Source organism: Anabrus simplex, chromosome 5, assembly GCF_040414725.1.
Source record: "Anabrus simplex isolate iqAnaSimp1 chromosome 5, ASM4041472v1, whole genome shotgun sequence".
Classification (NCBI taxonomy): Eukaryota; Metazoa; Arthropoda; class Insecta; order Orthoptera; family Tettigoniidae; genus Anabrus; species Anabrus simplex.
In genome coordinates, this window is record NC_090269.1 from 405,377,295 (window position 1) to 405,521,473 (window position 144,179).

Below are 144,179 nucleotides of genomic sequence, written 5' to 3' on the forward strand. Positions count from 1 at the left end.
AGTAGACACCAACTTTATCAGTAGACGAATAAGTTTGAATGGCGTTTATAAAAGTAGGAAAGATCACAATATGAAGATAAAGTTGGAATTCAAGAGGACAAACTTGGGCAAATATTCATTTATAGGAAGGGGAGTTAGGGATTGGAATAACTTACCAAGGGAGATGTTCAATAAATTTCCAATTTCTTTGAAATCATTTAGGAAAAGGCTAGAAAAGCAACAGGTAGGGAATCTGCCACCTGGGCGACTGCCCTAAATGCAGATCAGTATTGATTGATTGATTGATTGATTGATTGATTGATTGATTGATTGATTGATTGATTGATTGATTGATTGATTGATTGATTGATTGATTGATTGAAAAGGTTGTCCCTGCGCTTTATTGCCGGTAATGGTCATATAGAAGGCTAGTCAACTTGATACCTTTCCGTCTATGAGTACGTCGCTGTTTCCTCTTTTAGTAGCATGTAAGTTCTCCCATCTGTTGAGTATATTTAGAAGCTGGGGAAGGTCAGAGAATCAAAGAGTATATAACACAGAATATTATTCTTCCATAATCAGATCAAGTGTGTACTGGTAGTAATCACACATGGCTGCATGCAGTGACATTACTAAGGATGAAAAGCACAGATATCAGATTATTAATGAAAGTGTTAGTCACTTACCAACCCGCTGAGTACAGAGCGGGTCAGGGTAAGCCTTCGCCTGCAATTATTGGAGTGATCATTTGATGATTTGGTTTTAACATTACTCAATGTTGGCTGAACTTAGAGACGTGTTAATGTTTCAAGATTCACCGGCAGGTAATTCCGGACAGAATAAAACAAAAATGAAGCAAATCGGTCCAGTGGAACGGCCGGACAGATTTGCAAAGCTGTTTTAGTAAACTCATTTAATAAGTTATATAGACAATTATTATTACTATTGGTAGGAGAGTATTCATGAAATGTTTGTTAAAATATCTTAAAAACATAATGACAATTTAAAAAATGGAAGAATGTGAGGTGGTGATCGTTAAAACTGTTTTCATCTGGAGGCCTTTTTCTTTCAGTATTTCCGTTGTCCCTTAATGTAGTTCAAATGATATCTGAACACTGTTGGATTAATTATTATGTCCAGTCATAGGTTGATATACGTAAGTTGTTAGACTGAATTTGAACCATCTGTTTTCTAGTCTCTAAAATGGATTTATCCTCCAACGACGTAAGTGCAATATTCAAATGTTGATTTAATTTTACGAGGAAATATTATGCACTTTGTCAGGCCCCACGGTGTAGGAAGCAACACGTCCACCTGTCACCCGGCAGCCCCGGGTTCGAATTCCGACCAGTTCAGGGGTTTTTAATAGTAAATAATTAATATCCCTGGCCCGGAGACTGAGTGTTTGTGTCGTCCTTAACGTTCCTTTCCTCACATTCAACACTCTACACTTCCGCAATTACAGTTACACGCAGGTTCGTATGGTGCAAGTAGTGGCAAAAGATCTACAGAGGTCGATGCCACAAACAAATATCATTAAAGAAATACAGTATTTATTATCAGTGGCGGCTGGTGGTTTAAAAGTTCAGTGGTGCACAATTGTTACAATTGATATAATATGATTGCAGGCTAATTTTCAAATCCAGGTACATCAACAATACTTTTTATTATTAAAAATAAAACGAACATTTTACATTTCTATTTTCAGGAATATTAGGCCCTACTACAACACAGTAACGTTTTTTATTTAAGAACTCCTTTACCTTACTGAAATGAAACACTTTGAGGTAGCCTAATTCCGGTATTGTATCTGGTTTTGAAATTTTTCACCTCAGATTTTTCTTCGGCAGTCCCTTGCGGAAACGACCCAGACATTAAAGACTGCACCGAATTCATGATCTGGCAAAATACCACTAACTGATAAAAACCCACAATGATAAAAACACACCCGCTGACACGAATGTTTACACAGTGAAATCAATAAGCTACTTAGCTTGTACGCATATAACGAAGTTCACGACTATACTAAAAGAAATGGCGGCTTTTATTTTCAAATTTAAAGCCATTAATTATATATCCAGCAGATGAACTTCTCCATCCAATGTCGCTAGGTGACATCGCTGTTATATAACAGACTCTCACATTGAGCGCCAACGGTCTCTAGCGACTTTGCTAGTAATTGGTTACGTAGGAGCACGGCTGACTGGATCCCTCGCCGCGCTGCAAGCAGCTAGCTAGAGCGAAGCATCAAGTCGGTCGTGGTAGGAGGAGCCAGGTTGATAAACCTCCATTTAAGCAGTGTCACTGCCTTCGTGATGTCCAGGCCGTACTGTAACGAGCGCGGGAAAGCAGTCAGCTGATCGTTAGGGGGGAAGTTTAGCACATGAGTTAGTAGAGTTCAACATAGATTTTCGCAGTTTTATTGAAATTTTTAACGATGACCGCATGTTCACTCAAATATATGTGAGAATGAGTCGTCATCGACTGCATTATTAAGTGGAAAGTCGTTGATTAGTGAAGAAAACTTAGTGTGAGCGTGTATTTATGTGAAGCTATAGGTTAAGAAGATCGTTCTTCAGTGTTTTAATTTTGTAGTTTATTTGTGTAAAGTTATATTTATAGTGTAAAATTAATTGAGTTAGTGTATTCTGTGTTTTATTATTAATCACGAATTGTATATACTTAAATTAAGATGATCAGTGAGGGAAATCACCATGCCTAAGAGTTGCTGTGTGCCTGGCTGCAAAGCCAATTATAAACAAGGAGAGTACACTACGGTATTTGGGTTTCCTTCTGATGAAGAACGAGGTACGTTATGGAAGTAGGCTATTCCCAGAGAGAATTTAATAATCACAACACAGTTGTGTGTATCAAGCACTTTACTGAAAATCATCCTGAGAGAAATAAGAGTGTCTCGTCCAGATGGTGAGTTCATTTTTTCATTTCGGGGTATGCCATAAACATGGGTAACATTAGGTAGGCCCTATATTTTTATGTAATCAGACCTACGGCTTATCTGAATTCGGTGTATTTGAAAATGCAAGTCTTATTTATGAGTATCACCGACCTCGATAGCTGCAGTCGCTTAAGTGCGGCCAGTATTCGGTACACAGTGGGTTCGAACCCCACCGTCGGCAGCCCTGAATATGGTTTTTCATGGTTTCCCCATTTTCACGCCAGGCAAATGTTGTGGCTGTACCTTAATTAAGGCCACGGCCGCTTCCTTCCCATTCCTAGACCTTTCCTGTCCCATCGTCGCCGTAAGACCTATCTGTGTCTGTGCGACGAAAAGCAAACGGCAAAAAAAAAAAAAAATGAGTATCAAACAGCGGTGTGATTTATTTAAATGTTATCTTCTGAGAGATTCAGATCTTATTTATGAATTAAGATATCCGAATTTCCTAAATCGAGGGGGCTTAAAGTATCCATCAGGCATGTCAATAGAACTTGGAATTGAGGTGTACAAAGTATTTTGTGTGTTAGTGTCAGATACATATGAGATGGTATTTCTAAATTCAGACAATCCTAAGTGTGTCATAAAATCCATGGCTTTGGAGTCAATGCAGTTGGTAGATTCGCTAGTCATTTGTGACTGCGGGAAGAAATTGGAAGTCGTGGCCGGACAGTGTATATGTATTTGGGTGAATATACTTTTAAATAACTTTTCCAAAATTCTCACCGACTTGTGTATTCAACAAAGTGCTTCAAAGAGAGCAGACCTACTCCATACTGGTGTAACTTCCTGTAAGAGGTCCAGGAAAGTTGCAGTGTTCATGGAGTGGAAACAGTGAGGTACAGAAATAATTTATATTTGTAATAAATAGTAATGGTAATTGGCTGCATGTTTTCTGTCCGTGTGTATGATATGAATGTTCCAGTTGACCAGAAAATGGATAAAATCGCAAGAATATGTCTCAAAGTGTTAGGCTGTACACACGCAAATGAACCTATATACGCGAGAAATAGAACGTTACGGAGATGGATATGCATTGTAGGTCAGAATTAACAAATATTTGAGGATAGGTTTTGGTTTTATAAGGTGTTAACAATTCTTTAAGTAATTTAAACGAGTGTACTATTCAAGCGGAGCGTATGCGTATCGCCTTCAAGTCTCCCCCCAAAGCGTGACGTCACCAGCGGTACAGTACGGCCTGGACATTACGAAGGCAGTGGCAGTGTATAAGAAGCCACGCCTATCTTTACCTCTCCCCACGCACCCCTCTAGCAGCCCAAAAGCGCCCCCCTCGATCAGCCCCGCCCACCCATCTGGCAGCCTGTGTTTCATCCTACCTCAGGTTGACTCTCTGTTGCAAACTTTTCAACTCCTGCACTGAACATCCAAGAGTACCGGCTTGTAGTCTCCTGTAGTCAATATTTGCTCTTGAAAGGTTTGTCTTGTTGAATGAAAATACAGTAGTTGAGTAATCCAAATTATAAAACTTTATCTAAAATAAACATAAAAAGTTAATGGGGGTAGCGCAAACCTGCAACCTTATGGAGAAACCGCCCCTGTTTATTATGCAAGATCCAAATAGTTGTCCGATTTTATGTAAATAAATATATAATCCTCAGTTGAAAAGAATGAATTATGACCAGTTTTCTTTGTACGTAAATTCAAATCGACCGAAGTTTAATTTTTTAATTTCTCAAATAGTGGAGATCTGATATTGAATGTAACCAATGTCATTTGAAGATGGAATAATAATACCAACGTGAATTATATATTTATGGCGGGACAGGATTAACTATACCGTCAATTTCAGGTCTTGTTTTAGTATGACGTAAGTGATGTTTGGATAATAATAATTACAATAGTGAGGGGCGGTTGAGTAATAATTATCTTGATGAATAATATGGAGTTATAATAATAGTTCTAAATAACTATTAAATAAGTTATTAATTAACGTATTGAATTTATTACGCGATATTCCAGAGGAAATAATAATAATTCTTAAAAATAATGTTATTTGCTTTACGTCCCAATAAATACTTTTACGGTTTCCGGAGACGCCGAGGTGCCGGGAATTTTGTCCCGCAGGAGTTGCCAGTGCCTCAACTCCTGAGCCATTTAGCTCGGAAGTGTAATAATTCTTAGTGGACACGGTAAAGGCTTCCACTATCCGTAACCTCGGCACTTGATGGGGTAGAGTGGTTAGCTTTTGCCCCCAGGAATTAACCTGGTACTCATTTTTGGTGTAGGCTGAGTGAACCTCAGGGCCACATGCACCTCCGGAAGTGGAAATCTCATTTCTTAAATTTTACGACTTTCTGACGGGGATTCGAACCCACGTCCTTCCGGGCGAAACCGAGTACGCCTTTATCCCTTCGGCCAGGCAGCCCCTCATCCTGGGAGAATACGCATCCTAAATACTTGAAATTATCTACCTGTTCCAGTTTTGTATCACCAATATGACATTCAGTTCTGTTGAATTTCCTACCTACTGACATCAATTTAGTCTTCGAAATACTAATTTTCTTACCATACCCATTGCACCTATTTTCAAGTTCCAAGATATTAGACTGTAGGCTTTCGGCACAATCTGCCATTAAGACCAAGTCGTCAGCATAGGCTGTTTCTGTACTTCGTTTTCATTCGTGTTAGAGAAAAAAGTACACTCACACAGGTATGTTGTCGTCACATTAAATGCAGTATTGCCTTTCTTTCTTTCTTTCTTTCTTTCTTTCTTTCTTTCTTTCTTTCTTTCTTTCTGTCTTTTGCTAGTAGTTTTACGTCGCACCGACACATATATGTCTTATGGCGACGATGGGATGGGAAAGGCCTAGGAATGGGGAGGAAGTGGCCGTGGCCTTAATTAAGGTACAGCCCGAGCATTTGCCTTATGTGAAAATGGGAAACCACGGAAAACCATCTTCAGGGCTGCCGACAGTGGGGTTCGAACCCACTATCCCCCGATTACTGGATACTGGCCGCACTTAAGCGACTGCAGCTATCGAGCTCGGTATTGCCTTTCTAGAAACGGCAGAGTATAGGGGACATGCGTGAATCCAGAAATCGATCAGAAACGATGAGTTGTGATGTAGAAGAAAATCAAAAGATATATCATCTAGTTGATCTTCTTCAAAGGAGGGCAGTTCATGTTCAGTTTTCGTGAGGGGATTTCTCATTACGCCATTCTCAGTTAATGGCAATTATTGTGGAAGGGGTTTCTAATCATATCCGACAGCCAGAACAGTAAATCCTTGTTGCAGGTATGTATCTTCATATTTGCGACATTTTTTGCACTTTAGTTTATTGCGGCTGGCGGTTGTGGTTACCGGAACACCTTCGGTTCCATTACTGTTCGAAGGAGATGCTAACAACAGAGAACGGGTCTTTAACCAGCGATCTATATTGTCTTCTGCGAGTACTATTACATTTACAAATATTACTGTTCGCTTCTGGTTTTCTGTAATTTCAGTACGTGGGCGAGTCTCTACATCAATATGAAATGATGGATCTGTTAGCTTCAGGTAACATGCTTGTCTGCGTTATCGTAACTAGATATGTACCAAACTAAACTACAAATGAAGGCACCCCATGCCATCTATCGGCTACTTTAAAAGTCACTAGACTCAACTGATCGGCTAAATTGAGAGTTACAATTAATACTGCATATGTAAAATAATGATATGTGAATTTTGTGTGCACAATAAAACTTTTCTCTTTAAGCATTTACAATTTACATTATTATTGCGGACCCACTGGATTATCCGCGGAACACATTTTTATAATGGATGTTGTAGAATTCAATGAAGTGACATTTAAATAATGAAGTAGAACCACTATAGCAATATCAAAACCGAGATCCAATAATTATTCTAGATTGTATAATTTCTATAATTTTATTTACCACCAAGCCTCCGTGGCTCAGACGGTAGCGCGTCGACCTCTCACCGCTGGGTTCCGTGATTCAAATCCCGGTCAATCAATCAATCCTGATCTGCATTTAGGCCAGTCGCCCAGGTGGCAGATTCCCTATCCGTTGTTTCCTAGCCTTTTCTTAAATTATTTGAAAGAAATTGGAAATTTATTGAAAAACCACCGGTCGCATTTTTAATTAAGTTCGAACATTTATTGCACTATAATTACCACTCGTATATTTATTTTCTGCTTACCTTAATACATGTGCAAAGAAATACTACCGGTACCAATATCTTCTAGATTATTCTTCTCCTACTTGAAATGGTTATCAGCTTGTTATTGTCACCCAGACGCAATACTTATAAATAACTGTATGATTGTTACGCTCTCACCAAACTTCTGTTTAATTGTACACAGATGATGTAGTCAGAATTGCTTGATTCAAGGACTTGCAAATTAAGATAAGCAGAGAGTGATTGTACACAAAAAGTGGTCCCGAAGCACACGATATAGTTCTTCTTCTTCTTCTACTACCGGTACTTTTTCTTCTTCATAGGTTTGGTTGGGTTCATTGAACTATAGGTCATGTGAGATTTGTGCTGGACAAAGCGGAGTCGGGACGGGTTTTTCTCCGGGTACTCCGGTTTTCCCTGTCATCTTTCATTCCAGCAACACTCTCCACTATCATTTCATAACATCTGTCAATCATTAATCATTGCCCCAGAGGAGTGCGATAGACTTGGGCAGCCGACACAATTCCTATCCTTATTAATCATTGCCCCAGAGGAGTGCGATAGACTTGGGCAGCCGGCACAATTCCTATCCTTGCCGCAAGACGGAGGCTTCACCATTCCGTGCACGACCCGGCCATTGACTGGAAAACAGGTTGTAGGTTTGTTACATACCATTCTCACATACAGTTGGTCTCTACGTTTCCAATTCCCGCACTGAAGTCTCCCATTAGCAATATAGTATATTTACTGTTGACTCCGGATACTATATCTTCACTACTTTGTCCATAACGACCAGTAGCGGAAGGACACCGTTAGGGTACGGCCATAGTGCACCGCTTCCCGCTTCTCGCTTTGTCGCGGCGGGCGAGCGGGAAAGAAAAGATAGTGAAAACTGATTGGGGCGGCCATAATGCACCCGCCTGCCTGCGTAAGGTAGTCGCCCACTGCAGGGAACCGCGCCGCGCCGCGCGGAACAAGCTTGTGGAACATTCCACGGGCCATTTTCCGAGACTTCGCCCATACAGCACACCTCACCGCGCCGCGCCGCCTCTCTCCAGTTGGGGAAGTGCAGCTCACACAGAAATATGAGTTCCATTTCCGAGGAGGACTTATTATTTGCGGTTGCGATACTTGCAAATGAGGAAGAAGAAAAACGCGAAAGAAAAGTTTGGGCCCACAACATTTATGAGAAAATGGAAACGAACGGAGAGTTTCACCATTTATTTCCTGATCTACTAAAGGACCGACGTAAATTTTCCCACTACTTTCGTATGTCCCAAGAAAAATTCTATGAACTATTGAATCTAGTTAAGCCGTGTGTACCGAGCTCGAGAGCTGCAGTCGCTTAAGTGCGGCTAGTATCTAGTGTTCGGGAGATAGTAGGTTCGAACCCCACTGTCGGCAGCCCTGAAAATGGTTTTCTGTGGTTTCCCATTTTCACACCAGGCAAATGCTGGGGCTGTACCTTAATTAAGGCCACGGCCGCTTCCTTCCCACTCCTAGCCCTTTCCTGTCCCAACGTCGCCATAAGACCTATCTGTGTCGGTGCGACGTAAAGCAACTAGCAAATAAAAAAGCCGTATGTAGAGCGAGAAAATATCACCTTTCGCCGAGAAAGGCGTACAGTGCACAATACCACTAACCGCGTGAAGGTACGAGCGTGCTGGCACTAGTCGAGGACTCACGAAGACTGCCGAAACGGCACGAAACCACATTCTTTCCGTTAATCCTTCCTTCTACCCTCGCCCATACAAGCGCGCCGAAAGGAAAAAGTTCCGTTCCAGAAACCTGGGGGCTTCTGGTGCGGAAATTCCACAAGCTCGTTCCGCGCGGCGCGGCGAGGCTCCCTGCAGTGGGCGTTAAGCCATTTCATTTCACAAGAAGCAGACCACGGAAATTTCTTCTCGGCTGCGCTGCGCTGCGCGGCGCGGTGTAGTGGGCGATTACCAGCTCAAACCGCTTCTACCCGCTTTAACAGGAAATAATTATTATTTCCTTTCCCCGCTTGAATCGCTTACCGCCCAACACGCCCGGCCAGTCTGCTGTTTATCTTCCGACTGCGCACGTTGTTCTCACTCTTGCTTTTATAAAATGGAAGCGGATAAAGACATTTTAATCTCCAAAGTATTTATGAAAATTGTAATTTGGGACAAAAGGTTGCAAGCCCATGCCAACGTTGTTGACAAAGAATGGAAGGAAATAGCTGCTGAAATGGGTGTTCAATTCAGTAAGTGAGAAATAGATAGTACTTTTATTATTATTATTATTATTATTATTATTATTATTATTATTATTATTATTATTATTATAAATTAAGTCGTCATTATTATATCAAACAACTACATTAGTAGTTACTAAACATTACTGCATTTCCCAGTAATGTGTTTTCAGATTTTTCCTAATGGTTGAATAGTTTTGAACGGGACTTCAGATGATCAGCGAGTTATTAACAGTATAAAACTAAGTAAATAATCAATCGATAAACTAATAATTCTGTTTGTTTTCTCAGATGGGGTTCTGCGGAAAAGGTGGAAGTATCTGAGAGACCAATTCGCCATAGAAATGGGAAAGTTCTCTCCCTATCGTTCAGGTGATGCTGGCGGTCATCCAAAATACAAATGGCCATATTCTAAATCACTGATGTTTTAGTGGGCATCGTCAACCCAAGAACTACATCGAGCAACTTGAAAAACAATAAAACTCCAGCTCATCAGGAAAATGAACATTCTGAAATGGTTACTCACACTGCTGCTGGGTGTGGAATTGAACTTACGGAGGGTGTTCAGGAAGTGGAAAAACAACACACAGCTCAGGAAATACAGCAAGATGAAACCATGGGCTTGCCAAGAAAAAGGAAACGAGACGAACTAAGTTCAAATTATAACCAGAAAATGATACTGATTGAAATTAAATGTTTTTATTATTTTATAAGACGATTTACGTCGCACCGACACAGATAGGTCTTATGGCGACGATGGGACAGGAAACGTCTAGGAGAGGAAAGGAAGCGGCCGTGGCCTTAATTAAGCTACAGCCTCAGCATTTGCCTGGTGTGAAAATGGGAAACCACGGAAAACCATGTGCAGGGCTGCCGACAGTGGGGTTCGAACCCACTATCTGCCGAATACTGGATACTGGCCGCACTTAAGCGACTGCAGCTATCGAGCTCGGTAATTAAATGTTTATAGCCTAACTATTGTTATAAAATCCTGTTCAAAATTACCACACCATCTCATTTTCTCTTTTGTATAAATAAAACAATCAAAACTAATAATTCAAAACAACTTTCCTCAAAGTTACCATAAGACGTTCTTCTGGAAGAATTTTCTGTTGGTGAAAGTTACACCATCCTTTTCTTATCCGGTATTCGATTTTGTTCAAGACGTAGTCTGTTCATCCATTCGGAAATATTCGTAAAATTTCTCGGGGTGAGCTTTCATTTGAGGTAACAGAATATGTTATTCCCCTACTTTAAGGCGAGTTCTGTTTATTTCGTACCGGGCGAGTTGGCCGTGCGGTTAGGGGCGCGCGGGTGTGAGCTTGCACCCGGGAGATGGTGGGTTCGAATCCCACTGTCGGCAGTCCTGAAGATGGTTTCCCGGGGTTTCCCATTTTCACACCAGGCACATGCGGCTGTACCTTAATTAAGGCCACGGCCGCTTCCTTCCAACTCCTTGGCCTTTCCTATCCCATCGTCGCCATAAGACCTATTTGTGTCGGTGTAACGTAAAAGTCACTAGCAAAAAATAATCATTTCGTGGACGTTTGTAATTCTTTCTTGTTTAATTTTATGATAAATAATATCTGTTGTCAACAACATACACATTAGATCCTCGCGTGACATCTCTATCACGCCTAATGACAGATGCTTCCGGCCTGCCGCAAGTGGTGCACTATAACCACCAGCAGCTCGAATCGCGCGGGTTCACCTCGCTGCTTGCAACTGGCGCGGTTTACGCGACAAAGCGAGAAGCGGGAAGCGGTGCACTATGGACGTACCCTTATCAGTGGCGTATACTGAGGGCTACCAAGGCTATCAGTGAAGCCCAAACCGCAAATGCGAGCGATGGAAATCTAAAGCACATTCTATTGTAAGCATCTGACACATTGTTCCATTCGCAAACCTTGAAAACAATGAGAAAACACGTCGCACATATTTCTGAGAACAAGGCTTCGGAGACTGATATTGCAGCCCAGGCTCTCGTCCCTTCCCATCGACTCGCCTCACGCAGCTTGCTGCTGTCTGCCTACAGGCGCGGGGACCGGCGGAGGATAGCTGTGCTAGGCTTCGGTCCGTCAGATCGCCACTGCTATCACCATGCGTTACTTATCGTATATACTTCCTCACCTCATCCTTCTGTCTTAAATATATAGATAACGGAGTGCTGGTATTTCACTCCCGTTTTCTTCTACATCCTTGTAGGAAGACACTGCAGGGCTGCTGTTATAGGAGTAATATAGTTTTCTTTTTATTGGTAGATCTGCTTTGCCGGGCTGAGTGGCTCAGACGGTTAAGGCGCCGGCCTTCTAACCCCAACTTGGCAGGTTCGATCCTGGTTCAGTTCGGTGGTATTTGAAGGTGCTCAAATACGACAGCCTCGTGTCGGTAGATTTACTGGCACGTAAAAGAACTCCTGCGGGACTAAATTCCGGCACCTCGGCGTCTCCGAAGACCGTCAAAGTAGTTAATGGGACGTAAAACAAATAACATTATTATTATTAGATCTGCTAAAATGAAACGCAATCTTTCAGGTTTACTGTTCTCTTTTGTTGGTTGGAATCGAACCCGTGATCATGGGTCGGACACCACCACTGATCTTCCGAGGAAGATAATAAACCATTGAACGATGGGTTCGACCGCTGTAAAATTCAACATTGTTATTTAACGATTATGATGATGATGTTAATAAATAATAATAATAATAATAATAATAATAATAATAATAATAATAATGGTGCATGGCATCTACATAGGCTTGGTGGTGACCTAATAATGATAAAATGAATGGCGAAGACGTCATAAACATCCAATTCCCAAGCCAGGGGAATTAACAGAATGAAGGGGTTGATTCTGAAAATTGAACCGGACCCGTCGGACCAAAAGCAAGCATTCTATCCATTTAGCCTCAAAGCTGGACTTCAATTTGCTAAACCTTAGGCTACCAACTCGTATGGTCAGGTGTTGAGTATTGGCGGTGGCAGAGGCCAGGGCAGGAGCTTGTGAAGCAGCCTTGGCAACACAGCGGGCAGCTCCGTTGCCTGTTGGCTGCAGCTGAAAATGCTTAAGGGTTGATGTTCCCTAAACCAACTATCGAAAAGGGGTAGCCTAAGTCTAGTGGTAGCCCACGTCTTGATACCAGCATACGCCACTGACCCTTACGCAGTAGCAGGTAGCAAATGCGGCGAAGGCCACCAGCTATGGTTCATTTAGCCGGGAAATCCATGGGCACTGACCGCTCGCTTGTTGATAAATATTTAAGGGAAGCAGCAATATAAGCAGCCTTAAATTGAATAACAGGTTGGAGGCTAGAAATACGCGACCAGCTGATGATGAGGGAACTCGTGATCTAGAGCATGCTAGTCTGCGGCAGTAACTGACAGACGTGCAGCTGTACGATTATCTATTAGAAGATCAACTAGACAGGGTAAAAACTGATCATAAGAAGTGCTTCGTGTGAAAAGTAGAATATCGTGCGCATGTGATTAAGTGCTTCAAGATGGCTAATGTTGGATTAAACCATCCTTTTTTCACGGAAATTGAAGAGGAGATTAAGGCTTAACTCACTCATCCGAGAGAGCTGCCGGGACGATGGGATGAATGACCTATTCCGAACTGTGAGTGAAATTGAAATGTTGTGCCTATATTATTTATAAATAAGTCCTTAAAAATTAAGGTTGTCATCCGGAAATAGGGTAAAAATAATTTAGTCCTCAATGTGAAGGATCAAAATTATGTTAGTTGTGTGCCTAGCGTGAATTCACGTACGAAATAATTAATATCTTATTTGAGAGATTAAAAGTACTTAAGATAGGCTATTCGATCGAGATTCAATTAATTTAATCTGACAAATAATTATAACACAGGTAATAAATTTTTAATATTTATTATTATTATTATTATTATTATTATTATTATTAGTGATTTATGTGCAAATCCATGTAAATAAACAATCAATGTAAAGTTTCATTTGAATGGGATGTAGTCGTTTATTTTGCGTGATGATGATAACATTAATGAACACTTGAATGAGGTTTGATGAACGGGATAGTATTTGAATTATTATGAGGATAATAATAAATCCTTGAATGAACATTATCCGAATTAACAAGGTGTCCCCAACAACAACAACAACAACAACAACAACAACAACAACAACAACAACAACAACAACAATAATAATAATAATAATAATAATAATAATAATAATAATAATAATAATAATAATAATAATAATAATAATAATGTCAATGTATTAGGAACCGTGATGCAGAATAAATCTAATAATTAAGAAGTAATCCCTTTTAAAGCAAAGTAGAGAGACAATTTAGTAGGTTTGGGATAATTGGTAAATTTTAGTTAGGAGACTCATGATGGCACACGTGGTGAATTAATGCTATTAAGTGATGATTGCCAATGTGCAAAAGGGGCAAGTGTAAGAATATGGAGTGATGTAATGATATGTAAAAGCAAGCGCACGACGTAAAAATAAATATCCCAAAATAAACAAATAATGAGTGTCCCATGCAAGAAGGAAGAATATTAAGGAGAGAAACTGTATCAGCGACGAAACGTGATGAAAGCTGAACATGACAATAAATAAGTAACGATCTCCGGTAGAGTGGAGCTGTCGACGAAATGATGGAAGTAAATAAATCTTCGCGGAGAAACGCCCGGGATAAGTGAAAATAAAGCAACTGCATTGAACAGAATAGAATATTAAGTATGTTACATACAATAGACATTGTTAAAAAATAAAATAATATTATATAGTACACCAACTAATAAATTGTAAGTAGTAGGACAACGGCTATTCTAAAACAATGGGTGTTGAATCAGCATTTTCCCACGAGGTCATTGACCCCTGGTAGTGTACCTACGGGGATTCAGACCCGAGGTCATTGACCACTTGTATAGTAGTGGAGCTATGGAGATTCGCGGATTTTGCGTAAGAGCGCAAGTTTAACCTCACAAACGCCATCTTGGAGGGGCCTAACCCCACTTTTACGGTCAGATGCCCTTCCCGACGCGGATTTTGCACAAGAGAGCAAGCCCAATCTCACAGTCGCCATCTTGGAGGGGCCTAAGCTCACTTTTACGGCGAGATGCCCTTCCCGACACATCTTGGAGGGCCCTAACTTCACAGGGTCTAGTTTTACGGCCAGATGCCGTTCCGAAGCCATCTTGGAGGGGCTAACTACACAGAGACTAGTTTTACGGTCAGATAACCTTCCCATTGCCATTTTGGAGGGACCTAACTACACAGGGCCCCAGTTTTACGGTCAGATGCCATTCCCGTCGCCATTTTGATCCTCCCACCAGAGGGGGCACATCTAGACTAACCTAGTTTTATGACCAGATGCCCTTCCCGACGTCATCTTGGATGGGCCTAACTACACAGGGCCCAGTTTTACGGTCAGGTGCTCTTCCCATCACAATTTTGATCCCCCACCAGAGGGGGCACATGTGGCATAACCTAGATTTTAAGACCAGATGACCTTCGCGACGCCCTCTTCGAGGGGCCTAACTACACAAGGCCTCAATTTTACGGTCAGATGAACTTCCTGTCGCCATTTTGATCCACCCACCAGAGGGGGCCCATATGGCCTAACCTAGTTTTATGGCCAGATGCCCTTCCCGTTGCCATCTTGGAGGAGCCTAACTACACAGGTCCCAGTTTTACGGTCAAATGACCCTCCCGTCGCCAGTTTGGAGGGACCTAACTACACATGTTCCAGTTTTGCGGTCATATAACCCTCCCGTCGCCATTATGGAGGGCATAACTTCACAAGGCCCAGTTTTACGGACATATGCCCTTCCCGTCGCCATTTTGGAGGGGCCTAACTACACAGTCGCCATCTTACCTTCCCGTTGCCATTCTGATCCACCCACCAGAGGGGGAACATATGGCTTAACCTAGTTTTATGGTCAGATGCCCTTCTCGTTGCCATCTTGGAGGGGCATAACTACACAGGGTCCAGTTTTACGGCCAGGTACACCTTCCGTCGCCAATTTGGAGGTGCATAACTTCCTAGGGCCCAGTTTCACGGGCTGATGCCCTTTCCGTCGCCATTTTGGAGGGGCCTAACTACACAGTCGCCATCTTGGGCCCAGTTTGGAGGGGTCTACCTACTTTTTTTTTTGCTAGGGGCTTTACGTCGCACCGACACAGATAGGTCTTATGGCGACGATGGGATAGGAAAGACCTAGGAGTTGGAAGGAAGTGGCCGTGGCCTTAATTAAGGTACAGCCCCAGCATTTGCCTGGTGTGAAAATGGAAAACCACGGAAAACCATCTTCAGGGCTGCCGATAGTGGGATTCGAACCTACTATCTCCCGGATGCAAGCTCACAGCCGCGCGCCTCTACGCGCACGGCCAACTCGCCCGGTAGGCGGGGGGGTCTACCTACACCATCGCCATCTTGGGCCCAGGGGTCTATCGAACCCTATATGGTAATGTGTAATTACTGTCGTGAGTTGACTGAATTTGAAAAGAAGATCAAACAAAAACAGACAGTCCCGGAGTTAGAAGAAGTAATCACATACGAATAAAATCCCTCCCCACTATCTGGACATGAATCAAACCCGAGATTTTCTAAACAAAAAGTTTGAACGCTGACTAATCAGCTATTGTGATTAACAGTATTATTCATCTACTTTTACGGTTTTCGAAGACGCTGTGGTGCCGGAATTTTTCACCCTTCATAGGTTCTTTTTACATGGTAGTAAATTATCTGACACGAGACCGACATATTTGAACACCTTCAAATACCGGCGAACGGAGCCAGAATCGAACCTGCCATGTTGAGGATAGTTAAATAGTAACTGATAATTTTTAGATTCCTTTTATGCAGTATTGAAATGACTGAACATCTTTGTCCTTAAGTCGTCACGGCTGGACCGTGCCGCGTGTGTGGTATGCCAGCAGTGTGAAATTTAATATCTTAGCTTTCACTCCTCGCTCACCGGATGTAACCGCAAACCACTACACTACAGAGGCGGTATCACATAGCCCTGTTAATAATAATAATAATAATAATTATTATTGACCCATCTCCTTGGGGGATGAACAGCGTTGCGGTCATTAGTTCAGAGGGTCTCCGGGTTCGAATCCATGGCGGGATGATAGTTACAAATCGAACCCGGATACTCTTTTGTCAACATTGAATTTTGCGTTATATTTACAAGATTTAAAAGTCTATTTTCAAGTATTTTTATGGAAATAATTTATGCACATTTCCAGGCTTACTATGACATACAGAACAGAGTAATAATAATATGCTCACTGCTCTCTTCTGCAGGCATTTTATTCTAGAATTTAGACCCCCTCCACGTGATGAAAGCAACGAGAAACCCATTTGCTTCTCATTTGCCTTCACGCAGACATCATCTTCGTCGTCTTCAACATATTTTTTTTGTATAATGCAAACCAATATAGAAAAATAATTTGATGAAATATTATCACCATCAGTGATTTTTGTATAACGCACTATCTAGACAGAAAAAAAAACTATATATATGTGTGTTAAAATGTAGAGAATATTATATTTCTCAAATACAACATCATCAATATAGAATTTAAAAAATGATGATGTAATAACCTTGTATTTTTTTTTGTATTTGTAACCATTTCAATGTTTTCTTACGAAATGTAGAAACTTTGTGTTTCAGATTTTTTTTGTTTTGTTTTGCTAGTTGCTTTACGTCGCACCGACACATATACGTCTTATGGCAACGATGGGACAGGAAAGGGCTAGGAGTGGGAAGGAAGTGACTGTGGCCTTAATTAAGGTACAGCCTGGTGTGAAAATGGGAAGCCACGGAAAACCATTTTCAGGGCTGCCGACAGTGGGGTTCGAACCTACTATCTCCCGAATACTGGATAATGGCCGCACTTAAACGACTGCAGCTATCGAGCTCGGTTTTCAGTAAGATAAAACTGATAAGATGGACTTTTTTAATAACCGGATGCCCTATGGCCTAGAAGTGGGAAGGAAGCGGATGTAGCATTAATTAAGGTACAGTCCAAGCATTTGTCTGGAAACCAACATCAGGCCAGACGGCAGTCTGAAAGTTCGAACCCACCATCTCCCGGATGCATCCTGACAGCTGTGTGCTCCTAACTCGCTCGTCAATTCGAAATAGCCTATAAAGTTTTTCCCTTCTCACCGTGCGATAAATTATTATCGCTTATTTCACTTTATTGTTAAGCTTACTTGTAATTTCAGTATAAAGTGTAAGGCCGATTTGTTAGAGCTGAGGATAAGAAAGTAGCGATTGTGACCTTAATTATATGACACGAGTCCAACATTTGTCAGATTTGTCAGATTTGGAAATAACAGGAAACCCTCAAAATATCCGTTTCACTACGGTACTAAATATCTGCACATGGTAGCTGAGACAATTCGATTATTATTCCCATCACTGTTGTGTAGTGGTTAATGTGAATAGCTAGGACTCAGCTAAGTGCTCCGTGGCCGCCAACCACAGCTCCCATTTTGTGACCCCTTTAATTAAGGTACAACCCCACCATTTGCCTAGTGTGAAAATGAGAAACCATGGAAAACCAACTGCAAAACTGAGCTTAGAATAACATGCTATATGATGATTGATATCAAGACGAATGTGTGTATCCGTGTAGCCTTGTTCTTCTTTCCGTTCCATATTGTACGATGTAGAAGCACACACTAATGTTCATAATGAAGGGGTATCCATATAGTCTTGTAACAATATCTCCCTGGATGAAAGCACACAGCTGTGTACCCCTAACCGCACAGACAATTCGCACGGTAATTCATCTTCAGGGCTGTCGACAGTGTGGGGGCTCCAACTCGCTTTCTCCCCGTATGAATGCTCACAGCTGTGTACCCCTAACTGCACGACCGATCCGGCTTGGAATCGAACCTGGGAACCCTCTGAACTGATTGTCACAACGCAGTCCATCTAACGGCAAGGAGATATGAACTTTTCCCACCGTTCATTAAGAATCTGCCTGCATAGTACCCATAATCGATAAGGCGTTATGTCTTTTGCTGTGGTTATCATCTTCAAGTTTCGTTGATGGAAAAAAAACCTTCAGATTGTTAGACAAAAGGTGATAGTAGGTTCGAACACCACTGCTATCAAATAACAAAAGCAAATGCTGGGGCTGGCTAGCCAGCTAGCACCAAGCAAATGCTGGGGGGCTATATCACACAGCTCGACAATTATTTTATGACTCCTTGCTGAATGATAAGCGTTGTCACCTAGCAAATGCTGTGACTGTATCAATCCACAGCCTGTTTTCTAGTCATTCGACTGAAGCCCCATCTAGTGGCGAGGAAAGAAAATGTGCTGACTGTCGAAGCCTGTCACAATCCCCTGGGGCAATGAAATGTTGTTGACAGGTAAACACCTAGAGAAAAACCTGTCCCCCGCCTCCGCTTTGTCTCACATAGTGTATGCGGGATTTGAACCGCGGTATTCAGCGGTGAGAGGCCGGCACGCTACCGCCTGAGCCATGGAGGCACATTGAAATGCGAATTGAGCCAGGTCCTCCCGGGTGTGACATAATTCAACCCCCATGTAGCCAACAGCAGAGATATTTGAAGGACATTGTGCGCGCATGTGTGCTGACTCGATTAAAATTTGAAACATCCGTTCCTGTTGTGTGGGCAAGCAGAGAGCTGCAGACCCGTTCATTTCTTCAGCTTCTGCAGCTCTCACATACAAAATTTTAATCATGTTTAATTTCCCTAATAAGTACAGTATATATAATGGTAATCAATTAAATACTACAAAGTGAATTAAGTGTGTGCAGAATGTAAGCTGGGTAAGTGATATGCTTCTGAAAAACACATGGTTTTCCGTTGTTTGGTGTTATATATCCAATGCGTGTGTATGTAGTTTTCCGTGCCAGTTTTTTACTGCGCGCTGTGCTGAGATAGGTACATGTGTGGTCATCTCTTAGCATTTGCTTGGTATTTTCACAGCTAGCGACAGTGGGGGGTTCGAACCTACTTCCAGCGGCTCGAAGACCGTACATATACAATCAAATGCGATGATTTTTTGACATAATAAAATCTCTTTTTACTTGTTTTATGAATATTATGCTAATTTCAAGGTAAGTACTCTGTCGCCCTATGTGTGCTCAATTTTTTTAACGATGTGTCGTTCAATTCCGTATTTCTTGTTGCGCCGTTTGCGCGTCCAGGTCGGGCCGCAAAGAAATCCTGATATAGCTCATTTCATCATCAGTTATCAATCAAGTATCTATTTCGGGTCGTAGGTTCCAAGAGTAAAGTTACCGGGTGAGCTAAGCGGCTAAATTCACATCATATCCGTTCGTTGGACGTTTCCAACTCGCGAAGTAATCCATAACGCTTCATAAATATCTATCATACTTAATCTACGGACGTTTATATGTACTTATTTAACCTAAGGTATCATTTAAAGAATGAATAAATTAATCTAATGTCACTTTATTAAATTAAATAATCTTGAAATAGAAGAGAAATTAAATAGCTTGTTGAAATCTATTTCCTCACCTAACTAATCTAATTAACATATAAAATGATCAAAGATCTTTTAAAAATCTTGACTATATACATTGCTTCTGTTGGAAAGTATAAAAACAATCTAGAGATGCTCATCATTATGACATTTTAAAAATTAAAGTCACGTTCAGGTTATTCATTTTCTGTTTGAACACAAAATAATTCCCTAAATTCCCTTTCAAAAATGTATATATTATATCGCAGTTCTATTGAGAAGTTATCAGTCTATTTGCCTGCATGTAGCTGTCCGTATTTCACAATTATGCTTTATATCAACATCACAAATCGTTAGTACAAGGAAAACATTAGTCTTTGTTGTTCATTTCTCGGGTATTTCAGATTTAGTGGCTTTTATCTTCAAAACTTCAAGGAAGAAAAGATAAGTCATTTAACATTGTTTCATTTTGAAATAACCAAAAGTTACCATTACTATTCATTATATAGATCATTTACCATAAATAAAAATAAATTCCAAAAATCAAGTTAAGTGCCAATTACTTAAATCATGTGCGATCTGTTAGTGTATCACCAATAACTTATAACACCCTATTCAACATCATTTCTGGAAATTCTGTGGTCTGTCATCTAAGAAGACTTTAATAACCAGTATCTTCATCATCTAATTAAGGAGAATCTCTTCAGTGATATCATTGACATGAGTATTTAAGCGGTCTAACTCTATTTATTAAAATAAACATGATTGTGGTCAAGTATTCTGTTTAATGTGGGTTAATTCTACTCACTCTTCCCTATACGGATTCATTTTGATGATCTACCGGTATTTATCCGACATATGTAAACTATATGCATCATATCAATGCTGGATGTCGAATGCTGAAGTATTAACATATGTTATGGAATTAAATACATGCCTTCTTAACCTTAAATAGCGTCAACTAACTCAATATCACCATTAAAATACATTCATCTCTTCTCTCTCGACGATATAGTAATCATCACCATCATTACTCTTATTACACAACCATTCTTCATATATATAACATCTGCTTCATATTCTTCGAATCATACCACTTCCTTCATTTCAATAACCAAATATGTATCTTAATTTGACGTGTATTAATTCATAACTATCATTTGTCCACTTGTCTGTCTGTTAGGTCATCAGCCCAGAGGCTGGTTGGATCCTCAAATAGCACCACCAAAGGTTATGTGGTTATAAGGAAACCCCAAAAACCAATGGCAGCACAAAAATGAGGCGTACTAGGCAAGATGAGGAGGTAGTTTGCCATTGCTTTCCTTACTGGGTCAGAAAGTACTATTGCAGCACGACTGACCCTATGAGCAGCACCTTTCATAACACTCATATGCACTAGTCATGCTCCGAATGTCATTACTCAGCACTACCCATACTCCAGCAACTTCCATATTGTCACAGCCATGGATGTTGACTGGGACTTCGGTGGAAGCTACACTTTACTCTGGCCTGTGCCAAGAGATGGATGCAAAAGTACTGTATCCATTTATATATTCCATTTCCTTCTCAATTTTCTTCAGATTCATTTCATATTGCCCATATGTCTTCTTATGATCGAAATATAGCCTGTATATCGTACTGCATCATCTCCATTTCGTGGTATAACACCCTAACTCAATCTTAACATTAACCACAATGTCTATAATATTCACAACCGAAGTAAATTAACCTCTTATTGAAAACAGACAGCATTACGAACGCATACCTTGATTATCATGATCAAAATAGTTCCTAACCAAATGATTGTCATTTTAGTTAGGTAACTACCTATTACCCTCCTATGTCGTTATATGAATGCTATTTCACACATGAATTCGCTCTTCTTGAATTAAATCAATTATATACTACACGCAATTAGAAAATGGCACTTTTCAAAAGAAGCTATTTAAGTTACTTACTGTAATAATATATCAGTCGACTTATCTTTTCGAGGATGGTTGCCTAGTTGTACTTCCTCATAAAACAATAATCACCACCAGCACCACCACCACCACCACCACCACCACCACCACCACCACCACCACCACCACTACCACCTGTATTCCCTCGACGGTGTGTCCAGATGCTTTAGGGCATCTATTCAGATACGTCTGCTACATTGTGCCGGTCTCTGGTAACATATAGGCAGGTCATCCCTCTTTCTCCGTCATCTCGGGATAGCTCCGTCGACTTCAGGTTACCATCTCCAGTCAGCCTTGGTATTCTTAGTGTATGATGCTGGCCATCTCTTGCGCAGTTAGGACAAAAATACAGATAAACATGGTCAGTTTCGTCATCTTAGTATTCAAAGCCTTCTAACATTCATAAACATGTTGAAAAGAATTCTTCTTTCAATTAATTCCAGCTAACGTCTTGCAGACTACTAATATGTCTACGAAATTCTCAATTATAATTTAATTTAGTTTTCTATATCTTGTTTTCAATTGCCGTACTTTTTATTATTTTCTTGCCAGCGACTTTGAATGATATCTGCTACTTCTGCGTGGTGTCTTGTGTCTTAGCCAGTTACGTAATGATTCCCAACAAGTCGTTTTAATTTCTCAACTTATTAATACGCAATTCTATGCAATACTCTTGTAGCCTTGCTTTTTTCTCTTGATGTTATTCCAAATTCTTTTTCGTTCGAGCCTTTTGCTATTAATACCGTCTTCTTTACGTAGCAATATGTAGTACCGTGCAGCTTGAGATGATTTCTTCTGGAATTTTTATTGTAATAAAAAATTTGCAACCATCCTGTATCCTTCATTATTTTTTACCGCCTTCTTGATACTATTTCTCGGCTTATTCCTGATATGAACACAATCTTCTCGACATTGACGATTAAATTTGCTTGTCGTGTTTAATTTTCTCGCGACATAGCGTCCATTTTTGTTCCAAGATATTCATTCGTTATAGTGAAATGGCGTAGTGTCTATTGATCGATTTTAGGATAGCAGTAGAGAGTGCGTGTTTCGTTTAGGATTTAAACGTGTATATTAGCTAGTCAACACAAAATAACCATACAAGGCATATGAGAAGCGAAGTAGTTTCCCGTTCTTTCATTCTTCTTACAATATAGTTAAATCACATTCAATTACGTTTCAAGGTAAGTACTGTGTCGCTGTATGTGTGCTCAAATATTTTTTAACGATGTGACGTTCAATTCCGTATTTCGTGTCCAGTGATCAATTTTAGGATTACACAGTAGAGAGTGCGTGTTTCGCTTAGAATTTAAAAGTGTACATTAACTAGTCAACACAAAAGAACCTTATAGGGGAAATGAGAGGCGATGTAGTTTCCCGTTGCTTCATTCTTTTTATATAGTTAAATCACATTCAATTACGTTTCATGGCGTAGGCAACAAAAAAGTAGTGACGTAAAAGGAAATAAGGAGTGAGGTAGTTTCCCGTCTTTTCCTCTTCACTTCAGAGAGTTCAGAGTTCGAATCTGGGACTGTACCTAATTGAACTATTCTTCTCACGATATAGATAAATCGCTTTCAATTAAGTTAAAAGTGCAATAAATAAGTCTCCAATTCATCACTGTGGGAGCAGATGCTATCAACGGGTTCGATTCCCGGTCTGGTCAGGGATTTTTACCTACATCTGAGGTCTAGTTCGCGGCCGAGTTAGAGATTTTTTCACGGTATCCCCTGCCTGACGTTCATGAAAGAAAAGACGAATTAATCTATTTCTTTTCTTCTAAGATTTTATTACGTAATCTGAGGTGAGGCAAAATGCTGAGACTGTACCTTATTCAACTATTCTTCTCAAGATATACTGAAGTCCTATGCAATTACGTTAAAAATGCGCAACAATTGTTTAACTGACCATTCATACGGTATAGATAAATTGCATTCAATTACGTTTTAAAAAAGTGCAATAATTGTTTATCTGTCCATTACTAATCTAATCTCCTGCAACTGAGGGTTGGTTCGCAGTAGGGTTGGGGCTCGCAACTTGAGAGCGGCTGACTAAAAAGGGGTAAACTCATAAGGGAAAATACATATTAATCCATTTTCTTTTCTTCATTAACTGAGGAAAGGCAAATTCTGGGACTTTACCTGATTCAAGTATTCTTCTCACGATATAGTTAAATCGCAATCAATTACGTTAAAAAAGTGCAATAAATGTTAACTCTCCAATTGATCACTGTGGGAGAAGATGCTATTCACGGGTTTGATTCCCAGTCAGGTGAGGGAATTTTTACCGGCATCTGAGGGCTAGTTCGCGTCCGGGTTAGATTTTTTTCACGGAATCCCCTGCCTGTCGTTCATCAAAGAAAAGAAGAATTAATCTCTTTCTCTTCTTCAAAGTTTATATTACGTTATCTGAGGTGAGGCAAATGCTGGGACTGCACCTTATTCAACTATTCTTCTCGCGATATAGTTAAATCGAATTCAATTACGATAAAAAAGTGTAATAATTGTTTAACTGACTAATTGTTTACTGTTTCAGAAGATGCTATTTACGGGTTCAATTCCCGCCCAGGTCAGGTATTACGTTATCTGAGGTGAAGCAAATGCTGAGACTCTACCTTATGCAACTATTCTTCTCACGATAGTGTCCTTCCTTGGTCCATGAAGAAGTGTCCTGGGTTCCATTACTTGTCGTGTAAAGCGTGATTTTTTTCGGTTCTGAACACATAGATTTAATCTCTAAGTGATATCAACATTACAGTAGATAACAGAAAGTCTCTCGAGTTCAATTAATCTATAAACTCAAAATGTTACAATAAAAGACTCAGTGTTCTAAACACCAAAGTCAATAGCGCGTCATGTTACTCCTGCCAGTCGTAAGAGGCGACTGAATGGGGTCCAGGGGCACTGAACCTTTGGAGCGTGGGTTGGCGACACACACAACCATTAGCTGAGTCCTGGCATTGCTTCTACTTACTTGTGTTAGGTACCCCACTTTCGTCTATCTTATACGTCCTTTCTCGGTCCAAAGATAAGAGCCCCGAGTTCATTTCTTGTCGTGTAAAAGCGTGACCCTTTTTCGGTTCTGAACACATAGTTTTAATCTCTAGTGATATCAACATTACAGTAGACAATAGAAAGTCTCTCGAGTTCTAATCTATATGCTCGAAATGTTACAATAAAAAATTCAGTGTTCTAAACATCAAAACCAATAGCGCGACGCTATCCTTGCCTCTCGTAAGAGGTGACTGAAAGGGGGTCCAGGGGCACTGAACTTTGGAGCGTGGGTTGGCGACACACAGAACTACTACCTGAGTCCTGGCATTGCTTCTATTACTTGTGTTTGTCACCTCACTTTCATCTATCCTATCCGCCGTTTGAAACGGCGAACAGCAGACAGACATTATGCATGCAAGGACACTGTGTCATTAAAATTTTATACATTTGTTTCCGTTATTGTCGCCAGCCTGCTGCAGTCATATTCATTCGTACAGTTATGTGCGCGCGTGTGTCCATCATTTAGTAATTCAATGATTATTTTCTAAAAAAACATTATCATGTACGATGTTCGAACACAAACTTAATATCTGTGTAAAACGGCAACATCCGGCGCGCGATCGTGACTTTGCTTGGCGGGTTGTCTTAAGAAGTATGCAGTAATTGAAGTAGACGTGAGTTATTATGTAATAATTATTATTGGCTTCATGCTCTCTCAATAACTCTAGTTTTATAAGGTCGATGTTGTTGCTTTACGTATGTACGTACGTACGTACGTATGTATGTATGTATGTATGTATGTATGTATGTATGTATGTATGTGTGCAGAATTTTGATAACCTGAGTCATTGCGGTGTCTGAAGTAGTGTATGTATTTGTATTGTGAGCTTTGAACGGTCGATGTTGGAACCTCCTCACGGAGGGGACCTAGAGAAAACTTGCTACACTTCAGTCAGACGGGGCAACAACCCTCGCAGTGGTGTTAATGGCACTTTCTACCATCTAACGTCCTGATTGGCTTACAAACCGTTTTTGTTGAGCTTGTCTTCCACGTACATTTTGAAATGTATGTGAGCTATGATCGATCGATGCTGGAGACCCCTCACGTGGGAGGGGGGGGGGGGTAGAAAAACTTGCTACACTTCGGTCAGACGGAGCTACAACCCTCGCAGTGGCGTTAATTGCAATTTTCTACCTTCTAACGTCCTGATTGGCTTACAAACATATACCTTTAAAATCTTACTGTTACGATATAAGTAGGGAGCAGCAAGAGTTCTAAATCACTGGCGTAAGCATTATTTGCTTAGTCAGCACCCGCCCCTAGTAGTGTAACTATGTCGGTTGTGGATCAAGGTCCTGACCCCTAGTATAGTAGTTGTAAAATGCCGATTCGAGGATTTTGCATTAGAGAGCGAGCCTAACCCCAGCCGCCATCATGGAGGGGCCTAACCTCAGTTTTACGGCCACTTGCCCTACCCGACGTATATTTTGCATGATAATAAGCCTAACCTCACAGTCGCCATCTTGGAGGGGCTAACCTAAATTTTACCGTCAGATATCCTTCCCGACGTGGACAGTTGACATCTTGGAGGGGCTTAGCCTCAGTGTTACGGGCAGATGACCTTTCCGACGTTAACAGCCGCTTTCTTGGAGGGGCCTAACCTCACTTTAACGGCTAGATGTCCTTCCCGACGCCATCTTGAGTAGTAGGACAATGGGGATTCTCGTGACGCCATCTCAAGTGGTGGGGAAATGCGATTGGCATAAGAGAGTACACCTAACCACATGGAGGAGCCTAACTACACAGGGCCATAGTTTTACGGTCAAATGCCCTTCCTGACGTGAACTGCACAAGATGGCGGCTATACGCAGGCTGTTATGGGACTAAATCCTGGAACATATGTCATGGGTTACTGTGCAAATGGCGGCTATATATAGGCTCTTATGAGACGGCCTACGGGTGCTTGCGCAAGATAGCGGCTATACACAGGCTCTTATGAAGGAAGCTTGCCCAGGGCTACAGCGCAAGATGGCGGCTATACATAGACTCTTATGGAGAAACCTCCTCGTAGGAGACATAGGATTTAAGGAGACTGTCTGAGGGCGCTTGCACACGATGGCGGCTATATACAGGCTCTTATGAAGAAAGCTGGCCCAAGGCTACTGCGCAAGGTGGCGGCTATACATAGACACTTATGGAGAAAGCTGGTCTAGAGGAGACATAGGATTTAAGGAGACGGCCTAAGGGCGCTTGCGCAGGATGGTGGCTATACACAGGCTCTTATGGAGAAAGCTAGCCCACGGGCTACAGCGCAAGATGGCGGCTATACATAGACTCTTATGGAGAAAGCTGGTCTAGAGGAGACATAGGATTTAAGGAGACGGCCTAAGGACGCTTGAGCAAGATGGCGGCTATACACAGACTCTTATGGAGAAGGCTAGCCTAGAGACTACTCCTCCTCACATGACGACGCGATCTTATGCTTAATATTTTACGCATCACAGGAGTGAGCACGTGCTGTTATTCAGTTTTAACCTGCAGTTATACATATTTAGACTTGTTCGTTATCAATGTTACTCACTCAAGCCTTTATAGATGGAATGAGCTGGTGTAAGGAGGCAAGGGAATGCGATAAGTACACCATTTTGAATTTAATGAAATATTTATTAACAAAATTAAAACAATCTACTACCGGTTATACAACAGTCTTGGTTATGCTGCCGACAAGGTTGCTGTACTCTTTAACAGCTTACTGCGAAGAGGTAGCATGCTTCCGAAATTGTAATACCTCCTGCAACATGCAAATTAAACTAAATATTTTGTGTTTATAAAATATATTATACTATGTATGTTATGCTTTACAAAGAATATAATGCAGTTCTTACTTTGTTGTTAATCATGTGGTTTGTTCCTTTTATGTATCATCATCATTATGTACTGAAATGAATGGAAAATTTCATCAATACACAGTGAATTTGGGCCATCGAATAATCATCACCATTTTCACCTCAATGCTTGTAATGACGTTGGCAGGGTCTGCATAACGCTACATCGATCGATATTGTACCGTTCCCGTCTAAAATACAGTCTTCCGGCGCCGTCAGAGAGCTGCGTGTTCAGTTCGTTAAAAATATGATCAGGGCTAAAATAAAACAAATATCTCAGGATAAATTATACCATGGGTATGTGAATGGGAAACAGTAACATAAGTCCGAAATAAAATTCAAAATAGGAGGTAAGATAGATTTATTATCTATGAAACATTATTGAAATCCGCAAAATAAACAAATCATATGAAAAACTATCAAAAATATGGCTCAAACAAGTGCCGAAATTCCAATATGTGCCGTGCACATAGTAACACAAAAATTAATACATATCACAAAAAACGGGCAATGTCCCGTGTTAATATATAAATATTTACAAAATGAAACCTGGGGGAAGAATAACACACTTCGGATCGAGTCAACGCGGTTAAAATTATCTTATCGAATCCTGACGGATATCATTCAAATAACGTTTACAGGACATACCGCGACAGAATAAAATTATGCTAAATCCGATCCATAATAAAAATAATATTACAACACTTATCAACAAATCAGTGTTCCAGGGTCCCTAAGTTATATCCTCACTGAGTGTACTCTCAGACCGTTCTGTTACAAATTAGATGGTTCGAAAGCCTACTTCCCAATAAAGTAAGCTCCGGACTCATATTTAAGAACACGTGACAATGACATAATCAGGAGAAATACATAAAACACGAATCAATATAGTTGAGGACAAAACATGACGACCTCAGTTCCTAGAAGCGAGCTGGAAGCCAGCTGTAAATCCCACCCTGCACCCTGCTGAGTTAATGAGCTCTAAGTGATCCTTGTTTGTTTTGGAGAGGCTGCCAAACCACTTTCTTCCTCACTCTCTGTAGCATTTACCCTTTCTTCGTGTAGAGTGCAGTAGCCGATTTGGCATCTATGGCTGCAGCAGAGGTCCTATTAGTCGCTAATAGACACCGAGCTGCTGCTGGAAAGTAGTGGTGTGAGGCGAGGTCGTTATGATTTGTCCCCAACTATATAAACAAAACACTTCGAAGAAACCTGTAAAATTCATGCAAATAAAATAAACAAAACATTTGTGTCTCCGTTATCTGAAATATAAGTAATAAGATGCTAAACTCCTTCATATACAAACTCGGAACTCCTGGCTCATTTGTGGGTCGTTCACTTAACACGTCGTATTATAAATCAACTGACACTTCTAATACTCCAGTTATGAGACATCCTGCCTCGCAAGAGAAGACACTAACTAACTGGATTTGTAATTCCTGCCTGAGAGATTCTAATATATCGGGGAATACACATAAACGCTGCAAATCACTTCTCTGTTCATTCAACTAACAATAGGCCTCCAACTCAACTTAAGGCTTCTCAATACACATTCATATGGCCTTAAATACACATTTGAATATAACACGGCTACTACATATGATACACGGCACATCTGGCCTAACACCTCGGAGTCCAAGAGTTCGACTCTCATAGTATTAATGAACACTCAATGCAAATCAAACCTCTCTCACCACGCAGTTAACACCATTATATTTCCCCTTTATTCATTACCAGGCACCTTAATTCTGTATTAACACACATTGTATAATCTCAGTTTCAGGCTAATCTTGCCTTTTTCTCGTAATTTCACAACACAATACCAATTAGCTAGTCCTCCGTGCCGATATAAAAGACACTAGTTCAACGGTGTACTTTCACGCTGGTTACATTTGCCATGCACTCCTGTAAACATGCTACATGCTTTAGCTGTTCCCGACTGTAATTTATTACCAAACAAATTTAGGCTGTGCAGCCCTCTTAATGGAAGAGTCTACATCTTGTTACAAAAATTGGAATACACAGTTACCTCTTGACATACATATATCCTCATCTACATCTAACATTTCCCTCTTTCCCATCTAATAAAAAGGAAATAAAATAATGAACAAATATCGGGATTCAAAAATGCATGAAACATGACATTATTTTACAAAAAGAAAACATAACTCAGCCGCAAAAGGATTGACATTTACGTTTAAACTACAATAAGATCGAATTAGCCTAATTCTTCTATCTAAGCATGCCTATAACTTTTAAGAAAATAATTGGTGTCGTCTCAGTATTCTTCATGGTCCCAGGCCGCTACGTCTGCGTAAATTACGTCATTATTGCAACAAACTGCAAGGCGTTCCAAAATACACTGCTGGTCTTTTCTTCTTCCATCGCCTTTGATGTATGGTGCTCCGGTTACACCATTAAGTTGTACCGAAACGATAAACGACGATTCGAACACGTTCTTCGCGATACCAGACGCGTACCGATCACAGTATTTGCACTACACGGATGCAAATTACATACACGTGTTTGGAGATATCGATAATATATGTCGTCTTAGTTATTGACAACCCCGTGCCAAAAACGCACTCTGGCATACTGCATCATCATACGTGATCTTATATAGCAAAAGTAATTGCTTTGTTAACTGTACAATACACTTTCGTAATTACATTATTTCACTTGCATTTAGGTAATGAATATTCTCATAAAATAACGTTTCAGCTTTCACAATACGTATGTCTACTTGGTTGATAAAAATCGTCACTATTAATGTTACTACCATATAACACTGACTTAATGTAAGAAACGCCGACCCGCGCGGTTTGCAACGTTAAAGCAGAATGAGCGTCGCATCTCCTGAAGCTACTGCGTTCACCAAACTTCCGGTATTAGTAATACCATCGGGGATTTCACTGATGTGACAACGCCATGGCTTAGCCGTTTGCTCGGTGAAAACGCTGACTCAATAGAAATCTACTTATAACTTTATTAGTTCAGAATTAAGTACTGAAACTGTCTACAGGTAGTTTTAATATATAACTCATTTCTATTTCATATAAAAACGTGGTGTATGGCTATAACATATTGCCTAATTAAATCAAGAATAGTGCAGCAAATCTCGAAGTTGTTAAGTCTGACTTCGTTTGTTCTGTATATCCCTTCATTCCGCAATTTCGCTTCCAGGGCTGTGATTGGTCTCTTTTGAATCGACCGCTCTCAAATACTCTCGTAAATTCCCCGATTGACACATATAAAATACCCCAGCTGCTCGCTGTTACTATGGAAGATAACAACTTATTTCTGATGCCACGCGCTGCCGAGATCTTGCATTACGCAACTTCTTTATTGCACCAGAAATCCCTTCATGTATTAAATGCACAATATTACACGATATTACCTACTTTACTATTTGGGGCATATATGATATGGCACAATATCTTACGGTGGAGAGGTAGGTTGTCGCAGAAATCATTTACGAAAGGAGCGGCTTACGTAGATAAAAACCCTGATGGTATTGAATCAGATGTTTCGGCATCTGATACAAAGTTCCATGTATATAGAACATCTTGGCAGCCTCACTTGTGTGAGATAAATAAGACGTTGCGTATTAGCATGCAAACAGCATGCACATTGACAGTTTTGTTTGTTATCAAGACGATTTTCTGTAACCGTGTAGTCTTTTTCTACTGCCTGATCCATAGCGTACGATGTCGAAGGATATACTAATGTTCATGATAAAGGGCTAACCTTGTTTATAGTCATGCAACAATATTTGTTAGCGGGTGGTAAGTAACATCACTCATATGAATAATAAGACAATACGTTGTTGTGTTAGCAGGAATGTTTTCAGTGGTTTCAAATTCTAAACGAATATCGACAAGTGAGATTCTTCATGATAAGAGCAGTCTATAACAACAATCAATGCTTTATTTTTAAATTCTTCAGGCGAAAATAGCGTACGATCTTCTTTCTGATAATACGACGATTGGAATTCACAAAACATGTCATATCCCAAATTAAATTTTCTCAAAATTAATGCCCATGTTTTCGCATGGATACGTAATTCCGTTGACATATAGTCTAATATTTCTTAATTTATAGTGATCAAACTGTGAGCTATCCTTTTCATGATTGAATTTACGATGGGTTTGATATCAAAAAATAACGTGACGTTTTAACAGCCCAGCTATGCTTGTTTGTAGGTGGTAATACAGGATATTCCTGCAGCTCCCAACTTCGAAAACATGTAGGTAATGGTATACGATTCTCTGCAATCTTGAGAAATCGAAGTTTTTCTCGATCAGATAATGTTACATGTGGAATCATCCACAATATACGATGAAGTGTAATTTTCGAGTCTACTGGTGTTTCTGCTGCTTTAAGAGAATTGTAATCACTTCGATCACGGATCAGAATTAACTCTTGTTTTGCGTTGATTATAATACGTGTAACGTCTTCTGCGAAACCCATAATAGGGCTTAATGATAATATATCTGCAAGAGTTCCGTCCTCATTAATTATCCAGTTGTTAGTAGCTTTTGGACACCATCCTGCCATCCGTCACAAAAGAAGGGAACATTTTCATTGCACTTGTAATATCAACATTCTTCGATGTATCTATATCGACATTATTTACTTCATATCGCGCTTCAGAAAAGTGAAAAGCTAGACCGTGGTTGTTTAGTTGAGATGTGCTTGGTCCACTTCCATCTGACTTGTCTAGTCGCCCTTTAATATAGAGGTAGCTTTCGTGTGGTACGGCGTATACGTCTTGCTGTTTAATGATAAAGTGAATTTCATCATTGTTATTTAGTCCAAACGTGAAAGGTTGATAAGAATGAAGCTCACTTCGCACTACACCTCCATAAGGTGTGTTCATAATGTCTAGCATTTCTTCCATTTTGTGGTAGTAAAGTATAACCTAAATCTTGGATTATCTGCTTATAGTTATCTGTTAACTCGATGAATCTTCGCAAACATGTAGTATGTCTTCGGAATATACACCGGGTTTTATAGATGTTTTTCATACTGGTTTAGGATGAAGTTTATAAGCTACGTACGTGTGCCGATCTAAAATAATAAGCTGATTATGTTTATTTACAAGCCTAAGAGTGATGTTACTAGTATGTTCTACAGACACAGGAAGATAAAGAACTACTGACGGTTTTTCACGAAAAGTATATCCACGTTTCTCTGTAATAATCAACTCGTGTAGGACGTGCAAAGTTTGTTGATTACCATTCAAGTCTTTAATAATATTGCAAGTAGTGTTCGCATGATGATCATCGAAGTGTGTTATAGGTTGATCAGACTCATAACGTACGTTTGGTAGGAGCTCCCTTGGTGAAAATCCAAGCAATGATCCGATCGAATCAGGTTGTGATTTGAAGTCAATCTTATATGATGATTCAATAACACATTTATGTGTAATGTTGCTTACAGTAATTGAGAACTTGTAATTGTGATTACTAAAACTGTCTTCTCTAAACTGTTGAATTAACGTACTTTCAATATAGTCATGAATATTGTCTAATGAATAACTACCTGATTGTAGGGTTAGCACATACTCATCATAATAGAACTTGTTTATACAATCACGCACATTATAGATTTTATTGTAGCTTTCAAAGAACACAAGTCCAAGAATATGTAGCTGATAACCGAGTTCGATCGGTGGATTAAAGTAGACGGTTGTTTCACGTCCTTATCCACGTACAGAGAACGTTCTTTCACCGTTAGTCATCACGTGCACACTAATGCTCTTTGCCTACTGTCGGGGTTTGATATAACAACATAGACCTAATCGTCCACACATGCGTGTATTGAACTTTTGCACATGTTTTTTTATTGTAAACAATGTCCGCTCTGCTTCCGAAATAACGTATGAGTTCAATTGGAGGATGTAAATCTCCATAGCTATCGAAATACTATACTTTAGATTTACGTAGGCAACGTAATGAGTTCCAAATTCGCGACTCATGTCTAAGTTAATTACGGTACTATCACGTTCACGTGGGCACACTGGTAGTTGATCACGCATATACACACCTCGAAAATAATGAATACCTAGTTGTTTAGCAGACGTAAAAACTTCTTCGTGGGTTAGAGCTCGATGTGGCATTGCATTCAGTAGACGGTTTTTTGGAGATATATAGATGCCAAGCCCTTTTTTGTGTGGCGTTAGCTTCATGTGTACGCACTTCCCTAGTAATGCAATTGCATACATCGTCTTGTTATGACGTTCACTCTCTTTCAACTGTTGTTTCGCTTCTTCTACAGTCTTAACAGTTCTTGCTTCAGCACTAGCACCACCTAGCAATGACCCTAAAGCTGCTAGTCCAGCAAACAGCGCAAGAAGAAATCCTCCTCGTTTTGGTAAGGAATAATTCGCGAACGATTACAAAACATTGTTCTGCATTTCGGAGAAATTCTTTCTCTTGCTGCGCGTAGTGCCTTAGTAATAGCTACACCTTGATTGTATTCCCCTCAAATAGCTTTTTGTGCAGCCTTTACAACATCTTTCCATCCAACAATTTTAGTTTTCTCCTTCTTCATATCGTTTGGATATCGTTGTTTCACCATTCTGTACACGACTTCACTCGTCAAAAGCAAATTATAAACTGTCCGTTACCTGTTGTTTCGTTTGATATATATTACTATTGCCTACTTTATTATTCAATTACTATGAAGATTATAAAGCAGCAAGACACACTACCTGTTTGTGACATTGTGCCACATCTCTTAACTAATTCTAGTACAACTACAAAAAAAGTCATGGAACGTTGTTTCCTTTTACTATTCGATGTATTATATCTGGCCCATCGGGATGTGGGAAGACAAATCTTTTACTTACACTCATTATTTCTTTAAATGGTATAAACATCGAGAATATTTACGTTTACCGCAATATACTATACTACAAATTGTAATGCACGATCTGGTTAAAGATGGAATAAAATATTTTGAATTTAATTCACATGAGCAAGTACCATCACCGGATGATGTGCTTCCCAATTCTCTTATAATCTTTGGCGATGTCGCAACAGAACAGCAAAACGTTATTCGTGCATACTTTAGTATTGGGCGACATAAATATGTTGATTGCATCTATTTATGTCATACCTATTCCCGCGTGCCTGAGGAGTTGATACGCAACAACACAAATATTATTGTTCTTTGTAGGCAGCATGCGCCATGTGTATGATGATCATATTAACACTGATATGACATTCAATGACTTTAAACGTGTGTGTGTGCTACATGTTGGTCATCACATCGTTACGGTCTTTTAGTTATTATTAAAGAAAATTATGTTCAGTATGGTCGATATCGCATGGGTTTCGATCATTCTATATGCATTAACACAGAATTACAGTCACAACTTGATCAAAACCATCATCATGTTAACATCTAGCAAGGAGATTACAAAACATATAATCCATGCTCGAAATAATATTCGACGGAAATTTAAATAGCTTAAAAACGTATTCAAGTAGGCACTGATTTATTTTTGAAAACACAACTAGGTACACCACTAAAAATTTTTAATTCTACTTCATTGCCACAGTCTACAAGTTGTGTTTCTATGCAGACATCGTACGATAAACAGAAGCATGAACAACAAAAGCATGAAGAAGCAGGATAAGGAAGAGGAGAAGCAGGATTTGGAAGAAGAGGATAAGGAAGAAGAGGACGAGGAAAAAGAAATTTACGACACTTCACCATCGAAGCGTGTTAAGTTTTAACTACAGATGTTATTGCTGAAACACCTACCACATCAACGCAAGATCTACCTTGTTTATCTGAGGTTACGCCTGAGTATGTAAACAGCTTAGGACTTTTATTCAAAATAGGTATGGTTCTCCCTTTGTTCCTTATAAAGAAAAACTCCTTACAGGACAAACTGACACCACCTAAGGTATTCGCTATGAAGACGACTGTTTTGGACAGGAAATGCAAATGTTAAGATTAATCAAAGCAGACTCGTCGTAAAAGGTGTTACCTATAAACCTACTAAAGGACTCTTAGAACTTTTCTCACCAATACCTGATAAGGATATAATTTTACAAGATGATCTTGAAAATATAAAACAATTTTGCTACTGACGCAACACGATGTAATTCCAAGAGGATAGAAGCTGTAAATGCACATAAGAGTCACAAGAATCGTGAGTTTATTTCTAAGCTGTTTCCGTCACATAAACTAACTGCTTGTGGTCTTAATGTTATTTACAAGCCTTTGTTGCCGATCGTAGACGTAAGATACTGGAATGACCGTAACTTACTTGTTGAACGATTACAAATTATAAGAGCATCGCAAAATGCTGTTTACACAGGTCACGAATCAGAAATTCTAGAAATAGAGAGACAGTTACGACATGCGGGTATTATTCAGTAATGGCTCGTCAAGATAAGATCTCACCTGTAAAGGTAAGCATCGCACACGAGTTACCTACTGTCGCAGACGCGTTATTACACGCGGAAAAGATTATCTCTGAAAAGCAGACTTAGCAGAAATGATTCCATATGCTTCTAGCAATAAGGGGTATAAGTATCTACTTACTGTCATCGATGTGTTCTCTAAGTTTGCTTTTGCACAGCCTGTGCGTTCTAAGACAGCGGCTTAAGTCAAAGACGCATTTGAACATATATTTTAAGAATCAAAACGCTGCTCAAGGCTTCTTCAAACTGATCAAGGCAAAGAGATTTACAACAAGGATTTTTCCCCTTACCTCGTGTTACTTGGCACTCATTACTACTCTACGTTCAGCATTCTCAAGGCAAGTGTTGTAGAACGCCTTAATCGTACACTCAAATCATTGATGTGGCGAGAATTTACAGCTCAAGGTTCATATCGTTGGATTGAACTGCTAGTTAGATTCGTGTCTGCCTACGATACACCTCGTCGCACTATCGGGACAAAGACACGTCTTGTTACAAAGAATACATCACGCCTAGATGCTATTCATCTTGTAATCAAAACGGCTGATTCGTTCCGCCATCGCTTTAAAGATGATTTTGTTAGCATCAGCAAACACAAGTCTATCTTTGCACCACTAACTGGAGCACTGAAAGTTTTCAAATGGGAGTGTTGAGCTTACTAATCCAGTTCCGTATTTATTTCGCGATCTCAGAGGACAGCCTATTGAAGGAGAATTCTACATCGAACAACTGCAGAAAACAAAATATCCTGATCACTATTCTATCGAACGTGTTATTCGACGTTGTGGAAATAAACTGTATGTTAAATGGCTTGGCTTTAATAACAACTTCAATTCATGGATTAATAAAGAGTATATACTTTAAATCTTGTGTTTTTTTAATTCTCGAACCTCTACCTCTTCTTTCTTCTATATCATAACTCAAAGCACGTCAACATTATTACTACTAGATAATTTAGGACATGCTGGAGGATAGGATTAAAGTTAAACATCACCTGGAATATGTTTCACAATTCGTATTTTTTAAATAATATATACATTTTCTTTCATCAAGTAAATATGTTTTGTCCTTTCCTTATTTTACTGTCTTCGCTGTTTAATGCCACTACCTAGTACCAGTTTTCCTTTCATTGCACCGGCCACAACAAGTCAACAAAGGATTCCATATTATTTCATTGCAAAAATTATCTTCTATATTTGGAAGTAAAAACACACAGGCGACTGGAGTGGGACATTGATGTTGATGATTTGGAAGTCACATACAATGCATTCGCGAATATTTTAAATTGTTCCTACCTAGAATATTCAATGCAATTTCACATAATGAACTACAACATTTAAACAAGTGTAGCAATGTGTATGACATATTAACGTATGCATAGCAAGACGTGTCGTCGTCGCTATCACTAATTCAATCATAGCATTTGGTATAGATGTTACATTTTTAAAAAAGTTGTTTTATACTAGTGTGTTTGACAAAGGCTACAATGTCGGCAGTGTGCTATGGACTATATTATGTTAAATCAATCAAAATATATCGTAAAAGGCGAACATCTTGGTGGAAGATGAAATGAGAGCAGCCTGTAAAAGTAAAAAGAAGGCTTATCAGAAATGGCTCCAAACTAGGGCCGAGGCAGACAGGGATTTGTACGTAGATGAAAGAAACAGAGCGAAACAAATAGTTGTTGAATCCAAAAAGAAGTCATGGGAAGATTTTGGTAATAACCTGGAAAGACTAGGTCAAGCAGCAGGGAAACCTTTCTGGACAGTAATAAAGAATCTTAGGAAGATAGGCAAAAAGGAAATGAACAGTGTTATGAGTAATTCAGGTGAACTCATAATAGATCCCAGGGAATCACTGGAGAGATGGAGGGAATATTTTGAACATCTTCTCAGTGTAAAAGGAAATCATCCTGGTGGTGTTGCAAACGGCCAAGCTCATGGGGAGGAGGAAACTGATGTTGGTGAAATTATGCTTGAGGAAATAACATGAAACATAAGGATCTGGCTGGATGCCCTTCCTGATGGCAAAAGGTAATAAGTTGCCAGGATTTGAATCTCGGTATCCATCATTTTATTTCTGTCTGACTTGTGTGTATGCAGGAACAAGGTCGTGCGTATTTTTTCTGAGATAACATGCCACTTCCGTTCACGTTCTAAGCAAGCTGTAGCACAAACTCACAGTACTGCTTCCGTTTGCTCTTACAACTTGGAGGAGACAACATGCATACAAATCATTTATGATTTTTCATCCTCCTATTTGTTAACATGTAAGTATGTCAGGTGTAGTATCTCGCAACATTCTTGTCCGTGTGTGTTTCGAAAAAAGAGTAACATGTATGTGAATATCAGTGTTCTAGTCGTGTTGTAATGCATTTGTAATTACTAAGCGAGTGACCGAGCGAGTTGGCTACGCAATACGGTTCTCTATTTTTACAAAACATTTATTAGCGTTCTAGTCGATTACCCGTGTATTTACAAATACCGAGCGTGTTAGCTGCGTGGTATGTGTAACCGAGCGAGTTAGCAACGCGGTATGGTTTCTTAGTAGCTTTTTGATTTTCGCACTGGGCAAATCATTGAAGTATTGCTACTCGATATGTGCACAGTGTGTTTTTGTTTTTCGCACTAGGCAAATCATTGAAAGGTTATTTTTCGCTATATCGTTTACTGAGCGAGTTAGCTACACGATTTGTGCACAGTGTTTTTGATTTTCGTACTAGGCAAATAAATGAAGTTGTACTTTGCTGCATCGTTTACTCAGCGAGATAGCTACGCGATATGTGCACAGTGAGTTTTTCATTTTTACACTAGGCAAATCACTGAAGTTGTACTTTTGCTATATCGTTTACTGAGCGAGTTAGCTACGCGATATGTGCACAGTGTGTTTTTGATTTTTACACTAGGCAAATCATTGAAGTTGTACTTTTGCTCTGAACACATCAATATTCTAATCACATGTTGAAGTTAACGACGTCCATCGCAGTATTCGATTCTAGTGATGTTATGTTTCAAACTGATCTTCTTAGAACAAAGGTATATCCTAACATGTTCTAAACACATGTTGTATCGAGTACAGTGTTCGATTTTAGTTTTGTTATGTTTCTTTTTTAATCCGCAAGCCTAAACATGCACAATAATGTTATCGCTGCACACTCTTGCCTTCGCGATGCATGTTCGATAAAGCTATGCCTTGACAGAGGAGGCGGGTAGGTAGAGAAGGCAGGGGAGGAGGATGAGGAGGTAGGCATAACAGCCGCCGCCATCTTGTGTAGTAACTTCTAAGCGCTAATTAGCGTCAGAAAGGGTATCTTTTCGTAAACTAAGGATAGTCTCCTTCAAGAGAGTAGAAAAGAGGTTAGGTTCGCGTATGCACTAAAGTTGATGATAGCTAACGGAATTTTTTCAAATTACCCGCCACCACACTTCAAAATAGTAGCTAAAGATAGCAGCACAGTGCTCTGTTGATTAAAGATGGCAGCTGGATATAATTTCATATTACCACCACCACATGTTAAATGTAAGTAGCTAAGGATAGCAGCACGATGCTTTGTTGGTTAAAGAAGGCGGATGACAGCTAACAGAATTTTTCAAATTACCCGCAGTGCCGTAAGGATAGCGTCATGGTGCTCCCTTGATTAAAGGTGGCTGCTGTTAAAACAGCACGTAGATTTTAAATTTCCCACCACCAGCACGATAAGGTTTAGTACCGTAAAGATAGCAGCACTAAGGTAAGCGATGCAAGATTTCGGATGTCAGCTGTCAAAAAGCACGTGGATTTTAAATTACCCGCAGTACCGTAAAGATAGCAGCACTAAGTTTGTATAATTTTTCAAGTTGTCCGCCACCACATTTCAAAGGTAAGTAGCTAAAGATGGCAGCACGATGCTCTATTGATTGAAGATGGCTGCTGTCAAAAAAGCACGTGGAATTTTTGAAATTGCCGCCACCACATTTCAAAGGTAAGTAGCTAAAGAGTGCGGCGCTGAGGTTTACGATGCAAGATGGCGGATGACAGCTGACATAAAGCATGTGTATTTTAAATTTCCCACCACCACCACCACGATAAGGTTTAGTACCGTAAAGAAAGCAGCACTGAGGTAAGCGATGCAAGATGGCGGATGACAGCTATCAGAAAGCACGTGGATTTTAAATTACCCGCAGTACAGTAAAGATAGCAGCACTAAGGTTGTGGAATTTTTCAAATTGTCCGCCATCACATTTCAAAGGTAAGTAGCTAAAGATGGCAGCACGATGCTCTGTTGATTAAAATGGCTGCTGTCAAGAAAGCACGTGGAATTTTTCAAATTGCCGCCACCACATTTCTAAGGTAAGTAGCTAAAGAGTGCAGCACTGAGGTTTGCGATGCAAGATGACTGATGACAGCTGTCAAAAGAGCACGCGGATTTTAGATTACCAGCAGTGGCGTAAAGAGGGCAGCACTAAGGTTAGCGTTGCAAGATGGCGGATGACAGCTGTCAGAAAGCACGTGGCTTTGTTTACCAATTCAAATCTCGCGCTAGTAAGTTTTAATTGGCAGCACTGAGGTTTAGGCCCGTCAAGATAGCAGCACTTAGGTTAGCGATGCGTTGTTGTTTAAAGATAGCTGTCAAAAGCATGTGGCTGTCAAAAAAAGCACGTAGCTTTGTTTACCAATTCAAAACTCGCGCTAGTGAGGTTTAGTTGGCAGCACTGAGGTTTAGGCCAGTCGAGAGGGCAGCAATGAGTTTACCGATGCGTTGTTGTCGGATGACAGCTGTCAAAAAGCACGTGGCTTTGTTTACAAATTCAAATCTCGCGCCAAAATTAAAATCTCCCGCCAAAATTCAAATTTCCCGCGGGAGGTGGAGGCGCCCGAATCCCTGACTTTATCTATTATCAATATTGTATATCCTGCCTTAACAAAGTCATTCAACATTAATGAGCCTTCTTGTAGGGTCAGTTCGTTTGCTGATAAGACAATCTCGCACCTACTGTACTTCACTCGGCCTTATCGCCTGTTAATGATTTTATTAAATGTACCGATACAATGTCTGTTAGATTAATATTCATTTGCATGTATGCGGCATAGCTAATACCCTAAGACAGTTACGGGTCAAAATATCTGAAGGCACCTACAGTAGTAATGGGACAGTTTTCCGGTCCTGAACAAAACGTTATAATCTCTAGGGGTTTATAGCTATAAGCTGGGAAAGTCAAAAATAAAAATAACTCAGTGTTCCTGACAGATTAAATCAACAGTACTGACACCAGCTTGTTCAGAATTCCAAGTTCAGCCTTGAGCCACCGAGGTTACTCTCCAAAATTACGTTCCTATGAGTAAAGTATATGTATTAGGCCTTACGCCATCTCCATAGTCCCAACGGAACAAAGTATAAGCGATATCTTGTTCAGAATTCCAAGTTCAGCTATGAGTCCCTGAGGTTGCCTACCAGTGTTATTCTTATACAAGCAATGCATATGCTATAAGCCTTACATCATCTCACCAGTACCATTAGTACAATGAGTATGCGCCATCATGTTCAGAATTCCATGTTCAGCTCCGAGACCCAGATGGAACTTTCAAGCGTTATACTTATATAAGCAATTCATATGCATTCAGCCATACACCAACATACACAGTCCCCTTAGAACAGAGTGTAGCCGCCATATGTTCAGGGCTCCAAGCTCAGCACCGAGATCCTGAGGAAGGTCTCTAATTTTACACCCATAAGAAAAGTATATAGCCGCCATCTTACCTAGTCAGGTTAAGCCAGCACACGTGGACAGCGTAGCATGTTGTGTGGTAAATCCTGCACTCGTAAACAGCGTTATGTGAGTTTAAGGCTGTACACATGGTCAGCGTGTAGTTATAACATCTTGTGAGGTTAAGAATCCACACCTCCAGAGCAGCCTGCACTGTGACGTCATAGCTCCGTGAGGGGGAGCCGGAGACCCAAATCCACTCTTCCAGAGCAGCCTGCACTGTGACGCCATAGGTCCGTGAGGAGGCGCCAGAGACCCAATTTACCCCACTAATAATGTTGAAATAAGGACAAAATTTAAGCAGAATTCGTGTATTGCATCTTGAGTGTGATGCCATTTATTTCAAGAAAGTAGAGTGATTCAATTTTAGCCTGTTCCCTTACATGCGAAGTCGAGATCATTGTTGTGTAGAAGTTGCATGTTTTGTATGTCTGGAAAATTTGACAGCATGAGTGCAATAATTTGTGTTTCATTGATGTTGTATGTGGTTCAAATATACCAGTAAAAATAAATACGTGTCCTCATCCCGAGGTGGTGCACCTCTTTTCCGGCACACCCCAATGAATTTGAGCTGCATGTACCATTTCAACCATATACCAGCCCTCCTGCCATTCTTAAATTTCTGGCAGTACTGGAAATCGAACCCGGGCCCCCGAGGACGGCAGCTAATAAAACTAACTCTTATGCTACGGAGGCGAGTAAATCCACCAGTAATTTTTATTTGTTTGTTCAAGTGGAAGGTTGTATCAATGTATTCGCAGGCACAATTAGGTTGTAGTGTATATTTACTACTATGAACTATCCGAAACGTTAACATAGAATTTTATCTGCAGACATGGAACACAAATGTTAATTCAAAATGCTTAGATAACATAAATTGCCAGTCATTAAGAGTGACATGTTAGAATACAGCCCAATTTATTGCTGTATAAATGCGTACATTGGCGCATACTGCTTACATAAAGATGGACTCCTTCAAGAGATATACTTTGAATGACATGTTTCATCCGTTAATTTGTTGAACTGAATAACATTCCCTTAAAATTCTTATATTAATGAAGATTTTCTTTAATCTTATGCAGTTGTCTGTCTATTATCATTTGTAGTGTGTCTCTAGCCTTGACCATAAATTTAAGATTATGCAGTACATTCCCCCACACTTATAGCCAAGATGTTAATTAATTCAGGTGTATTTTCTGCTGTGGACAGAGCACGCCTTGGGATCCGCTAAGTGGCTCTGGCCATTACCAATGTGGTATTTATAAGGGAACAATATATAATGGTTTTAAGACAATTTTGAAATTTGCAGACTTCAGCACTGGTGTATACCAAATACATGTGCAAAAGAGTTTCAATAATATTAATGCATAATCTAAATCGTCAGTCAGAACAGTAGGTTGTTCAGCAGCCATACTTTATTCCATTTAAAAAGAAGAAAGGAAACGTCCAAAATCCAGTGTTGTGTCTACACAACTGCACTTTGAAGATATTTCTACAAATGGAATTTTAGAAAGCCTCCCTCCAGAATGAGCAGATACCACATTATGATGGAGCTCGTTGGGGTAAACCCATCATTTGACACAGTAAAACTCTACTACACTTAAGCAGAGATAAGCTGTGACATTAAAGAAAAGACATGTTAAAAATACGACATTGCATTTACCATAATTCTGCGGCCCCTAATGATATGACTTACAGGTGTGATCGACGAGTACACAACTAAAAAGGTAATATTACATACACCGCCATGGATTGTCCTTCATTCAGTTACCTTACAGTGGTAAAACAAGAAGGAAGTTACAAAAAAAAGTACTTGTATATTAAAGTACCGTTATATACATTATTATTTCCTGAAATTATGGTCGTTCAGTCTAGTAGGCAAGAATTTGATCTTTAAGATTAAATGACCAACAAAAAGCAAGGATAAATAACACATTACAACATTGTCGCTGTTGGCTAGCCCGTGATGTTATCAGAGTCCGTGGAAGGTGTGCAGGAATTCATTTTTATTCAATTACGAAAAAGGTGCTACATTTCTGCAATGATTGTCAGTATGAATTTCTTTAGATCATAGTTTATAGAAACTGTACTGCGACACTCAGTACGGGCTTAAGTAGGTGATCATCTGTCTGGAAGGGTATAATCCTCAGTCTGGAAAAAAAGTATATCTCATTTGTTGCCGTTCTGTGGTACATGCTTAGTGTGACTGAGCAAGTGCCTATTCAATCCGGATTTTCGAGTATACTTCTTACCACATTCATTACAACAGTGCGGACGTACTTTGAAGTGTGTTTTAACGTGCCTCGTAAGGGAAGACTTTTCTCTGAAGCTTTTATCACATTCATCACAACAGTACGGTCGTTCACTAGTATGAGTCAGCATGTGGCAATACAGATTAGAGGTCACACGAAACGTTCTTCCGCATATGCTACAGAGATGCGGGCGTTCACCAGAATGTGTGAGCATATGCTTCATTAGATCAGATTTTCGACTCAAACCCTTGGAACATACACTACAATAATAAAGGCTTTCTTGAGAGTGGCAAACAATGTGGCGGTTAAAGTGACACCTCCGAACAAATGTTTTCCCACATTCAGTACAAGAATGTGGGCGTTCTCGAGAATGGCTGAGGATGTGAGCTGTAAGGTCACTCTTCCGGTAGAATATTCTAGCACATTCATCACAAGAATATGGGCGTTCGCCGTGAGATAGCAAGTGTTTTTTCAAACTGCCTTGCTGAGAGAACTCTTTATTACACTCATTACATTTGTATAGTTTCATACGTGAGTGAGTAAGCATGTGCTTCGCAAGATAACCTTTACTCGAGAAACATTTCTTACATTGTTTACAACAGTAAGAGCCAGGGCGGTCGTTAAATTGAGTCTTGATGTCATTTGTAAGGCTACTCCCTTTTCCAGTGTGACACAATGTTTGTGAGCTGAATACATTATCCGGTCGCATGTGGCACATCTGGTCACGTACTGTCCATAAAATTTTGCGGGAACTAGCACATGCATCCACACGACTTCTGGTCACTACTGCAATATTTTCCACACTGGAATACAATAAATGTTTTCAAAACAAGAGATTAAAATCAGATATAGTATTAAGAAGGTAAATAAGTATTAAGATGTAACTCAAAATACAGAATGAAGTGTTTCTTTTCGTATTACAAAGTAACTTCACAAGAAAAAATAATCAAAGCAGCCTTACTCCACAGAGAGCAGACACAGCCATTAAAATGAGCTTGTCAGGCAAGTATACATTGAGATATACATGGCTACGGTTCCGTTGATGAAGACACAGTCTAACAGTAAACATGACACTGTATACAGGGCCGCTCTGAGAAAGTCAGAGGGCCGATGACCTTCGATGTTAGGCCCCTTAAAACAACAAGCAACAAGAAAATCAGAAACACTCTTGGATAAGATCGTGATGACTCTCGGCCTCACCTCTTGAAGAGAACTTTATCAGTTCAATTACGATGCTCATCAGCAATGCAGAAGACACTACCCCAGGGAGTACCCAATCTACTGTGCCCTAGTCATGTGTACTCAGGCTTACAGAGAAGTTTAGTTCCCCAATACCAACAAAATAAAATTTAAACAAACAACCCGAACTTTTGAAAAATAAATACTAAAACCCTCTGTAAAATCGGTTATATGAACCAACTTATTGGTGTCATGTACAATCGCAAAATGTCACTTATGGCACTTCGAGAAACAAGCTTTACTGACGATGTGCCTTTTAAGCCAGAAGGATAGGAAATATTTTAGGGGTGACCAACACCCAAGAACAAACATGTTTCAAGCTTCTTTGGAATGCCCATAGGGAATATCTCTTAATGATCTCCGTCAGGTGTGGAAACAAAGGATGCTCATTCGTGTATGAAAATACAATGCTATCAATACTGATAATATAAAAACCCTGAGAAAATGGAAATATTCTGATAAAAGCTTGAAAACGAGAATTTCTCGTTCAGCTATAAAGAGTCACAGGAAAAAGCAACACAAAGAAGATCCATCAGAGATCCACATACAATCTGATCAACCGATTCTGAAGCAAATCAGTACCGCCAGCAAACGCATTCAGAATTAGAAAGCACTAAGAGAAGATGGCATCATTGTGGAAGCTCCGAAACCTCTCGGAGATAAAAACATCGAGACATAAATCCGGATTCTGGTCGAATTTAAGAGAGTGGCATATCTGGCGACAAAAACATATCTTGCACACTTAATTTGCAAGAAATCGGATCGAAGCGATGTTAACAACTATCGGGGTATACCACCGTTAACAGTAGCCTATCAAGTAATTTCCAGTATTCTACCAGACAATGTAGAGAGCCAGTTCGACCAGATGATTTTTTTGAATACCTGGGAGGATTTCGTGCAAGCAGATCACTAAGCCTGAAAACCACTCTGCAACTAAAACGGGTGAGGTACACTAGCACATCTCTCGAATTTGTTAACTTCAAGAAGCCTTATGTCTGATCGACCACTGAAGATTCTACTCAGCGCTATGGGGAAAAGACGTGTACTATAGGCACCATGCATGCTCATCTTGTTTTGACTAGAGCCCGGATTTCGATGCACTGACAAATCTACAAATATGCAAGCATTCATGCACTATCATATGGCAAAACTTTCACAGTAAATTGGAAAATATGCACTATCAAAATTCAGTTCAACATGATTACATTTATGTTTCCTTCTGAAACAATGTACAACGACTAATTTCTACAAATTGTCTTGAATTAAGCTCATCCGTTTATCTGTCAGCACATTCTTAAATACAGAAAATGATCATTCTTTGTCACAAGTAGTGACATGTGCATTCTTAAATAAAGGTATTTGCGACAAAGTGAGGTCAAATTGTAAGTCTTTTGCACCTTCACCACACAATAACTCTTTTATAAGCTTGACGAATTCGAAATGAGGATACGAACAGATCACTTTGTTCAGCTTTTCTCCAGCTGCCGCATCTACCTCTCTGTGCGATTATCGCAGGTACATGCAAATGTCTTCAATAACTGCTAGAGATTCGACAAGGGGTATGCCTGCACCTTCCAACTTTTTTTATTGTAGCGGGCAATGTGCCAAAAATTGGTTCTTATATACATTAAGTCTTTATGTATATTCTTCTTGCTGAATTCCATTTGCACATCCTTAATGCAAGCAGCGTCATTTATTAGAAAACTCTAAACAACCTAGAACCGAAAAAAACAATTAAGTGATATTACGCGTGATCAGTAGCATTGAGGTCGTTAATGTCAAATTCAAAAATTCGATTGTAGGATGACTAGCGATTGTACTAACTTTGGTTGTCAGGCAGGATGCCAGGAATACATTCTCTTTCTCTCCGTCTCTCAATAACAGACATATAACGTGGAAAAACTATCCCTAATTCTGCGAACCAACAACATTCATAAAAAACAATATCATGCAACTTAAAATTATACATGCGCCAGTCAGAAGAATAGTGATATTATGTAATGTAAGCGTCCAAATATTCACAATTAAATCCAAGATCGTCAAAATTCTGCATGAATTTTCTACTAAATGGCCAAAACATGCATGCATGCATGCATGCATGCAAGGGAAAAAGAACGAATATTTGGAACCGTTAAGTCATAAAAAGGAATATCTGCAATGTTTGTGAAGTGTAACTAGCTTACTTAAAAACATGCATTTGCACGGACATCCGGGCTCTAGTGATGACTATGCTAACGAACTACAGGGCAGTGCGACGAGCGCGTCTCGAAGCATATGAATGAAGCTGAAGGCGAAAGTTATTAGATATATGGATGGCTCTAAGCAGCGTAAACGTAATGCGAATTGTTTCGTTGTTGGATGCATTCATAATATACGTGAACATAAGAACGTACATATTCATTCCAAACAAGAAAACGTACGAAGAAGGGCTCAGGGAATACGCTGGTAAATGTGTACATATAATCGACATAAAATATACCAAATATATATATTATATAGGCTACTTATTATAAGCTACGTTAAAGTAAGCAGAAATTACATTAACCTAAGCAACATAATAGTGAAAATACGAGAAATATTGATGTCCTTTAGGTATATGTTAAGTAGCAGAGAATCGCGTTACTAAACTCTATTCTGGAGGATTATAATGGTAATTCTTACTATAGTATCAGCACGCAATGCTTGCTTTCCAGTGCTAACGGATCATCCTGGCAGCCTACACCCACATCAGCAATTATAGCGCTTATTTCACTGAGAGCAATAGGTCAGAACATCATTAGAATCCAGCACATTCCCTGGAATCTCCCTCAGGGTAATAAAACAACTGCTTTGCAAAACCTGGCTCCTCAGAGCCACAAACAGCAGGCTGTGAAGCTGAAATAATGATACAGGATGAATCTTCATTTAAGAAGAATTCAGTCACTATAATGACAAATACGAGCTAACTTATGCTTAGTGATTTTTTAAAATTATTCAGTGATAGTTGATTACATAAGAGCCTATCCCATTACATACCGAACAGAAATTACATAAAAAATGTTACGAGAATAGTTGTGGACCACATAAACTTGTTCATGAAAAAGTAGCTGGTCAGACCGAATTACTGATCTATTCGAAACTGTGCAGTCATATTTATAAACTCTTCTGATTCTAACTCGTAATTTATACCTTTTTATATCACCCCCGGCTTAGGTTCTGTTTTACGCTTTCAATAATGGTCGCTGAGAAATGATTTATTAAGTCTTCTATTTTTTGAAAGCGTACTCATTCCTTTATAATACTTCTTCGTAGTCTGCCTCGTGATTATGACATGAAGTAGTTTGCTCATTGTTAACATTGTCGTTAGGTGAAGAGGAGCGCTGCCAAATGTTTACACGACTTTTCACTACTTGATGAACAACGGTTATATTTAATTTTGTTTTACAATTTGCTTGTCATCACACCGATACAGGTAGGTTTAATGGTGACTGTGTATAGGAAGGATCTAGGAATACGCTGGAAGTGGTCGTGAGCTTAATTAAGGTACAGGTGGGACAATGGGAAACCACGGATGTAGGATATTTTGGGGGCTTCACGACCGCCACCACCACACGCACTTGGGCGAGACCTCCACTGCATGGAATAGGCTTACTAAGAGTGCATGCTTAACCTCACATGACCATGCCTGGTGGGCGATATGAAAAGTAGGGCGGCTGGCTACGTGTGCAGGCTTACACTCAAAGACCCCGGGTTCGATCCCAGGTTTATTCCTACATAACAGACTACAAGTTCAACAACCGGGCTGACTGTATAACAGTGTTGTCACGCTGACTACGTGTTAACCTAACTAATCTAAACTCACAGAAAAGTTCAAAATATTCCCATCAATGTTCGACTCCTTGGCTAAATGGTGATTGTTGAGGCCTTCGGTTCGGAAGGTCCCTGGTTCGATTCCGGTCGGCTGGGGATTTTAATTGCGTTTGATTAATCCTTCTAGCTCGGGGACTGGGTGTTTATGATTGTCCCAGCACTTTCCTCTTCATATTCAGACAACACATTACACTAATAACCACCATAGAAACACAAAATAGTGATTACATCCTTCCATATATCATTGGCGCCAGGAAAGGCAACCGGCCGTAAAACAGGGAAAATCTATACGTGCGAGAGACAGTTCTCACCCGCGACGCCATACGTGTGAGAAATGTGGTAGAAGAAGAAATGTATATTTTTCATTGATATACGGGGAAATAAATAAATTAGAAAATCTGTGGACAGAACAATCCATAAAATGAGCACATAAACTAATATTACATCATTTTATTGACAGGAAGCCAAAGAATATTCTATGTCACTCGTAACATATGAATGAATTCTGTGAGCAACGTCCTATATTTACGTACTTAGGATTGGAGACACAGCGGGTCGCCGTCATAAATTTCAGACCTACGTGCGACGCCTGAAGTACCACACACCCTCATTATAAGAACCTCACGAATACCACATCCAAGGTGATATTCAGAGGAGGACTATCAAGAAGTTTCAAAATCAAAATTGGGATACGACAAGGGGATGGCCTCTCGTCAATTTTATTCAACCAGGTGCTCGAAAAATCATAAAACCCGTAGAAAATAAAATGAGAAATCTAGAATCTAAACCGGTCACCATTGGAGCCGCCACTAAAAAGACCGACATCTGGTGTCTGGTAGTTGCAGAGGACATCACGATCCTAGCAAACAACTCCGAGATAGCTGCCATTGCTCTCAAAGTCCTACATTGGACAGCGATGAAGACAAGACTGCAGATATCACATGACAAAACCAAGAACTTCGAGAACTTGCACAACGGAAAAACCCCTTTGAAGACCATTCACAGAAAGATTCGGAGAAATGATGCAATCTCGTATCTTGGTGAATGGGTTCAAACCAATGCTAGAGATGGCACCTTCCTCACAGAAAGATGTAGGAAGCTCAAAGAAGCTAAAACAGATACATCAGAAGAGCGTTTCAGAGAATGCCAATATCCATCACTACAGAACTGTTCTTAGCCAGGACCATACAGTAAGGCCTGGACCATTTATCTGATGCGAGCGCTGCCCCCTTGTAGCTGAGAGTCGGCGGCTATGATGATACTACCTAGACAACTTATGTTCTCAGCAGCTCGTAGCTAGCACGGACTTTCCTGTTCTCTTCTGCAGTGATGGGTTGCGACTGGAATCACGAAGAGTCGATTCCATATGCCTGAGGAATCTGGTACCCGATTCCGGAATCGATTCCGAGGAACTAGTAGCACCACCTATGATGCAGATACGTAAACACGTGCAGCACGAATGCGTTCTGTAATGCGAGTTTGTTTTGGATTATAACCAGGTCACTTTACAAGCCATGCTTGCTCTCAATGTAGTGTCCTGCAGTTATATACTCTAAAGCGACTGTAATTTGATCAGAAAATATGATTCTCTGTTTGAAAAACTTTTTGTTCGTGGCTTTACGTCACACCGACACAGATAGGTCTTATGGCGACGATGGGATAGTCCTAGGAGTTGGAAAGAAGCGGCAATGTCGATTGCTACACCCGTGTCGAAATGTGTAATGTGATTACCAGATTAATAGGGTAAAGTGTTATTTCATTATTATGTGGCATACTTCATTCATGACAACCAATAAGACATTTCTCTGTATACAAAAGAAATAGTAAATATTGCGCGTTCGAATTAGCCCCACTTATACACGGAAGACACACTCTAGGGGGCGCACTCTGGTGACGTAATCGGAAACCGAATCCTGGCATGCGACATTGAATGCGACCTCGGAGTTGTAGGAACCGATTCTCGCGATTCCAGGTGTCATTCGCGCACATCACTACTCTTCTGTTCATCACCAGTTCTGCACGAAATGTTGAGTAATCTCGTGTTTTGAGATATTTATGAAGTATTAACTGTGAGTGAATTTTACGTACAGGTGTTGCTGTCATTACATGGCTCCGAGAGGTGGAATGAGTTGTTATGCGGTAGTCACATGTAAACATTATCCTCGAAACACAAAATATCTAGGACTAGACACTGTTTACCAACAGGTTTCCGAAGGATTGCCTGGCTTGCAAAACTTGGTTGACTAAATGTAAATGATTGGACCCAGTTAATTGTAAAAATGCATATGTATTCAGCAAAGATTTTTCTACAAATCATTATGAAGATGACTACGACGAAATTTTCTGGGATTACTTCTAGCTTAAATACTGATGTCACGTGCTAACCCATCTCTCTTATTTGCATAGGTTACACAAAACTCCTGAAAACTGTTGACCTAAAATCCCTCCCAGCAATAAAAATTCTAGGGACAGATATCCATTATAGTGACACCGTTAACATCTAGGTCTAATTTTCGACAGAGCCTTATCCTGGTCTGATCATACGTCAAATGTAATCCGAAAAGTTGTGTCATCCATGCATATTTTGAAACGTAACGTGTCATGTACACTACCTTTCATGCAAAAACTATTTGTTCAAAGTCTTATATTGGTTCAGTCGTATACAACGACTTATCTGAAACTTTGAACATAAAACTACAGAGGGTACAAAACGCATGTGCTCGTTACGTGACAAATGCCAGGCATGATGAACACATAACAAACACCCTAATACATACAGCTACAATGGCTGAAACTCCATGAACGCTGGGAAATCTCAGTAGCTGCTGCTACGTACAAAATTCTCAAAGTGAGGACACCATCCTAACTTTATAATGCATTACAACTTATGGAGTCGATACATTTTTTTTTTTTTATTTGCTTCACGTCGCGCCAACTCAGATAGGTCTTATGGCGACGATGAGGCAGGAAGGGGCTAGGAGTGGGAAGGAAGCGGCCGTGGCCTTAATTAAGGTACAGCCCCAGCATTTGCCTGGTGTGAAAATGGGAAACCACGGAAAATCATCTTAAGGGCTGCCGACAGTGGGGCTCGAACCCACGATCTCCCGAATACTGGATACTGACCGCACTTAAGCGACTGCAGCTATCGAGCTCGGTGGAGTCGATACATAACAGAAATAATAGGTTTACAAAATCTACCCTTCAAATTCCCCTTCATCGTACCACTAAATTTAACATATTCTTTGTTTGCACTGCATCACGTATCTTTAACGTCTTCAATCTTCACCGTTTCGCAAATAACACTAACTGTACCCAACTAAAGCAGTCGTTAACATCTATCTTTCTGGAGGAGTACGCAAGAGTGAGATCAGGCATTATTATGTCTAACAATCAGAAATATGTATATTTTTTTAGAAAATTGTTTATCTGCTTTAGCTTCATATTCCTTAGATCCTTGTAGTCTAGAATAACAAATGGGCGTAATGATTTACTTTCTTACTTATTATATAATGTACGTTTTAACTTTACTGGCTTTGGTATCTGTATTTTCATTTTTAAGTTTAATGTTTAGTTTAATATTTTAATATTATAAAAATATAGTTAGCGTGTTCATAAATCTGTATTGTATTATACGAAGACATTACATAAAGGGGCTTTTCAGCCTCAGTGGCATGTAAATCATAAATAAATTCAAATTAAAATTAAAAAAAAAAAATCAAATCTCTGGAACTACCAGGTGATACTGAACAACAGATTACAAGTAATTGGAATTCGCATTCCCGAATTGAAGTAAGAAATATACGTACAGCTGTTTAAGAAAGACTAACAAATGTAAGCCTAAGGAAGCCGCGCACAGAAACAGCAGAAACATCTACGAATATCTCCACACAAGAAGTGGATGACGGCAGCGCTCACCATATTAATTGCGACCAACTACACAAGGAAAACGAATCTTCAAAGAAAGCAATTCACGCTGTAAAAACAAACTTGAACGTCTTGAAAGAAGCTATTTGCTTTACGTCGCACCGACACAGATAGGTCTTATGGCGACGGTAGGATAAGAAAGGCCGAGGAATGGGAAGAAAGCGGCCGTGGCCTTAATTAAGGTACAGCCCCAGCATTTGCCTGGTGTGAAAATGGGAAACCACGGAAAACCATCTTCAGGGCTGCCGACTGTGGGATTCGAACCCACAATCTCCCGATTACTGGATACTGGCCGCATTTAAGCGACTACAGCTATCGAGCTCGGTTCTTGAAAGAAGAACAAAGGAAAAATTGCAAAAGAATTACCGATAAAGACCGGAATCATTGCAAAGGCATTCGGAAGTATATTGGTAAAGCCCGAGAAAAATAATCCCAAAAAAAAAAAAAGAAAAGTCGTGAAAATGTTGCAAAGTTTGGGCTGGGAAGACTTGCGAGAAAGGACACATGTTTTAATTTAATATTTCTTACCTTGCAAATAAAACACTCAGTAAATAGACAGTGGCACAAACGACTGTAGACTGATTCTCCATGCTCCCAATAAATGAAGCTGAGGCAAGAACAAATGGTAACCACGAGAAGAAGCAGAGTGAAGAAATGGATTAGATTGCAATCAGGTATAGATAGATGAAATATGGTATCAAATTAATTTTTCCAAAGGAGTACGAAATTCTTTCTGATTGGTCCTTCCCTTTCAGATCTATTTTGAGGTTTTGGCTGTGATTGATGAGAGGGTTATATTTAATTGTGATCTGCTGCTTTTAACTTCTTGAAATGATGATATGACATCATGCTTCAGTTGAGTCTGAGCTTATTTTGCTAACAAATGCAATTCTTGCCATGTCTGCAGTTGCAACCTTTATCGGTTGTCTCTGAGCAGTGTTACAGAGCTAGTCATCTTTCCAATTTCTGTTCAGCCTTCTGCATCTTGTTAGATAGTATTAAGTTAATTTGTGGTTCTGCTAACTCAAGCAAATTTTCTTCCAAGGCCTATACAAAAGGACTTTCTACCAGTTTTTATTGGATGTACCCAAGAATGTTTCACTGAAATGGTACAAATTCTCAGAGAGCAGAACTTTGCCTCATGATCAGCATCACACAGTGAATATCGAGCAGCACTCCTCTGGCCTCGTGCTATGAACATTCTTGCCGTGTTAAGTGGGTTAGATAGTAGAGCAATGGCTAGCTATCCCCAAGATTTAATCCTACCTCAGGTTGATGGTGCGAGAAGAGGCATCATTTGTGGAAATCTGCAAAGCTAATTATGGTAGATCTACCTGTACATAAATGAACTCCTGTGGCACAAAATACATAGCTCGTCAGCATGTTCTGAAACCTTGAGCTGTAAATAAACATTAAAAGCAGCATCAGATGCCTTAAATTTACAATGACGTTCTCTCTGCGAGCTGAACCATGCCTGCTATCAGCATTGCTCTCTAAATATTGTCCTAAATCTGTCGACGTTCAAACTGACTTCAAGTTCAGAAGCATTCCCAGATGCCCTTAGACATGGACAGATATTTTCCAGCTTTGAAGAATGATTTTCTTAGTATAGCTCATTTTAGTGGCCATAGTGCTTTTAGTGGCCAAACCACAAAAGTGTCACAACATATCCACTGACTAAATTAGTTCCACTTAACGGCAAGATAAGTGACTTAATCAGGGAAATCATATACTGCGGAAGGACAAAAGAAATAGTGCATAATATCACTCAAAGAAAGGAGAGACTATGTTTCGGGATTAGCAATGCCATTCATAAGGAAAATAATTATGCAGAAATTAAGCTGGTTTTTGCTGGCGGGACCTAGTGTTTAGAGTGCACTATGTCTTCTGCTATAGGCTAGAGCAATTTTGTTACTTTCATTGATCTGTCTCTGTCTTATCCTTGGCTTTGACAATATGAAAGTGACTGAGGTATGAGCGATACCAGTAATACCATTCCTTATGCAGCCAGTCCTTGCTATGAATGGTGTGAAAATGTTGCTCATAGGGTCGGTTGGTGCATGCATTTCAGTGGGCTTGGCAGACTGATATGTAATAGCAACTTCTGGCTCAGTGAGGAAAGCAACGGGAAACTACCTCACTGCTCATTTCCCTAGTACGCCTCTTCAGTGATGCCTAGGCCATCTATGACAGCTGATGGCAGAGCTGTTGAGGATCCAACCAGCCTTAGGGCTGAAGACTGAACATACATACAAGAAAGTTGAAATAACTGAACATAGGATAGGACAAATATGTAAATACCATGTACAGTAGATGTACTGGAAAATATAAATCACTCGTTAAATTCTGATCCTGTAAGGCAGGATTCTTTAAAGGGATAACAGAGGAGAAATTTCACAGGGCATGTTATGATGTTAAGCCTAAAGAGGACAAGCAGAGGTAAGAAATTTAAGCAAAAAATGGAAGTAGAGGAGAAACACAGTAACATTTACTGCAAATGCCAGAAAATACTCCACAGTATTGAGCCGTATCCTGACGGCCCATAAGAGACAATCAGATTATTATTTGCCATATTATATAATTTTATTAAAATAAATTTCAGTCATGCATGGTAAAAGTAATAGATCGCAGGATAGCTGAGACGGGAAGTCCATGGAGACATAAAGTCCCTGAATATTGCGCGATGCTTCCTCGGGACCGTGGGAAAGGCTTAGCGTTACCAGAATTTAGCACATTTCGGCACGTGTAGAAGATGTTGGCCAAGAGGAACGTTCAGACAATTAGAATGCATGGTGTGGCAAATATGGAGTCTGGATCGCGCGGAATTAAAATCCCAGGTTATCCAACATGGACAATTGCATGAAGAAGATATCGCTATAAAGGAATCAGTTCTATTAGATGACGGATTTCCACAGGTCGGAAAGTGAAATATAATAAGGAATACGCTATAGAAATAGTGTGAGTCATTTTTACATCATCTGGAGTGTGTTTTAGGGTGTGTTTTAATTAATATACACTGACTGACAGAGCAAATGCAACACCAAGAAGGAGTGGTCAGAACTTTATGCCAATTGCAGGGTAGACTGACGTCACTGAGGTATGCTCATGATGTGAAATGCGCCGCTGTGCTGCGCACGTAGCGAACGATAAATGGGACACGGCGTTGGCGAATGGCCCACTTTGTACCGTGATTTCTCAGCCGACAGTCATTGTAGAAAGTGTTGTCGTGTGCCACAGGACACGTGTATAGCTAAGAATGCCAGGCCGCCGTCACCGGAGGCATTTCCAGCAGACAGACGACTTTACGAGGGGTATGGTGATCGGGCTGAGAAGGGCAGGTTAGTCGCTTCGTCAAATAGCAGCCGATACCCATAGGGATGTGTCCACGGTGCAGCGCCTGTGGCGAAGATGGTTGGCGCAGGAACATGTGGCACGTGCGAGGGGTCCAGGCGCAGCCCGAGTGACGTCAGCACGCGAGGATCGGCGCATATGCCGCCAAGCGGTGGCAGCCCCGCACGCCACGTCAACCGCCATTCTTCAGCATGTGCAAGACACCCTGGCTGTTCCAATATCGACCGGAACAATTTCCCGTCGATTGGTTGAAGGAGGCCTGCACTCCCGGCGTCCGCTCAGAAGACTACCATTGACTCCACAGCATAGACGTGCACGCCTGGCATGGTGCCGGGCTAGAGCGACTTGGATGAGGGAATGGCGGAACGTCGTGTTCTCCGATGAGTCACGCTTCTGTTCTGTCAGTGATAGTCACCGCAGACGAGTGTGGCGTCGGCGTGGAGAAAGGTCAAATCCGGCAGTAAGTGTGGAGCGCCCTACCGCTAGACAACGCGGCATCATGGTTTGGGGCGCTATTGCGTATGATTCCACGTCACCTCTAGTGCGTATTCAAGGCACGTTAAATGCCCACCGCTACGTGCAGCATGTGCTGTGGCCGGTGGCACTCCCGTACCTTCAGGGGCTGCCCAATGCTCTGTTTCAGCAGGATAATGCCCGCCCACACACTGCTCGCATCTCCCAACAGGCTCTACGAGGTGTACAGATGCTTCCGTGGCCAGCGTACTCTCCGGATCTATCACCAATCGAACACGTGTGGGATCTCATTGGACGCCGTTTGCAAACTCTGCCCCAGCCTCGTACGGACGACCAACTGTGGCAAATGGTTGACAGAGAATGGAGAACCATCCCTCAGGACACCATCCGCACTCTTACTGACTCTGTACCTCAACGTGTTTCTGCGTGCATCGCCGCTCGCGGTGGTCCTACACCCTACTGAGTCGATGCCGTGCGCATTGTGTAACCTGCATATCGGTTTGAAATAAACATCAATTATTCTTCCGTGCCGACTCTGTTTTTTCCCCAACTTTCATCCCTTTCGAACCACTCCTCCTTGGTGTTGCATTTGCTCTGTCAGTCAGTGTATAAGTCAATGTGAATGGCAAGCACGCTGATTGGTTGTTCCTTTAAACATGCGTGAATCCCAAAGTTACAACGGCGTTAGCCAAGCTTCTCCAGCGTCCCAAGCTTTTGGGAGCATCACTCTGGGATCCGGCGTGGTGTGAACGTTGTTCGGTATTGCTCTGATACTTGTGCGTGATTGTTTCCACGTGGATAGATATATAACAGTGTATGGTTTTACGACCGAGAAACAGTGCTTTTAGTCGTAAAGTTTACTTGAATTAACTGGTGCAGTGCTAAATTGCCGATTTCATTATGGCGCAAAGTTTACTCCAGATAAAAAGACGGTAATAATAGCCGCAGACTGGAAAGTGAAGAAGAAACGCTCAGCTGTATTGCATTTTCGTGTCGGTCGCGTTTTGCGAAGAACTTTCGAGCCGAACCGCGAGCCGCTCTAATTAACTGTATAAAAAACCTTAATTGATTAATTTTAAGTATGCTTGTTTGTCAGTAATGTTGGCTTAGTTCACACCTAACAAGGGTTTGTTCGTCACGTGCAAATCGAGCGGTGAAGAGACATTCACCTAAAGTTTTCTGTGTTGCAGTGTATAGGTATTTTCATCAAGAAGATGGCACCGCCCATAGAAGAAAAAGATTGTTTCCATGTGTTACAGCAGTGATCAACGTGGAGTTCGACACCACCATGCCAATGTCCAGAGAGTCGTCCAAGATAAGACGCATGTTTTTAAATTAGGTGGCATGTTATATGAATTATGTTTAAATACTAGTGAAGTTTAGTGTAGGGATGTTTCTTTAACGTAAATTTTGCCTGACGGCATGTGTTTATTTTACCTTTGTAAGGCTGTAAATGCGGATAAAAGAGGAATGCATGATTTCTATATTTTTATTTTATTTTACGATTAGTTAGATGGGATAATGAGGGAGTTGTTAGGATTTATTTTGTTGTGTCATTATGCATGATAATTAGCTTAGTATTCCGATATTCTTGTATATTAGAGATAGGAGGACCAGATTGACAAGATCATACACTTTCCGAGTTAAACACTTGCTACGTTGAGAGTAAATTCAATTTAATTTAGGTCATTTAGAAAGTTAGTAAATATTAGATTGCAAGATGCATGTTATTTCAGGAGCTGACATGTGTGGAGCTGTATCACACCACTGAATGAGAAAGGAGTCTTCCAATGTAGGTTGGAAACTGTTTCGCACAATGATTGGTATGGGAATCGAACCTGGATTTAGAATGGGAAAGGCTGATGAGATTGTAAGAAATATACAAGGTTTTAATGCATGCTGATTTATGAAGTTGATTATGCACGCCGATCGCATGCCTGATGAAGTGATAAGAATGATGTGCAGTGGATATCACCCTGCAATTGTATTCTGAGAGAATATTGAGAATCAGAATTGATGGGAAATTGATACCAGGCCAGTGAGTCTGATGTGTGTGATAAATTATTGTAGCATGCTAGTAAGAAGCACGATTGTATGTGAGTTTCCGTGCAGTTGAGGAAATATGAGACCGTCTTACAGGTTTACTTATCAGCCGTGTTTACATAGACAGCGTGAATGAGATGTTATTTCCGTTATACAATCTTGTCGAACAGTAACCAAGCCTCAGGGCAGTACTGAGTTTTAACATTTCGTTTCAGCCCACAACACAGCAGGAAATATGTGACGGATGAACGCGCTTTTGGGTGCGCAAATGCAGCGGAAGAATGCAATGTTGCCCATTGCTTTCCATATGTTTAATAAAGGATAATAATATGTTTTCTCTTACAGGATGGTGTTTTGTGCTATTTCATGTTGTTTTGATATGTTGTCTTGTCGTTTAATGGAGAACAGCTCGAGTGCTGATTGAATGTTGGTGTACAATCTAGTTTTCACTAGCTCTTTTTGTGAACCGCGTTTCACGTTGAGTCAGTGTAGTATGTAAGATTTCCCTTTCTTTATCCGATGTAAATATTTGAGATACTTTGCTTATGTTGTGTTCACTGTAAAGTTAGTGTAGGGAAATGCCACTAGTATTTTCCGTAATTCATATCATGTCCCATTGCGTCTTAATTTTCTTTATGTTAACTTTGCGACGACTCTCTGGAATTAAAATCCGTATCAATGTGATACTTAATATCGTGTTACTCCATGCGAATCGAATACGTATTTGTATACGCACACGTATACTATTATGCACATGAACTTTGGACAATCATGTGAAGAATATTTTTGAAGTTCACAAGAATTTAATGTTGTGTTTGAGCTTTCCTTTTGCATTTAATTATTTGAGTAATTAACGTTTTAATGTCCATTTCTTTTCAATTTCTGAGATAATGTTATTATCATTTGTATTACTTGATTTTCTTTTTATGTTAGTATAATTCGGGGTTATTTTGTGAATAAAGTCATCCTACCCCATATTATTGTTTCTCATTCAAGTTACACCTCCATTTTCCTGTCACTTATTTATAATTAAGTGAGAAACTTAGACTTTTAGGCTTGTCCATCGACAACCAACCCACTTCTCTGCCCAAACCTGAGTTAGTCGGATGTTTATACAGGAATGGAGGCATAGTCCTAGAGGGTTATTACCCCTGGGTATGGTACAGTGTGAAATAACGAGTTACACTCCATAGAAATGTTCAAATATTAACAGCCATACTCTGCATTGTTCAAAGACAATTGCAACCTCCAATGATATTCCTCAAATATCCCTCCTCATTAGACTTTCTCCTTTTCTGGTTTCTTTTTACTTCACTGATGCCTGCAGAAACCCATTTCCTCCTCTCTTCTCCCCCACACTACCCTGTTCCACCTCCCTCTTCCTATCTTCTACTCTACATTTCCCTTTCCTACTGGTTTCTAGTCATGGGTAAACCACTCTTCAGGCACGTGGAGAAAGTGTGTGGAGGAAACGTAACCGGGGCAGAATATTATCCAGGAATTAGACTAAGGTGGACATTGAGGAAAATAGAAGGGAGGGAGGCAAGGGATGTTCATACCAATAATGCAAGGAAAGCAGTAAGAGGTACTAAGTTAGTTGGGAGGGCATGGGATCTGGTTATGGCAACACTGAAGAAGTTTAAGGAAGGAGATTGTTCTCATGGGAATACTGTGGCGGAGGGATTCTGACTGTAGTGCAATTGGGGATTTAATAGAGACTAAGGAATGGAAATGTTGGAAATTGGGAGTAAGATTTGTAGATTTTAATGGGTGGATAGGAGAAAGTGATCTAAGCTCAGATGGCCATCATTTGAATATAAAATTGTTAGTGTTAAAGTGTAGAAGTATTGTAAAGAAAGGAATAGAATTAAGTAATTTGATAGATATATATTTACTACATATTGTAATAGAAATTGAATCATGGCCAAGAAGTGATATTATGGATGTGGAAATTCTGAACTGGGGTGTTCAACATAGGGACAGGTTGGGAACAATAAGAGGGGGAGTATTATTTATTAATTTAATTTTATGTTTTATATGTGGTGAAGTTAGAGCTCATGGCCCTCTCTTACACGTAACCACAACATACATTACATAGTCACATAATTTTCCAATGTTAGTAAGTCTGTATACATAGACTAGGAAGATTTTAACAGAATAAGTTACAAACCACTGAAACGCCACCATGTCTGTCCATGATAAAACTGATGAAGCTACTTCACTTGCTCAGGGAAGACTAACATGCACTCTTATTTGCAGCATATTGATTCAAGAAGAGGCTTTATAGCTCAACAAACCTATGAATGAAAATCCAGCATTTACTGCTAGCAAAGCTAGGTTAAACTGCTGGATATAGCATCCCAATAAATAAATTACCATCCAGGGTTATTGGAAAATCTGTACGTCTATGAGCCCGAAAAGACATGAACACTCTCCCTATTTATTACAGAAATCAAGGCATCCACTGTTTAACAACTGGTTTTAAAAACAAGTTGTTCCCTCAAATTAAAAGCTTCAATACAGAAAATGGAATGCCTCCATTGGATATGCAGTTAGTGAATGAAGAAAAGAAAACAATCTCATTGCCACCAAATGTCAGCTCAATCTTGTAAAATTTGTAACAAGGTATGTCACAAAACAGAAAAATTACTGGCAAATGCTTCTTTAAATCTTAACTGAAGGAGAGGACAATTAGATCCTTAAAAACCCTCAGAAAATAACTATAAACACCGCTACCACTGGGTGGCTAAGGCTTGGGATGATTGTGGTAAACATTTACTACAAAAACCATGAAAGAAACTGTGAGGAAGTCTTGCGTATGAAGAAAGTCCATCCATTCAAAAATCAAACAATGACGATATCCTGCAACTATTTCAATAAATCCTTTGATGCAAAGACGCAAAAGAAAATTCCTTTCAATACTGGATACAGTCAGTATGCCCTGAGTGATAAGAACATTTTCTCCAGGGTCCAGGATCAACTAGATGGCAACTCTGATGATACAGGACCTAGTGTCACATTCAGATTGTCAAATGTTCTTCAACTGGAATTACGCTACATACAAAATGCTACTACCTGCTGACTGACTTGATGATTATGCTACTGTATGCAGGTGCAATATAGCACCATTAGCAGGTTTAATTCCTTACGTCAAGAAAAAATTACTGATTTTTGTAGTTAAGTAGAAGTTACTATGTCCTAATAGAAAATTGAAAGTTATAATTAAAAGGAAAACACCGTTGAAAAGTGCAATGGAAAATAAAAGTTCAAACTTTAAAATACTGATATCATTTTAAGTACAGTGCTGTGATTAAATACGTTGCAAGAGGGATTTTAATATTTTTTTTTCCCAGCAGGCTATATATATGAAAAGTAATATAATGAAAGTAAAGAGGAAAGAAAAGTAAAAACTGTATGAATAAAGAAGAAACAGCTGAAAAAATTTCATAATTCTACAATAGAAATATGACCATCTTCCAAGAACCATGTATGTTAATAGATGTTTTAGAACACTGGTTCATATTGCTGCTTATATTTCCTGTTAATGACATCCAAATGCTGCACTGATCAATGAGGTTTTGATTTCTTGATTTATGAGCTAAGTTACAACAGTTTGAAATGTTTACATAATTTTCAATATATTATATAATCAAACCATTTTATAGTTGCTGACAAGTATTATAAACTAATTTTTGAAACATATTTACACACACACACACACACACACACACACACACACACACACACACACACACACACACACACACACACACGCACGGACGCACATTCAGTAAAATTATATCTAGAAATAGATTTGACCTATTCATAAGTTACTCAACATTTCAGTCAATTCTAATGCCTAGCCTTTTAAGAAATTCAAAGTTTAAATATGACCTTGTAAAAAAAGAATTAAATTGTCAAAAATTGGTATTTACAGAGAACAAGCGATCATAAGCATAGTAGTGAATAGGTAATAATGATAATAATAACAATACATGGCCCCAGATTCCATGTGCAGGCAACTTAATTTTTATGCTATCTGCTGCCCGTTAATCAATTTCAATGTTATATTTAACTTCAGAGCCACTAGATGACAGAGTGAACTGAATCTCTCTTTTAGGCTTTCACTGCTGAGTTTTAACAATTTTTTGACATACTGACATCGCACAACAGGACGTGTTAATCCACCCTATAAAATTCAAAATACCCCACCATATTTGGACACGTGATCTTTGAATTCGGACACTAACACTCACTACTGGTCCAAGGAGGTAGATAATGAACACATTTCATGTTGTGTAGGATTATTATTTTATTATTAAAATAAATACATTGCAAATGGGAAATATCCTGGTGGCAATGGTCACTTACAGTAGCGTAATAATAAAGTTAACATAATTACCCAACAAACAAACAAACAAACAAACAAACAAACAAACAAACAAACAAACAAACAAACAACAAGAGTACAACAAGGGGTGTACAATCTAATTAAGCTACTTACTCGTTTTCTTCTTTGAAATACGGGACCAGTTCTTCTATTTTTATTTCATCCTTAATATCTGCAACAAGCTATAAAAAAGGAAAGTAATATAATAAAAGTAAAGAAGATAGAAAAGTAAGAGAGATATAAACATGAAAAAGCTGATGAAATAAATTTTATAATTCCACACTAGAAATATCACCATCTTCCAATGTGTAAAAATAAAATAATAAAAAGAAACAAATGAGTGTAATCAAATCATCAAAGAATAAAATCAACACACAATAGGACAAACATAACGGGAGGACAGCACAGAAAGAGAGAGCAATAGAAAAAAGGGAAACTTGCATACAATACAATTCCTTGTTTTCTCTTTCTACTCTTACTTCTTTCTACACTGACCCATCACTGTGTTAATGTGAAATTCACAACAATTATGTAGGCCTACAAGTTCTAAAAGACTGTTCAGGTAATGTAGTTTTAATCTACTATAGATTGGCTTGAAAATAAAATGCAGAAAGAAGCATAATAATTTTTCTCGGTGATTGTTGATGGAGTATTGAAATGAAGATATGGAGAGATGGCTTGGTATGAATAAGTTTGAGTGGAGTTTTTGAACATATGAACATAAAGTTGGAATTCAACTGACACTGCTTTCAGAGTATAAAATATGCATGCCCAGAAATTGTAAACAACTCTTACAGATTAACAATACTATTGAGCATGAATGAAAGCTATGTTTTGTTCAGAGCACAAAGGAGCAGGTCCGTTATTAAAATTTGCATCATTCGTTATGCCAGTGTGCCATCTTTAATCAAAAAGGATGATGATGAGTGATTCATCTGCATATACTGATGATAAGGAATTGGATTATCAGCTTTCTAGCTCAAGTAATCTAATAATTACTTCATGTTTTTTGAGGAGATAAAATCATGGCTGAGAGAAGCAGATGTAAGAACTTTGGGTGTGAGTGGGAACTGAGGAAGATGAGGGAAGAGATAGCGAGTTTAAGGGTGATAATTAGACTGGAGGACAGAAAAAAGATAGGTCTTCCTCAATCAATGTGCAGGAAACAGTAGGTAGGCACAAGGGAGGGGAAGGAAGGGCAGAAGTTGTGGAAGACAGGTGGGCTAATTTAAGGTCAAGAAAAATGAGGGTTAAGGGTTTTCCTCAGGCAGTGGGCCCAGGAGAGGTATCGGTGAGGAATCGGTATGAGTTGCTTCAGGCAGATCAGCAGAAAAAATATGGAGTTAAGGGAAGTGCTACAGAGAGGGGGCGGGACAAGAGGTAATGGACCACTAGAAAAGGGAAAATGTAGAGTAGAGGATAGGAAAAGGGAGGTGGAACAGGTTATTGAGAGAAAGAAAAGGGAGAAGGGAGTTGGTTCTGCAGGCATCAGGGAAGTTCAGGGAGACCAGGAGAAGAGGGCATCAAATGAGGAGGGTGGAGTTGAGGCTCCGGTCATGGGTGACCCAATTGTTAGTCATGTGGGCAATGCATGTGGAGGAAAGAGAGCCAGAGTAGAGTTATCCAGGAATAAGGTCAAGGCAGGTTGAGAAAATCAGAAGGGAGGGACGAGAGTAAGGATAAGCTGGTAATCTTCAACATTGGTACCAATAACGTAAGGCAGGCAAGAATAGGTACTAACATAGTTGGGGATGTATGGGATCTGGTTACAACAGCATGGAAGAAGATTAATGAAGCAGAGATTGTTATCAGTGGGATATTATGTAGGAGGGATAGTGACAGGAGGGTAATTGGGGAGTTAAATGAGACTGTGGAATGGGTACGTGAGAAATACCCAATGTGAGAAACTGGGAGTGAGATTTGTTGATTCTAATGGGAGGTAGGAGATAGAGATCTACACTCAGATGGCCTTTGCTTGAAGTTCATTTAGAAGCATTAGAAGGATATAAATTCAGGAACATGGGGTGGACAAGGCAGCAGTACTAAGGGTACATGGAACTGGATGTCAAGTTGTGTTGAACTATTAAAGTATTGTAAAAAAAGGAATAGAATTAATAAGATTCACTGTTGGACGTGTTTATAAATGGTCGACTGTTGAGAGTGCCCTTGTATTATTGTAGTAATAAAGTTGTTAAAACCTGTTAATTTGCAAATTTGATTATTCATCAAGTAAAAGTTCATAATCAAATTCCTATATCCCAATAATTGCATTCAAGGCCCTGGCATAGTTTTGACAGAAGTTTATTGAGAAATTATTGGATACAACCTCTTATTTTCGGCATTTAAGGACATTTTTATTCACTGTCCCACGGAGTAGGGAAAATAATAATAATCCAGCAGCTGTAAAAATCACATAATCACATATCTCTTGAGAATTGTTGTGTAGATATGGCATATTATATAGTATCTTGCCTGCTATTTTCATGTGTATCTTTGTGTACAGTAACTCTTTTGATGTCTGGCCCTGCAGTGTAAGGAGCAATGGGTCTGCTTGTCACCCGGCAGCACCGGGTTAGATTCCTGGCCGGTTCAGGGGTTTCTATTTGTAAATGATTATTATCCCTGGCCTGGGGACTGGGTGTTTGTGTCATCCTTAACGTTCCTTTCCTCACATTCAATAATTTACACTTCCGTAATTTCCACATACATGCAGGTTCTGAACATATGGTGCATGTAGGGGCAAAAGACCTTCCTAGGTCAACGCCCTGAACAAATAGCATTTGAAAAAACCCTTTTGAGTTCAGCATTTAACCAAACAGTAGTTTTCATTTCTATTCTAGCATAGTAGGATAAAATAGTACTAATAATAATCTGTCTATGCATTTAGCTTTGTTGGTAATCCTTGAGTAATCCTTGCAGATTTAAAGCTTTAATTGCATTTTTCATTTCTGTTTGTGCTTAGGAATTGTAATTAGGATATGTCTGAGCACAGTTAAAATTTTATTCTAGTGTATTGTAGTATCTTACTGGAAATCACCATACTTATTCTATTATTGTGAAATATTTTGGTAGCAGAAGAATCTCTAGAAAATTTCTTACTTTTTTGCAATTAGGATAGGCTTAACTGCAGTTTAGAATTGTGTAATTCTTGTGTATTCCTCTCAGTATTCAGTAATTAATGGCAGTTTTCATCCTATTAGGGTGTTGTAGGATAAAAATATATCACAACTAAATAGTATCGTAGTGCAGTAGTGTATTAATTACTTTTTTGTGATCTTTGTATACTATTCTAGATAATATTTCTTTCCTTTCATTTTTTTCACAGAATAAGTTTATCCTTTTCTCTTTTAATTATTCTGTAAAGAATGGCTAAGGCATGCACGAGTAGGAACTGTGGGTGTGGATAGGCATTAAGGAGTATGAGGGAGGAGTAAGAGAGTTTGAGGGAGATAATTAAGAATCTTTCAGAGGACAGAAAGGAAAGTAGGCCTCACTCAAATAATTTACAGGATACAGTAGACAAAAGAAGGGGAGGAAAAGGAGGGAATCATAGAAGGCAAGTGGTCTAATGTTTTAAGAGGAAGGACATTGCAAGCTAAGAGTTCTATTCAGGATAAAAAAAATACAGGACATGTGTCTGCGAGAAAATGGAACAAGTCATTGCAGGTAGAACAACAGAGGGAAGATTAGGAACAGGAAAATGTTGCTGAGAAGTGTGGAAGTAAGAGGAAAGGAATAGGTAGAGAAGAGAAATGTAGAGTGGAGGATAGGAAAAGACAGGTGGAACAGGCTCATAGGAGAAAGAAAAGGGAAGAGGACATAGCTTCTGCAGCCATCATGAAAGATAAAGCTGACCAGAGAGGAGGGGACCAAATGAGGTGGGTAGGGTTGAGGCTCTGGTCATGGGGGGTTCCACTGTTAGACATGTAAGGGAAAGTGTGTGGAGGAAAGGGAACCAGGGTAGGGAGTTTTCCAGGAATTAGGTTCAGGTATATGTTGATGAAAGTGGAAAAGAAGGAGGAAGGAAAGGAGAAGGTAGTAGAATTTCATGCTGGTACCAACAACTCAAGGCAAGCAGGTATAAATACCAACATACCGGTAGTTAGGGATGTGTGAGATCTGGTAAATGCAGCACGAGTGAAGTTTAAAAAAGTGAAGATTCTTGTCAGTGTATTACTGTGCGGGAGGGATACTGATTGGAAGGTAATAGGGGATTTCAATGAGACTATGGAGTGAGTATGTAGATACTGGAAATGGGATTTCTAGATCCTATTAGGTAGGTACAAGAAAGGGACCAGTCCTCTGATGGCCTTTACTTAAACTGCAGTGGTACATATAAGTTTGGATATTTTTTTAGAAGGGTTACAGGAAGGTACATTCAGAGAAACAGGGTGGTCTAGAGAGCAGTGATAAGGGTACAGGGATCTGGAAATCAAGTAGGGATGACATAAAAATGTTAGTGTTCAACTGTAAAAGTATTGTAAAGAAAGTAATAGAATTAAGTAACTTAATAGACATATATTTACCAGATATTGTATTAGGAGTTGAACCATTGCTGAGATGTGATGTAAAGGATGCAGAAATTTTTTCACGGAACTGGAGTGCGTATCATAGATATAGGATAGGAATGGAAGTGGGGGAGTATTCATTCTGGTGAAAGAAGAATTTATAAACAATGAAACACTTAAAGCTGGCAAACATAAAATTCTAGGTGTAAGACTGATCTCTAAAGAAAATAGGCTGAACAATTCATCTTTGTAGTCTACAGACAAGGAAAAAGTGATCCGGATGCTGATTCGGTATTATCTGATAAGATAATTTGTCTTTGTAGACTACAGACCAGGAAAAAGTGATCCTGATGCTGATTCAGTATTATCTGATAAGATAATCAGCTAGATAAAGGATAGGAATGGTAGGAGGGGGAGTATTCATTCTGGTGAAAGAAGAATTTATAAGCAATGAAACAGTTAAAGCCGGCAAGCATGAAATTCAAGGTGTAAGACCGATCTCTAAAGAAAATAGGCTACAAAATTTGTCTTTGTAGTCTGCAGACCAGGAAAAAGTGATCCTGATGCTGATTCGGTATTATCCGATAAGATAATCAACTAGGTGGGAAACAATATGGAAAGGAACGTGATTGTAGCGGGTGATCTCAATTTATCAAATGTCAATTGGCAAGGTAATGCAAACGCCAGGATGGGAAACAGGTTAATATGGAAAAGGCAGCTGATTCAGGAAGTAATGTAACCAACTAGAGGGAAGAATATTCTGGATGAAGTGCCAGTAAAACAAGATGAGCTGTATAGAGAAACCAAAGTAATAGATGGTATTCGTGATCACAAAGCTGTTTTGTCATATATAAAAATAAATATGATAAAAAGGAAGGTCTTAAAAGTAGGACAATTAGGCAGTACCAAATGGCTGATAAAACAGGCATGAGGATGTTTTTAAAAAATCTGATGGGTGGAAAACAGTAAATAGAAATGTGAACAGACTCTGGGATTGTTTTAAAGCAATTGCTGATGAATGTGAAAATAGGTTTGTGCTTTTAAAGGAGGTAAGGAATGTTAAAGGCCCACTATACTATATCAGAGAAGTAAAGAGTCTAAGAAGGAGGTGCAGGTTGGAAAGAAATATTTACAAATGGCTGTGGAGGGAAGGAGAAATTGAAGTAACATACTAACAAACTGAATATAGCAAGGAAGACACCCAAGGATAATATGATGGCAAGCAAAATTGGCAATCATATAAATTTTAGTGAAAAATGGAACGGTATGATGAAACGGGAATGCCCTGCGAGCATTCGCATTCAGGTATTTCTTGAGAGGAACACAAGAGACTGTATGGATTCAAAACAAGCGCCGAGCACGCAGGCATCATGGGGGACCACATGCAAGCAAGCACTGCAACGGAGTGCCAGCCAACGCCATGTGACGTCACACCGAAAGTTCCATTCGATTCTATGTCCTTTAATCACAAACAGAAAGGCAGATCGTTATTTGAATACCGTCACCTTGTAGGCCTGGACAACAAATGCTACTACCCAAAAGTTCATTAAAATCGGCGGAAGGATGGCCGAGATATGAATTTTTTCTGAAGCTCATATTTTCAGCCACGCCGTCCGACCTTGAGCAATATAAGGGGGTCGCCAGCCTCGAGGAGATCAGTGTGTGTCAGTGTGTCACAGTACTTCGTCATGAACCAGTCGTCTCGCTGATGTGATACAGTTCGTTACTCTGTCCAGCTAAGGACCGGGGTTTGAAAGTACGTAATATGAGTGTTGAAAGCCTTCTCTGTGGACTCTAACTTAAAAAAAGCTTATTCACTGATAATATCGGTCTGTCGACCCGAGTAACATTATTTCGTTTTCTGAATTTTGTAATTGAAGAGACTGTACAGTAATCACTTGATATTTCGAAACTGTGCTTAAAGGACTTAGGGCATAAAGAAGCCGAACAGGAGCTCGACGATACGGGAGGGGACCTGGAAGACCCCGAACAACCTTTGCCCTTTCGAGCCCTACGTCCTACCACTTACAGCAAGGGCTTGGAGACAACGACTCTTCTCAGCATCAAGACGCCATCCACCGGGCACCTGACCTGTACCCCGATTCGGCGCAAGACCTCCGTCTTCGTTCTGCTCCGTGGGATATTATTTCAGGAGATGGTTCGGATCCAGGATCCAGTGTTGACTCGTCAACACCTTCGGAATCAGCAGATAGAGAGGACAACGCTGATCCCGACGCCAGCAGCGTCTCCGAAGAAATAGTGGATGGCTCCTTCATACGCTCCTTACCTCGACGGTTCACCAACCCCGACACTCTCCAACCCCCCATCCTGCGGTCTCGCCCTAAACCCGACAGATACGACTCTGTAGCAGTCGATCTGGCCCATCCGGTTCCCTATCTGGATACCCCGCTGGGTCGATACGCTCAGCGTATCACCCAGCAAGGGGTATACCTTCCACGGCCACGGGATGGTCACCCCGTGTTCCGTACGACTCATCCTTCGCCCCTCATGGATCAGGCTATTCAGGACTTGCTTGCCCATAGGATCATCCAAGAAGACCAGCCTACGGCCGCCTTCCCGCTCTTCCTGGTGCCCAAGGCAAGCGGGGCAGCGCGCATTATTTATGACCTCTCCGAGTGGACGCCCTACATTCAGAGGCCCCCCTTTTCTCTCCAAGGGCCGGCCGATGCACTGGCCTCCATTCCTGCCACGCATCGCGCCATCAAACTCGATCTTGTCAGCGGATTCTTTCAACTAGCCATACAACCCAGCACTAGACACAACTGGGGCATCCGGTACCGCAGGAAAAGCTACGTCTGGACGCGACTTCCTATGGGACACTCTCTGGCCCCCTCTATTATGCAGCGGTGGGCCCTTGCAATCTCCGAGATCATCCACCAGGAGTTCCCCGTCCGGATGATAGCCTACCTCGATGATTGGCTTATCCACGGAGAAGATCTACAGGACGACACAGCCCGCAACATCGTCTAATACCTTGAAGTCATCATGGGCGTCACCATCAATAAGAGGAAATCCCAGCTCACACCGGTCGATATCCTGACGTACCTTGGCGTTACTGTCGACATTTCACTCAGTGAACTCACGCTGCATCACACCACACAGAATAGAGTGACTCTACTGATATCCCTCATTCCCACGGCCGACGAACACGAATTGCAACAGATTGCCGGGTACCTGTCTTGGTGTTGCTATGTTATGGGATGGCCCTACTTCATCCCTAAACACGTGTTGTCCTGTGAAGCCTACTGGATTCGCAGAATTCTCACTCCGCAGTATATAGCCACTCCTCGTCACACGGCCTATGATGTCCCATCTGACTCGATCTACACAGACGCAACACCGGCTTCCATCGCCGCCATAGCTCCGGCACAGCACCAAGGCTGGGCCCAGGCCTTTGAACGACCAGCACCCATTCACGCAGCCGAAGTCGCCGCAGCCATCACCGGCACGTTGTGGTATCTCACAGACATCCCGCACGAGATCCGAACTCTCTACATTTACACTGATAGCTCTGTCGCTCTGTGGTCTCTTCGTACTGGGCGAGGGCCTGTCCTCCATGCTCATGGATATGTATTAACTCTGTACATAATGTTGTTAAATAAAGCAATGGAGAGTGGGGTCACCCTCTCGTGGCAACCCATTGCCTCGGCGGCCAACCCGGCCGACGCCCCGTCCAGGGAAGTGCTTGCTTCCCTACACGCGCACCCCGATTTGTTATAAAAGGAGGTGCGCTCCCTGGACGGGGGTCAGTCTGGTTGTGTCAGCACGAGGGAATGATTGTGGCTACACATTCCCTCGTGCTTTCCTCGGGCACCAGGAAGAGCGGGAAGGCGGCCGTAGGCTGGTCTTCTTGGATGATCCTATGGGCAAGCAAGTCCTGAATAGCCTGATCCATGAGGGGCGAAGGATGAGTCGTTCGGAACACGGGGTGAGCATCCCGTGGCCGTGGAAGGTATACCCCTTGCTGGGTGATACGCTGAGCGTATCGACCCAGCGGGGTATCCAGATAGGGAACCGGATGGGCCAGATCGACTGCTACAGAGTCGTATCTGTCGGGTTTAGGGCGAGACCGCAGCATGGGGGGTTGGAGAGGGTCGGGGTTGGTGAACCGTCGAGGTAAGGAGCGTATGAAGGAGCCATCCACTATTTCTTCGGAGACGCTGCTGGCGTCGGGATCAGCGTTGTCCTCTCTATCTGCTGATTCCGAAGGTGTTGATGAGTCAACACTGGATCCTGGATCCGAACCATCTCCTGAAATAATATCCCACGGAGTGGAACGAAGACGGACATAAGACTGTGCCGATATTTCCTTTCAAGGACTGTGCTGATTCGTGAAATATGGTACCTTTATTTCTTTTCAAGGGACTATGTTAATTCCCCTCATAAAGACTGTATCTACATTTACATGTAATATTGTGCCTCAGTGGAAAATTTACCTATGAGAAATTGTGATTTTTGTTAAGACTGAGTCGTAACAGAACTTGGTTTTCTTTCACAAGACTGTGTCATAAACTATTTCTTTTCTGTCTTCTATGTGTGTGTATGCTAGAACATTGCATGTACTCATTACAAACAGTGCAGAGATTGTGTCCGAAGGACTTAATTTATTTTCTTTTGCACTGAGATTAAGGGAAGTGGTAAACCATCGTATCTCAGAAAGTTCCAGATTATTTTCATTGCCTATCACTTCACGTTCGATAGTGACTATTGCACGAACAATATTAATTATTCTCACAGAACTGTGATTTTGAATTCATCTCTTTTTTCAAATGTGCGTCCAACACCATTTTTTGTGGAACTTATTCGACCAGTAAACAGTGTCTCGCCATAATTTGCAGTGCAGTACGGTAGAGAAGTGTCGTATCAAATTCTATTGACATTCTGTGCGAAAGTTTTAAATTGCTCTTTTCCTTTCATGGGACTTAGTGCAATACAAAACTCAACAACTACTCCACGCTGCACGATCATCCGACGTCCGCCCCAGGTTCCAGTCTCTTTCAACATCAAGGGCTAACAACCGCCTTGGGACGGCGCCGACAACGTGGGTCGAATGTGACGTGGGACGACGCCGACACAACAACGTGGGACGACGCTGACGCCGACACTGCAGAACGACGCCTTCTCCACATCTTCGAGGACATTCAAACCATTCGTCTGTAAAAGGTGATATAATTTCTATGCATTTTCTTGAATAAACTGCAAGTTCCACTTTAAAAATGAACTCATTTCCGTACCCTTCCCTCGTACTCTCTAAAGCATGAACCGTACACGCCTTGGCGTTAATCCATGCTGTCCACAAAGCTGAAGTACGGGCGTTCCTGTTTTAATATATAGGTACGTTAAGGCAGAAACAGGTTCCAAGAAGGACAGTCGAGGAATCATTAATGAACAAGGGAAGTGTGTATGTGAGGATCTTCAAAAGGCAGAAGTATTCAGTCAGTAGCGTGTAAATATTGTTGGTTACAAGTAATGTAAAGGAACTTTCACCCGATCAATGCAGTAATTAAAACTGACAGGACTTTTCTTATTTGTGAAACTAACAACCTGATTTTTAACCCCATTTATCAACATACCATTGACTGCTGTCCATCTCACAACATTATCGAGGTCACGTTGCAGTTGCTCTCAATCTTGTAACTTATTTATTTTTCTATACAGAACAACATCATCTGCAAAAATTCTTACCTCTGATTCCACTTCTTTACTCATATCATTTATATATAAGAAAACATAAAGGCCCAATTTATAATACTGCCTTGAGGAATTTCCCTCTTAATTATTACAGTGTCAGATAAAGCTTCACCTACTCTTATTCCCTGAGATCTCTTTTCTAGAAATATAGCAACCCATTCAGTCACTCTTCTGTCTAGTCTAATTGCACTCATGTTTTCCAGTAGTCTCCCATGATCCACGCTATCAAATGCTTTAGACAGGTCAATCGCGATACAGTCCATTTGATCTCCTAAATCCAAGATATTGGCTATATCTTGCTGGAATCCTACAATTTGAGCTTCAGTGGAATAACCTTTCCAAAAAACCAAATTGTCTTCTATCAGACCAGTTATTAATTTTGCAAACATGCCTAATATAATCAGAAAGAATGTCTTGCTAAAATTGACATGCAACGCATGTTAAACTTACTGGCCTGTAATTTTTAGCTTTATGTCTATCACCCTTTCCTTTATACACAGGGGCTACTATAACAACTCTCCATTCATTTGGTATAGCTCCTTTAACCAAGCAATAATCAAATAAGTACTTCAGATATGGTACTATATCCCAACCCATTGTCTTTAGTATAACCCCAGAAATCTTATCAATTCAAGCCAATTTTCTAGTTTTAAACTTGTGTATTTTATTCTAAATGTCATTGTTATCATATGTAAATTTTAATACTTCTTTGGCATCAGTCTCCTCTATCTGGACATTATCCTTAAAGGATTGATTTATGTCTGATAGGTGACTTTTTTCATCTCATTCTTTGATTTTAACCATTGCTAGGAGTTGTGTGTGCCATCACTGCAGGGTCATCTACATAATCTGAGGGCTTGTAATCTAATAATAAAAATAATAATAAACCTAGAAAATAATAATATATTAATTCTGTAATGAAATTCCTATCTGATAGGATGGTGTGGTTGTGGTGTGTTTTGGAATCTTGTGTACATAATTTTGTGTTTATTCATTTGGATTTTCTGAACTCTGTGCATATTCACATAGCAAGAGATTCTGATCATGTCAAACTCAGGACTATGATTTGTGATGGATTATGCTGTATATTTCCAACATATGGTTTAATATAGTAAGTGTAATTTGGTGACTTGAGTGTTAAGAGACACTTCCCGATCTTGATATTTTGACATTTTGTTACGGTTAATATTCATTTTTACTATAATTTTTCTGGTCTTGGTGATATTTTGAAATATGTTTTATAGTTTACATTGTGGCTTGTATCGTTTTCTGCGTTCATAGTTGTTTTGTCATATACTTATAGGTTAGTACACGTATTGTTTATTTACGTTCATCGAATGGTTGCTATGTTATTCTATATCACGAATATTTTGAAGATTAACTAATACAATCTCCGTTTAGGACAATTGGCAGTCTTTAGGCCCTTATGAGTAAGAATTTTATCATCTCGTGACCATATTGTTTGTGGCTAAACAATCTAATCTGTTTACATACGATACCAACAATCTAGGTTAGGTGCTGCATTTGGACATTTGATTGGATATATATTGAATTTATATAACAAATCTTACAATATAATTAACTGGATGAAAATACTGCGGTAGAACCTTTATGTTATAGTATAGATTATTTTAATGATCTGCACCTGATTTTCCTCCGTTACATTACCAATGTACAACCTCCGTGATAACATTGTGGGGTACCCTCTATGACGGCTTCGTTGGTTGATTTCTGTACCACTGTCGTTGAACATATGACGATATAAAAGCAGTATTATTATTCTGACACTTCACATCAGCTATTTACCTTTGTGTTAGCAGTGGAGAGAACCATCTGACTCGGTAAGATCTATCATTCAAAAACAGCATTATTACAGATGAGCCAAACACTCCAAAGCATGGTCGATTCTCGGGAAGTATCAAGCACTTCAAGTGCTGTGCCTACATTTATTGAATGCAAGATATGTCACAGGAAGTTTACAAAGAGGGGCATTAACATACACATAGCAAGAGCTCACGAGCAACTATCTCAGGACTCATCATTGCTAGATAGTGAACAGTTGCACGTTAATTTAGGAATTCCTCAGGCATCTCAAACTCTTCATACAAATTTATCAGCTAGACACAGTGCGAATTCTTCAAACCAGGCATGTGATAACATAAATTGTCAGTGTCCACACTGCGGATGTCATTACTCCAGTTCCCGTGGGGTCAAAATACACATCAGCAGAGCTCATCCTGATATTCACCGTCAAATTTTAGTTTCTAGAAATCGACAGAGGGCTGATCCCTCTCAAAATGTCCAAACAATCGTTCAAGAAAGTGACCCTAATGCTAACATGGAAACTAAAGATGTCAACACACTACCGCATGAATTTAAGCAGAAAATGATGCAGTGGCGAAGTAGATTTTTAAACAATTTGACAGACGAGCAATTTGACAATGAGATTAACATTTGGTGTGAGTTCTTGGCCTCTGCGATTGATCTGCTTCCTGGCCCCAAACATCCGTCACGGAAATACTACCAGTATAGGAAAAATAAACAAATCACAGACAACCAAAGGAAATATAAACAGACAACCAACCCTGAACGGGCAACAAAACGGGACCGAATAAAACGCCGCGAAAAATACAAATATCAGCTTACCCAGTACCACTTTTACAATCAGCGCAGAAAGGCTATTAGATCTGTTTTAAATTCCAATGCTGAAAACTGTAAAATTCCTTCTGATGAAATATTTCATTATTTCTCTGAAATTCTCGGGCAACCTAATGACATGATTCGACCCGAATACCCATCTCATACAAGTGATATTGATAGGGAACAAATTGACATTTTATTTAATGACACTATAAGCCCAGATGAAATCAGATTTGCTATTAATCATATAGCCGTAGACACATCACCCGGCCCAGACCACGTCCTCGTCAGAGTTATCAAAGAAAGTATTGCAATCGACATAATATCTCACATTGCCACACGTATGTTGAAAACTGGGGTTGTACCTTCTATCTTCAAAAAGGCCAGGACTGTTCTGATTCATAAAGGTGGAGATTCACTCAATATTAAGAACTGGAGACCTATCACAATCTGTTCAGTAATAAGGAGAATAATTGAGCGGGTCCTTGACAGGCGTCTTCGTGAACATGTTGTCTTAAACCCCAATCAACGAGGATTTACCAACTCCTCTGGAACGCATGTCAACACTGCGATACTCGACTCTCTTCTCCGTGAAGCCAAAAATAAACAAGCTAATCTGACTGCTATATTCTTAGATATCCAGAAAGCCTTTGACAACGTTGGTCATGCCCATTTAAATGAGACACTAAAGTCGTTACCAATTCCATCAAAACTTACGAATTTAATCATGAATCTGCAATCAGGAAATGTCACACAAATTCAGACGCAGGGAAGCAAAACAAGACCTCTCTTGATAAGCAGGGGAGTTATGCAAGGTTCTCCTCTGTCGCCAATCCTGTTCAATCTCGCCATCAATCATATTCTGGATGACCTTAGCGAAACGTCGATATCTACCCAATATGGCTTTCAGTTGAGTCCAGATCATGAAGCTCTAACAGTGTTAAGTTTTGCTGATGATGTAGTTATTGTTGGAAAAGATTCTGAGTCAGCTTTAGTACTTGCTCATGCGGCCATACATCAACTACAAGAAATTGGACTTAGCATCAATACTGGAAAATGTAAAGGAATATGCATCAAACATGGTCACCTGTCAGAAGAAAAACTATTCACGGCAGATGAAAAACAGATACCATGTCTGAAGAAAGGAGAATCTATCAAATATTTGGGTGTAAATTTTTCCAATGAAATTACCTTCCAGTCCGTCGAGGTCCTAAATAAGCTCAAAAACACCCTAGAGCTCCTCATTTCTTCACCCCTTTTGCATTCCGATCAAAAATTTGTAATCATAAACACTTCAATCTGTCCCAGTTTGGTATATAAATTTCAGACAGTACCACCACAAAAGATTCCAGTCAAATTTACAAATGACGCCGATATTATGGTTAGGGGGGCATTAAAGGAAATTTTGCAACTTCCCATGGATGTCCCGAATGATATGATATACGCTGAAATGAAATTTAAAGGTCTGGGTTTATTTTGTGTATCATGGGAAATATATCTGCAACATATTAATGCATGCAAAATTTTGAAATCTTCCAATAGTAATTTTCTACATTCAACGAGAAACTTATGTCAAGAAATCAGCACAAGCCTTGCCGTATTAAATGTAGCAGAAACAGAATCTATTCGAGACAAAAGACATGGCTTTGTAGATACAAAGAAAGTCCGACTCGAACTGAGAAGAAGAGCCTTTGACAACTGGAGCAAAAAAGAGCATAAAGGCAAAGGTGTAGTCCTATTTAAACAGTATACTCCAGCGAATACATGGATTCGTGATCATAAAGGATTGTCTTGCAGTGAATGGCGTGATGCAATAAAAATGAACGCCAATGTCTCTGCTGTGCGTACTGTACCTGGCAGATCCCAGGGCAACAGCCTCTGTCGGCGTTGCCACAGAGAGTTCGAAACTCTTTCACACGTCCTGGGAGCCTGTCCACATGGTGAATTACTGCGCACCTCACGCCATAATGTAGTCAGATCAATGATAGCTAACGCTCTTAGAGGACAAGGTTATAATGTCTATGAAGAAGTACACGGTCTCTCCAACAGAGGAAGCAACCGACGCATTGACATTATTGCTTTTAAGCCATCCTGTTCTGAAGGTTTCATCATTGATCCAACAATTAGATTTGAGACCAACGAAAACCAGCCGGAAGAGGTCGATGCAGAAAAAAGAAGAATTTATGAAGAAACGGCGGACTTCTACAAGCAAAAATATAAGCTCTCATCCATTTCTGTAATCGGCTTGATGTTAGGTGCTCGAGGAACAATACCTGCATTTTTTGTCAACTTCTGCAATACCTTTGGGCTAAATAGAGATTTTATCTATAACATCGCCATTACCACACTCAAGAAGTCCATCATGATCTTCAAGAACCATGCTTGCGGACCTCAAATAAATGTTTGACATGCCTCACTCGACTGCCTACATTTAACATCATACGAACACATTATCTATTGTATCCACATCCATTATTGTTGTGAAGGTACTCTTTGTCTTTGGGCAACCTGCAGCTGTTGCAGGAAGATTGTATAATAATAATAAATGGTAATGTATGGCATAAAAGGAACATAACTGAGAAATTTAAAATAAAGCCTGAAGCAAAAAAATATTTTCAGATTTAACTTGAATCTTTGTGTTTAAAATGTACAGTGGTATAGGCAAGAATTAGGACACAGGACTGAAAATAATACTCTAATTCTTAAAGGATGTAATAATAAATATTAATGAGGAGATAAATGCGTAACTCTACATGGTGTAATGAACTACTGAGTAAATAGGTTGCTCAGTTTCTCAGAAAACTAAAATGTCATTGGAAACAAATGAATTTATTTTGAAATGTAACATTGTTGAGATGGTAAGAATTTTCACTAATGTTGAAAATTTTGATTGAATTTCAGTTATTATGATTCACCTGTGATGGTTTTTTGATTCATGTGTAAAAAATCCTAGGGAAGTTCAAGAAGTATAAGCATTTGTAACTTTTTCTTCTTCACATTCATGAAAAAGTTCAAATTTTATTTTGAGAATAATGTCCAGAATTTTCTTTGTGTTAAATAAATATCAATTTTATTTTTGTTTTTGTGTAATTTCTTGTGTTAGCCATCACCTATACTGCCACCAATGCTCTGAAAATATAAAATTTTATTTAAAATGTCCTGATATAGCAATTTGAATTCTACGAACGCTCCACCCTTGGAACTCCCGTGCAACTGGCTGAGCAACCCCGGAAAAGGGGACAGTATAAACCACATGTTAGCAAAGACTAAATTATGATTGGTGCAGAAATTCACCAATAGCTGACTTCCTCTTTCATTTCCTTCTCTTCCTTGGTCTACCACTGCATTCCAGTCTCCCGTAACAAATTGATTCTCACCTCCTGGTACATATTCTATAATATCTCCTATCACTTCATATGCTCCTTCAATTGCTTCATCACCTGCTGAATTAGTAAGCATATATTCCTGCATTATTGTAGTGGGCATAGGCTTTGTGTCCATCAAGAAAACAATAATCTGTTAACTATGCTGGTTATAGTAACTTACCTGCTGCCATATTTTCTCAACCATTATGAAATCAACCCCTGCATTTCCTGTTTGATTTTGTGTTGAAAATTATGTAATAACCTGACCAGAAATGTTGCTCTTCCTGCCAACGTACTTCATCTAACGTTAGTAAATTCATTTCCCTTCATTTCCAACATATCACACTCTGACTTGTAGAATGCCAATAGAGTGAAATCTTGCATTTGTCTGGAAGTGTTAGGCAAGATGAGCAAAAACATTAAATGAATTCCAACTTCATAAACATCTGAAGTACTGATCTACCTGCTGCATCTATTGTTACCACTCGTTACACTTCTCGTTGTGGAATTGTTGTTAATCTTCTCACATGTTCATGTTCAGTTAGCGTGCTCTGCTCAACATCCCTATGAGCGTATGCATATTGTGCTGTAGACTATAGCATGTGTGTTGTGTCCAAGTGTAATCACTGTTTTTGGTAACATTACTACAGAAATGGGCCCCATAAAGTAACATGTTGAAAAGGAAGGCATTAAAAAGCAGGAGATTTTACAGTGGAAGATAAGAATGAAATCATCAAGGAGCCTGAACAAGGTATGCATGTGGCTGATACAAAAGTCTACATCAGCCATTGGCACATAATTAAAAAAGAACTTAAGGGTCCAGAAGTAAGCAAAAAGTCATGAGAGTATCGGCCACATGTTCTAGAGGATGTCAAACAGTTGCCTCTCATGTGGATAAATGAGAAGCAACTACCAGGTGATGAGACTGAGAACTTAATCCATGAGAGACAAAGATGCTGTAGGCAGAAATAATCTGGCATGTATACCAACAGGAAATTAACAAGATGTCGAGTTAAGCAGGAGATGGCTTGATAAGTGTAAAACAATCCAGAAGTGGTATCCATAGCGTTGATAGGCACAGGGACTATGGGTTTGCATGCTATGGCAGAAGAGGCTCATGGCCCACAGAATATCATTCACTACAAGATATTAGAATCATTCCGTATTGATGGTTTTCACTTTATAAAGGAAAAATAAAGTGTATCCTCCTAATTCAAGACATCATATAATTCCATCATTAGATGGAGCAACCAAATTCAGATTCATTAGATGGAGCAACTAAATTCAGATTTTAAAGTAAAGTGATTGTAAAGTGAACATCATTCAATCATACAGAGAGAGAGCTGCATGTCATCAGAGTTTATGGCTTTAGTTTTCTGTTCCTTTTAATTTTAATTTTAATTTATTTGCAAGTTGCTTTACGTCGCACTGACACAGATAGGTCTTATGGCGACGATGGGATAGGAAGGGGCTAGGAGTGGGAAGGAAGCGGCCGTGGCCTTAATTAAGGTACAGCCCCAGCATTTGCCTGGTGTGAAAATGGGAAACCACGGAAAACCATCTTCAGGGCTGCCGACAGTGGGGTTCGAACCTACTATCTCCCGAATACTGGATACTGACCGCACTTAAGCGACTGCAGCTATCGAGCTTGGTCTGTTCCTTTTAGCTGTATAGCTATAGCCATTGTTAAGTATTATTACAAGGCCGTATCAGTAAGTCATCCAAACTACCACCGTTGTAGCATTTAAAAGTCTGCTACCCATTTTTGATGAATCATTCCTTAACAGGGAAGCAACTGGCAATCTTAAGGATTACAATTTTTCCCAGGACCTTTCAATGGCATGCTCTCTTTGAAATCAATTTAATAATTTTCAAATAATTCCCAGACAAGAGCTTACTAAACTATAACTGACATGTAATCCAAAAAAAACCGTGTCATGTGTTACTTTCAATAGGTACCAGTACAATGTAAAAAAGAACAGCTAAAAAGATGAATTCTGGCTTGTGGCGCCATCTGTTAGCTAGAACAGAGCCTTAAAATATAACTGTACACATTCCTTTCCTCCCTTTATTTTAATCAACCGTTCTCCAAAACTGAGTAAGAATGTGTGTTCAAATCTGATACACTCTAAAACATCTATTTTTGCAGCTAAAGATGAACAGGCTACTGCTATTGTTCAGAACTGAAGGGAATAAAAAACAGAAAAATTATCATGAAGATGCGCAGCATGGTTTTCCTCAAAAGAACCCCACTGTGTTTAATTTCCAAGAGACAATATCACAAAACAGACAATATTCCACCAATCTACAAGTCAGAAGGTAACATCAGTAAGGTTATCAAATATGTGCTGAGACATGTCATCAGTCATTAAGAACAAATAAGGAGACTTATCTACAGACAAGTCAAGAAGTAAATGATCACTAGAACAAATACATCACAATACATTATACATACATCTTCATTATGACTGCTGTAACATTTAGCATTCAGTCCGCAAGCCTCTGTGAATTTACTAACCTCCACTAGTCCAACCATCATAATGCTGCTCTCCATGTACTTCTGTTAACACCCCTTGACCCAGTCCTTTATTCTTCCATATAACATATTGTGCTTCATTCACCTCACTTGATCCCACTATCAAAGGCGGCTTTTGAATAAACTTTCATCATTTGAGTTCATTACTAACTTGCTTTTATCTCTTAATTCCAAATACCCCCTGCCATTGTTCCCACATATTTCAATTAGGGACTATTCTCGCTACGTTCATTTCCGTTACTTCTAACTTACAAATAAGATAACCTGAGTCATCACAGCCTTCACTCCCACACAGAAAAACTGGTCTAAAAACATCCAGTGTAAAGACAGTTTTGTCTGGGAGATGACTCCTTTCTTACAAAATACTCTTAATAGGAACTGGAAGCTCACTGAATTAGTTTTACTGCACCTTGATTCAATGTCACTTCATTATGTTACCATCATGGCAGAATACACACTCTAAGGCTGGCATTCATAGTCGGCGACTTATTTCTCTAATAAGAACGACTTAACAAAGTTGTACTTATTCATGAAGTTGACTCAAACGTTTCTCGTATTCATAGTCGTTGGTTAAGTTCTACTTTGTTAAGCTAGACTAGATAAAGTGTTACATATTTGCAGATGTTCTGTACAATTAAGTCAAATTTATAGTATGAGAAATAGCAAAGTCATCATCACAACAGATGAATAGGCAAGTCATCCTTCAAACACGGCCAACTAAATCTACGCTGCGCTCCTTATTCCAAGATTATTTATTTATTTATTTATTTATTTATTTATTCGTCCCCTTACCCGTTCCTTTTATAACCTCCCCTGTAGCTGAAATTGTAGTAACATTTTCTTAAATGGATACGAAAAGCAGAAGCAAGCATTTTACTTCCGTTGAGAAGGAGGTTTTTAAGGATATTTTACTGAAACATTCTCAAATCATACAAAATAAGAAGACAGATGCAGTAACTTCTATGCAAAAGGAAAATGCTTGGTTAAGTACTGCTGAAGAATTCAATTCCAAAATACATACTGTAGAAAATGTAACTAATGTTCTTCTAGTGGTAAAATCGCAGGCAATAATGAAGGAACAGCTTCGTTGGTTCCTTTTTTCGCCAGAACTGGTTCTACCTTTTGGAGTATGACCTCCAAAATGGTGTTTTTATGAAAGCGGAACCTTCTTTTGAACTCCACTTCACTGTAGAATTCAAAAGAGTCCATAACATTTCGTATCACTTTGGAGCACTGATTTCTCCTACCACTTCATCAAAATCGTCATCGATTTTATAGGTTAAGATGCAAAATAAGTCAAGGGTCCCCTTGCGACTATGAATACCAGCCTAAATACATGAATTGATTTACCTGTTCCAGTTTCGTATTCCCAACATGACATTCATTTCTCTTACGTTTCTTCTCTACTGACATCACTTTGGTCTTGGGAAGGTTAATTTTTTTATTGTATCCATTGCAACTATGTTCAAGATTGAATATATTATATTGCAGGCTTTCACCAGTCTGCCAATAAGAGAAGTCATCCCTGTTACTTCATACATTTAGTAGATGATCCATGTAAATTGCAAAAAAACTAAGGTCAAAGATTACAACCTTGTCTAACCCCTTAGAAGTATGAGGGAAGAGTCATAAATGAAGGTAGGTCTCTCCCAAAACAATGTGCAGGATATGGTAGGTATACAAGAGGTAGGGGAAAGAAAGGAAGAAGTTGTGGAAGACATGCGGGGTAATGTTTCAAGAGAAAGGAAATTGAGGCCAAGGTATCTACTATGGTAAAGTGTTCACGAGAGATGGGGGGAAGAGTCATAAATGAAGGTAGGTCTATCCCAAAACAATGTGCAGGATATGGTAGGTATAGAAGAGGTAGGGGAAAGAAGGGAAGAAGTTGTGGAAGACATGCGGGGTAATGTTTCAAGAGAAAGGAAATTGAGGCCAAGGTATCTACTATGGTAAAGTGTTCACGAGAGGTGTCAGTAAGGAAATTATATGAGTCACTGCAGGTAGAAGAGCAGAGAGATGAGGAGGAACAGTGAAGTATTACAGAACAGAGTGGAGGTAAGAGGTCTGTGGAAGGTAGGAAAGAGAAACGCAGAGTACACGATAGGAAGGAGTGAGACAAAGGAGGAGGTAGGAGGTTCCACAGTCATCAGGAGAGATAACAGAAACAAGGAGAGGGGGGAATTAAACAAGGTGGGAGGGTTAAGGCCCTGGTGTCGGGGACTCCATTGTAAAACATCTGGAGAAAGTGAGTGGAAGAAAGGGAACGAGGGTAGAGTGTTATCTAGGACTTAAGTTAAGGCAGACATTAGAACAGTAGTCTCCCTTCGCTTTCAGCCGTGTAGCAGCATAAACCCAGGTCAGGCATGTTTAGCATAATTACAAGGCCATATCAGTCAATCATCCAGACTGCCACCCTTGCAGTTTCTGAGAGGCAGCTACTCCACTTTCAATGAACGATTTGTTAGTCTGGTCTCTCGACAGATACCCATCCAACATGGCTGCACCTGCTGCTCGGCTATCTCCTTCATTGGGACAAGCAAGCATCCCCACCATGGGAAAGTCACATGGATTGCTGGGGACGATTATTACTGGTACATCATAGGTTTTTATAATATATTTTAGCAATTGTTGGACGATATCACTGCTACAAAGTACCAGGTCATGGCTTTAGGAACAGATTTTCCCTGTTAAGTTATTATTAGTACTGGTTTTATGTCACGCTTACTAGTTTTATATTTTCTGAAACACAAAGATGCCAGAATTTTGTCCCACAAGAGGTCTCACACATGCCAGTGAAACTGACAATATGAGGCTGGTGTATTGGAGCACCTTTAATATCATCAGACTGATCAGGTATGGAACATACCAACTAGAAATCTATCACCTGAGCTACTAAGACTGACATTTTTACTGTGAATATGACAAGCAACTGAACTAAAAGCCGCATACTCAGTAGATTTCAATGGAATGTGCTGAATGCAGGAACAGAGAAAAGAATGATCAAGGGAAACCAACTTATTCTTCAAAACCTGACCAGTAAATTCAGCTTTCAGACATGCAATGCAGAACAACACATGTTTACACACAAATTCTGCATTTTCACCATTCATGTAATCATACAGATAATTTTATGTCAATTTGAGATTAGAATAAAAAAGCATAAGAATAAGTAGGCATTCAATCATACATTTCCTCATCAAAACGTACAAGTAGAGTTATATAAAAAGTCAAAACTAGACAACAACTAACAGTTAAATTCGAATCACTATAATGTGGAATAATACTTACAAGTGAAGTAGTTGCTGTTTCCTCAAGACAGACTGGTTCCTCTTTGATCTCCACTTGCAAGTCCATTTCACAAAGCATACAAAGTTCCAGACAGTGCTCGGATTGTAAATCACTTCCCTGAAACATGAGTCAGAAATATTTTTCATTACTACTGTTGTTGTTTGGATCAATAGTCCATTGTCTAATCAAGCCACAGATAATTAGCTATTCGACCAGCAGTGTTCTATCTCCTAAGATAGCACCTGTGAAGCTGCAGCCATCGTATGTCACTAGAGATCCACTGTAACTGTGTATGTTACTGAGCCATCATATGTCAATAGAGATCCACTGTAACTATGTATGTTACTGTATTAAGTGAAAATTGGTTTTCCATGTTTCCATGCATAATTCAAATTCATTTTCTGGCAAACTACAGAGTGACAGAATGTAGAATACCTGCATTGTGTTTGCATATAGATTTTACTATTTGTGAAGAAAGAAGGAAATAATACAAAATCTGCTAACATAAACTAGTTGTCTAGTTATTAATGCAATTAAATTCACGATTACAGATGCCTAATCATACAGGAAGAATTGAAATTCAAGGCATTTGAGATGTGGAGCGGGAAGCTAAGTACTACTAAGAAAACCTTGGACTGATACAGTAACAAATGAAAATGTTCTCAAAAAAGAAATTGAGACATGCACTTTGGTTGAAACCTTAAGCAGGAGAAGAAAAGGCTTCATTTGCCACTTGCTTTGTCATTCTGCATGATGCACCATTCTGCTTGAGGGAAAACTGGAAGGCAGAAAGAGCAAAGGAAGACCTAGAGTATAGCATGAAGGTTATGGACACATAGCTGTAAATTTGCATTCGGTAGAAGGTGGGGTCCGAATTCAGCAGCCAGCAGAACTGAAGATGTTTTTCCCTGGTTTTCCATCTTCACATCAGGCAAATGCTTGGGCAGTACCGTAATTAAGTCCACAGCTATTTCCTTCCTAATCCAAGCCTTCTCCCATTGATGCATCATCAAGACTTCAATGTGTTACTGCAACTTTAAACCTACAGCAACAAAAAAGACAATAATAAAGACAAGCACACCTACTGTCAACTGAAGATGTTCGTCAAAGAAAGGAAATACTTCGATGATTCTCATGTTGCCCACCAACAATAATTAATAATAATAATAATAATAATGCAACTACAACACTTGGTTATACAATGACGAATATAAGAACAAATTTGAGTACTCCTTGAGTTCAAGCGTGCCCCACCAGGCAGTACTAGAGTGGGCAAGCTCCACAGTACCGATCAGCTGGTCTCAGGAATGATGCCAGGGGAAACATACTACTCTACAACTGATAAGTACAGACACTGCCTTTTAAAAAAATATGAGAGATTACAATTAAAATACCATGGCAGAATACAATGAAAAAAATCATACATGGAAATAAGAGCTACGGCCTTCATCGCATGCGGAAAGCACAGGCATCTGATGCCTCACAGTGAGAGGCGAAACATGTCTCATCTGAATAATGTTTTAAAGTAAATGCCAACTTCTTGTAATGTATTGAATAGGTGGAAATAAACAAAAGATACTATCCTATATACAGTTTATGAAACTTTCAATACGGACAAAAAATGATTTTCATCACTTGTAAGCACAGGTTATTCGAGTGTACATAGCATATAACTCCCATCTTATTAAAACAAAAACCCACAAACTATTTGAAGGTAATACTCTACTTACCAACTTAATTTGTCATTACTCGACTCTCGTAAGCTTGTATGAAGATTTGGCGGATGTTCAAGATTGTAAATCTTGCCAGATTTCCTTTATTCTGAAGAAAAATCAGCACTTTGCATAATGATAAACAAGTTAGGGATTATATACATAACATGTTGAAGACAAGAGGCTAAGGTGTTTGTTATCTCTATAATTAAATGCTTTTGTATTTCTAACCTGCTTCTCGATTTTGCACAGATGAGACTGGATCTAGCTTGAATTAAATTTCGACAAGCATTTTTAGATATACTTTGAGCAACAATATTGCCCTTTCGGCATCAGAAAGTACACTAGAATGGCCCAAATTTTGATGAACATTACACTGACTGTAATTCATTCACTGCTGCACTCCCGTCATCAATCTTTCCTCTTTTCCTGATGCTGTCTAGGTTCTTTTATCTGCTGGGAGTTTCACAGAATTTAATCTTACTTGAAAGGTACTTTGGCAAATTAGGGAAAATGTGAGGCACTGCTCCTGGATGCAATTTCCATCTTACATGAGAGATATACACTTTTTCACCATTCACTACAAATTATCTGATTTTACTATCAAATCATCAGAGAAATGAATATGACAAATTCTGTTATTATGTGTTAACTCAGTATCCTCCTGTTGAATAGCTCTGGCCCATTTTTCAAATTGATTTCTATCCTAAGGTGGTGAAAAAATCGCATATCATCAGCTAGTCTACCATGTTGAGATGAAGTTAGACTATTAAAATGAGTCTCATAGTCGGTCGTGTCATATTTGACGTCCTCCCTTACACCGTGTATGTCAACTGACTGTTGCCAATTTTACTTCAATTTTACCTACAAATAGTCAAGACCCAGTAGAATTACTTCACATGCTCTTAAAGCAATATGGCATTTGGAATGTCAACCCTACTTTTCTGCAGTTCAGAGCAGAAGCTTTTGTCAGGAATGAGGTCAAATGTAACCCGTATGAGGGATGCCACAAGCACTCAGATCATGGGACATAAAGATGACACATACTGCCAGATAACTGTTGTTTAAAATATCAACCATTATTATTTCCCTTTCAACTCATCTCTCACATCAATCGCAAAATATTATTGAATATGTTTCAGGATTTGTGGTAAAGAACTTAGCCAATACTCTACAATGTGATACCTGCCACGGAGCAGTTGTACAACAAGAAGATCCTTTAAAATTATTTACTTCAAACAATAGGAGTAATCTGTATGTTCCTGCATATGATGATATTCATGTGTACAAACTTACGAAGTTGTATTTCAGAGGGAATACATGCAATGTCCTAAGGTCAATTAAGAAACAGACTATATCTAATGAAATCACTGCTCAATTGTAAAACAACTTGTCTCCAAGCTTAAGCTCACACATGCTTTAGGCTGAAACCCAATGGACACATGTTTATCACCTCATGAATGCAATCTCATCAGTTTATTTGAAAATATGTCTGAATCATGCTGTAAGAGAGACCGAACAAGAACACATTTAACTACAGATCAGCATATAACAGGTTTGCTATTCTTATGCATTTGTAATTTGATGGTCATCCATTAGCTGGCCATACACGGAAAGGAATTGTGACAGACGAGGCCTTTTGTGATGCGTTCTGATAGGCTAGAACTGCTCATTAGTGAGCGAGATCAGTTTGAAGCGATATCTGTTACAGGCGAGACCTGTTGTCAGCGCCTCAACGGAAAGACCTCGCCTCACAGATCAAGCCTCTTGTAAGGGAAACATGGAGTGGACATAGGCACTTCTAGAGGAATTCATTGAAATGTACAAAGAGCGGCCGTGTCTCTGACAATTAAAACATGAGGTGTCGCAATCAAGCATTCTGCAGTATCCTCCTTTCCTCCTTCTTCAGCTTAGAAGCTACAATATCCACACTAAATACGCCTTCAACTAGACTGCTCTCCAGCAGTAGCTAAGCAAAACAAGTCTTTTTATTTTTTTTACTAGTGGCTTTACGTCGCACCGACACAGATAGGTCCTATGGCGACGATGGGATAGGGAAGGGCTAGGAGATGGAAGGAAGCGGCTGTGGCCTTCCTTGGGGTGCAGCCCCAGCATTTGCCTGGTGTGAAAATGGGAAACCACGGAAAACCATCTTCAGGGCTGCCAACAGTGGGATTCGAACCCATTATCTCCCGGATGCAAGCTCACAGCTGCAAGCCCCAAACCGCACAGCTAACTCGCCCGGTAAAGAAGTAATTATGTATGTGTTGTGTGTATTTGGTATTCAGCCCAAAGGTTGGTTTGATTCTCCACAGCTATGCCAACAGCTGTCATAGATGGCCTAGGCATCACTGAAGAAGCGTGCTAGGGAAATGATGAGTGAGGTAGCTTCCCATTGCTTTCCTCACCGAGCCAGAAGCTGCTCACATATCAGTCTGCCAAGCCCACTGAAATGCACGCACCAGCTGACTCTATGAGCAATATTTTCATACCATTCATAACAGGGACTGGCTGCATAAGGAATGGTATTACTAGCATCGCTCATACCTCAATCACTTTCATATTGTCAAAGCGAAGAATGAGAGTGAGACAAATCAAACATTTAACGTAATAACGAGAAAAATCCATACATGCTCACTATTTTTTTTTTTTTTTTTTTTTTTGCTTGTTGCTTTACGTCGCACCGACACAGATAGGTCTTATGGCGACAATAGGATAGGAAAGGCCTAGGAGTTGGAAGGAAGCGGCCGTAGCCTTAATTAAGTACAGCCCCAGCATTTGCCTGGTGTGAAAATGGGAAACCAAGGAAAGCCATTTTCAGGGCTGCTGACAGTGGGATTCGGACCCAGTATCTCCCGGATGCAAGTTCACAGCCGCGTGCCCCTGACCGCATGGCCAACTCGCCCGGTACATCCTTACCTAACAGCAATTCTTAATCACTGTGGTCCATTCGCAAATAATTCTTGTAATTGTCCGGTTCATTTTCTCTCAGGTGTTTTATCAGACTCACGTGACTAAAGCTGTCACGTTCTCCTATCCATGATTTCATCCACTTCGATCGATTTTTCTGTTTGCATGATTTAACATATAGCAAAATGCACATTCCGACAGCCGCAACAGCATTTTTTTTTTTTGCTCTGGACACTGTCTGCTTCTATGTCCATCGCACAGTTCTAAGTACGGCAGACTCGACTGGCAAGGATTTCAAACTAGCTTGAAAGGCCAGCGGATGAGGCTTGGCCAGCTGAGAACAAAGGGATCATTCCATTAACGGGAGGGTCTGGAATGTTGACAGATTATGTTGCACAACACGACAGGCTTGGTGTCACAGTTCATGGCGAGCAGCAGGCCAGGTCTCTGAAGGTCACACCTGGCAGGCGGCCTATCGGATCTGGCCCCAAAGGTGAGGCCTGCGAAAAAATCTGTCTGTGTATGGCCAGCTATTGTGTGGATTACTCCAGTCATGCCCTAGTTAGTGAATACCCTACCAACCACCACAAAAACATGCAATAGTGATTACATCCCTCCATATAGGGTTGGCGTCAGGAAGCACATCCGACCGTAAAACAGGGCCAAATCCACATGTGCAATACAGTTCGCACCTGTGACCCCACTGTTTGGGAAAAGCAGTAGAAAAAAAAGAAAGAAGTAGATGCCCTAGTTAGTGAACCATGGCTGAGTTTCCTAGTAAGTTGTCTTTAGGGTCGTATTCATGAACGAGACTTTGACTTAGACTTAGGCTTAGAAGGTGGTAAGTCGCCATTTCCATTTCATGATCGCTACTTGGAGATAAGTAAACTTAGATGGCGACTTTACTTCCAAGTCGCCGATGTTCCGTACTTAAGTAGACTCTGAGATCAGAAAAATAATAAAATGGCAGATATTGCCGATGCAGTTAATTTTGTAGACGAAATTGAAGAGATCCAGGAAATTATTCAGTAGGTACGTTGTGCCAAATCCTCGGCGTATTATAAGAGATGCACGGAACCCAGCTCAATTTTATACAGAAAATGAGTTCAGAAAACGATATAGATTCGACAAACGTACAGTATTAGATGTACTAACGATGTTTGAAGACGAATTACAGAAACATAATAATCAAGGATCACTCATACCTCCAATGATACAGTTGCTAATTTCGTTAAGATTTTTTTTTCTATTTGCTTTACGTCACATCGATACAGATGTCTTATGGCGACGATGGGATAGGAAAGACCAAGGAATGGGTAGGAAGCTGCCGTGGCCTTAATAAAGGTGCAGCCCTCCAGCATTTGCCTGGTTTGAAAATGGGAAACCACGGGAAACAATCCTCAGGGCTGCCGACAGTGGGGTTCGAACCTGCTATGTCCCGGATGCAAGCTCACAGCCGCGCGCCCCTAACCGCACGGACAAATCGCCCGGTCGTTAAGATATTATGCTACAGGTAAGAGTAAAATTATTGTTACTATAGCGCACAGTTTTTGCACTTTCTACTCATCGTGTTATCTAGTTAGGTTAAGGGATGATCAGTACAGATTAATGCATTCTTATGGTAAATACAATAGCCTTTCACACTTCCATGGTTTTCAGGTAAATTCCAAATTGATTCCGCTGATTTACGAGGAGTAAGCCAGCCCTCAGTATGTAGAATAATCGGAAGAATATCGATCCTGACTGCCCGAAAGAGACCACAGTTTGTTTCGTTCCCAAATGAAGCTGAATGTCGAAATAATGCGCGACGTGTGTATGAAAGATCCCGTTTCCCTGGAATGGTTGGAGCTATAGATTGCACCTATATACCAATAATAAGTCCAGGTGGCAACCATGCTGAGGGATTCCGTAATAGGAAAGGGATTTTTAGTTTCAATTGTCAGGGCATAGTCAACCACGAGATGAAGTTTATTGATTTCGACTTCAACTATAGGCTACCTTTCTTCTCTTTCACTAGTTCTAATAACACCTCCCTTTCATAGTTGTTGAAGGCTGGCAATTTTTTTCTTTCCATCCATCGTCGAGAAATAAAAATTAACTGTATTAACTGGATTGGATTGAGTTTAGAGTCTATAACGCGATCTATAACGCAGGAAACAGCTGAATTTCTTCTTCTTCTGCCTCTTTATTAAGAAAAAACATTGAGTGATGCGAGATGCTACAGTGCTCTTCCATTGTTTTCATTGCCAACTTCATATCTAATTCTTCACATCGTAACTTACCAAAGTCTACTTACGCCAGAGTCTACTTTGTACCGTCTATGAAACAGACTTCCACGAAACTCAACTAAGTGAACTTATGTAAGTCGAAGTCAAAGTCTCGTTCATGAATACGACCCTTAGAGTCCAGACACATGTTGCTGTGAAATAGATTTGGGCATCTGAGATATATTCTAGGTCATGGGTCTCCTTGTGATCAGGCAGCTAGGACTATACAATCCACTGTTGCTCCCTAACCCATTAGAGGAAATCCTCTCTGGGAATATGTGGAAGTACAGTAGTATAGCATCCTGGTTATCGAAGTTTACTGAGCTCACAGCACTTCAAGAAAGTCTCAGATGTATAGGAGTAAGGGAGTCCCACTTACCTTTGACACTCGAGGGACTCCTCAGAAACAACTTAGCGAACATAATGAAATTCAACGCGGAGCTAGCAATATTAAAGGGACTTTTGGAAGAAAGGAAATAGAACTGGCTGAGTCAGCAAAGAGGATGCGTACAGGAGTGTTACGTGTTTATGATATTCAGGTAAGGGGAAATAACGAGGAAGAGATAGGAAATTATAATGTTTTCTTAACAGGTGCTAAAAGAAGTAGGACTGATCATCAGAAATGTTACTGCAAGTACAACTGTTTCTGTTAGGTACATAAGTGAGTGATGATGTGGGTAGATTTAGCAGTTGGAGGAATTATTATGAGCAGGGGTAGAAAAAAATAGAAATAATTCAGTAGCCAGCCCCTTTTTATCAGGAGCTAGCACATTTTTTTGCAAATACACATTATGAAAACCACAGGTTAGACTAGGATAAAGCTACATATTGTTTTTGAAATGTGACCTTAAGTAGTATAGTCCCAGTTCATATAAATCACTAGTCACCTTCAAGGTCAGCGTTTTGTAAAATTACACTACATGAGCCTGTTTGATTTTCCACTAAAACACCAACGATCAATACATTTTGTTACATCAAAGTCCTTTAAAGATGGTCCATTCAAGGATATCAGCATGATATCACTTAAGTTCTTCTTGGCAAGCTTGGTTCACAATTTGTGTTTAATAATATTCGTCGTGCTGAACCCTCGCTCACATGATGAGTCGACACAGGAATTGTTTCCACTATATACTAAGGAGCTTTCCTAAAATCGGAAATCGTCCTTTCACAGTCCGTGATTTTTCAAGTAGATCATTCAGTGGAAGACCTTCTACGACTACTTTGAACTCGTACCACTCGCTCAGTTTGCTACGTTGTTCTCCTCAATTTGAAGGCGTTTTGAAAAATGAGTGACAAGAAGCTGAATTTCTCTATTGCCCTAATTTTCCAGTTGTTTTCCTGATGGCCATAAATGTGTGTCAATAATACCAGTGGCACTTTGAATCCTCATTTTGAAGAAATGTATCTTTCAGAAAGGTAATCTCACTTGCCAAAATATGTTCCTTGTCACTCGTGAAATTCTTATTCGACACACCTGATAACTGTATTCCACTGAAAACTCCTGAAAGTGTTATAGCAGAAAAAAACTTTTCCACCATTGGGCCCTTTGTGTTCTGAAGTTGCTGCAATCAATTAATTGCATTATTTGCATGCACTCTTATCTGACTTATGTCTCAGAAATACAAGTGGAAGTCTTTTGAATATACTCAGAAGTCATACAAGAAGTGAATTATGATGACACATTTGAAGTAATTGATCTTCTTCAGAAGATCTTTAGCCGTAATTCCGTCTTCACCTTTCAGAAATATTCTCTAAATGCACTACTAGCCATTCCCAGTCTTTGACAACTGCATGCAAAGCATTTAATTAGCTTGCTACCCATCTAACTTGGTGTAAGTACTCCAATTTAGATATTACACATTCCAGCAACTCCGAAATTTTCTTCAGTTCGCAAAGTCGTTTTGGCGAATGTTAATAAAACATATATAGTTTCCTGAGTATAGAATCAATTACATCAATGATTTTTAAGTTTCACAATTTTCAGTGAGTGAAGAATGAGTTGGAGTTGAAGTGCAACACAATGAACGTTTTACCAAGTTCTCAATTTTTTTCCAGATATTTTTGTAACCATACCATTACGGACACCAATCACGCATGGTGCTCCATCAGTCCCTATACCTATCAGTTTTGTGCTGTAAAGAGTTCTCCAAGCCCTAACTGAAGCAATTCTGTTTCTAGAGCTTTTATATAGCTATCACTTGTTGCATCCTCCAATGACACAATAGAAAGTCACTTTTTTTTTTTAAAAAAAAGAATGTAAAGTATCAGCTCCTCATCATCAGATTTACCGGGCGAGTTGGGCATGCGGTTAGAGGCGCACAGCTGTGAGGTTGCATCCGGGAGATAGTGGGTTTGAATCCTAATGTCGGCATCCCTGAATATGGTATTCCGTGGTTTCCCATTTTCACACCAGGCAAATGCTGGGGCTGTGCCTTAATTAAGGCCACGGCCACTTCCTCCCAACTCCTAGGCCTTTCCTATCCCATCGTCGCCATCAGACCTATCTGTGTCGGTGCGACGTAAAGCCACTAGCAAAAAAAAAAAATAAATAAATAATCATCAGATTTATCCATCGAGTAAGATACTGACATGAACTTTCCTTAATGCCACATATAAAATCTTCATGAATATCTGAGGCAATGTATGAAATAAATTCTCTGCATTGTGTATCATTCACATACTTCTCTGAATCAGTAACATTCAACTTGCTTAACAGTGCAAACAAACCTTCAAAATCAGTGTAGGGTCTGTTTTTATTTTTGCAGTATGATAAGTTGCCATGAACAATGCATTCATATGCTGTAACATATTAGCATTCATTTTCTTTATGCACTTCGCTAAAAGTGCTAAAATTTCCGTTTGCCTGCAAAATTGAAATTTTGATGTATTTTTAATGTTTGACCTATCATTGTCTTGAACACCATAAATTTCATGCTGGTCATTGTCGTCGTGTACATTATAATTGACAATTCCATCAAGTGTTTTCTCACATTCACTCGGTTCTGTATCACTTTGTGTTACATTTACGGACCCTACTTACAAGGAAATCTGAAAGAGTACACTTTTTTTTTTTACTCGCATCAGTCAATTAGTGCGGTTTTGTTTGTTTCATTTTGCCGATTTTCTCAAGTATAACACAGAAACGTAAAATACACCAGCGTTAAAAATGGCTTCTGAGTTCGCGGGCTTCGATGTCTGATGCTACGTTGCCAATTTTCCATAAACGCACAGGAATAAATACAACTGTCTTTATAAAGTGCAAACCGTTCAATACCAAGATGCTGTATTTAAATTAAAAGTATAAATATTGCTCGGTGAAAATACAAGAATTGATGAAGACGTCATTCCGTATGTTATAAATGCAAATAATGAATTCCACGGGAATTTATCACCACTGCTTTGACGGCAATAGTTGAGGAATGGCTAGTCACGGGAAGGAAGGCAGTAATGTAGTGTTTGTGGAATTATTTAACGTAGTAGTTCTCTGCATTTCTCCACAATTCTGGTCTGATAGTTGTATTTGGTTACCGATAGCTGATCATCTGTAATTTAACTCGAAGTGTTACGATATGTCCACATGAAAGGATACTGTTTGACGGGTTACAAAGATATCTCCCATGACCGCTAGGCAGCTCCCGCACAGAACTGAAACGTCCAGTTCCAAGGTACGAAGAGCAATTATAGAATTCAAGACTCTGCCAAAAGCACTGAAAAGGTTTATTGCATATATTAGAATACATGAGCTACAGAGAAAAATCTGAAACACCACACGACTTGTTACTTTGTAAAGTGGTGGGAATGTGCATGTAAGGGAACTCCAGATTTCAAAAAATAAATTTTAGAAACCGAATTTGAAATTTCAGGTGCCAGGTAAAAATTTTCAGGTGCCATGGCGACTGGGCACCCAGTATTTTTTGACCTCTGATTACGAGTGTTGTCTCAGGGTGCTGATGAAGCAGACAAGTTTTATGAAGTTAAATGACATCGCAGTCTGGGTCAACAGCAAGACAGAGTAGTGTTAATGGGTGATTTCAATTCAGGAGTTGGAAATGGACCTGAAGAACATGACAAGGCAATGGGTAAATGTGGAGAAGAAATGGAGGCTAATAAGAAGCGTTTACTGGACTTCCGTGCTAGTATAGGATTAGCAGTTACAGACAAAAACAAATAAAAAATGAGAGCATTGTATCTAACTTGCAAACGAAGATGGAGAACACATCCTGTAATTTCTTATTAGAATTATCATTCCCTATTCCTCACTCTCTGTTGAGAATTGCGAGTAGACTGTTCTAGAATACCCAAATAAAGTATTAATTTCTATAACTACAAAACAAAAATTGAAAAACTATTGCCTGCTGAACAAAGATCTTTGTGTAAGCAAGAGACGTGAGAGCTGAAATGAAAAGGCGAATATTATTAAACCTTCAATAACTTCCATCTTCCACCATCTTCCCACATATCTTTCTTAACTTTCCTTTTAACTCTTGTTCTATCATCACCACAATACAAGGCACCACACTCACAAAGTGCACAGCTATTTAAAACTACTCCTTGCTAATAACTTTGCATCTTTCCTACAATCCCTAAATACCCTCACAACCATATGAAGAGATCTGTAATCTTTATTTACAATACAATTTACGAAATTACCTCAATTAGAAGTGTGTTGGTACTGGTAAACCAGTACACGTCACCTATTTTTGGAACGGAGCAGTAACAACCTGCTCCAGGAGTCTCTTCCCTACCGGTCCACTGCTAGTGTGACAGCATTGCGCTGCAACTCGCAGTTTGCTGTACCGGGAAGTGTTGTTACTGCTACCCAAAATCTGCTCATATCGAGCACACTGGCCTTAGTTTTAGAACTAGATACTTGGAATATTATAATGCCTTCAAGCATAAAAAGTACTCAGCTATGAGTAACCATATGAGGGAATCCGGCCACAATTATTCTACTATAGATCAGGACCTCCACATCATTAAATATGTAAATAAAAGCAGCTTAATGACCAGACTGGAAAATACATATTTTTGGATCAACATTTTAATAATAATTTGAATCATCTCTCTAAGAACAATAGCCTGTTAATTGAACAAGTCGCCAAGTTACTCGCTAATTTTTATATAAACCACGAAAATGTTCAATGATAGACCTTTAGATATCTCTCCAGTCGTAATAACAGATTCTACCTTATCCCTGCCCATAATACAACTCCATCACAAACTTCTAGCACTCTCATTGTTGTGCCTAACCCTCCCCTCCCGACTTGCTCTCCGCCCAAGCAAGCACACCGATACAACACACGTATTAATAGGCAGACATTTACCAGACCCCCTCGATTGGCTAAGGTGACCAGCCACCGCTCTTCCAACATAAGAGGTGAACGGTCTTAGACTCTTATTTTTGAACACTATTTTCAAGGCACTGAGTACATTTCTTTCTTTTTCCATTTTCAGACTTCAATTCACGTTCATTGCATCTTATTTTTCCCCATCTCTTGAACTCCCAGTAAAAATGAGGACACTAGTTTTTGGCTTTAACCATTATGTTAAAGGAACTGGATATTGGCCTCTACCTATAAGCAGCTTCAGGCATGATCAATCCTGTTGAAATGTTGCTACTCCAAGTCAACTACAATATGTGATTTCTCGTACCTGACTCACGTGTCTATGCAAGAATGAGATTTAATCAGTTAACCACTCAAATCACCTTCTTCATTCCAATGAACATAAAAATAATCATTGTTATGTATGAACATCTTACCGATTGACTAATAGCAATGATATCCTATATGATTCTAATTACTTCACTACCAGCTCTATGGTGTACTTCATGTTTTAACCTCTGTCAACACAATTTTGTTTCTTTTCTCTTAGCCATGTCGAACATTGTTATATGTTTTCACACTAGTTTTTAAGCCTATTTGATTTTCTATACGGTAATGTAAATGTCGTATTTTAGGGAACCATATATTTTATGGACACTAGGTTCGGGGCCCTTACCTAACTTTAGGCTAAGATTTATTTTGACTGATGATGCCTACGACAAATAAGCAAAACATGCCCTAACTTACAACACCAGTTGTAATGTTTATATCCTAAATATAAGGAAAGGTGGTGTAAATTTTTATTATTATTATTATTATTATTATTATTATTATTATTATTATTATTATTAATGTTTATAATCTGCTTTACGTCGCACCGACATGAACTTGTGACGACGGGATAGGATAGGGCTAGGAGTAGGAAGCGAGCGTGGCCTTAATTAAGGAACACACCTAGCATTTGCCTGTTGTGAAAATGGGAAAAATAATAAAACGACCTTCAAGACTTCCAATAGTGGGATTCAAACTCATGGAATGGAAGTTGACAACTATGTAACCCAAACTGTATAGCCAGTTGCTCGGCCAGTAGATTTATTTACTCTGCTGGGCTGAATGGCTGAGACGGTTGAGGCGCTGGCCTTCTGACCCCACCTCGGCAGGTTTGATTCTGGCTCAGTCTGGTGGTATTTGAAGATGCTCAAATACGCCAGCCTGGTGTAAATTTATAGGCAAGTAGAAGAACACCTGCGGGACTAAATTCCGGCATCTCAGCAAATAAGATTATTACTAGTAGATTTACTGGCAAGTTAAAGAATTCCTGCTGCACAAAATTCCCGCACCTCGGTGTCTCTGAAAACCGTAAATGTAGTTACCGAGACATAAAACAAATAACATTATTATAATGTATGTATTTATTAATTCATTAAAGATAAAAAATTATTCTGTGCTTGTACCAATTGTCACTGGACCGCCAGCGTGTCTCCATGTTCTGCGTTCTATGCCATGCTCCTGAGCTGCATGTGTGGCTGGACCAGTTTGTCACTGGACCAGTAACATGTCACCGCGCTCTGCACGCTATGCCGTAGCTATGCCATGCTCCTCGGTCACGTCTGTGCTTGGACCAGTTTCTCACTGGACCAGCAACGTGTCTCTGCTCCAGTCGTGTCAATGGAGCAGTTGGGGCAGTGACACATTATTTCTGGACTGTCACACCTCTAACCTCAATGCAGATTATTCCTTATATTAACAACAAAGCACTTACAGTGATCCCATGAATTACTGTCACCCCATCAACACATTTCGTTAATTAGAACTGTGAGGACTTTTCCTCTTGGTGAAACTTACAACCTGACTTTTCACCCCATTCACTATCATACTGCTGTCTGCAGCCCATCTCAAAACTTTGTGCCAAGGTCTCTTTACGGTTGCTCACAATCCTGCAACCTATTTAGGTAACCCACTACAATCATATTTCAGTCAATGTCATTTCCCACAAAGCTGATTATCTTACCAATTATTCTGCATCTGAATCAGCGTCACCCTTTCCAGGCTTGAACATCCCTAGCTCTAGCAGCTGTATACATTTTATAATGTTCACCAAAGACTACACTAGATTCCAGTGATAATTTTGTTTATAGATAAATTACAAAGTTACTGTTAGGTATATTTTGATTCAGTTCAACCAAATGGAAAATTCTAAATTCCCATGGTGGGAATTAAGATATTTTTCACCAAATAGAGCATGTCAAAAACATATCAGATGTAAGGCTTTTCAGACGTTTGCTCTATTAACCAGCGTTTCGTCTTTGGTCTGTACAGGCTTCTGATAAGCTCACCTGCATACACCCAGCGTCAGTGGGTAGGGTCTGGCACATCCCACTCTGATGAGTCTAGTGTCTAGTTCGCCAAAACCGGTCCTAGATATGTAATATTTTACATGTAAATAAATTTAAAGTAATAAACTTCATGGTTGGGTTCAGTATTGAGTTAAGACTTAACTTAAAATGAATACAAGATTTATTGCTCCACCTTCTCAATACTTACAATCAAACAACGTTTAACAAAACATCATAATATGATAGTGTCAGGTACTAGTTTCGGTCCATATCCCAGACCATCATCAGCCAAGCCGAAATTGCAAGTAAAAGACATAAACTAAATTAATATGGATGAACATGAGGATGGATGGTAGTGGAATGACATACAAGTAAAAACCTTATACATAAGTTACAATAAATATGATCAGAATGTTGAAATTAACAAATGAATAAAATAATTGTGATGATTAAAATTTCTTGATGCCAAAGTCTAGGTTGACGGTTGGACTCATGTTGCACATTTGAATTTAAGTGAAGTCTTAGTTTTCTGGAAGTTCTGAGGGCAAGTTCCACGATGGCCATACGACCTATCTGTGTCGGTGCGACGTAAAGCAAATAGCAAAAAATTTTTTTAAAAAATTCGATTAATATCATTATACATATCTAATAAGGCTTTCTTGGCTCGAATCAGTAACAGTTTAAACATCTGATACGATACATTATCAGGACCTGGAGATGAATTCGAACAAGACTGAAAGACCGCTTCTAATTCCTGGTGATTGCACGGCTGTAATAACACTGAAGACTGTGTGTCATGCGTTTCTTGTAAAGGGACATAATTAGATACAACATAATTTGGAGTCTCATGGACAAGAAAATCTGATAACACCTGTCTTGGCATTGTCATTGAAGGGGCATGGTGCATAACTCTTGTTAACGCCCGCATAGCATTCCACAAAGTTGTGATAGAAACTTGACGAGTAAGTGAAGAGATAAACTCTCGCCAAGCTAAACGACGTTTTTTATGTAAAACTTTTTGAGTGTATGCTATATGATGTTTAAACCGGAAATAATTTTGAGGTGTGGAGTGTTGCCTATATTGGTGGAAGAAACGTTTGCGAGCCTGTATCAACAAATTGCATCTTCGTCCCACCATTTAATTTTCTGAGGTCACCCTGTAAGTGGGGGTGGGGGGGTTTATTATGGGATGATGCAAATTAATAAAATCTCGTAAAATCTGAAGTAATGATTGATAAGTTAACAAGTTACTAAGTATTCATTGCAATCTATCTTCAAAGTATGTAGTATATAACTGCGGATTAAATCACCGTAATGAATGCACAGTGTTATCGGCAAGTGATTGCAAAGTTGAGGAACTAGGTCAGCCTAAACCATATGAAAAAACAATGGAAAAATGATGACTTGAGTAAGTGTCAGCTAAGGTGTGCCATGTGGTGATAGACACCATCCTCTGCTTACATAGAGTTAGATTCACTGCGCTGGGAGGGGCAGTGGGCACAGTAAGACGAGTAGGGGAACTGTTGTTTAATATTGCAAGAGAATGTTTGTTAACAGCATTGAGGAAATAATTACCTTTAGGAGTATCCGTACTTCCTCCCCGCGCCGTATGGTGAATATTATAGTCACCAAAAATAAAAACATATGGCTCTGTGGCAAATTGCTGAAAAAATTGATTCCATTGCCTTTTGGTGATGGAAACGTCTGGTGGACAGTAAATATTCACAAGCAGGATGTGCTTATGATAAATGCCTATAAAATACGTAGAGGGTATTGTCTGAAGATTCGAATTAGGTCTATATGTCATGGAAGAATGAACCATACAGGCATCCCCTCCATATCCTGGTCCGTCATTACAAACAACAGTATAATTAGGATATGCAATGCGCTGTGAAGGGTCAAACCAGGTTTCTTGTCGTGCTACAAAATGCAGTACCGTTTCCTGAATCAGTGTATATAGCACGTGTCGTTTATTCATGATACTCCTAGAGTTCCACTGAGTGATTCTGATCATAGAACTGTACAAAATGGTTAACCTTGTCCCTTAAGTGATAAATAGTATGAGCTAGGGTCAGGTTATCACCCATTAATTGCACCAGTTGTGTTATGGTTTGGTAGATTCCACTTTGAAGGTGGTCTCTTTGCCGTTGAATAGAAGATATTGGTTATGTCATCGGGGCGCTACTAGTGGTGGAAGGTATGTCTACTGCAGCCAAGGCCATCTGGCTAGGAATATTAGAAGAAGTTGATACTCATGAAGATTTCGTCCCCATGCTAGGTGCAGCTCGGATCAAGTTGTAATACCCCTCCCTGTCATATCCCAGGGGGGCACAGGCTGAGGTGATTGCAAAATGACTTGAGTAAATTTTCTTTTACGTGGATTCTCCGGTGTAGGGGGCGGCATCTCCCGAGTTAATGGGGGAAAATGTTAGGAATTTACCGCAGAATTGTATTCGGCAGGCTGGACTTTTTTCACAGCTTCTTTGAATGGTACATTATCGGTACTCATTATCTTTTTAATGTGTACCTGTTGCTGATGCGCCGGGCAATCTGGTGCTCCAGTCAAATGGGTTCCCCTTGGCAATGAACACATTGAAGAAATTTTTCCGTACAGTCTGTAGTGATGTAGTGTAGAGCGCAATGCCCACACCTAGGACTCGTCGCTCTACAATGCTTATCCACGTATCCATATCTTTGACATTTTTTTGCATATAATAGGGGCAAAGGCATATGGTTCAACTTTTAAATGCACCTGATAAAGGGAGACATATTGAGGGAGTTTCTGTGCTCTAAAGACAACTTTAATAAATCCTGTAGGGGCATAGTGGTTACCCTCTTGGCTAACAATCTTACGATTCAGACGTTGTACTGATTTTATAGTTGCGGTAGATTTTAAGTGCTTTAGGATGGTAGCATCAGTTAGGGTTTTTTCAACTCCCCTTATAATACCCACGCACAACACATTGGAGCTGGGTATATACGCCCTGAGTTTAAGTTCAGCTAATATAGGATGCTTGAGAAATGAGTTCGGTTGAACCACACACACAAATTCAAGTTGTACTCTCTTTCTGCCCTTTTGTGTCACCGATTTAATACCTGGGATGTTATACTCATAAAAAATTCGACCCAAGGTCATGGGATGCATATGACCAATGTTTTGGGATGTGGTAAACTCTACGAAAATAATAAAAGGGCCATAATGTGAACTGCGGTAGAATTCTTGTGTCACAGTCTTCGGAACCTGATCACCAAGGTCTTTATCCGCACTCTTATCTTGCTTCTCAGCATTATTCACTGTATCACTATTTTCACTCGAGCTATCTTCTGCATCGTGCTCCATACGAACTGTTTCTTCACGCTCGACTACTAGCTTCGAGGGGTCGGGAGCCTCCTGACCTCCACTGTTCGCTGCCATCGTTTACTTCGTACACTCTTACTATTACACGTCAAAAACGTCCACTGCATCTTGTCACAATGATTATCAACGCGACCGCACGCTATCACTGCTGAGAGGGGGCAGCACAGTGTAGACTGCGGTGCAAGGAGGCGTTGCCCCGCACTCCCTCATTTGTTCGGTAGGAGTACGTTATTTTGCAACCGTTTTATACAACAGTTGTCTGCGCCCAACGGTTTCGACGACAACCGTTGTCTGAGCGCAAATGTTTTGCCCAGCACTAATCAGATTCTTGCCCCTGTAATCTTTTCGAGCAGTATATTTCTGAACAATATAGCTTACTTGATTTCTTATCGGGTACCGAACGTTATTATTCCTTTGTTGAGATCTAGAAGACTGCCAAACTTTATCAGCACTACCGGTCTGTTAAAGGCTGTGTTCCGGTGTAAAATGAAAGAAATCACAATTACCTGAAGCAGATCCTAAGGAAATAGCACAATTCACGATATAAAACTGCCCAAGCTAACACAATATGGCCGATACACACAATGCGAAGCAACTGAATATTATGATCCTTAAAAATTATACCAACCACTTCGAAACCGAACCTGAAAAAAAAGGTCTCGCAAATTAATAATCAGTGCGATGTTCTTCGTCTTTGGAAATATAAAATCGATATAATTCACTACAATGATATTTCTAAACTTGAGAGAGAATCGAAATTAAATCATCTGAATAACTCAGGTCGACATGAACAAGAAGTGAAATGAGAGAGAAAGAGAATTGAATTGAATTTATTGATGATTGATAGCAAGCTTAAGGAAATTGCTTAATATTAAGCTATCTGGCTTAAGTTCGGTAGTGTAAGCATTTCTTCACTAATTCCTATCTTTAATTTCAAAGCGATGACGTATATTTTTCAGAGGCTTAAATGTTTCCTGCAAGTCCGAATTCATTTTTAACACCAAATCCCGAGAAATTGTGGAGGGAAAATTTCGAGATGTTTAGGAGGATAAAGGAAGGTGAAGTGTAGCGATGTATGAAGACAGATCTATTATTGAGGACTTCCAAACAAATAGAAATTTAAAACTCTGTATTAGAGAAGTTCAAACGCCCACTATTCCAAGAAAAATCGAAAGTCTCGTTGGGAAATATATAGATGGGAATTGGGAGAGTAAGATGCTGTAGAATGAATAATGTCGAGTAGTTTAACCAGGCGTAGGATTCAAAGCGAGCAAACTGTCAGCGATGAAATACTTATACTACATAATGTTTATTATGAGAGAGCACAGTAAACGCTCTAAGTAGGCTACTGTAGTCCCGTAGATTGTCCATAACACGTTGCTAACAATACGGGAGACGTCGGATACCAGTCACCCGCCTCACCATTTGTTGATTTTTCAGTCTGATGTTTCACAGCGTTGGCACTATAATGTCGTGCCCCAAACCGTCTATCACACAATGGTTCTATCATTTTGGGGACGAGCTCAAATTTCCAAGGAGACAGGTCCGGTGAATATGGCGGGTGTCCCTGTAATTCTCACCCAGTGCGCTGAAGTTGCTTCCGTACAGCCTCTGCTACATGTGTTTTGGCGTTGTTGTGGAGAACGATGGCATGTTTTTGGATTGTAACTCGAGTAGTGTCCATCTTCTGTCCACGTCCATTCACTGGCTAATTACTGCACTTGACACATCAGTCCTGCCAATAATTTGTCTTCCCTACGTGTTTCACGTTCGTACTGAAATGTTGCTGCCTACCTCCCAATAGTTCGGTTCGGAAGGCCGTTATTCTTCGCAACTTCTACAAGCCCTCTATCATATTCTTTGGCATTACGACCCCAGTTAACAGTCAATTTGACGTACGCACGCTGTTCTTGCCTCGTCACATGCATTCTACACGGATACTGACTCACTACTGCAGTACCATTGCCCTGTGCGTGGTCCTTACCCAGCGCACCACCATCGCGTGCTATGTCCGTTCTCTATGCTCTTCATGCTTTATTAAAGTATGCTCTTCATGCTTTCCGACACATATGACCATTGTATAGTAGCACGGAGCAAAATGAGGAAAAACATAGTTGCCGTGACTTCTGTCCTAGCACTCGTATTTAACATTAGGCCAGCGCAGTTTATCACAACCTTATTTTTAACTAGCTGATGTACCAGTGCTTCGCTACGGGATTCTCAGAAAGACTGACTTTGTGGTTTTCTTAACATGAAATTAACGTAGTTCATTACAAAAACGTAAGTATGAATGTAGCGATTAAAAGCGATGCTATCATATCAAATACTCGATCAAGTGGAAAGCCGCACGTTTTATCACTTTTAACGAACAGTGCTGCGATTAGATTGCGGTGCCAATCTAATAGTCCAAAGTTCCAGAGCTGGGATGACCAGGCCGCAGATTGCCATGAACACTCATCTGCCATTATTCCGCTTAATCTGCACACTGTTCATTCCAATCAGTGCCTCAGAGTAGGGATTGAATAGGCCGAATGCTATGATGATCCAGTGTGTTACGTACCAGTAGTATCAGAATATTTATAAACCAGGGGAATGGCATGCTAAATAAGAAAGTTATCTAACTCCCCAGCTACTTCCCATCAATACTTAGGCAGGCTGTTACACTCTGTACGACTGAGCGAGTTGAATGTGTGGTTAGCGGTGCGCAGCTTTGAGCTTGCATCCGAGAGATGGTGGATTCGAATCCGTTGTCGGCAGCGCTGATGATGGTATTCCGTGGTTTCCCACTTTCACATCAGTCAAATGCTGAAACTGAACCTTAATTAAGGCCTAACGCACTCCAAGCCCTTTCCTATCCCATCGTTGCCATAAAACCTATCTATGTTGGTGCGACGTAAATCAAATAAAAAAATACTCTGTACGCAGAAGTAATCCTATCTACCGGAGATGAGGGGCAACAGATGGTACAAAGCACATCACGACAAACAATGGTCAATGTAATGTTATTGTTGATCAATGTTATGAGCTTTCTATATTGTAGGCCTTCACATTTAGTTTTCTTTCGACTCTGTGATTTGTAAAATATTTTATACCATAAACTGTAGTTTCTTATTCTCCGACTTTACATACCGATTTCCATTAAATACTGTCTACCCATTTTCTGATTACTCGGCGCTGATATGGACTTAGTAACAAAAATCCAAAATCATGAATATCTTTGTGATCATAGCCAGTACGGTAACAATGTATAAGACATGAATAATAGGAAATTTAATACTATATTGTATAACCCTAGCTATGTAGCATTTATCGATTACACCTCTAATAAGAAATATTTGAGAATTACGTTTTAGGCCTTCCCCTAAACTACCATTTCACTCAGCGTGAATAAAATAATTTACAGCCTGGACTATAGTGACTTATTTCCTGATTTTGCATACCGATTTTCATCAAGATAGGACTACTAATAACAACAATATTTGAGAATTATATTTTAGGCCTTCCCCTAAACTACCATTTTTCTCAGCGTGAATACAATTATTGATAGCCTAGATTGTAGTAACTTATTCCCCAACTTTGCATATCCATTTTCTTTAAAATACGACCACTAATAACATAAATAGTTGAGAATTCAATTTTAGGCCTTCCCCTAAACTACCATTTCACTCAGCGTGAGTAAAATGATTTATAGCCTAGATTGTAGATGCTCATCCCCCGACGTCACATACCGATTTTCATTAGACCACTAATAACATAAATAGTTGAGAATTCAATTTTAGGCCTTCCCCTAAACTACCATTTCACTCAGCGTGAGTAAAATGATTTATAGCCTAGATTGTAGAGGCTCATCTCCTGACTTCACATACCAATTTTCATTAAATTCTCTTCAACCGTTTTCTCGTGATGCGTGTACATACATACATACATACATACAGACAGACAGACAGACAGACAGACAGACAGACAGACAGACAGACAGACAGACAGACAGACAGACAGACAGACAGACAGACAGACAGACAGACAGACAGACAGAAATTACGGAAAAGTAAAAAGTGCATTTTCTTGTTCCTATGGACATGACCGATACAGAAATACCATTATTTTCAAATTCTGAGCAATGTACAGACAAAACTCTTATTTTATATATATAGATTATATACACATTAGCGGCACAAGAAAAACATGCCCCATTTCTTCAATGCGTGCATCACATTTTGATGCGTGAGTTACATGAACATACTGGCATGTCACCTGAAATCCCAGGTAATGTAACTATTAGCTCAGGCACAGCAAGCAATATTCATAATTATAAGTTTCGAAAGAAATATAACAATGTATTGCAATATTGTATAATAGTCATAGGCTGATTCAGTAAGAAACGTCACAATTGTGTTCGTCACTGGGTTGGTCATCTAAAGTAAATCCAGTGACACACACATGAGCGGAAGATTCTTGATGATGACTCACTACTGCCAGTCACGAGCAACTGAGTGTATTGGAATCTCGGGCTACGCCCCGAAGTTTGTTTCCTAGCTTCATTATAAAAGAGCCTGTGTCTGAGGCTCGGTAGCTTCACTTAATCATCAACACGCTGTAAGGTAGGACTCTGCCATCCAAGATTCGAACCCTGCATTAAGACCAGCATTGAGAGTAGATTATCAGCAACTGTGTAACTTATTCAATCTTCAATAAAAGTCAAATTATTTAAAACTGCTTCTAACAAGTCTAGTTCTGAAAGAGTAGCCAACAGAAGCTGTAACGAATTCGTGACCTTAGTGGTTTAACACCAACACTATTTAAAGGTTCTACGTTCGAGGTATAACACTCTGTTCAGCTCGTGTGCCTTTCCTTAACTTTGCCGCACATATTTTAAAAAAATCCACGTTCTGGCAAGTTTCCCTACTTCCTTGTCAAAGGATCTACATTGCCCGAAACTTACAGGCATTTCTTCGTTCCTACAATCAGAGTTTCTGAAATAAACCCATCCTGTGATATTTAAATATTTCCATTTCATTGCTGCACAAAAATAAATTAAAATCACACTTATATATATAAAGTCCCTATTCTGTCTGTCATTAACAGCGATTATGAACAAACGAGAATGTTTCAACAGCTGAAATTATCATCAGATGTATATTGTTGCGTCTCCTTTACAAGAAAAACACAACGAAACTGCCACAACCGTGTCTGAAGCGTCTCTATAGATAATTGCCAACGAGCACAGAATAACATAGAGATGGTGACTCATACCGCAATGAATTCCCTCGCTGAGGCCAATATTTGTGCCCGTCGCCAAACTAGCAACATCGTCTGTGCCAACCATCGAGCACAGAATAAGTTGTGCTACGATAGAGCACCCCACCAATGTGCAGTCAGAACTGAAGCCAACGGACACGCGTGAGCGCCATATTGTTTGTGTTGCAATATTATAGACCGGTTGCTGCCTGCTATTGATCAAGTTGCTATACTTCAAATAAATACAAGGATTCAGCATTGTTATTTGGATTTATTGAAATGTTGGAACGATTTGCAACAAAAATGAAGGTACTGGCAACAAAAGTGAAGGTACGGACTTAGGGAAGAAGTCAGAAATCTACATATAATGGTGGGGCGAGTTTGATTGTGGTAAAAGGTCGACAAAAGTATTGTTCATACAGAAATTCTGATGGGCTCAGCTTCAGGAACAACGTATTTTATGCCAAGAATAGATCTGGAAATTTTGACACACCACTGATTCTTAAGCGGAGGCAATTCCTCTAAATTTAGCCTTCTCTGTTACGTGCAACATGCACAGGGACAAACTTTGCAAAACTTTATAGAGATTGGGGATGAATCTCTCCACTCCAATGTTTACCCACGGATCACTGTAGGCAGATGCATAAACGTCAAACTACAACTCCCATCGACACCTACACTCAATATGATTCAGGAGGAAATGTTATAATTCCTGTAACGATTCTCTACAATTGATATGTACGTAACATGAGAAGTGTAACTTTTGTTCCTAAAGCGCAAGGAGAAAGTGGCCAGCGACTATACTAGCTGCTAAACGGACAGCTAGTGTTCCTGGACGAATAATATTACTAATTGTTTCAATACTGCACTTTTGTAGACCTTCCGTGATCCCTTGAAGTTCATTCTTGCCACGGCTGCTCCTAAGAAACATATACTCACCGAAATTTGGAGGCTCATCTCATTGGTTATCGATCCCTGTCGTCGATTATTGATGCATATAGAGATTATATGACCAAGGATAACTATCTACTAAATAAAAGATATTGACACAGACTGATTTTTGAAAATTGTGTATTAAAAATTATTAATTAAAATCAGAGACAGATGAAAATGTAATCTTCCTCAAATTAAATTATAACCCAAAGCAAAGGCTGTAGCTGTAAAATAACACTGTATCCATGACTATCAATCATCAAAATAAGACTTAATCACAATATTAATTGAACCTCCAAAAAGTTACATAAACAAATCATTACGACATTATAATTAATTGAAGTTGTTGATTAATTATCAAATTTATTTCCAACGTTTCCACTTATCAGTTATATGTGCTGAATGGATACACATTACAATAGTGATACTATAATAATAATAATAATAATAATAATAATAATAATAATAATAATAATAATAATAATAATAATAATAATAATAATAATTGTACCGGGCGGTACACCTCCACGCCGCTAATTCAAATATTGCGCCAGTTGAAACTTCTCTACAGGAGAAAACCTGAACTTTAACAAACTGTATTAACTCAACGGTTTCTCGGAAGATGTCACTACTGTAAATTTGGTAATTTTGAAGTGTTCTGAACTGTGTCTATTTTGATTTGTGTTTGTTTGCTCCGTATCAAGAAGTTTGGACATTCTCTAACAGATGTCTCTACCAAAACCTTGATAACGCACTCGGGTGTAAAGGAATAAACTTTCTTGAAGAAATTTAGCATTCATAATTTTGTTTTTACTAAATTTTGTTCTGTGGTTTGGGGGTTGGCAACAGTTATCCTTTCCTTCCGTCTGTTTTGAATTTAACGAATAACTAATTTTCGTAATTAATTTCTGACCAAAAGTGTCTTTATTTCTCGATGTTGATGTGTAACTTTTAGCTATCCAATAAAATTGAGGGGGTGTGTCTACTCATTCCTGAAAGGTCTCGAATTTTCCACGAGGGTATAAAAACTGCTGATTTTCTTGTCTCCGGGCCACTTCAGTAACATTTCTCTTAGTGTGTGAATATGTAGCAGGGGGCGGGAAGCGCCTCATTCTTCAAGCAGAAGTTCTTCAACAAGGTAATGGCCTGTTAACATCTTTATTTCTTGGTAGCTCAGCAGTTTAACTCTCGGAGAAGGTTCGAAACCTTTAAAATGTAATCCATCGTCCTTAAAATGTAATTCCCTTTTTCTATCTATGTAAAAACTACTATTTCTTGAACTGCAAAGCGGGGATAGAGAGTGTTTCAGCCTCTCGAACTCCCCTTGATTTTGAAAAGGAGGTGACTACGTTTTCATACCGTTCTTCTCTTCTTTAATGTAGTTTTCTCATACGTGTCACCTCCCGAGCTTGGGATTAGCCCCTGTATGATCGGTCTAGCGCCACATATCTTTTAGACAAAACTTTGTGTAGGAGTGCAAGTTGTCGCCTCCATTCTATTTTGAATTTTGGGCCATTTACTTAACCCGTTTTGTTTTCCTTCCTGCGAAGGCCCAGTAGATTGGGTATTAGATCCCCCTGTTTCACTGTATGTGTGCCTTGAGGGCAGTTAATGTAAAGTCAGTTTATGGCCTCTTAAATAGGCTTGAAGTCTTTGAGAGCGCATCTGCTCTTTCTTGTGTGTGAAACGTGCCTCTAGGAGGCTTAACATGGTAATTGGGAGCTAGTGCTCCTTGGCATGATTGGGGTTTTCTGCCTCTTGGTGTGAACTGGGTACTTTGGTAAAGTTTGGGCTCATAGCTCAAGGATTGTAATTGTGGGGCTCGAAGCCCAAAACTTGTAACGAACTATAATCTGTAATTTCTTAATTTGTTGATCTGCTACTCTTGGTACCTGTTATACTTTGTTATTTGTTGATTTTGAAAAGAAAATATAACCTTTGTTAAAGTTTTAAATTAACTTTAATTTGGTAGTTGAGACCTATTCCAGCCCGCACCTTCTTTCACCTCTGCTGTTCCACAGATACCTCGGAACAACAACAACAACAACAACAATAATAATAATAATAATAATAATAATAATAATAATAATAATTTTGGTTCTGAGATAATAATAATAGAATAACTATTTAGGTCAACCTTCATAATTATCAATGTGTCTAATAAATTTGATTACCAATGTATACAGTAATTTTAATTATCGATGTGTATAATAATTGTAGTTACTCAGAACATTCAAGTATAATGGAGATAATTCTCCTTTGACAAATATCTCTGATTAACACTTATATTATTCAAACTCGTTTTCTAAAACAACCATTAAGTTATATCATTGTGTAGAAGATATAAAATAAAACCATACAATAAAAATTAGAATTTACATGATTTCATATCTAGAGATTACTAAACTGCCTGAACATAATTTGATTAATTAACACAAAGTTTCACAATTTAAATAAAATGAATTTTACAACTATAGTTCAGTAACTCATATAGTTTAGCGTTGCTGTTGTTGCTGACATCAATTGAATCTAAGATATTTCTTTCAGTATTTTACGCGAGTCCCTTCCTAAATTTCAGTTAATCAAATTAGGGATGATAACTCTCCCACTTAATAAAGCTCAAGAGGAAAATAAACTACTATTTACGAACGGAGTCACAGTTAAGTGAATAGCCGATTCTAAAATCAACTAAAAATCACACTGCTGAAAGATAATGACATTCTACCACTAGTCTATACACAACTATACATTAGTAAGTACTCCACACAAGGAGCTATACGAAGAAATTCAATGTCAGGTTACATAAAATGAATATTTATGATATTGGCTGAGTTCAGTGTCCAACATAATATAATCATCAAAATCACCGTTCACCACGACTATGAATAATATTAATCTCGTGGTTATCCACATATTTTCAACTATAAAATTTAATTATGTTCTGAATGAAATGAAATAAGTTTAAAAAATCAGTCAAACATGTAGGTAAACACTACCTGTTGAAATTATTAAGAGTAACGATAATAATAAAGTGTGTTGACCAAAAATCATGTCCATAACAATTCCAAATAAATCAATTGGGTATTTCCAAGTTTTAATACACGTCATCGTGACAATCCTAAATAATTTAATCGTGTCTTTTTTTATCTAATAACGGTGTTGGGTCACTCATAATCTTATGGTTCTTCATTTGGTCTTTAACATTAATTGACAAACACAAATTGCCATATGTATTCCTCCGCTCAATCAACTGATTCATTAATGCAATGTCTTCTTGTTCAACAATATCTAAATTTTTGTCAGCTTCACTGCTGGCCTCAATTTCATCAGCTCCTAGGCTTCACATAAAATTCCTCTTCTATTCAATACGAATACTTTCACATAACATTATATATTCTATAATCTGGGCCTTATTAAACTACGTGACTGTATAACGTCACTCAACATCGTATTTTTATAACATTAAAATAGTTCCTACTGCATAACTTTATAACATCCTAATTGTTTATTTGAAATTGTTACTTGGAGGCGTAAATATAAAATATTTCCTAGAATATTATTCCTGCCATCCTGACTTGGTATCAATGAAATTTCAAATTGATTCTTATAAAAGAATTACACATCTCACAATCCAGGTTCACCTTCCCGGTTACTATAAAGTATCAAATTTTGTTAATCATGAAAATGAATTTAACAGTTCTCCACTGAATTAATTCATAAAATATGTGCTTACGGCACCACCTCAGGCCAAAATAACATCGTACAAGATCGTAGAAAAATATATTGGCAACCTGACTTGAAGACATATTAATAATAATAATCTTCATGCGTAGATAACCACAAAAAATACACTAAATAATTTGACTGCACTCTCATACATATTACACCACTAACTAGACACTAACACTACCAACTCGCCTAAATAATATATACAAACAAGAAAGTTATATCTTAGATTCTAACAAGATGGTATGATGCACTTACATGGTTGCAACTATGCCCATCCCCAGTCAGCGGGCTTCCGCGATGGATGAAATTAGAACATCATTATTGGAAGATTACACTTTTCCATATTGTTGAGGTATCCACTCATTACTTACACTGACTTATCTTTAACACACAGTTGTAGCTCTTGATATATAAAATTTAACACACGCATTTGCACTGTAATATCACGCATTTACGTCGAAGTATTCACACACCTCTCTCCACACTGAATATCCTATCTTGTGTCGCGAATTATCACTGTTGGTGATAGTTATTTGTGTCTTGAAGTCGGCGTTCTACCCTCACACACAGATTCTATTATTCTGAGCCTTCCCTTGTTTCCCGTAAAGCATCCCCTTGTGTCTGTTACTCGGGTGTTGACCTGCCTATGAAAATACAACTCCCGACTGTCTTTCAGATAACCAGTTAGAATGGTAAAGTAAATGTTTCCTAGACCCTCAGCTGGTCTCCAACAACTATGAAAATGAAAGTGTTCGTCGAACTGTTCTCGCCTGTGGGAATACCTGGCGCTACTGCTGAATGTAACAGAGACTGTAGTATGATTTCAAAATAGTTATTATGAGATATAAATCTCGAAATGACATAATTAATTCCTGTTCCAAGAAATCAATTTTAAACTGCCTAATTGACCTTTATAGTACATACGATACTGTCTTAATCGCAGAACACTCCGACATAGTTCCATATTCACACTTATAAAATGTACTGGTTTGTAATGTACTTGTTCACTTCCCCGGAGAGATTTTAATACACGTCCGTACCGACAAAGATTCTGAATATGACTAACTTTTCCAGGGCGGGCTACCTAATGGCTTCCTATACTTTGGCGGAGTGATATCAACTTAGTAGACGGGGATTCCTAGCACCAGGGGTGTCGTTCAATTACAATAAATGTTACGCCAATTAATTGCCCACCCTGATTAATTTCACAAAGCCCCTGCCTTTCCATTTATATGATGTGATTGAAAAATCGATTGTCAGATTTAATACAACAATGACAGCGTGGGTTGCACTGTTTAATCTCACGCACTGTCACCCATTGCTCCGTTGTGGCGGCAAATGTCCAAACCTGGTTTTATTTCACGGCGTTACCCCATGGCGCAGCAGCCCCGAAGGACCATGGCCTACCAAGCGACCGCTGCTCAGCCCGAAGGCCTGCAGATTACGAGGTGTCGTGTGGTCAGCACGACAGATCCTCTCGGCCGTTATTCTTGGCTTTCTACACCGGGGCCGCCATCTCACCGTCAGGTAGCTCCCCAATTGTAATCACGTAGGCTGAGTCGACCTCGAACCAGCCCTCAGATGCAGGTAAAAATCCCTGATGTGGCCGGGAATCGAACCCGGGACCTCCGGGTAAGAGGCAGGCGCGCTACCTCCACACCACGGGGCCGGCATTTCACGGCGTAGTGCGTAGTCAATTATCAGTCATTTAATTAGCGTAATTGCTTGGTCGTATATTTTTCTGGTAAAATCTAGTACTGCTCTTATGGAATCTTTGTTAATTATTATTAGATATCGCAGATGAGCTGAATCTTTCTTCCCGCTTCCTTCAAAATATAGCAAGGGCGAATTTTGATTTGGTTGAGAGGTATACGTTCATCACTTATTTGGACGGGTCCAACACAAATCGAGGGGTTTCTGGTAAGCACTTCTCCGTTTTCTGTTTTCTGTCTCTCTTGCACCAAAATATCCTTTCCACTGTAACTGCGCAGTACTCCAACTCCTACTCTGACATCATCACCGGGTGTTGCTTGCTTGCGTTGCAGAGATAAAATTTTTTGTAATGAAAACATACGTGGCTTTGACATAAACTCAAATGATTTCTTGTTCGCCTCTGGTGGTCTTAGAAGTATACTGTATTTTTACAATTTAAATCAACTGTATGGGCAACTCACCTATGATTTTGAATAAAATTAAATTAATTTACCCAAACCGGCTGGATATGATGGGTATATATACTATGAAAGGTATAAGGATGAGAGGTGTTCCTTGTGGTACTATATGAGCAAATATGTGAGTTGTGTGGTTGATTCATCCATATAGTATAAAGGATGGTAGTAGAAGAAGGGTTAAGGTAAGCGTTAAGACCAGGTGACTAGAGCTAGCGAAAATATAGGGGAATAATCCTATATTTACTGCCAAAGGCAGGCTTACATACCAGTAATTATTAGAGAATATTGAATTTTTAAGCACACGTTTTACTCGAAATGAGGGGTCTAAAAGCAAACCCGGCAATCTCCACTCTTGGAGGAAATTAAGCTGACAGTGGATAATAATAAATCAAAGTGTTATCTTCCATGTTCTCAAATGTTCCTTAGCATACTTGACTTTCTACCTGTTTAACGAAGGCAGGAATGTATGGATTAATAGTAAACATGGCAATCTCCAGACAATGTTACTCTGCAAAGACGGCATTCTCCATCACAGCCAATCGTTGAACAGCACCGGTATCACGTGATATAATCAGCTGCTGTACTCGCAGAGAGTAGCAGAACACACTTTGATGTTCTTGTGTACTTTTTCATTTGAGTTCTTACGTGATTATGCTACAATTGTAGCATGTTAATGTGAATACAAGAACATTCAAGAATCGAATAACCAATGTCTCCAGTGTAACCAAGGAATGCAAGGAGGACACCAAAGACGTGGAAGAGAGATGTAGCGAAGTGTTTGAGATTCGTTCTATTTTGCATTATATTCCCCAAAATGACAGAAGCTATTGTAAGTCATGTGTATTATATTATCATTTCTGTTAATAATATTGCGTTATATAACGGTCTTTAATTTTGCACTAATGATTCTATAATGCGTAGTTTCAATATTTTTAGTCATCCGAAAGCCATGCCCCCTTGCTTATGTGGTCACTGAAAACATGGCGGACGTTCGTCAAATTAGCAGCACTTCCACCTCTCTATGTCGTTCTAGCTCGTTGGGTTGAAATGAAAAGAGAGGTGGCGTATGAAGAGCCTAGAAAGCAATCTGGCAATATTGTGCGAGTTCTCGCTCCAGCATGAGTAAAGCGCAATCCATTTGCCATTCGTCCACTTATTCAGAGTCTGGCGGGCTATCATGTGCAACATTCACTGCATACCTTTTATATCTTCAATGTGAAGCGAGTTACAGAACATCAAGTATCTCAATTTATTAAAAACAATGTGGGCAAAATAAAGGTACAAAGAGATCACATTGGAAAGAGAAAGCGATAAAATCCACAAATCCGACGATGTAATAGGGAGTGGCAATGACAGTGTAAGTGACTCAGGTGCTAAAACCGAGACCACATCGGTAAGCGAAAGTGACAAAGTCGACGTTAAAATAAGGGGGAGGCAATAAAAGCGAAATTAAATCAGGTATTGAAATATTGAATTGTACTTGTGCAACTGATTATCCAAATGTGTGAGTGGAGCAATAGTGGACTGACAGTCAAAACAGACATCGGTGTTTGGTGTGCAAAAGTGGTTTCCTGGGTTGCAAACTGTACGAAAAAGTGAGAACTCTTGGTGCTCTTGTAAGCCAGGGCTTCATGATAAGTTCTGAATGGAGTAATTTCAGTATGACTTATTCTTCAAACCCAGATAAGGCTGTGAAACAGAAATCGTTAAGAAATAAAATTAGTTTTCATCAGTCAAGTAAAACTCATAAAAGAATGGAAAAATCTTGCAAGTTGCAGAGAAGAATGTTATAGAAAATGTTGTCCAAAGCAGTATCTAGAAACACAGCGCATCTACACTTAAAATATTTACTTCTGCTTACAAAGCTGGAACATAACTTCAAGTACATAGGACATGTGTCCTCCCAGAATGGTAATATAGTAAGTGAAATTGAATCAAGGTGCAGTAAAGCTAATTCAGTTCGCAGTTGCGATCAACAGTATTCTGTAAGAAGGAAGTCAGCTCCCGGACGAAACTACGAGGACTGGGGCAAAAGTCATGGCAACTATTTTTTTTCTTGTAGATATATGAACGGATCACAAACGTATATGTGTTGTGTGGAAGTTCTGCAGGCATAGTGTGTATGCAGAACAACAGATGGCTCTGTGATAGCTGGTACTAGCGCAGCGAGGGCTGTGAAATCAGTCAGCTGGTGAGTGTCGTGCGAGATAGACATAACCCGTGTTGAGCAGTACGCTTACATCAAAATAGCCGTTCTCCGAGGGAGAAATGCGATGGAATGTCACAGTGAATTAGTGGAAGCCCTTTGGAATAATGCCCTACCATACCGTTCAGTAGCACGGTGGGTAGGAAAGTTTCAGCAAGGACGTGTGTCAACCAGTCATGAGCAACGTTCGGGGTGACCTGTCAGTGTGCGGGCCGACGTGGCACGTGCCGTCATCGAGCAGCTCCTGGATGAAGACAGGCGATGGATGCTACTGGAGTTAGAGAGGGCAAGTGGCATCGAGAAACGCACCGTCCACAGGGTATTGCGTAATGAGCTGCAACTGCGCAAAATCGCATCGCAGTGGCTACCGCATCCACTCACGGAAGTTCAAATATGGGTGCGCTATGCAATACGAGTATGCTCCGACCACCTTGCATGCTGGCAACAGGACGGCGATCACTTCTTATCACGAATAATCGCCATCGATGAATTTTGGACCAGGGCATACGAACCAGAACTGAAACGTCAGTCCACGGAGTGGCGACATACTGGATCACCAAGGAGTCAGAAGGCCCGTCTGAATCCTTCCCCAGTCAAATTGATGGTGATCGTCGCGTATGACGTCAGTGGTGTCATTGTTTGCCACTTTGTTCCACATAGCAGAACAGTGACCGCACAGTACTACAGGGACTTCCTGGTGCGACAGATACGACGTGGTGTTCGGGAGAACGTCAGGATCTTGTGGACAGTGCAATAATCCTGCACGACAATGCAAAACCACATAAAGTAGAGTGTAGAGCAGCTACCGCGACGTTGGGGATGGGAAGAATTGGAGCACCCACCGTACTCTCCGGACATTTCGTCCTGTGACTTTGATCTCATTCAAAAAATTAAGGAACCACTACGTGGTAGGCGGTTTGCAACACGAGAGGACATTGCAAATGCTGTGCGCCAACAGGTGACCCGATTCACACATGGTGCGGCAAATGCTGCGGCAGATAGTATTCAGCGCCTCCCACATCGTTGGCAGCGTGTGGTGTCAGTACCAGGGGACTAATTTGAGGGTCTTTAGGCCCAGGTTTATCATGTCAACTTTATGCGTGCTGTGTTGTCATTCTTTTGCACCGGGAAGGCCATATTGCCCTGTATACTACCGTAATAAACTAGTGTGTTACGATATTTCAGTGCTATTCATTGTCCACACATATAGTTAGCACCTTGTCCTTTCGTCTGTATATGTCACATTTTCCAATCGGACCGGTATCTCCAAGAAGAAAAATAGTTGCCATGATTTTGTCCCAACCTTCATATCTTTACATTGGTCTGTTTTCAGATCAACTTTGCTTTACGGGAGCGAAAGCTGTGTGGACTCATGATATCTTATTCACAAGTCAGAAGTAACAGACATGAAAGTTGCGAGAACGAGTGCTGGTACAAACAGGCGGGAACAATGGCAGGAGGGTTCTCGGCATGAGGAGATAAAGGCTAAGTTAGGAACGAACTAGATGGATTAATTTGTACTCATAAACCGGCTTCGGTGGTGCGGTCATGGGAGGCAAATGGAGGAGGATATGTTACCTAGGAGAATAATGGGCTCTGGTATGGGGGTTAAGGGAAGTAGAGTGAGACCAAGACGACGATGATTAGACTCAGCTTCTAACGATTTAAAAATAAGAGAAATAGAACTAAATGAGGCCATAGCACTAATTGCAAATAGAGGATTGTGGCGACATTTAGTAAATTCACAGAGGCTTGTAGACTGAACGCTGAAAGGCATAACGGTCTGCATTGGTGTATGTATGTATTATATATGTATGTTTGTATTATGTATGTTTGTATGTATGTATGTATGTATGTATGCATGTATGTATGTTATTATTACAACTGTATATTTACTGACCATGAAGATTAGATTAATTTGCAACAAATAAATGGTTTGGATATGGGAACAACTCTACGCTCTAGATTCTGTGCCACCGGAAGTATCAGCCTCATCGCTAGTGAAGGTAAGCAAAAATAGTACAAACAATTGTTCGAGAAAATTGCAAAGTTTCTATCTTAATTGATGAGTAAACAAGCCTTAGTTTAAAACATATTTAATCACCTATATTACAACAGTCCTTAAAAATAAAGACACGGCAAATTTTTAGACCTTGTCGAACTTGAAGATCAAAAGGCAAAATCTATATTTTTTCACTTTTTAACTGTATCACCACGGATTTTACGAAAAATGTTTGAGAAACAATTCGTGTGTTTTGCCAGTGATGGGGCAAGCGTAATGGTGGGTGATAAGACAGGCGTGGCTGTGCTCTGAAGCACCGAGTTGAACTTGCTGTTAGAAATGAAATCTGCAATTAACCACATTGAATTATGCACTAGGAAAATTTATTACTTTTCCATCGGTTGCCTAAAACTGCAGAGAATTAGAAAATATTGCAGCAGATCTCAATATGCTGATTAAGAAATTTGGGAAAGTATTTGAAGTGCGTTAGGTTGCTGGCAGCTTCAGGAGTGTGAAGACTATTTGGGAAAATTACGAAGCTTTGAACGAGCTATTCTTTCAGGAATCCACTGATAGCAGTATATTAACAAGTGAGCAAATCCAATATAAGGGACTACTAAAAAGATTACAGTCGACTGAATTTTGAGAGATCTAGCTTGTTAGTTTGACGTACCGTACTATAAGTGCTATCATGTTTGTCCTTAAATCTTCAAGAACGAAGTTGCAACATGCTAAAGCACATAAGTTAATCCGATTTTCCAATGAATCTATTAGTGAAAAGTGACAAATGTGAGGAAGCTGTGGAGTTGGGTTATTTCAAAGGACTTAGCATGACACCCAAAAACTAGCCCAGCTAAATGGAGCTCAATTTATTTCCAGCATCGTTGATAATCTGAAGTCAAGATGTTTTTCACTTCAAGCATCAAATGTAAAATGTGTCTCAAGCCCCGGACCATGAAACATTTACACAACCTTAATACAGGAGATAAACATCTTCAACGCATGTGCATGGCCTTCCACTGTTTCTCATTTGAACGGAAATGGATCCATTGCAAGACTTTGCAAAATAATGCACATGGACAGCAAGCCAGTGGAATTAGCATTCCGAGAATTTATCGACAATGGAGGGCAAAGTTGTGCCGCTTATCGGAGCTGAACTACTGAGACTAGTGAATGCTTTACCTAGCAACACCGCTGAGTGCGAGAGTGATTCTCGGAAATGACAAATATTTCCGTGAATCAGCTATGAAACCTTGAGGTTAGTCTTAAGATCTGTAGTATTCGGTAGGTTAATGTATGGGGCGAAAGTATGGGAGCTGGAGGAAAAGAGAGTGTATTTAAGACAAATTATCAGTAAATTTGGTAAGGCAGTGTTGGGGCTCCCCCAATGCACAGTGAATGCTGGGGTGGAATTAATGTATGGGGAAGAAATAGAGGTTGAGTGTGTGAAAAGAGTAATCAAATATTGGATGGGGTTGAAAAGAAGTGAAGGAGGGATGGTGCTCCAGGCTGCGTACAAACAACAGAAGAAAAACATGTGTAGTGGGTGCTGGCTAGAAAAAATTTAACTATACTTGGAGAGGGTGGGATTGGCGTACATGTGGGAAGAGGTTTGGAAGAAGAAAGAAGCTAGGTGTCAGGGGGCGCTTTCGAGGAGAATTTGAGATATACAAAGGCAGAAACTGTTAGAAGAGTGCAGGAACAGAGGATCGCTTAGTGTTTTTAATAAGGTAATGGAAGTGACAGGGTTAATTATTTGAAATGTAGACAGGTTAAACAGAGGAGGATTACTATGGTGGCTGATGGGGATATATATAAGAATAAGGAATGGACAAAGGGTAAAGATAAGACATTATGCCGATTATGTGTGATATCAGGCAATGATCCACACTTAATAGGTAATTGTAAAGATACGAAAAAGGCAAGAAATAAAGTTTTGAGTGCCAATAATCGGGAATTATTAGAAAAGGGGGATGACCAATAAATCGTAGGGTGGATTATCGAAGAATGGGAGATCGCAGGTGAATTAAACAGGTATTTATGTACGGTAAGGAGAGTTTGTGAAATAAAGTTAAAAGAGGAAAATTCAAAGAAAGAAGTTTTAAAGAGCCAAGGGAGTAAAGTGAGAATGAATTTGAGGAGTGTGGAGTGATAAGTAAAAGTTTTAGAGATAAGGATTTGTACGTGTAGAGTTGATTAGTGAGGTTAAGTAGGAAAAGTATGGTTAGAAATGTAGGTGAATAGTGAGTGAAAGTTAGATAAGTTGAAGACAAAAAGTCAGTAGGTTCTGTTATATCTGATTGTTAAACGTGGAGTTACATGGTTAATGTGAAAGGTGTGTGAAGTGTAAATATGAGTAGGGAAGTCGCCAGATATTGTATTTTGGAAGGTGCAAATGAAAAGATCGGTCATGTTTATAATGATATGGCAAGACATGGATGTATAATTGAAATAGTAGTTGTAAGTTAGGCAAGGGAAATCAAGGCTCAACTCTTGACTCACAAGTAATCTGGAATGTACTTGGAAGTAGGTTAGTGCATACGTAATATTAAGAATTGCTAAGTCAGTAGATGAATAAGGTGGTTAGGTAACAAGAATGAAGGCATATGCGCTGCGGATAACAGAATGCTAAGCAAGCGGAGCTGGATAGCAGTGTTCTGCTGAGGATGTAATATTGATTTTAAGAGGATTGAATAATATAATGTAGGTCTTGAGTAAATAAGTGTGTGTAAGAGTTAAGGTAGAGGAGTTTAGAATAAGTTAGTCGTAGGAGTGGTGATCATATGAGGATTGGTTTCCGCCCATGTGAGCGTCCACATTGTAGACTTTGTATGTTTGTATTTTTATTTTTTATTTGTATTGTTTCAGTAGGAATGGGGTAGGGAGGGAATGACACTATAGGGAGGAATAGGACGGACCTATCCCAAATGTTGTTGACAAAGGTGAATAGATGGCGGTTGAGAGGGAGAGAGTGAGACAGGGCGCATGGGGTGCTGGGTTCCAGAACGTGTGTGGCCTGTAATCATACGGAATGGTGAGGATATAGCTTTGTCAACTGTGTGAGGTCCGGACGTGTCGTTCCAGGGAGGGCTGCTCCTTTTCTTCCTCATCAGGTGGGGACGGCACGACCGGTCAGTTTGGTAGTTATAAGGGTGGCGCTGACATGTTGATAGGTTATCCGCCCATGTGAGCGTCCACGTGGTAGACTTAGTTCATATATATATATATTTTTTATTTTATTTTATTTTATTTTATTTTATTTTATTTTATTTTATTTTATTTTATTTTATTTTATTTTATTTTATTTTATTTTATTTTATTTTATTTTATTTTTCTTCTTTGTAACGGGAACATGTATTTGGGCCGAAAGCCTGTAAAGTTTTTCAATAAAGATACTCTCGGCAATGACAAATGAAAGATACAGGATGACAATAGAAATGTGTCTTCCCTGTTATTTATAAAATGGATGGACCCCTCTGGTGTTATGGCAGCCAGCCCCATATGTCCAGCCATAGCTATTGAGGCACCGTGGAGCTGACAGCACAAAATCGCGTCACATTCCAACATCAAGGTACTCTGGATCAACAGCGGACGAAGAGGAGCTTTGGAAACTTTTTAGGATAAGATAATATCTCGTTATTTAATGTAGTCTATATTCTATCCTACGTCATGTTGTAATAGAAAAAATGAGACAATGATATGCAAAAATTCTTGCACCCCAGGCACCATACACTATTTACAAAAACATAGTCCATTCCTTAAGCGCCTGAGTGCTTTTATTTTTACCACTACACTACTGTTCCGTCGTCGCCATAAGACCTATCTGTGTCCATGTTACGAAAAGAATAAAGAACACTAGGAAGGAAAAAGGAGATCTAGTCCACCATAGCTTAACTGGTAAGAGCATGCGACGTGAATTCAGAACGTTGTCGTTTTGATCTCACTGGTATCCGGTTGACCATTTTTGTTCTGCATTTAACACCTTTTCGGTATGTATTATATGTACTGCACTCTTTCACTCATTCGTTCATGAAACCTTTTTCGCAGTAGGTAGTTATCCATGAATGGGAAAGAGGGATTTAAAACCAGTCCATTCATTCATGCTATCAGACATCTATGCATGCATTCATTGATTTATTTTGGTAGTCAGTATTTAATTCGTCCATAATGAAATGTTAATGCCATTTTAACAATTGAACCGAGCACTCTTTTATTAGTCAATGGTTTCTCACCAGCGGTAGAAAAGGCTGTGGAAAGTCATCGTTTGCTTGTAGAAACATATGGTGAGCACGCTCCATCGATTAGAACATGTGAGACATGTTTTCGACAGTTTAAGACTATGCTTTGTGTCTGGTGGGACCAGGGCGGTATTGTGTAGTATGAACACTTGAATCCCTGCGAAACCGTTAATGCACTACGCTATCGCCAGCAAATGATTAATTTAAATCACGCATTGATTGAAAGACGACCGGAATGGGCCATAAGACATGGAAAACTGATTTTGTTACACGACATTGTGCCGTCTCACACAGCAGAACCAGTGAAAGACACCTTAAAATCGCCTGGATGGGACATCTTTCCGAACCACCGTACTTCCCCGACCTGGTGCCACCTGATTATCACGTCTTCGCATCAATGGGGTACACGCTCGCGGAGCAGCACTTCAACAATTTCGAGGAAGTTGGAAAATGGCTCGACGAATGGTTTGCTACAAAAGACAAGGAGTTTTTTCTGGCATTGTGTTAATAACTTACCTGAAAATGGGCGAAGTGTGTAGAAACCGATGGCCAATGGAACCTTTGTAATGGGCGGTACAACTATTCAAAGTTCAGGACGATGTAAGTCTTCAGGTGAGTGGGAGAGAAGAGTGTTTATTCATTCATTTGGCCAGTCAGTATTTCATTTATTCCTAAGAGAATGTTCACTACAGTCCATCAAATCATTCATACGTACCTGTCAGGAAAAGGTGAAGCAACTCTGCATATAATAGCTAGATCATGATTCATACGTAGCGCGAATGGAACAGGGCAATCGCTAACTGACAAATGAAGCACATTTGAATACATTTCATATTGTCGGGAAGTACTTGGATCGATTTTCGGGATAATCACAGTGCTGAACTTGTAATGTTTGTAGATTTAAGGTTAGATGTAGAAACCACTGTAGTTCAGTTTAAAGAAAAATGTTAAAACCATTATCTCTGAGGATTCTGACGTAATTCTATCTTGAACGTTCCATAAGTTATTTGAGGTGGACAACTTAGCTGAATACCATCTATATCCCAGTAATTAGACATCTGTAAAATATGAACGAGATAACATAATATCTTAAGCAATTCATAGAGGTTATGACGTAGAACTACGTTGTACTGCATTATAAGAAGCGTATTATAGCATGTATACGGACAATAACTATAGCTAACAATGCATTATGTTAGTCGTTTGTGTATTGTCTTACTATTTATCGTAACAGCACAGGTAATATTATGTTCACAATCAGCTGTTCTTGTATTTCGAATAGAAAACAATTCCCTGAACTGAGGTCAAATTGAACCGAGGAGAAATTTGTCAATTGACAGTAAATCCTACGTCAGTGTGAATTGATCTCAGATTACCGTTTATACAGCAGAAAATCCTAGTTTAGCGTGAACTGAGATCAATTTCATCTCTGATCTAAGATGAAACGGTTTATGCATACGGCCTTTAATGAAGCGTTGTGTAATTTTAAAATAGCAGTGTTATCGACAGGATTGCTGCATCATTTTTCAGATTTTCTAACAGCCTCTGACATAAGTTCATTCGAGCTTCAAAATCTCCTCGGTGGATCTCGTGGTTTAGCTGTAGATTGTAGAGAAGATATTTATTCGCATGCAGTATTCGTAGTCTGGAAGCCTGGCTGATGTTCACCTGTTGTGCAATTGCCAGTGTACTCTTGTGTGGGTTATTGTGAGCTTTGTTCAGAACAGCTTCCTCATTCTCACCATATTTACGGTCTTCTCTCGGACAGATAGCGTCGTCCGAAATGCCCTTGTTGTTCATAAACGTTCCTCAGTACTGCAAAAAGTCCCTGCAGTCGGATGTCGCCTATCCTCGTGACTTTTCTGATATAGTCACAGTGCCTGCAAGAAATTCTCTCTTGCTTCCCTGTTGCTTGCATGTTACAGTAATGTATTCTGCCGCAGAATATATGGCGAATGACTGAAGCGAATTGATTCCGATCGTATAGCGGGACAATGCGTCGAGCGGCACACGAAAACAGTAATAGCGGCATTTTAATGCTTGCATGAAGCACACACTGGCCTATGTTTAAGTATTGAAGGATGTAAACATGTTTGTATGATGTGGGACTCGAACTATCAATACTACGTCCTGTTAAACGTTTCACCACGTCCACTCCACCCCAGTTGTGAGTGTTGTATTATGAAAGAACCACAGTACGTTACTTCTATTGTTAGCTCCTCCGTAAGCTCTCAAATTCACGATATCTCCATATAGCGTTTAACTATATATCATAGCATAGTTACATTTTAGAATATCTTACGATAAATGACTGAAAGAATGTTATATTCCACTTGGTGGAAACGATAATAGTGTTCAGAATCGTTTTTAGGGTGTGTTTAAAGGGTATTAGGAACTTACGGGACACTATAAGAGAAATATATACCTCACCATGATCTCACATGTTTGTTGGGCTGTTGAATAAAATATTCGTATGGGCAGCTGATTCAAATGTTGTACCTCATAAAAAATTAATTGCTCGGCCACTGAAATAACTAAATACATGGTAAGAGATGGTTAAACTTATCATTGTGTAAATTTACCTATCTTTCAGGAAGATGATGATGATGCTTGTTGTTTTAAGGGGCCTAACATCGAAGGTCATCGGCCCCCTTTCAGGAAGAAGGGGAAATATCGACAAATAAAAAATATAGGCTGTACACAATCGTATATTTTGTGTCTCAAGAAGTCAATTAATGAATTAATCTGCATAATTAGAATATTAACCTAAAATTTTCCAAGTGTAGGGTGTGAATCTCTACCATTAACAACATTGATAACAATAATAAACAGGCTGTTGGCGGGAATACATTTCATGTTTTTAATGAAGAAGGTCATTTTCCCGCTGCTTTTTCTGTGATCTCCGCCACAGCGATCATGCAACCGAAACGTTCGTCACCTTTTAGGAATTCCAGCTTCATCTTGTATTTCCCATATGGCATTACGGGAAACTTCTCTAGCTCCCCAAAGTTAGCTGGAAATTCATTTAACGTGTAAGAACCCTGAAATAAACAAAGTCATTTTTTAATTCGTCTGGTATGTTACAAATACAGAGTACAAATGTATACAGCTAAATATAAAGGCTATAGCTGGATGTAGCTAACGGAAGCGTCGAATGATTGTATGAAATATGTGATAGCGGAGACGCAAGCTAAAGTCATCGTACCCGGAGTGGGCACAATATACAGCTTTAATATACTGAAGATCCCTTCTAGAAGATAGATAGTCGACGACATCGCAGGGAAATTTACCTGCTTCTAGCCGTGGATTACTTCACCAAGTGGAATAACTTTGCTCTACCCCTTTTTAGTCGTAGTTCTGCGTCAGTTTGTGTTGTTTCGACCACTCAGAGTGAAATGATGTTAGATCTTTGTTATTTAACTAGGGAACAGGGGTATGGTATTCGACATCTTTGCGGAATCTCTTCAGACGAGTTCACTGCAAAAACTAGGGGTCGGTAATGTGATTGAATATGTGGTTACGGATTCGATTCCTGTGTTGTTTTACCCATATCGTCCAGCTCATCCTAAAATTAAAGCCTTAAGGGCGAGTATTGTCCCGATGTTTATAACGGAATCATCCGTCCTTCTACTTCTGCATACTCATCCGCTTCTTTCTTGATGCCTATATCCCAGGGTGCTTTCGACCAGTCGTAGATTAGAGGCCTTTGAACAAGGAAGAGGTAAGGCAGTCCGTACCTCCTTCTGACCTGCGCTCTTGTTCTTCGTGGTTTCGCATTATATTTGAATCAAGAATACTATCAGTTCCTTTGGCTGAACAGTCTACATACAAAAAGCCGGCATCACGGTTAAGTTATACACTGTGTCATTCGCTAAGAGTAGCATGTCTTTCTTAGGCCATATTGTTTCTCCTACCGGAGTATCTGTAAACCAATCCAGAACCTAAGCAGCCACGATTTCAAGCCTCCTAAGGATGTTAAATTTGTTGCCCGGTTCATCGGAATGATGAACTTCTTTCGTAAGTTTGTTCCGAATGTAATCGTTCTGCTTCTCTTAACCTTTCGCGTTGTAATAGAGTTAAATTTCTGTGACGTACATCTCAACACTCTGCCTTCCAAGATCTAAAGCTGGCGTTGTGTAACGTCCCCGTTCTTGACATGGCTGCTTTATTTAGGAAATTCATAGTACAGACAGACGCATCTTCATCTGCCGTCGCTGCTGTATTGTTGCATGATTCCGAACTAGATAGGCGACCTGTCGCATATTCTTCGAGAACTCATTCACCTCAGGAAGCGAGGTACTCCGTCTATGGACGGCCTTGCAATTACTTTCACCCTAGGCAAATTTCTTGTGTATCTGGTGCATATCAGATTTATGCTAGAGACTGACAATCAGTCTTTGAGTTGGGTACTGAGTAAACCACGTCACACTGGACGTCTAGCTCACTGGACGATTAGGATTTCGGCTTTTCAATTTGTTGTGCCTCACATTATAGGATCAGTGAATGTGGTGGTCTCTGATAGCCTTAGCAGGATGTTGTTTGCTAACGATTCTTCCGATGGCTGCAAACTAGTCCTTTCTACAGCTGATTATCACCAACAAACTCCACTCAGACGTCACCGCCTTTATCATAACGATCATACAGGCTAAACGGATTTTCACCTTGTTAAATATTTTTTATGTTATTTGGGGGATTTTCTTAGAAACCTACTAATAACGTTCTTCTTTTCTTTATCTATATTAATCTATGTAAATAAATGTAAGTCGGTTTGGAGCGATATATTTATTTATTTATTTATTTATTTATTTATTTATTTATTTATTTATTTATTTATTTATTTATTTATTTATTTATTTATTTATTTATTTATTTATTTATTTATTAATGCCTTGTTTTCAGTGGCGAAGTTAGGGCTCGAGGCCCTCTCTTCCACTTAACCACATACTAATCAAAATCAAAAATAAAATTATGAGATATTTAAAATAGTTAAAACCAAACAAAAAATTAATAGAATTGAGAACAAATTTAAATACATTACTAAGTTAATAATAAAACTAATTAATAGTAAGAACTCTTAATAATGACTAATCCTCAGGCGCGTACACATTCATACTTCAGCCATTCAGTTAGCTGTCCTCAGCAGGTAGTCTCGGTAGGTGACCTTAAACCTTTGTAAAGAGCTAGTTTCTCTGACCTGAGCTGGCAGGGTATTCCATAATCTTGCGCCGGTCACTACAAATGATCTATTAATTTTATTTGTGCGGTGCACTGGAATAGAAAGAGTGGATCTGGAACGTGTATTTAAGTTGTGAAACGATGATAAAAAGGTGAATTTAGAAGAAATATACAGTGGCTGACTTTCCGCTAGTACTCTAAACACCATCGTTAAAATGTGTAGCTGCCGACGTTTATCAGGCTTCAGCCATGAGAGAGCCTTATAGTATGGGGTAATATGAACATCGTGCCCGATATTATAAATAAATCGCAGGCAGGAATTCAGTGCTCGTTGAAGTTTAAGTGTTTCTTCTTTTGTCATATCTACTAGAACAACGTCACAATAATCGAGAATAGGGAGAACCAGTGTCTGTATTAGTTTGGCCTTAAGATCAAATAGAAATACATCCCTTTGCCGTTTAAGAGGGTGAAGCGCTCCAAAAATCTTTTTACAGGTGATTTTCGTGTGATCAGACCAATCAAGTGTTTCACTCATAATTACGCCGAGATTCTTAACTGTTTTATTGTAGGGAATAATGTTACCATTCAGTAGGATAGGCGGGATTGCAATATTGTTTGAGCAGTTCAATAATTTTCGTGTTCCAATCATGATTGCCTGAGATTTTGTGGAGTTTAGTATAAGAGAATTTCGTTGTGCATATATACTGAGTCGTCGGAGGTCATTGTTAATATCTTGTGTTGTTTCATCTAAGTCTGAAGTCTTGCAGTGTCGATAAATCTGAAGATCGTCAGAATAGAGGTGGTGTGTGTTATTTCCTGTCACAGATGATATGTCATTGATATAAATACAGAAAAGTAAGAGCCCTAGAATACTGCCCTGTGGGGCACCACTAAGTTTCATTTTCCATTTAGAGACCTTGTCGTTTACTGTTACACGCTGTTGACGGTTACTCAAATAAGAACTAAAAAACTTAAGCGCAGCCAGGTCAAAAATTTAGTAGTTCCATTTTCTTTATCATAGTCTGAATGTCTATAGTGTCAAAGGCGCTACTGAAGTCAAGATGGATAGTAAGCAGTCGTTTGTCCATAGCATTTCTAATATCTTCAGTAACCTTCAAAAGTGCTGTCGCAGTACTGTGCCCCTTCTTAAATCCAGACTGCAAAGGGTCCAATAGAGCATTTTTATTTAGGTACTCCAGAACCTGCTCGTATGCTAGACGTTCGAAGGCTTTAGAAAGCGCAGGGAGTATGGACACCGGACGATAATCAGTTAAGGCATAAAATATTAAAATAGACGTGGATTAATGAGGCCCTTCCAGGCATCTTAGAAACTTAAAATCGGTACGAGAGAAGCTGAACAACCTTAGGATCCCTACAACAATCGAAAATTCTGAACATTTCCTGAGGGCCCATGCTGGGGTTTTCAGATTTGGGCTCAGCAAAAGAACGTAGTCTGATATATGTATCCAAATCGAAAACCTATAGGTTTCATTGATTAAAAGTTTCCTGAAAGTCCTAATTTTTATCCCTACCCCAAACCAAGATGGCAGCACAATCTGTCAGACGAGCTAGAATTGTTTAAAAAATTATAGCTTGTAGCCTGTAACTGACGGAAAAATTCCAAGATGTTAAAATTTTTCATTTTCATCCCCGAAAAATATCGTAGTATGGAGACAATTTTAATGACGGAGCACACATTCGTTTGGAGGTAGTTGGTGGCAAAATGGTAAGTCGTATCACGAAACGGATGGCACATTCGAACTCAACATGATGAGACCTACAGCATTGGTCCTATGATATTTTGTCGTATCTCCATCACTTATATGTTAGATTTGTCCGTATTCCTCAACTGTATGTAAATTTTGTACTTTTTACACGTATAATTAATAGTTTGACACCCTTACAGTAAAGATAGAATCCTATATTTCTAGTTGTCACATATGTATCTGAAAATAAAAGCACTATTTGAAAACTGTGCGAAATTTTACACACTTCTCTAACTTGATCTAACCTCTAATTAGAGGAGATACGAGAAAAACCACTTAGGGCGCTAAAATAGACGTCCTATGGTGCAATCCGTTGGTCGATATGACGTACCGTTTAGACGCAGTTAATCTGCATTTGAAGATGTGCAATATTATAAACGTGTATATACATTCGTATGTCGATATAAATATTCATTGAAGTCGATTTGTAGCGATCTAAAAAGGTTGTGTCAACCATTAAAATTAATACTTTACAAACCGATAGTTATTGTCAGTAGGAGGGCGTCTGCGAGTTTAATCCATACTCCCCACATCGACTTTGACTGGCAGTAAGAATGGGGTCCTTCTCCAACTCATGTGTAACTGCCATTAGTAAGGAGTACCTACCATTGTAGTCAATAATTCCCTTCTAGACTTGACTGGCATAAGGCAAGGGAGCATGCTATTTTGTTCAAAACTCCCTTACCCGATTGTGTCTGGCAGTAGGAAAATGTTCCCGTCATTGTTAACAAATTTACCCATCGAAAATTTGACTGGCATATGGAAAAGTGGCCTGCTATTATAATCGAAAATCGCCAACGAGAGTGTGACTGGCGGTAAGCTGCTGTCATCAGGAAAAGATGCCTTCCATTATAATGTATACAGCAGAACTCAATTTTAACTGGCGGTAGGGAAAGTGCCTGCTATTATAATAAAAACTCTTCAAGTGTAATGTGTCTGGATGTAGAAAAGTGGCCTGAAATTGTAATGGAAACTCCCCAAATCGATTGTGAGCCCGCAGTAGGCAAGGGGGCCTGCCATTATAATTGTAACTTCCCAAATCGGCCGTGAATGGCAGTAGGCAAGAGAGCCTGCCCTTATCATCAGAACTTCGCAACTCGCATATTACATTGGAAACAACATATGGGGACCTCCCGATACTGTTCGCGGATAACGCTAAGATACATGCAATTTAAAAATCATATTCACTGCGTGTACAGTAATTTACTTCGATATCCGTATACAATGTAGAACACCGTAGCGAAGCGAGGGTATTTTCCCTACTGTACATATAAGATTTGTAATATATTTATGCCGGAGCAAGGCTTTGTTTTAAGGCTTTATGAGCGTTTTCCCTTCGTATTTTGAAGTTGTTCACCCTATTCGGTGTATTAAGTAGGTAATCTTTCAGTTTTTCAATTGTAGGTAGAGTAAGTGTGCACCCATTTTTATATAGGTTAAAAGTTTCCGTTATTTTTTCTTTGATTATTTGTTAACCCTTCCCGAAACCACTTAAGTTCAGTATTACTGCCCCAGCTCCCTGGCAAATTAAGTCGAATTGTTTCTGCAATACTGCAATTTTATCCCCCTCTGCATTCCAACTTCTGCCATGCTCAACGCATAGAATTCAATGAAATCATTTCTAGAACGGAGTGATGCTATGTTTCAGTCCTCCAGCTACTACGTCGGATGGAGTTACTGGCCTTTCACAACCAGACAGGGCCAGAATGGTGATAGCTACTGTTCCGTTGACTTGCCGTGTCATCCTGCACCCAATGCGACTGGGGCTAGTGCAGTAATAGTGTGCCAGGGACATTATTGCAGCATGCCAGCCCGTATGTTACCTGGGAACAAGGTCCTTGGTTGAGACCAAGGAAATGTGTCACCATTTTCTCACTAAACGGAGAGGGTTTTATTTCAGGGTGATTCTGGTGTCCGACTGCTCGGAACTGGAATTGGGCCACGGCAGGCGCTCTCGACGTCAACCTTGGTCGCAACTGACCGATTTATGCAACGGATGCCAACAACATCCATCAACCTTTTATCAACTTGTCTGCTGTGCCATGTAAATTTAACCTCAAGAATTCAAAATGTTTGGGCATTAATTTGAAAATTTTCCAAATGTTCAGATATTTTCTAGAATTGTAAAAATTAGGAAGGCTAAGAACTGAAAATAATACGGATTCTCCCCAGTAGCAGGCAACAATTTAAATGAATGAGGGAATGAGAAGTCTTCCGGAAGTAAGATGAAATTTCTGAAGAGCACTAAATTGTCATGTGTATTAACATATGTCATTACTTAACATTTTCATTGCCACCTAGGTAATTGGTATGTTAATGTTCTAGTAGAGTACTGCTCCTGTTAGTGTTTTGGCACTAGATACATTTATTCAGCAGTTTCCAAGTTGACACTATAGGTTTTACAAATTAAACCGACTAATCAATGCTTAGCTCGTCCCTAGAAGTATGGGTAATCATGACATTTATAATGATCTTCGGATCATATTTGATTTGCGCTACGTACAGTGAGGTTCTTCTCATAAATGGCTACGGCGAGTTGGGACAGTATGTAAGGTAAGCGGCAAGTGTTCCTTCATACGTGAAATTACCTGCGAGTTGTTATGGGAAGATTCCGGCGTTCCTTTTATAACGGTCCAAATCCCGTTACAAATATTTATCTGTATTACTATTATTATTTTATTTGTATTATTATTGCTATTATTTAGACTATTATTATTGTTTGATTCAATTCTATAATATGATTTCGCTATGTAATTATCGCTTGCTTTATTGTATTTAATTCATTGTGTATATATATTGTACCAGGAACCGTTGGTCACCTGGAACATGAAATTTTGAAGTCCGAGATTTGTAACGGAACGGCAGAATTTAGGTTCTCAAAGGCACGGCATGGCCCGGCACTCAGCTTTGCAGTCCACACCACCTGTTCCTCGTCATCGATGACGCAACAGCGCGCGAAAAAGGCGTGACAGTCTGGAAGTTTCCAGATCATTTTCTAAAATCCAAACCCATTGAAATTTTGATCTAAAAACGACACCATCTTGTAGCCCATGATTTAAACGTAGGCAAATTTGGCGAAAATCGACCCGTGGAATTGGAAGATATTCGAGGAGAAAAATGCAATTTTCCACGAGGCTCAGGTGATCGCCCGGCTCGTGAATATAAAAGGAGAGCTACGTTGACTGTGATTTTAAGGACGGAGTAGTTCCAGCTTAACACTCACAGCTGTAGCGTATGCAGACTGATGAGAATGAATCTATACTCGGTATTCGAACTTAGTACGGTACGCGAAGGATCGTCGAAACAGACTTGTGAATTCAGTGAATGATGTGACACTTAGAAAATGTTCGATCGCATACGGACTTGTAAAATTGGCAAGTGCTACAACACTTCGAAACTTCTCGACAACACAGTGATGTTGGTAGTTACCAATTTCGTGTTTCTAACTACGGTTTAAAACGTCAGTGACAAGAAATTACTTGAAGCTTTTCAATACTAATTATTGCGTGTGATTTAAGAACACTTCTTAGGATATTATAGACTGTTTAGCTCACTAAAATAGACTGTTAATAATCGTACTTTGACGTGTACGTTTAAAGACTATGGAATGGTAACATATTAATGCAAATGTGCAATATTGAATTACATTCTCTTTTTTTCTTCCACATTCGAACTCTGAATTTTATAGACCATTGTAGTCATGAAAGGACGTTATTTTCAAGTATTAATACTCTTAAATATTACGAGACTTAAAAAATTCTTCATGAATAGACTCTCTCATCGCATGTAGACACTAATAAAATTACGTGAAGTTAAATTTGATTTTTGCAACGATATTAGTGGAATATAATTTCGTTAACAAACTCTAATCCAAGTGACACTACTCTTAAATTTGATTTAAAGTTAGGACATTCCTAATTATTCCTAGTGAATTATGCTTTCAATAGACTACAATTTTCGAGTGACACAATTTAGGAACAATTGAACTGTGCTAGAAATAGACTGTGAGATCTGAGTGATACTGATCACAGACGATAGACCTAGGTGTATTATAGACTATGATGTCTGGTCCGAAAATCTCGAAATATGCTACCAGTGATAAGATAGTCCATCCGTGTGCACTTAACTAGAAGTATGTTATATTAAAATAGGACACTCCCGAAGTTAAAGATAGTCAGTTGGACTTTTTCGTGTTCTACCAGTGTATTTTGAATACGATAAATCCTGACGAGTGCCTATTACGCTTATCTACACCTGTGGACGAGGGAAAAGAAGATCGTGGTTCTACGAGGGACATCATATCGTGGTTCGACGAGGGATTCAAACGTGGTACCATGGTGGACATCAGGACATCCGACAACAGGGAGCTGAACGTGTGGTTCGCTGAACTTCAATCTAGTCCAGTGTTCCAGTAATGCAGGTGGTATAAGTGCTTTACAAACTTTGTAGTTCCACCATACTAACTTTTCATTAGTGGAACAGTAAAATCAGTGATTTTTGGAGTGGGTATCTCAACGAATATTATGAACTAGAATCATTTGGGTCTATCACACTTATTTAAAGATCAAGATTGAACTTTACAAGACGCGCTTTATTTTTCACTCTCATAATTTTGCGAATCTCAGTGTTAAATTCAGGTCAAATAAAGCATAAATTTGCATCTCGAGTGCTATAAACTTAAAAACAGAATTTATGTTAAGAGTGATAAAATGTTTATTTCCATTCACTAAATGAACTTATTCTCAAAAGAGACAATATCAGAAGAGTTCGTTACTTTCACATATAATTTGTGTTCGTTCAAATATAAATCTAAAGACTCAGAGAAAAAATCATCATCTTGACAAATCTATGTGCGGAATAAATGCCTTACTTTTAATAGCTTCAAGTAAAGCTAGCCAGTTTCTGTATATAAATCGTTATCAAAGAAAATGATATGGAATCTACCTTTTGAGTTCAATGAAAGAAAAAATTATTAAAGAATAATACACTATCATTTCGCATACCCTCTCTGTACCGCTCCATAAAAACACGAAACCCCTTTGATAAACCTCATGCCTTATTGTTCCTGGTACAATATATGTGTGTGTTAGCATTAAAATCGTGTACAGTGAGACTTACTGCCTAATACTGCATATGGATATATTATTTGTGATACTACATTTAAAATACTACAACATATGGTACAATATTGTTACAATAACTGTCTAGTCATCGCTGTGTCATTGAATGCATTTAGCAGCATGAGATAATTTGGGGACTTTCTACTTTGCCTGAGGCTATTTTATCACAGTCTGTAACACTTTACAGCTGGGCGTGAGTGACATCGTGTCTGTTTTTAACTCTGACGTGGGTGTAATACCATGTGACAACTAACGTCTATATAAAGGGCTGTATGCTATAGCAGCTAGTCAATTGGAGAAAGATGGTGAACAGTGGGATAGTCAGTCGTATGGAGAGTGAGTCCACAGTTGGTCAGTCCGTCAGTTGAAGATAGAGCAGCGATATGGATACGTAATCGTCAGTGACCAAGATCATACGTTCGGAGTGGGTTTCGTGTGTCTGTTCGGTCGAGTTCTTGTGTCAATTCGGTGACAGCCGAATATCGAGTCGTCGTAATGCATATTAACAGTTATCGGTCAATTACTTGTAAAATTGATTGTGAAGTGTGATTATATTTTCAAGCAATGCTATATCTCGTTTGTGAAACTAAAAGGACACTTCACCAAATTAAGTTTGAGATACCTACAGCTGATACCAAATCAAAGGAATACGTCGTAATAACACTCCAAGTGTTGAAGGTACTATTAAGTGAACCAGTGAGGGATACATTTCTTATACAACTTTTAAATGTCCGGTAAAGAGGATTTCAAATTTAATGCCTAGAGTTTCTTTCAGTTAAATGTCAGAGTTTATATTATCTTTTGAATTATTGCAGCAGATCTCACCCGTTAAAGTCAACATTTAAAGAATATATTTAGTTTAGTATCGAATACAATTACAGCTTTATTTCAATAGTAGATCTGATAACCTCCAATTTTAATGGGGAAACCAAACGCCAATCTCCTCTTCCCAGAACCTATATGTTATGCTGTCAAAGTATCTCACACCCTAGAGCTATTCAAGACTCTAATTCTATTATCGTTACATTTATTTGTAGCTGGCGCCCATCAACAATTGTATGTGTAAGTAATCAGGTAAGTACTAAGTGTGAGTACATAGTCCAACGATTAAGTACTTTATTTCATGAATAATTGAATATCGTTTCATTTTAAAATTAATGAGTAACCACACTCTAGAGCATGGAACTATTAGGGCGTGGTATGTTTAGCAATATTTTAAATGCATGTTTCTTTTAAATTCAGTCAAGTTTTACCGGTACGTTTCTAGAATGTCTACGGACGGTGTGAAACCATCCTAAGGGATATCATGTATATGGTAAGGATGTACTAATGTGGACACTCGTTTTCCTTGTTCACTTTTGTTTGTGGTGACAAAGCTTTATTAATTTACTATATTGTCTTCGCACCTTTCGGCACTTTAATTTTTCCAGTCTTAGTCGCCGGTGTGGTATGGTTTACCCTTTGTGTCACCAGGCCTTCTGCCCAATTAGGTTTTATGACGTGTTGTTCCACGGGATTGCTTGAGGGGTTTAGCGTCACATTCCATTTTGGTGTCGGTGTTTCTGGTAATCTTTTGATTTTCCTTTTCTTGGCCGTCAAATATGAGCTTTGGCTCTTGATATTTCTGGACATTTCCTATCCGAATATTGTGTTGTTGCTTACCTGTTGAGTAAGGGCAGCGGGTAGCAGTGTAGGTATTAGCTGCTAAGCTATTCAGAGATATAAAATAGGCTCTGTCAGTCTTAAGTGTTAGGAGTTTATTATCATTTTAGAAAGTAGAATTCTTACTGGCTAGCTTTACTTGAAGCTATTGAAAGTAAAGCATTTATTCTGCACATAGGTTTGTCAAAATGATGATTTATATTTGAACGAACACAAATTATATGTGAAAGTAACGAACTCTTCTGATATTGTCTCTTTTGAGAATAAGTTCATTTAGTGAATGGAAATAAATATTTTATCACTCTTAACATAAATTCTGTTTTTATGTTTATAGCACTCGAGACGCAAATTTATGCTTTATTTGACCTGAATCCCCTCTTACAATACCGGACTTATAATTCTTCGCAGGACCAATAAGCCTTTACAATTCTTCGGTAATTAGTAGAAAAAGCAAGAACTTCCAAAACAAATTGTTAAGACAGTAATCAGAGATAGTAAGTATGGTGAAATGTTAAGGGGAAGCCCTGAGATATATACCAGGAAGCAAGCAAGCAGCGGGTGATGCAACGTGATGACCAGTGGACACTCTGATGGTTTGAATCGAATGGGTCGGCCGTGTTTTACAAGTGTCGTCTGAAAACGTGGATTTAGTGCGTTGAATATTTCTGTAGGTAGAGATGATGACTGTAATATTGGATAAATGAACTTAATCCTCATGGATTTTCCCATATGGGAAATATAAAATGGTTAATGATTATGTAAAGTTTTAGGTACAGAAATAGCTCTGCGAAGTAGTAAACAACTTGTTGTGCGAGCAAAGTTAAAATTGATAAACAATAAAATCGCGAATTAAATTAGAACTTGTATGCAGATTTTACTTATTTGAACTAGCATTAACTTCCAGATTCCGGAGATGAATAGACTACGGGACTGAACTATTACGCAAACGAAATTATGAAAGGGATAATTACATTGTGTAGTGCTGTGCGATCTTCGTTATTGTCTGTTTTCCTTATTAATTTAATTTAGTAGAGAAATGTACACTCGAGTTTTAGCATTAATTAAACTTCACATTTCAGTCCTTGCTATAGTCTGCGATTGTCCTGGTTCTCTTCGTGTAGGTTATGATGTGATATCTACTACACCTCTCTCCGCACAAAGTACACTTACAATCTTCGTCTGGCTCATGGAACATTTTTAACGCATATCCTGTGGTGAAACCCGTGTATGGAGAATCGTGTTATGACGTGGCGCTGCGTGTTGCACTCTCTAGTCCATCTTTCGTTCGTCATCGCTGGTGAGGCGTAGAAGTCGAGGTCAATTTCACTCGTCTTCCTTTCCCTGATGTTTACCAGTGCCCTGCTCGCTTCCGTTTGTTGTAGGTAGAATCGTGATCATATGTCTTCTACGAAATACGTCTCCCGCATCATTTCGTATACCATCCGGGATGGCGCTGTCTTTTCATCTCGGGTAATCCTATTCATGAACATTACTTTTATTCTTTCTATTCTCATCAGGTCTCCGATCTTCAGCTTTTCCCACACTATCTCAACTCCATATGTTATCACTGGTGCTACTGTCGTCTTGAAAATCTGATCCCCGTGTTAATTGTTAGGTTTGATATGTTTTCCTTATGTACTGTGTATTTTGTCCTGTGTGCGACGCGAACTGCAAAACTGGGTCGTGAATCGTGTCGTTTCGGGACAGTGTACATTGGAAGCTGACCATGGAGAAGAATTCTAAGGATTGTATCAGTTCCAGTGTCATGATGTGTAAGCGTGGCATCGTTGGGCTGACTTAATGGCCTAAATTGGTGGACTGCCTTATCACGGAAGGATGAGTACATCTGATTTATTTTAATCTATGAACAATAACAGCTGATTGTCACGTAAATTTGTATACAGTTATTTATTGCACGTAAAGTTTGAATTTTATTTGAATTAATTATGTAGCAAGGGTCAGCTAGGTTAGATTAAGTTATTTGTGGTACGAATACCTTGGGAATGTCTATCATCGTGCATATAGTTCTAGACTACTGATGCCAGTTTTATCCTCAAATTATGTTCCCGAGTGTGGGTTAGAAACAATCATCTGTGTTAACGAAATATCAGCGTGTGTTACGGTAATGGGGAAATACAACTTAAATAGCTTTATGTACACTTAATGTAGTCTGCATGGACATGTTAGTATAGTGGTATGTTGCGTGTGGATTTTGTTCTTCGAGAAAGCCTATCAGTGTTGTTCTACGAACTCCAACTAGTAACCACCAACGACTATTAAGGCTTATATTTAGAGTCTTCGTAATGTGAATAGGTGATTCGATTTTGGTTGAGATAAATACCTGTGCTGTGAGGTAATTCAGGCTACAACGTTTCTTTACGTAATTTATTTAGGGACATGTGAGATAGGAGTGTTATTTTGAACAACAGAATGGCGGTGAAGGGAAGACAAGTAAATGAGTTACAAGAGATAAAGATACTATAAAACAGATGCAATACAGACAAGGAGTTGTGTGTTTAAGATTGTGGTGATTTGAGGAATATTACGTAATCCTGGTGAGTTATTGAATCAGTGAAAGTGGATAGAGAGCCAGAGATTAGCCTAAATTAGAAGGTTATGGAGCTAGCTGCAGACATGTGTGAAGTGTGAAGATTGTGTTGAAACATAAATGTTTACTCTCAAGTATGTGAGCTTCCTCACGACCGTGTCTGACTGCGAAATATCGTTTCATATTGAGACAGGGTCATTGAAGAATATTAAATATGCAAACTTCGTAAAATGATTTCCAATTTAATAAGTAGGACCACAGCACAAGTTTTTAATTACTATTTAACGTCATCTGAACATAAATGTTTGGTTTGAGGTCAGGGCATTTCAATATGCTGTAATATGATGTCAAGGAGGATATGGATTCGATCCTCGATCGGGTCATATTTCTTGGGTTTTTCACTGATGTTCATATGTGTCTGGTTTTACTCTTGTATGCTTATCCCTTTCCTGGCCAGTGGGTGATATAATTTCCACTAAGTTTTTCAGCTACTGGGCCACTGGGTAACCTGATTTCCACATTAGATTTGTGCTGCTATCCGGTGTGGACATCAGAAAATATAGAAAAAATCTGCTCTGGTATATTTGCAGTTTCTAGGTTGTTGGACGTGTTTATTCACATGTGTGTTTTGTAATGGCTGCCAGGAGCATGCATTTTTAGGGAGTGAAGTGATTTTCTGCACCAGAAAGATGGATCTTAGTAATTCTAAGATATTTACGTTATCATAAGTTAGTCTGTAGTGCTTCAGACATAGATTGAGCATATTGTTTGTCTCAGTATGGGTAAATAAATAGGATTTATGTAAAGGTGAAACACAGGAACATAAGTTCTTCATCCTGCCATGATTATTCATCTCCAGAATTCTTTTTTTATTTTATTTTATTTCTTTTTATTATGTCACTCAGTTTCAAAAATTCCATAAAAAGTAAAATGTAATGTATTAGTAGCGTGTTTCATGACAAATAAATGAATTCAGATTACCTTTCCGATATATAATTGTGGATGTATTATCAGTTTGGCTTTCACTTTGTACACCCCTCATTCTACCTGAAATAATGGTTACTGCTGTATGCAGTTTAAGTTATACTTCTGTGTGGTATAAGATGAATGCATATATTCATATTCTAATATCCTGATTTGTATGTGCTAGGGTTTGGTTATTGTGAAGTATAGTTCCCACATTTGTGTCACTTAGGCATACTGACAGCCATTGGGATATATAATTCTCCACATTTTTTCACAGCTCCAGTGTTTGAAATTTTTTTTTAAATTGTCTCTCATTCCTTGACATTCCATCACTACAAAACAATGTTTAGTTCCCAAAAATTCATTTCTTAAATACTTTGGCCAGGGAAGGGTTAAGTGACTATTGAAAATCTATAATCTATTAGTTTCATGGTCCGTGTTGATAGTTCAAGTACAAGTTTTATTAGTTTTAAGTCCCGTTAACTATTTCTACGTCTATATACATAAGATGTTATTGACACTGTGTAAAGTAAAGTATTGATTAGGTGGAGAACTCATCCTTCATACTTGTACTGAAATTCTGTTTTGTGATTGTCTTTTTTGTTGATATGTGGACTCAGTTGCATATGGTTGCCGTATCTTGGAGGCAAGGGTTTTATTGCCACTGCAGTAAAGCCATTGTAATTATAAGTTTTGGGGATTTTAGTTTGTTATGTCACGTAGGCTTCCTTGTTACAAATTTATTATTAGTGTTTTTTAAAGTCGATTTACTTGTTTATGGGATAGAGTTGCAAGACACTTAGTAGTTATTTGTTTATATGATTTCAATTTTAGTTAGATCTACTCCTGTCAGTGAATTAAATCGGATATACTCATTCTGTCCTTGTTCGGCTCGCATTAATAAATTTTAGGAATGATTCGGCGAAATGATAATTTAATTTTAAAAATAACACAGGTCAATTATTTTTCCGAATAATAATGTTAATCATTTCAATAATGAAACCCAACAAGAGGGTAAATAAACATCTGTGATTGGTAATGATTGAAGATAGTAGATTTTTGTAAACAGACAGTGAGAATGTATTTTGAAGTAATGTAAACAAAATTCAAACCACTCGATGGAAATAGGATTTCTTAAGACTTCAAGATTTTGAGGGTGTGTTTTTATAGTGTTAAGGAATTGATGAGTAGGATCGAGATTTAAATAAAACCAATTTTAATATATTAAAGTAAGTGATGCATTTTGTGGTCAACTGAACAATAAGATTTGCAAGATATAACGGAATTATTGAGTATCGAAGTGGATGTATTACAGAGTCTTTCATATCAACTGAGTCTGTGATTTCGGCAATGAATTTTTTATAGTGCTTTATATATTTTCGTATTGCCAAACGTTTAAATACACTAAATTTTGCAAAGAGTTCTCATTCATAATTTTTGTTAGTTATTTGCTTTTACTCTTTATCATTCTTTGCCTATTGATTTAATTTAATTTTCGAAATATCACCAGGGTACGCCCACTTAGACCTTGGGATGAGCACCCGGTGCCCAATATGCAGGCAGGAAAGGTATAATTATTATTAGTTTTAAGTCCCATTAACTATTTCTACGTCTATATACATAAAATGTTATGCTTCCACTTCTTCCAGACACTTGGTACTCGTATAGTTAAGAATTTTTGTGTTGAACCAGAGAAATTGACAGGAAGTAAATTATTGTAAGAAAAGACCCGTCAACACTATGAAGGATATAGCTCGGTATTCAGTTATTCGTTACATATCTTTTACGATGTAATAAACTAGAGTGTATAACAAATTTCTCGTCGGGAATATTGGCATACTTACTTTTGGTATGGGGCATTTATTAGGTACACCAAAACTGTTGGTGAAGAACATAAGCATTCTCGGAGCAAATTCTTTCAGTTTAGAGCAGAACGGTTTTAAGTCGTCAACCATCGCGTTTTGTCCCCAGCCTCCTGATCCCCACTTCGCTGCTGTGTACTTCGCCTGCAATGAAACAACAATGGCGATTATGCATATGTAGTCACTAAAAAAATTCATATTTTCAAATTATATCAGTTCACAAAGCATGAATAACCATTAGGATCCTAAATTTGTACTATTTAGACGAAAACCAAAATTCTAAACAATATTGATATGACACAAACGGTTAACATTTGTCAGCAGTATCGGTGATGATTTAGAACCGCCAGTGAACATTTAAAACAGTCATAATAAAACTTTCCAGTGCCGTATTCTAGATGCCAAGCTTTCTCCAGATTTACCATGGAATCTTGGGGACTCTGCCTCTGCATCCGAATAGTAGACATATCACGGACCAGTTTCCTGCGCAAATGCTTGGCTCATGAAGGCTCTTCTTTTCCTGGTCAACTGCAATGGCCTATAATACGTCTCTTTCAAACGGGATGGTTGGATGAATAATAGCAGCTGTCTGAGTTTCCTGGTCGATCTGCTCTTCTGTTAGACACCGTGGAAGAGACACAGTGTACTTCTTCATAAACTCTCCAGTTTAAATACTTCAGTGCAGATGCTAAGATTGCTCTCACTCTGTGACGACGAGTGTTTCGCAGCAATTTTTCTTTGCGACAGTATCCTAACACATTACTGCCACGGCCTGCTTGGTGGCAGTTGATTGTGACAGGACATCTACCAGGAGCTGCTCGAACAGGAAATATTGTGCACGATATTTTGAGACTATTTGCCCATTCAGAGCTTGGCAGTCATTTCCGGTCACTTATCGAGAAGTTTGGTTGAGGCTGATCGGCATAAACGTCAACGCCTCTCCTCTAATGTCCAAGTGTGGAAGCTTTGTTCACCTACCGGTAGTCATTTTCTTTCTCGAAAATAATCTATATATAAAATAAGTGTTCTGTCTGCACATTGCTCAGAATTTCGGTCGTCTCTGCAGTAACAAGGAAATGCACTTTTTAATTTTCCATAATTTCTGTCTGTCTGTCTATTTGTCACTATGTACGTACACGCATCACGAGAAAATTGCTAAAGGGAATTTAATGAAAATCGGTATGTAAAGTCGGAGAATTAGTAGATATAATATATGAGCTACAAGTAATGTTAGTCACGGTGGGTGGAATGGTAGTTTAGGGAAAGGCATAAAATTTAATTCTCATATATTTATGTTA

At 39.4% G+C, this 144,179-nt stretch overlaps 1 protein-coding gene across 2 annotated transcripts; it reads right to left on the bottom strand.

Moving 5' to 3' along the window:
• Positions 1-43,664: 43,664 nt before the first annotated feature.
• LOC136875013 (gastrula zinc finger protein XlCGF46.1) lies at positions 43,665-103,838 on the bottom strand. Of its 2 annotated transcripts, XM_067148732.2 has the most exons (4): positions 103,772-103,838; positions 85,359-85,475; positions 63,424-63,491; positions 43,665-44,842 (listed from the first exon to the last, which is right to left on the bottom strand). In XM_067148732.2, exons 2-4 carry the CDS (start codon positions 85,434-85,436, stop codon positions 43,957-43,959), a joined length of 1,032 nt encoding a protein of 343 aa, XP_067004833.2. In that variant the 5' UTR covers positions 85,437-85,475; positions 103,772-103,838; the 3' UTR covers positions 43,665-43,956. The 2 variants fall into 2 exon arrangements, with proteins under 2 accessions (XP_067004833.2, XP_067004832.2); XM_067148731.2 differs by lacking the exon at positions 103,772-103,838 and having other exon boundaries at positions 85,359-85,566.
• Between the last annotated feature and the right edge of the window lie 40,341 nt (positions 103,839-144,179).

What these genes read in the sequence shown, in the direction of transcription:
- LOC136875013 (XM_067148731.2), bottom strand. Translation starts at nt 85,484, where the DNA reads ATGTTTCAGGGAAGTGATTTACAATCCGAGCACTGTCTGGAACTTTGT. An exon ending in AAACAGCAACTACTTCACTT is followed by an intron (nt 63,492 to 85,358) that starts GTAAGTATTATT and finishes CCTTTTTTATAG; the next exon opens with CTTGTTGCAGATATTAAGGA. An exon ending in TATTTCAAAGAAGAAAACGA is followed by an intron (nt 44,843 to 63,423) that starts GTAAGTAGCTTA and finishes ATTGTATTCCAG; the next exon opens with TGTGGAAAATATTGCAGTAG.